General features: G+C 37.5%; 1 protein-coding gene across 1 annotated transcript; it reads right to left on the bottom strand.

Annotated features, from left to right (window-relative positions):
• Nucleotides 1-10599: 10599 nt before the first annotated feature.
• Nucleotides 10600-93155, bottom strand: VWDE (von Willebrand factor D and EGF domains). The gene is given in 24 exon segments (XM_027538441.1): nt 10600-10809; nt 47150-47253; nt 50032-50127; nt 51009-51104; nt 51208-51344; nt 56995-57079; nt 57976-58068; nt 59110-59227; nt 59283-59383; nt 66409-66561; nt 71683-71758; nt 72291-72449; nt 77812-77934; nt 78059-78214; nt 81990-82124; nt 83603-83643; nt 86332-86579; nt 87927-88000; nt 88248-88434; nt 88436-88463; nt 91138-91283; nt 91820-91911; nt 92746-92993; nt 93146-93155. Coding segments are annotated over 24 exon segments (2916 nt in total).
• Nucleotides 93156-130388: the final 37233 nt, after the last annotated feature.

Raw genomic sequence — 130388 nt, 5'->3', positions numbered from 1 at the left:
TGTTTTAAACTTTTAATCATTACTCAAATGCATTTTGCTAGCTTAGAATTAGTGTTTTTAAAGGTTTTGAAAATCTTGTATCAAGTTGCATGATCTGCAGTTAGATGAAATGTGATCTGTAGTATCTTGGTGAAAAAAAGATTTATTATGTGCATATGCATTTCCTAGCCAATTTCTCAAGAAGAACAAATTCATGAGGTGTTTTTTTGTTGTTTTTTTTTTTTTCCCTGATAGATGTCTGTTTTTTGCTCAGTGACTTTCAGAATTTTTTTTTAGGTTCAGTTCAGTTCAGTCGCTCAGTCATGTCCGACTCTTTGCGACCCCATGAATCGCAGCACGCCAGGCCTCCCTGTCCATCATTACAAAACCTATTTTTTATACAAAGTCTTATGTATAACCCCAATACGTGGTAAAACACAGGCACTTTGATGTCATTGGGGGAAGACCCACAATCCCTCACCACCCATCTTCCACAACGGACCGTGAAACCATTGGTCTAGAGTGTGAAGTTCAGTCACTTCTTTAATGGTAACAGTGCAGTTTAACAAAGCTGCTCTGGCTAATGACTGAATCATATTTCATAACTAGGCAGATAAAACCTTAAATTTATATTTTATGTTTATATTTTAAAAATAGCTTTGAGAATGACAAGGGAAAAATATATTTCAAATGGTTAGTCTTCAAAGGAAGCTTTAAAAGTTTGGGAACTGTATCTTAAAGTGATTTTGTAATGAACAGTTGAACATTTATTTTCATTTTATGAGTTTCAGATTCTAATAGAATATATTGATGATAATATTTTTTTTTTAATTTCCACAAAGAGTTTAGAACCACCAAGAATTCTAATAACAAATCTGTTTCAGGTATTTAATTCTTAAATATTAAAGGGTACACTCTAAATAAAACTTTTTTGTCTTAATAATTTGTGAATAACTTCAGAATTAAAACAAATGCTATCTGTAAAAACCTATAAAAAGTAAAGAATGAGCTTAAAGTCAGATTTTTTAAAATAAGGTAATCGGTCTGCATTGGGATGATCCCCTAGAGAAGGGAATGGCAACCCACTCCAGTATTCTTGCCTGGAGAATTCCATGGACAGAGGAGCCTGGCCAGCTACAGTCCACGGGGTTGCGAAGAGTCAGACACGACTCAGTGACTTAACACTTTCATTTTACACTCAAATGTAAGCTTTCATGAATTTGAGATAAAGTCTTTTATTCCAGAAGTTATTTGTTCACATATAAAGTAATTTTTTAAAAGTTACACTCTTGTTTATATGTTAATTTTAATTTTGTTCTTATGGATAATCTTGTGTTTTTTGAGTTAAGTAATATGGAATTTCCTAAAATTACATTTTGAATATTCATGTTACTTATCACAATGTTAAAAGCATTGCCTTCTTCAGTATCTTTTCCTTCCTAAAATACTAGCTGACTCTTTGATAAGCTGTGCATAGGTTTAAAAAGGTAGAAGCACTTTCAACACCCTTGAACCATGGAATTCCCATTTTTTTTCTCATGCCTTTTACTTTCTTGCATAGCATCTATCTCTATGTGAAACATTATACATATTTACTGATTTTCTTATTGTCTGTATACGTATAATGAGAAGAGAGATTCTTGCCTATTATATTAACTGCTGTAGTACTCATTCATCTACCACTCCAATTACTTTCCACAACCCCTGAGAGGAGTTCAGGGTGGAGAGCAGAAATGAGGCACTCTGCTTGGGAAAGGGGTGCAGTGGGGACTGACAACAGGTCTTTAGATAGTTAGATTTATTTTTTCAGGAGCTGATTTTATGAGCCTAATTCTTATATTGCCCCATATCTAGAAAAGTACTAAACTCCTTTTCATGGTGACAACTGTTTGTCATTACTTGCAAAAGCTTCATGAGACTAGCAGAAATCTTCTGGAAAAATATGTGCTTGATTGCATGTATTCCCCCATCACCAAAATCTTATATATACTGACCTTCCCCCCTGCTTCTTTGGAGAAGTTTCTCAGAACTATCTGAGATGCTGTCTCCCAGGCGGTAGTTCTCATGCACCCAATAAAACTTAACTCACAACCTGCACATTACGTTTTGTTGATTTTGGCGGGTTTTTTTTTTCTTTTTTGCTGTGCTGGTCTATGTTTTGTGTGGGCTTTTCTCCAGTTACAGCAAGCGGGAGATCCTCTCTAGTTGTGCTAAGCCGGCCTCTCATTGCCGTGGCTTCTCATGTTGCAGAACACAGACTCTAGAGCTCTCAGGTCAGTGGTTGTGGCACATGGGCTTAGTTGCTCCTTGGCATGTGGGATCTTCCCAGACCAGGGATCAAACTCTCATTGGCAGGTGGATTCCCTGAACCACCAGGGAAGCCCACATTGTGTACTTTTTTAAGTCAAGAGGACCTAGATGGGTAGAGGAAAATTTCTGCCTCCTCAACTTTATTTATGAAGTGACCCCATGGGCTGTACAGTCCATGAAATTCTCTAGGCCGGAATACCGGAGTGAGTAGCCTTTCCCTTCTCTAGGGGATATTCCCAACCCTTCAGATATCTTTCTCTGGTACAATTCTGACTCCTGCTGTGTGAATATCTTTCTTGTTTTAATTATACAATTGATGCTATTTAATTACAGAAAAAAGAACTACACACTTAATTTTATAATTGCTAATGATTACTTTGAGAGCAAATTAAAATGTACCATATAGACAGTCTTTATTATCTTTGCAATAGAGATATTTAATATGTCTCTTAAACTTAGATTCTACATTTTCATTTTATTCAGTGCAATATAGAACATAAAGCATACCTATTATAAAATCTATTTTCTAAATGAAGACAGTTTAATGTTTCGTTTTCCATAGTAGTGAATTTCATGGAGCAAAAATCTTTCTAGATAACTTAAGGTTATGGAAATTAACTTGATACTGTTTAGCCAATCTTTATATGAAGTATGCTTGCTGAAACAAACATGTCATTTATGAATTATATACAAACAGTGTAATGTAGGTGAATCATGCTGACACAGTAGAGGTGATTATAGTTTTGGATTTATGTGTGCTCAAAGAACAGAGCAGCTAAAGTACTAATAAATTAGCTGCCCTTTGTGTGAATGGCTTCCTTATGCATTAGTCATCTATCTACTGGGACTCATGATTCTAATGGCACATTTCCTCACAGAAATAATGTTACTCTCTGCTGTTGGAGACATCTTGTTGCCTCAGAATATCCACTCTCCTCTTTTACAGAGCTCTGAGTTTTAGGTGGGTCCCTTGTCGACAAGTGAGGCTTCCCCAATGTCTCAGTCTGTAAAGAATACGCCTGCAATGCAAAAAAACACAAGAGATGTGGATTTGATCCCTGGGTAGGGAAGATCCCCTGGAGGAGGAGATAGCAACCCATTCCAGTAATCTTGACTGGAAAATCCCATGGACAGAGGAACCTGGCAGGTTACAGTCCATGCAGCTGCAAAGAGTCGGACATGACTGAGCACACAAGCTTGCATTTACCAACAAGGAGAAGGCAATGGCAACCCACTCCAGTACTCTTGCCTGGAAAATCCCATGGATGGAAGAGCCTGGTGGGCTACAGTCCATGGGGTCGCTAGGAGTCGGACACGACTGAGCGACTTCACTTTCACTTTTCGTTTTCATGCATTGGAGAAGGAAATGGCGACCCACTCCAGTACTCTTGCCTGGAGAATCCCAGGGACGGAGGAGCCTGGTAGGCTGCTGTCTATAGGGTCGCACAGAGTTGGACACAACTGAAGTGACTTAGCAGCAGCAGAACACTGCCTTTACCAGCCTGCCTTGTGCCTAGATGTGGCATATGACTAAATCTCGGCCAATAATGTAAGTGGAAGCACTGTATATGACATTCATGGGTAGTTTTTTAAGGAAAAGGTCCTCTTCTATCCTCTTTTCTATTGCATGGAACCCAGACTAAATGACAGGAGCTCCAGTGGCTCTTTCAGATTATGAAGTAATCGTGAATTAGAAATCAACACTGAAGGTAATAAACAAGAAATAAAGACTTGCTCAAACAAACAAACACTGAGAGAATTTGTTGCCAATAGGAACTGCCTTGCAAGAAATGTTCAAATGATTTCTTCAAAGAGAAGGTACAGGCCAAAAACTTGGATCTACATAAAGAAAGGAAGAACTTTAGAGATGGATAGATCTTTCATTTGGGGCTTCCCTGGTAGCTCAGATGGTAAAGAATCTGTCTGCAATGCAGGAGACCTGGGTTCGATCCCTGGGTCAAGAAGATTCCCTGAAGAAGGACATGGCAACCCACTCCAGTATTTCTGCTGCAGAATCCCATGCATTGATAAGCCTAACGGGCTACATTCCATAGGGTTGCAAAGAGTCGGACAAGACTGAGTGAGTAACATACACAAAAGAAGGAAAGGTCATTGAAGATGGTGCTGAGTTGGGAATATCCCTTGGGAATTCACTTGTGAATCCCTGCACCCAGGCCCATTATGCCGCAGATCTTCTGTAAGGGTTTCCCAAGAAATGAACACCAATACCTGGAATTAGAAATCTTGAGACTCACAGTTAAGGAAACTGCCAGAGGAAGATCATCTTCAAAGCAGTGCACTTTTTCATCATTTCGGACTCTATCTTTGGCATTAGTATAACTTCATTGGAAAAGAAAAATGGTGAGTTATACAAATGAATACTTTTACATCAGCAAATAAGCAAATAAAAAAACCCAAAACTAAAGCTAGAGTTACCATTCCTTCTTCTCTTCATCCTTCTCCTCTAACTGTCCTTTACACCATAGCCCCCACTTTAAACAAAGCCTGTGAAAATGGTACACGGTAGGTCTCTTGAACTTTAGGCAGTTGCCATCGTTCCCTCTATGAAATAAAGTTCATATTTTATGGCAAGACAAGAAAACTACACATAAAAAATTTTCTCTGCCCTTTGGCCTCCTCTCTCCTATTCTGCATCATGTGCATTAGGCATCAACCGAACCTCCTCATCAGCAGAAATGTCTGCCCACCAAAAAGAGCAACATTCTCCTAACACCATCAAGACAATTCCTTAAAAGATAACATTTCTTCTTGATCTTATGAGGGGCCAAGATGATGCTTAGCTCAGATCAGGATTGTGTAAATTGTTGATACAACATTTAATGTAGGGCCCTCTGCCTCAAACAGAGAAGGCAATGGCAACCCACCCCCATACTCTTGCCTGGAAAACCCCATGGATGGAGGAGCCTTGTAGGCCGCAGTCCATGGGGTTGCACAGAATCGGACACAACTGAAGCGACTTAGCAGCAGCAGCAGCAGCCTCTGCCTCAAAAAGTTATTTGACTGTGCCTTAAGGCTATGGTTTTTCCTGTGGTCACGTACGGATGTGAGAGTTGGACTGTGAAGAAGGCTGAGCGCCGAAGAATTGATGCTTTTGAACTGTGGTGTTGGAGAAGACTCTTGAGAGTCCCTTGGACTGCAAGGAGATCCAACCAGTCCATTCTGAAGGAGATCAGCCCTGGGATTTCTTTGGCAGGAATGATGCTAAAGCTGAAACTCCAGTACTTTGGCCACCTCATGCAAAGAGCTGACTCACTAGAAAAGACTCTGATGCTGGGAGGGATTGAGGGCAGGAGGAGAAGGGGACGACAGAAGATGAGATGGCTGGATGGCATCACCGACTCGATGGACGTGAGTCTGGGTGAACTCCGGGAGTTGGTGATGGACAGGGAGGCCTGGCGTGCTGCGATTCATGGGGTCGCAAAGAGTCGGACACGACTGAGCGACTGAACTGAACTGAACTAACTTCTAATGGGTATAAGCTTCTCAGAGCTTTCTGAGATGCTACCCCTGAGTTATAATCTTCAATTTGTCTCAAATAAAATTTTCTGTTTCTTTCTTCAATTGACTGATTAATTTGCTGTTGACACCACTGACCCTCAGCCACAGATTCTATCTGTGCTAGCCTTCTCCTAACCAATAATTTCCATGATATCACAGTTTGGTGGAGAAATCGTATTGTTTTAAAATTATACAGTCATTACATTTAAATCTACCAATGTATAGAGAAACACCGTCCTGTTCCACTGTTCACAAACGTATCACACTTTGGGAAATGGGTTAGGGTGTTGGGCTGGTTGTTAGAAGACCAGAGGTCTAGAACTTACTCTGCCCCTCAAGGAGCTGTGCTTTTGGAAAGTATGTCTGCATGTGTGGTTCAGTTGTGTCTAACTCTGTGACCCTATGGACTGTCTGCCAGTCTCCCCTGTCCATGGGGATTCTCAGTGGGTTCCCAAGATCCAGGGGATCTTCCCAATCCAGGGATCGAACCTGCGTCTCTTACATCTCATGCATTTGCCTGGGGGTTCTTTACCACTAGCACCACCTGGGAAGCCTGGGAAGCCCTAATAAGCTGGGAAGCATAGGTAAATGTTTCCCTGAGCTCTGTGAGCCATTCTAGCAAATTACTAAATTCAGGGAAGCAGTCATGGGGACCCGTTTTAAGCCCATGAGTCAGAAGTACAGGTCACAACCAGGATTTCAGTTGGTGTCTAAAGTAGGGGTGGTCTTACAGGACTGAGCCCTAACCTGTGGGATCTGACCTATTGTTACCAAATTAGACAGCCTCTATCTTACAGTCCTAGCTGAACTGAAGCCTTCTGGCTTGGTCAGAAAGTTCTTATCTCCTCAGGATCATATTGCCAATAATAAAACAGTTTGGTGCAAGCAAGGCAGGCTTTTATTCGATGACCAGAGAATGGAGAAGGGGAGCTCATGCTCTAAAAGCACCTTCTCCTGAAGGGATGAAAGTGGGAGACTTTTAAGCAGTAAGTGGCAGACAGGTAATCAGGGCTATAGGAAAAGTGTGGAGATTTCCAGGGGCAGCTGCAGGCAGCCCGGGCTTTTGTAGTCTTCCAGGCTCCAGGCATTCTTGTAGAGAAATCAGGGCTGGTTGAGGGTGGTTTACCACTGTATATCTCTGAAAGCACACCTCTCTCAAAGACAAGTGCAAAGCATCTCTGCCAAACACCAGGTACATTTGAAATGAACACAGAGATGAATCAGGGCGTGTCGTTCAGTTCTTAGGGGTATAGAGACAGAAAGAAAATAAATGAAGGCAAGGGATATGCTGACAAAAAACAAGCAAAAAACCAAAAAGCAACCCACAGATCTGTGGCCCGGGCTGCACAGTACAGGTGATACCATCTCCGGGTGATACTATCTCTATTTCTCTGTTCATGAGACATGGTGGTGGGAAGCAAACCATGCACTGATTACTTTGCATCTCTCAACTGTTTTGTCTCTACCCTGTATCTCTAGAAGGAAGCAAGATGGCCTTTCACCTAGAAGGCTTGCTAAAAGCTGGGTGAGCCTTATTTCTGCTATGCTACTTTCCACTAGCCAAAATGGATAATGGCCAGTAATTCACAAGAGACGATCCTAAGAAAAATGAGCTAATTTTACAAAGCTGAAATGTGAACTCTCAGATACTGAATATTAAAAAGCCGATGCTTTCTGCAGGAGCCATTCAGCGGCACTCCAGGGGACACTTGATTTGTCTGAATAATAATAAACTATAATGATAATAGCCAAGCGCACCTCACAGGAGTACTAAGCTTTAATGATTCAATATTTGTGGAACCCTTTGAGCACCTCCAAAGTTATGTAAGCACAAATGAATAGGTAGGGACACTATATACCATTGTTATTTCTACATTAAATCTCTCTTGGTAATTTCCTATCTTATAATGTCTTGTAGGTACTGTATGAGACTAATATATGAACAAAATTATGGAAGAAATAAAGTATAAAATAATATATAGTAGTGATTTCCAATGAAATTATTATAATTTCATATTAGTGAAAGAGAATGGAGTCGTTAATAGCATCTCTAAAAAGTCATTCCTAGGTTGTAAAATAGAAAAATTAAAATCTGGAATAGACCCTTAAGATTTAAATGTCTGAAAAGAGTTTGAAGACACACTTGCTATTTTTTCTTATGAAGGAGACACCTAAGATTTTAGTTGGTTTTTTTCCCACACTGAAGAAATTGTAATGATGTTTTCTCTGTTTATTTCCTAGTAGAAATTGTACACATTATTTTCATACATCTGTCTTTTCATCTTCTCCTCCATCACCAGCATAATTTATGCAATGTGATAGTACATTTAATATTCCTAGTTTAAAAAATATATCTTCACAGTTCAGTTATCCTCATATTTTCCAAAATGCACCATTGTGATTTTGATACTGTCCCTAACTTCCATGAGGTAGCTATGTACAAACTGCATTGACCCAAACAGTCTCCAACAAATTTTCCTCTAACACCAGATCTCCACCAATGAAAGACTCATTTCTTCCAGTGAGTACTGCCTATAAAAACTCCTCTCAGAGGACACTGTGAAAGAGAGTGCTCTTCCTGTCCTTGCCTTTTCCCTTTCACCTAGCTGACATCACATTCTTTAAGACCCAGGGTGTTTCCAGGGGTGATGAGGAAAGGAAAAAAAAGCAAGGTTACCTCTTTGAGGAGTGTAATTCTGAGTAGGACAACACTGCACCAGGTTTTGAACAGGTTCCTCATCCTGAGAGAGGGAAGAAGGGACAAAGAGAGGTCGCCACCGCTAAGTCGCTTCAGTCGTGTCCGACTCTGCGCGACCCCATAGATGGCAGCCCACCAGGCTCCCCCATCCCTGGGATTCTCCAGGCAAGAACACTGGAGTGGGTTGCCATTTCCTTCTCCAGTGCATGAAAGTGAAAAGTGAAAGTGAAGTCACTCAGTCATGTCCGACTCCTAGAGACCCCATGGACTGCAGCCTACCAGGCTCCTCTGTCCATGGGATTTTCCAGGCAAGAGTACTGGAGTGGGGTGCCATTGTCTTCTCCACAAAGACAGGTAGGAGGACATTAATACAAAACCCACATGCTTTGTGTTCTAAGACCATGTGATGGCCTGCAAGCATCAGTCATAGGATTATTTTCCATTCACTGAATATTCTTGTCAATGTTCTGCCTTTTCTTTACAGCATTGATGTTTTGTACACAGTTAATATTTTTACATCCTAATACCCCGTTGAACCTCCTAAGTTTTGTCATTCCACTAGTACTTTTTTAAGATAGCCATTCTCTTATTTATTTATGTGTGCATTTATTTACTGGCCTGGACCGGGTCTTAGTTGCGGCACTCAGGATCTTCTATCTTTGCTGTGGCATGCGGGATCTTCTTAAACTACCTCATGTAGGATGGTTTTAGATGCGGAACGTGGGAGTTTTAGCTGGAGCATGCTAACTTTTGGTTGCAGCCTGTGAATTCAGTGGCAGCATGTGGGATCTAGTTCCCTGACCAGGGACTGAATCTGGACTCCCTGCATTGGGGGCACGGTCATAGCCACTGGACCACCAGGGAAGTCCCAGTCCAGTAGTACTGGGATCAACACAACTCTTAGACTTGGACAAGAGGGGTGTCTATTCCAGCACATACAGAAGCTGCCATTTTCCATGTCACAGCCTGTAGGACCAAAGGTATGTGACCACTCAGAGACAGTGTTCCACCTTCTAAACCATACCATGGTACCTGGGACTCTGAATTGTCTGTTCTACAATCCCTGAGCCCATTCTTCATCCCTATGGGAGCTCTTTCCTGGAGTCTCTCTTCCTGTTGACCTGCTTACAGTGGGCATCTTCCTCCCTAGACACTAGGGGTAGAGAGACAGCTGTTAGCAAAGATGTCTGTGGATCCTAGTTGTGAGGGTGCCTTGTGGGCATTGGAGACCCCTCAAGTGTGAAGTGATACTGGGGTGGGAAGAGACAAAGAGGAAAAATGGATGGTGGAGTTGGGAGAACTGGAGGCAGGGGACGTGCCATCATCATATTCAGTTGTAGAACACAGAAAATTCTGAAAAGTCTCAATGAAAACCTTGCCTCAGCCTCAGACTTTTTCCAAGAGTTTTTAAAAAGAGTCCTGGAGGTAGGATCTGAACTCATCATGTGGGCAGAAAATTCCAGGAATGTACCAGATAGCATGGGCTTCTCGGGTGGTGCTAGTGGTAAAGAACCCACTTGACAATACAGGAGATACAAGGGATGCGGTTTCGATCCCTGGGTCAGGAAGATCCTCTGGAGGAGGGCACAGCAATTCATTTCAGTTTAGAATTCCATGCACAGAGGAGCCTGGCGGGCTACAATCCACAGGGTAGCAAAGAGTCTGACACGACTGAAGTGACAGCACGCAGACAGCAGGTGGCATAAAGAGAAACCTCATTTCTTTTTCATTTCTTTTTTCTCCTTTCCTGCCTTTCTTCCTCTCTCTTTTTTCTTTTCTTCCAGACAAAGGAAAGCTTCCTCTTTTGATCAAAGAATGGAGACGCAAGCACCTGCTTTACAATATGTGCTCTCCCTGACAGGCTGCTGCGGGGATCCTTTACAGGGGTCTTGTCAGCAGGGTGATGCCATCCAACCATCTCATCCTCTGTCGTCCCCTTCTCCTCCTGCGCTCAATCTTTCCCAGCATCAGGGTCTTTTCTAATGAGTCGACACTTTGCATCAGGTGGCCAAAGTATTGGAGCTTCAGCTTCAGTCCTTCCAGTGAATATTCAGGGTTGATTTCCTTGAGGATTGACTGGTGTGATCTCCTTGTTAGCAGGGAGGGGCGGAGTTCTTGCAGATTGGCCCAGGTGTGCTGTTGGCTGCCGGAGGCTCCCGGCAGCGCAGGCGCAGCACCTCTGCGCACAGCCCACAGCGGCCATCTTGAACGTCAGGTGTCGCCGTTGCCCTCTGAGAACTCTGGACCAAAGTGCTGGGTGCGAGGCCTCTGTACACGACTTCCTTTGAGCAGATCAAACAAGACTAAGCCAACAGGAAAAGAAAAAAAGGTTAGACTTTATTTTCTCACCCACGTTCTATTTTTATTTTCTGGGTATTATTAATGGGCTTTGCTAGTGACAAATCCCCCTTCTGCCTTTTGCCCTGCCCCTCATTCTTGAGGGGCACTGAGGGGCACAGGTTGTTTTCTGTAAGTGCTTCCTGTTGAGTGTAGACGTTGTCATCACCCCAGTGGAGCAGCGGGACTTTCCCCCAGCTGCCTTCAGATATGTGTGATGATCCCAAGGCCTCAGCCAGAACTCTCTATCCCTGAGCGACCACCTTTTGTCTTACCTTTTGGAAACAAAGGGCATCAGACAATTTAAGATACTTGGCCCAAATAATAACAAGAGAATAATGGTCATATGTCATATTTTCCTTAAAGTGAAGGTATCTATGTCTTTTACCTGCAGGCAAGTGTCCCCTGACATTGAGACTCACTGCTGTGGCCAGAGTATCCCTGGTCACACTTGGGTTTTGTTCTAGAAGAGAAGCTTCAGGTCAGAAAGAGGTTCACATGCATACTCAAGGGGAGTCTGTTGCCCTAGGTTGTTTCGCTGGAGGGTGGGGCTCAGGAGCCTCTTCCCTTGAGTTTGATGACCCCCCAGAGTGATCCCCTGCAACTTTAGGACAGAGTGGGTGGTTAGCATCACCAGGTGGGGGCCTCCTGCCTGGTATCACATGTGCCAATAGAATAAGACTGAGTGGTTCAAAAGCAAACAAAAGTTCTATGCTTTGATTAGAGAATGGAGAAGTGCAAGCTTGAGCTCTGGAGGACAAGCTTTCCTGACAGGCGCCCAGTCCAGCTGCTTCATATTGTTCCCTTCAGCGGGGACAGGGCCAGAGTTCTGGTGTGTGTGTGTTTGGGGGGCGGGGGCGGGGGGGGGGGGGCGGTTTGCTGCTCAGTTCCAGGCTGCCTGTCTTCATCATGCTGTTTGTCAAGAAATAAAACTAATTTTGAAATTGTGCTATTAATTTTCCTGTTCCTTTACCCCATGAAAAAATCTTGTTGTAAAGCTATATCTGTTTTTTAACAAAAGTAGAAAATATTTAACAGTTTGTAGTTTTGGTTTTTGTATCTTTTATATTTGGACAAGCTGGATCTAATTATGTAACAGAGCCCTCATCTGTTTCCAGGGTACAGTTTTTTGTATAGGATTGAGAGGAAATTAGGGGGCTTCCCAGATGGCAATAATGGTAAAGAACCCACCTGTCAATGCAGGAGACATAAGAGAGGCAGGTTCGATCCCTAGGTCGGGAAGATCCCCTGGAGATGAGCATGGCAACCCACTCCAGTATTCTTGTCTGGAGAATCCCATGGACAGAGGAACCTGGTAGGCTACAGTCCATGAGTTGGACATGACTGAAGCGACTTAGGAGTAGCAGCAGCAGAGAAGAAATTACTGGTTTAGATGAGTAGTTTTATAACCAGACACAGTGTGCAGCAATGAGCATAATGTAGTCAGTCTCTATGCTAAAGAAAATATAGAATATTTTCATGCTACATATGAAAAAGGGAGAGAGAATGGAGAAATCTAATGCATACTATGATGTGTTCTTTTTCTTTCTTTTATTGGGAATGGGGGAACAGAAAACCACAATTTATTAAAGAGGTTTAAATTTGTTATGTAAGTTGTAACAATGATCTATGACCACTGTAAGGCTGGATAGCATGCTCCCTAATATTTGGTGGCTTGATACAAGTCTAGGCCTAGGGACATGAAAGAGAAGTAATGAGGATTCCAGAGCTGCACTAGTAGTTTAAAGAGAAGCCCCAGAAGCTATGATGTTTTCTTAAAGTAGGGGGTGCGTGCATGCTCAGTCATGTCCAACTCTTTGTGACCCCATGGACTGTAGCCCACAAGGCTCTTCTGTCTATGGAATTTTCCATGCAAGAATTCTGAAGTGGGTTGCCATTTTCTACTCCAGGGGATCTTCCCAAACCAAGGATCAAACCTGCACCTCTTGCATCTCCTGCATTGGTAGGCGAATTCTTTACCACTGAGCCACTGCTGCATATAGCAAAATGGCTCTCTTTTCCTCATAGTTAGCAAAGAACTCATCTATGCATAAAATGAAAAGCTGATTAAATTTCTAATAAGTGCACCTATGTAAGTGACTGCTATGGAGAAATCATAATATGGTACATTAAGAAGTTATTGTGGAACTTTCTCTAAGCAATAGAATGGAATAACTTTAGAAATAACACTTTACTTTGTATGTAGAAGGAAGTTAAAGAGCACTTCAGCCAGTGCTCTGTAATTAAATAGTGTTGATGCCAGATTCGTAATATGAGGAGCTTTTGCTATAATCACTCCCAAATGGCTGATCCATCATTATTTTTTTTTATTTTATTTTATTTTTAAACTTTACATAATTGTATTAGTTTTGCCAAATATCAAAATGAATCCATCATTATTAATACAAATCCCAAGATGAAAATTGATATTGTGTACATGTTGTATTTCTGTTAAACTAATGTAAACTTCCCCTTGTTCCATATCTCTAGATTCCTGGTTTGCTACACTATTGCTAAATTGTTTAGCTGGAATTGACTGACTAAGCAAATATTCTGCAAACTTAAGGAAAACTATATACAAAGAGTTAACTGGTAGTTATGATCTTTTGTTCTTAATTAAAGGACTTGTCACTAGTCAATGAGGGGACCACCACCAAATTAGACATTTTAGTTGGAGAACAATATTGCAATGGAAACTTCTATTCAAACTAGAAATGTGTTTGCTGTAAATCTTTGACTAGTGTCACACTGCCACTTCTCAATATTTGACAAAAAAAAAAGAAAAAGTAAATAAATGGAGGAGATGGTTCTGTATAACTTGGCAGGAGGTAGATTCAGTTTTTTACAACATGAACAATCAAAAGGAAGCTTAATGTTATTATTATGAAAAATAATATATTATTATGAAAAATAATATTAGCATTTAAACTTTAAAGAAAAATATGCTTTATATTTTGAAGATAATATTTCTATTTGGCCTATGCAGCAAGGCAAAAAAATTGATTGTTTGAGGAGCAAAGATTTCAACCTTATATTTATTTCAGTTGATTGAAAGTGACAATGTATCTTTTTAAAAAAATTGGGATGTAACTTACCCAATATAAAGTGCTCAAATTGTAAAGATACAGTTGATATAGTTTTATACTTTGATTCATTCATGTAACCACTACCCTAATCAAGATACAAAACACTGTAGACTTCCTTGAAGATTCCCTCCTGTCACTAACCAGACAGTACTCCCCACCACACACGCACCACCATCCTGATTTTATCACCATTTTAGTTTCTTTTGGAACTTCCTGTAAATAGGCTCATACATCACATACTCCTGTGTCTGGCTTGACATTAAGTTTCTTAAATTCATACAGGTTGTTGGGTGTATCAGTAATAAGCTGTTTTTCATTGAAATCAGTAGGTCGAAGATTATGTTTGGCATTTGTTGGAAAAGGTAGATATTTTCCCAGATTGCTAATACCAGGAAAAGTTCTATTTGCTCCACACCTTCACCTATTGTCTTTTGATATTTTTTAATTTACCTATTTTGGTGGATATAGAGTGGTTTTAACTTGTAGTCCTCTGAAAACTAATTTTTTGAGGATCTTTTTATATACATTTTTGGCCACTTTGATATTCTCTCTTTTAGGAAGTATTGTTAATGTCCCATTAACAGTTGAATGACCTCTTCGTCATTTAATAGGAATTCTTCATATGTTCTGGAAATGAGCTTGTTGATACCTATATATTGAGGTTATTTTCTTTCTGTTTTATCTTATCTTTCATTCTCTTAATAATTTATTTTAGTGAACCAAAGTTCTTAATTTTAGCAAATCTCGTTATTTTTAGAGCTACCATGGATATATTTTACTTTGTATTCATGTAGAGGCTTGTTTGTTTTAGCTTTCACATTTAAGTCTGTGACCCATATTGGAGTAATTTTGTATGTGATTTAAAATACAGCTCCAAGTTCTTTTAAATTTAAATATGCATTATTGAGAAGATTGTCATATGAAATTGTAGTAGAGACACATGAAAGAATCGAGTATAGACATAGTATTTCCTTTGGATGAGATTGAATCTCAAAAAAAAAAAAAAAGAAAAAGGTAAAAGGGACATTCTGAGAAATGTCTCTTTATTTGATATTAGGGACATTTTAGATTTGGCTTAAGAGAGAAATTCTGAAAAAGACATTAATGTTATAAAATAAAAATATTTATTTAAACATGTATGCAGATTTCCAGTTTCAACTCTGACATGCAAGGAAATTAGAAGTCATCATTCTTACCCTTATAAGAAAAATGATGGGGAAAAAAATCTGAAAATCAATGACTTATCTTAGGCTTATCAAAGAATTGAGGTTACAGGGCAAAGTGAAAATTGAAAGTGTTAGTTGCTCAGTCATATGCAAATCTGTGACCCCATGGACTGTAGCCTGCCAGGCTCCTCTGTCCATGGGATTTCCCAGGCAAGAATACTAGAGTGGGTTGCCATTTCCTTCTTCAGGGGATCTTCCCAACACAGGGATGGAAACTTGCAAACCACTGACCAAAACCTGGAGAGAAATGCAAACATAAAAAGTCATAGATAAGATAAAGTTTCCTGGGACAGAAGCTGCTGTAGCTACAAGCTGGTTTCAGAAACACTTAAATGTCACTTTTGATGAATTGTGGGAGGCAGACCTAGTGTGAAAAGGAGAAACTTCTGAAGGCCACAGCTTTAGAGAAGATCCCCCACACTTTTTTGGAGGGGTTAAAAGAGCTTCTTGATGCGGGTGAAAGATGAGAATGAAAAAGCTGGGTTAAAACTCAATGTTTAAAAAACTAATATCATGGCATCCAGTCCCATTACTTCATGGCAAATGAAAGGACCATAAGGGGAAGCAGTAACAGATTTTATTTTCTGGGGCTCCAAAATCACTGCAGAAGGTGACTGCAGCCCTGAGATTAAAAGACTGCAGCTCCTTGGAAGGAAAGCTATGCCAAACCTAGACAGCGTATCAAAAAACAGAGACATCACTTTGCCAACAAATGTCCAGATAGTCAAGAGGAAAGTCATTCAGTCGTGTTTGACTCTTTGCTACCCCATGGACTATACAGGTCATGGAATTCTCCAGGCCAGAATATGGAGTGGGTAGCCATTCCCTTCTCCAGGGAATCTTCATAACCCAGGGATCAAATCCAGGTCTCCTGCATTGTAGGTGGATTCTTTACCATCTGAGCCACCAGGGAAGGCTCAACAGTGAAAGCTATGGTTTTACCAGTAGTCATGTACAGATGTGAGAGTTGGACCATAAGAAAGGCTGAGCACTGAAGAATTGATGCTTTCAAATTATAGTGCTGGAGAAGACTCTCGAGAGTCCCTTGGACTGCAAGGAGATCAAACCAATCAACCCTAAAGGAAATCAACCCTGAATACTCACTGGAACGACTGATGCTGAAGTTCCAGTACTTTGGCTTCTTGGTGCGAAGAGCCAACTCATTGGAAAAGACCCTGATGCTGGGAAAGATTGAAGGCAAAAAGAGAAGTGGGTGGCAGAAGATGAGATGGCTAGATAGCATCACTGAATCAGTGTACATGAATCTGAGCAAACTCTGGGAGATAGTGAAGGACAGGGGAGCCTGTCATGCTGCAGTCCACGGGATCGCAAAGAGTTGGCCATGACTTAGCATGACAACAGTCTCTATCTATACTCACTGATCTTGTCTTCTCTGTTCAGTGTGCTGTTAAAGTTATTCAATAAGTTATTAATCTCAGATACTATATTTTGATGTTCTGTTGTTCTAAAATGTCCATTAAGATAATTTTATAGACTTTAATGTTCTAAAAAAGATCATTTTTCATTCCTCATTATTTTCTATTATCTTTAATATATTATAGTAATTTTGAACTCGTTTTCTGCAACTCCATTTCCTTAATCATTACTGGGTTTGAACCTACATCTTGAATATGAGCAACTACCTGTTGTTTTTTGCTTGTTTAGTAATTTATAATTGTTTATAATAAACATTTGAATTATTTTATATGGGTGTTTATGGTTATATATATTCACCTATATTTTGTTATATTTTGCTCTGGCAAGGAGTAAATTACCAGCCTCTACTTTGAATGGCTTGATTGAAGAACTTATAGTCCTGGTCTATGCTAGTTATCCTTTTACTCCTAGCTTTTTGTCCTCAATTGCAAGGCTGACCTTTCTAGATGAAAAACCCTGTTTGGAAAAAATTTCTGTTCTAATGGGCCCAAAATCCAGTCTGTGAAGCTTCTAAAATCTCTACTCAAACTTTCAGTATCCCAACCGCTATTCTCTGCTAGATCTCCCAGTGTTTCATAATAAACATGAAAACTTTATGAGTTGGCCAAAGACCAGAAGAGTATGTTTTTTTAAACTTTTTATTTTGTATTGGGGTATAGATGATTAACAAACAATGTTGTAATAATTTCAGATGAACAGCAAAGGTACTTGGCCATACATATATATATATCCATTCTCCCCCAAACCCCCAGCCATCCAGGCTGCCACATAACATTGAGCAGATTTCCAAGTGCTATATCGTAGGTTCTTGTTGTTATCCATTTTAAATATAGCAGTGTGTACATGCCCATTTCAAACTCCCTAACTATCCCTTCTCCCTATGCTTCCCGCTAGCAACAATAGGCTTGTTCTTGAAGTCTCTGAGTCTGTTTTTGTTTTGTAACTTCATTTGCATCATTTCTTTTTAGATTCTGCATATGAGGGATGTCATACGATATTTCTCCTCCTCTGTCTGACTTACTTCACTCAATATGACACTCTCTAGGTCCATCCATGTTGTTGCAGTAGCATTATTTCATTCTTTTCAATGGCTGAGTAAAATTCCGTTGTATATGTGTCCCACATTTTCTTTATCCATTCCTCTTTCAATGGATATTTAGATTGCTTCCATGTCTTAGCTATTGTAGACAGTACTGCAATGAACATTGGGGTGCATGTATTTTTTGGACCATACTTTTCTCCAGATATATACCCAGGAATGGGATTGCAGGGTCATATGGTAGCTCTATTTTTAGTTTTTTAAGGAACCTCTGTACTGTTCTCCATGATGGCAATGGCAGCCCACTCCAGTGTTCTTGCCTGGAGAATCCCAGGGACAGAGGAGCCTGTTGGGCTGCTGTCTATGGGATCGCACAGGGTCGGACATGACTAACGCAGCTTAGCAGTAGCAGCAGCATGCTGTTCTCCATAGTGGCTATACCAATTTACATGCCCACCAACATTGTAGGAGGGTTCCCTTCCCAGAGGGAAATTTTAATGCGTATTTTTGGCCTCCTTGTGTTGGTCTTCTCTTTAGTATTCTGATCCTCTAATCCCAACCAGTTATGTAACCCAGAACTCTGATTTTTATTTTCTCCACCCAGTGAAACAGTACTCTCTGATTGTGTTCTATTTTCCTCGCTAACAGTTTGGAAAATGCCTCACTGAAAAAGCCAATGAGTGTAGGGCTCACCTCATCCTCCTCTCTTCTCTCAAGGATCATAAATAGCCCTGGGTGGTAGCTTTTCAAGGCTTACAAATGTTTTTTATATATATAAAATTTTCCAGTTTTATTGTGTTCATGATAGGAGTTTAAATTTGTTCCTAGTTACTCCATGGTAGCCAGAAGTAGTCATTAAAATTTGAAAATGAATCTCCTACAAGAGAAAATTTATTTTAATATGTATTTTCAATCTGATAGTTATTTTAGGTATTTTTGAATCTTCTGTGTTTTAGTCAATGACCTTTTTCCTCCTAAAAAACTGTAAGATGAAATAGAGAACAGGAACTCAAATTTTCAACAATAATGCAGAGTGTTTGTTTCCTTTGAAATATAAAACAATTATAAGAAAATGTCATTTTAAAACTAGGTCTTCTTATGAAAGATTAATTTTATGTGAATACTTGGCCCCAAACCACTGAAGTTCTTGAGAAGATAAATGGGTGTTTGAGCTAGTCAGTGGCCTAGGAGGAAAATAATAAAGTAATACATCCAAACTGGGTAATTTGCCGAGTGTTTAAAAAAAATGACTGTTTTTGAAAAGCATGTGGATAAAGTATAGGGAAAGCACAAGAAGTTGTACTGCACCTGAGACTGGTGAATCATGGCACTAATACCACCCTTAGGACAGAAGGAACAAAAAAACAAAAAGGGCTGTTTCAAGAGCAATTCCTCAATAGGAGCTGAGGTCTTTAGTCAAGAGGCTTGCCAACACATTTCACTCCACAAGAAAGAAGCCAGGAAGAAAAAGTACATTCAGATCTCATTTTCCTCCCTTCCCCTAAGCTTCTGCTGGGCTTACCCAATTGAATAGAGTGTCAGAGGACAAGGGAGCGTGTTGATGTAATCCACACAAGTTCAGTATTTCAGAATGTGGAGTAGGGTGGAGATAAGTAAGGAGTATCTCTAGTTGAGCAAACAAAGACTGTCCAACACAGCAATGACAGTGTTTTCTGCCTTAACAATAATTCCAGCTTGGATTTATTTTTCATCTCAAATGAGATAATAAATTTACAACACACCTGTGTAATATTTGTTACACCTCAGTTAAGTAATTAAAATGAAGTTTAATTTGGGAATATAATAGCTAATTATTTAAGAATTTATTAATTACCCACTGAACTAAACCGTTTTATAAACTGAAAATGAGAATTCCTGTTTATCCTATTTCAACTTTCTAGCTGATTTGAAGTTGTCAAAATAGTTAAATATTCTTTCACCTTACTTTTGACCTCTCTCTACTTTTCCCTTTTATTAAAATCTCAGAGATTTGAGGCCTGAGCCCAGTGGGTCTCTTCAATTATAATCTACTCAGAGTGTTAATACCTCAGGAAAAGACTTCCTATCCTATGAGGTCACTTAAAATACAGAATTACTTTCACAATACAAGTAATCTGTATAGAATATTTTGTACCTAAGAAAAAGATTTCACAGGAGGACAAATCCTTATAGCCAAGGAACCCATTTTAGTGGAGTTTAAATTGTTCTCCAAAGTGATCATAATTTGTCTTGAGACATCATATTAAAAAACAAATCACTCTGTGATTCTTTTGATTATATGGAAAGTTCCAGGTTTTTTTTTTTTTTTTGTAGTTTTCAATACTTCTCAAACCATTTTTTTTTAATTTTATTTTATTTTTAAACTTTACATAATTGTATTAGTTTTGCCAAATATCAAAATGAATCCGCCACAGGTATACATGTGTTCCCCATCCTGAACCCTCCTCCCTCCTCCCTCCCCATACCATCCCTCTGGGTCGTCCCAGTGCACTAGCCCCAAGCGTCCAGTATCGTGCATCGAACTTGGACTGGCAACTCGTTTCTTACATGATATTTTACATGTTTCAATGCCATTCTCCCAAATCTTCCCACCCTCTCCCTCTCCCACAGAGTCCATAAGACTGTTCTATACGTCAGTGTCTCTTTTGCTGTCTTGTACACTGGGTTATTGTTACCATCTTTTTAAATTCCATATATATGCATTAGTATACTGTATTGGTGTTTTTCCTTCTGGCTTACTTCACTCTGTATAATAGGCTCCAGTTTCATCCACCTCATTAGAACTGATTCAAATGTATTCTTTTTAATGGCTGAGTAATACTCCATTGTGTATATGTACCATAGCTTTCTTATCCATTCATCTGCTGATGGACATCTAGGTTGCTTCCATGTCCTGGCTATTTTTGATCTCCTCCTTTAAATAAGGAGAGAGTATTCTATTCAAGTTCAGAATCATCAGGGCCAAAGTCATTATCAAATGGACTCTATTAATTAGTATGGTTATTTTGTTTTCTTATATTAATTTCTTTACAATTACAGTCTATTAAGAGCAAATTCCACCTGTTTAATATGCTTTGAACTGATTTCTCTCATATAGATTTAAGTAAAATAAGTCACTTTAAAGAAAATTATTAAGTTAATATAGTATAGACAGCATGAACATTTATGGCAAACGTTATTAAGGTGATAATGAATGACTAAGGTTTCAGGGAAATGGACAGAGTCTTTGTTCTTGTTCAGTGTTGAATTCACAAGTCTTTGAACAACCAACACATATTTCGGTGACTGAATCATTAATTGGAATTTAAGACAGAGCAGCAAGTAGGAATGTCCTTGGAGAAACACCCTCAAACTATATCATATAGACCAATCTGTATTTTTTGTGTCCAGGAGATTGATCCTACTTGTTAAGAATGTATTGCTTATCTTCAAATTCTGTCTCACTATATAATTAAAAACATTTTTGAAATATAACAAATTTGAAATTTGTGCTATTACTAGGGACTTTTTAATACCCCTTAAAGTTTAATAAGTAATGTCTTACTTAACTGACTGTTTATCGGAGTAACAAAATATGAATTTTAACAATTTATGTTAAAAATAATGACTTTATAGATTATTTTGATCATTTGCAAGGTAAATCACTACATATTTCCATTACATCTAAGCTTTTATTACTAAACCACAAAAATTAGCAGGCTGTTTGACTACAAAATTGAATTTTATTTCTTATAGTCATAAAATGATATGAAAATTAACTGCATGAGAGGGCCTTATTTTATCTTTAATTAGGCATCAAAATATGTTTAAATTAGGAAGACAGATCCTTTGTAGGTCATTAAAGAGCAATGAATTTTCAGGGCTTTATACTAATTTATCTATTAGTTAAAGGATTTTTTTAAAAAGAAAAAACCAAATGGCCAAATGTAACCTATCCTGTAAATATATATTTTACTGAGGATGCTGTCAGTGGAAGGATGGTTAAAACACACCTGTCTTTTCTTTCATTCCCTGTTTGATACAGCTAACATTTCATCAGTGGTTTGATGAATTGAACTCTTTCTAGTAGATGATATTAAATATGAGATATTTCTTACAGCATTCATGAGAAATTAACTTTTGATTGTGTTAGACTACTTAGATTTTACCATGGTTTATTCCGACAGCATTGCTAAGTCTACTTTGACTTATATAGTGTATGTAATATAATCTAATATATTTTAATAGTTATAGTAAAAGACTTGGCCCAAGAGAAACCTCATACCCATTAGCATTCACTTCCTATTCTTTACTCCCCTTGGCCCTTGGCAACCACTAATCTACTTTCTGGTAATATAGATTTTTTCTATTCTGGCCATTTCATGTAAACAGAATTATTCAGTATGTGACTGTGAATGACTTATTTTACTGAGAATAGTTTTTCAAGGTTCATTCATGTACTTCATTCCTCTTAGAGCTGAATAATATTCCATTTTGTGCATATATTACATTTTGTTTATTCATTTATTTATGCACATTTGTATTGTTTCTATTGTATTTTTCAAGTTAATGCTTCTGTGAATATTTGAGTACAGTTTTTTATATGAACATATATTTTCAGTTCTTTTGAATCTATACTGAAAATTGGAAGAGCTGGGTAATATAACTCTAAGTTTACTTTTTTTTAAAAAAAACAATGAAGCCATTTCCAAAGCATGTGCACCATTTTACATCCCCAGCAGCAATTTATGAAGATTCCTGTATTTCCACATTATCACTGACACTTGTTACTGTTCACCCTTTTAAATACAGACATTGTGGTAAGTGTAAAGTGGTATCTCCTTGTGGTTTTGACTTTGCATTTCTCTAATAACTAGTGATATTGATTATCATTTCATGTGCTTCTTGGCTGTTTGTATATCATCTTTGGAAAGATATCTCTTTTGATCTTGTGTCTACATTTTAATTGGTTCATTTACCTTTTAACCATTGAGTGGTATTTTTAAAATGTATTTTGGATACTAGTCCCTTATCAGAGATGTTCAATACAAATATTCTCTCCCTGTAATTTGATTTTAATTATAGAAAAACTTAAAAAGGTAGCGTGGGTGATGAAATGGGAGCGGTGAGGGAGGAAGAAGGAAAAACAATTATGACCTTACTGGAAAAGAGAGAAGTGACGAGGCAGTAGTGATACAAATGGAGAGGAAACGGGGGAAATTTTAGAGTTATTTTTCTATAGGATTTGATAATAACATGAAATAGATAAAAAGCTGGCTTTGTTGTGAGACAGTCTAAGTTGTAATCTTTGCTACTCTGCTTCCTAGCTGAATGATCATGGTGCTTATGGTGTTTGGAGAACATAAGTTGTACTCACAATTTTTATCTTAAAAATGGCTCATAAATATTACTTTATTGTTCAAATTTGCTCAAATAGTGAAGTTTGTGGGACATTTTAAGAAAAAAATTCTTAAGTGCTATGAGCAAATTTTAATGAAAACTATGCTTCTGGGAATTTTGAAAGAAAAAGTGTATGTAACACCTATGTTCACCTCTGACTAGCTGTGTGATCTTGGGCAATTAATTAAATATCTTTGGAAATCAGTTCTCTCATCTGTGAAATTGGATATTTCTCCCATTTGGCATTAGAAAAAGAAAGTAATGTGGTAGTTAATAGCATCATTTTTGAACTCAAACTTAGGCCAGCTATGATCTGTGTTAACTTTGGGAAGTTAATAACTTACTGTACTTCAGTATCACCTGGAAAAGTGGAAATAGTGTTTAACATCAAAGTGATGTTATTAAAACTGAACAAATACAAGTTAAACTCAGTATGGTATATGATAAATGTAATTCCTGATGAATATTAGCTATTATTATAAATGTTACATAAAATAAGTAGAGTACTGATTTTAGAGTAATCAATACATGCTTGGTGCTATCCTTACAATAACCATTATAACTAGATGTCAGAGAAAGAAAAATTGAGAGGTTGGGGATGAACATGGATTCTAGTTTGATAAAGATCATGCTGTCATTTGTTATTAAAGAAAAGTAGCAAGCTGAAAGGAAAATAAAGACAATGTTTGAGCATATTAATTCAGATAACTTAGTAAAATGTCCAGTAGACAACTGATCATATTCATTTAAGGTATACTTAAAAGTAGAACTTTAAGACCACTTTAAATTTTTCCAAATTAGCAGATTTGTCATTCTAGGCTTTAGTTGGAGAGAGGGCTAATGTAATGGGAAAATACAGTATGTATGATCCTTGGTTCACTTGGAGGAAGCGGGGAGGATGAGAGAAGAGAAACACAGAAAAAGAAGTTCAAGGTAAACTGATAAAAGTGATATGAGGAAGTAGGGAAAAGGGTCTTTTGTTCGAAACTTTAGTCATCCATCCTGGATTTATAAGTGAAGGAGTGTGTGTCCAAGGAAGTTATCTGTAATAATTGTAAGTTATGAATTCAAAGCAGTTATTGGCCTTTATAAGTTTTCTAGCTTTGGGGGCTTCCCTAGTGGCTCAGTGGTAAAGAATCCACCTGCCAAGTAGACGTGGGTTTGATCCCTGGATCAGGAATATCCCCTGGAGAAGGAAATGGCAGCCCATTCCAATATTCTAGTCTGGGAAATTCCATGGACAGAAGAGCCTGGCAGGCTACAGTCCATGGGGTTGCAAAGAGCTGGACCCAACTTAGCAACTAAATAACAACATGGTTTTTGTAATAGGGAAAATAAATATACTTAAAGTAATTACATTAGTCAGCGTCCTGGTAATACACACATGTGGATTCAAGTTTAACAGTAAAGGAGAGCTTAGCAAAGTGACTCTTCAGAATGGTGAAAAATCTTCAGAAAAATTTAGAAAATTTTTAGAATTTCTAAAATTTAGAAAATTTTTAGACTCTTTAGAAAAATCAAGGTGGGGTGGGGGCGGCGGGGGGCGGTATTCTATGCTTGTGCAACTAACAACCAGAGTGCCTTTACTAGCCATAGATTGAAAGAGGCAGGGGAAGTAGCAATGATCAGATCCTGGAGAAGGAGGTTTTAAAGAAGGTGATGTGTCTGCTGACCACAAACAACATGGGGGAATATGGAAGAATGAATATCTTCACACTAACCCCCGCGCTGCTCCCAGCTCTCTCTCATCTCCTGGCTTTGTCTCAATGCTGAGGCCAAAGCCTGTGGGCAAGGAAATTGATGCCTACTAGGTTCAGCTCCCTGGGCCACAGAGAAAGATGGAGAAGGTATCTACAGAGATGTAAAAGTTAGTCAGCAAGGCAATGGAAGCAAAACTTCAATATCTAAAACAAATTCCTGCCTCACACAGGAGAAAATCAGTTCAATGTGTTAAAATATACAATAGTGGTTTAAATGAGGTTTCAAATTAGGCTTAATTTACTTTACCATACAACTCTGATGTGTCCCACAACTGAAAAATAAATTCATGGGAAGATTTAATCAGAAATACGAAAATTACTTTAGAAAAAAATCAATCTTCTTAATGGCTACATAATAAGCCAACAGACTTTAAAGTGTGGCTGCATAATAACCAACTTGCTGTGATTGTCCAAGCACTGCCGGGTTCAATATGAGTGCTATGAAGTGGAATGAAAGGATATGGTGAAACAGAATTGATTTTAATAACCTTTGAAATTAAAAACAGATGTTCTCTAACAAACAAATTTCTCAATTTTCTATTAAAGACTTATTACACTGTAGTTTTTCAAACAAGTTCTGGTATTAAAGAAAAGTGGATTTGTATATACAACTTATCTCATTTTTATTGTACAGTATCCATAACCCATTTTATAATTTAAAAAATCATATTCCATAATGATAATGAATTATCATATAATCAGGTAAAGTAATAAGGATAACAAATTTCTATAAATTTTGATTGAATTTATAAATAGTTTTTCCTTAGTATCTTAAAATTGTTTTTATCAATCTAGCATCACACTTTTCAGTTTTTCCCTTACCCATGTGATCACTGATTGTGCATGGTTTATTGTCCATTCACACTTACCACTGAAGATGATGAGGCAGGAAGAGATACCCAACAGAACCATCTAAATTTCAGACCTGTTTTTCCCTGTGCCTGTCACTAGCACCAACCTCATCACTTTATGATAACCATGGCCCATTACTTTTCCCAGGATACTGACTTTCTCTTGCCTGCTTGTGTTTTGGTACCAGGAATCCAAAATGTCCAGGTGGCAACCAAAGCTGTAGATTTAGTGGCAAACCCTTGCTATGTCCCTTGATAGAAGCATTCCATCTCATACGCCTTCCCAAACCAGTGTCTGTAATCCAGTGGAGGCTAAAGTTGTGGGAGAGTTGAGCAAACATTCCCCAAGTGGGTTAGTAGCAGTGACGATGAGGGAGCTGATCGTTATACCCATACCTTGGCCCCAACCCTATTAAGCTTTTGAGAAAATATCACCACACAGTGGCTTTTAGCTTAAAGTAAATACTGAATCTTGGGAATTCCCTGGTGGTCCGGTGAATCCATGCTTTCACTTAAGACTTAGGACTCCACTTAAGACTCCATGCTTTCACTTCTGAGGGCCCCAGGTTTGATCCCTGGTTGGGGAACTAAGATCCCACATGCTGTGTAGCTTGAAATGAAACTAGTATATATTGAATCTTGAAGAACAGTATCCCAACTTCCAACCACTCAGAGTGATTGGGCATCCCGGCTGAAGACTCAAGTTGGGCATTTAAGAGGCCATTGAAAATGTTACTAGCTTGGACGCTTTTAGGTGATAAGGTATATAGTAGGACCACTGGGGTCCATGGTCTTATGCTGTCTACTGTACCTCTTATGCCACAAAAAGGATCCTACGTATCAGTTACAGCTCAACCCTATAATTATTACTAACAGTCCTTGAAGAACTGCCATTTTCCACTTCTTTCCATGTGCATCTTTATGGATACTTGTCATGGATCCCTCTGGACAGACTGGGGGATATCTCCTATACCTGCTGTGGTGTGACAGAGTCCTCCCTTAATGTTACCCACTATCCCTTTCAATTGGGAATGAGAAATGGCTTAGGTCTAGAAACTGAATAATGGATCAACAAGTTTTCCATCATTGCAGCTGACATTAGCCTTCTTGACACATGCTTTTGACATTTCTGGGTTATATATCAATAAATCAAGAAGTGCTATTACTAGTTGCTCCTCAATCTTGCTCCTAGAACTACCATAATATATAAGCCCTACTTCTGATCATCAGCATGTACGTTTATTTGCCAGAGGAATTTTTCTGGCTTCTTCACTTTGCCCATGCAGACTGGAATGCAGGTTAACTAGCACTTGTCTCTCAGTCCCCCATAACATTCTTCAGACAATGACTACAGTAGTGGGAATTTGTAGATAAATACCACTGCCCCTTGGGCTTCCCTGGTGGTATAACAGTTAGAATCTACCTGCAGTACAGGAGATGCAGGAGTCATGGGACTGATCCCTGAGTCAGGAAGATCCCCTGGAGAAGGGCATGGCAACCCACTCCAGTATTCTTGCCTAGAGAATCCCATTGCAGGTTACAGTCCAAAGGGTCACAAAGAGGCAGATATGATTGAGTGCATACTCACCCACCACTGCCCTCTCAGAGTCTCTTTTCCTTTTTTCTTCTCTCTCTCTCTCTCTTTTTTCGTGGTGGCAGCATGCAAGGTCTTAGTTCCTCAACCAGGGATAGAACCCAAAACCCCTGCAGTGGAAACACAGAGTCTTAACCACTGGACTGCCAGGAAAATTCCTCATATTTTCAAAGAATAAGTTTGAACTGTGAATCCACTCTGTTAGATCAGGCTCCAGGTGACTGCAGTAGTAAATTTCTTAGTTAACTTTTCTTCGCTGTCTCATTTTTCCACTGAGCCTAAAGGTATTCATGGGTCCACCTCCCGGTAGACTACTAGCACTGAAATCCTTGTTTTAGGGTCTACTTGGGTTGAAGAAAAGTGAAATTAAATGCCAACAGGGTCCCATTGCTGGTGACAAATAGTGCCTGGGATTCTGTAGCATCACCAAGACTTTGATTTGTGGTGAACTGGGATGACATTCAGGTGGAAAGTGACGCGTGGGCTTATATAATATTACTAGCACTTGAGAGATACGAGATACATTATTATAAAGATTGTGAGGTTTGTTTGTGTTAATTGCCATTAAGTTATGGAAGGAAGAAAATGACAGCCTTACATCATCCAGTTCTTAAAGCAGTGCATAGTGGAACAACTCAAGAGTATTTAAAAGAACTTCACCTCCCATAATGGAGAAGCCAATGGCACCCTGCTCCAGCACTCTTGCCTGGAAAATCCCATGGATGGAAGAGCCTGGTGGGCTGCAGTCCATGGGGTCGCTAAGAGTCGGACATGACTGAGCAACTCCACTTTCACTTTTCATTTTCATGCATTAGAGAAGGAAATGGCAACCCACTCCAGTGTTCTTGCCTGGAGAATCCCAGGGACGGGAGCCTGGTGGGCTGCTGTCTATGGGGTCGCACAGAGTTAGACACGACTGAAGCGACTTAGCAACAGCAGCACCTCCTATGAATCTATTTTGTGTCATTTCTTTCCATCGTGGTACTGAAAAAGCTCTAAAAAATACCAGTGTACAACCACACTAAAACTTAAGAGTTGTGATGATGATATACACAAGCCACAATAATGTGAAAGAAAAGATCCCATGTCAATCAATATGGCTAGCACAACACTCTTAACTTTACATCACCCATTATGAAGATGTAAAATAATCATTTCCTCTTCTGATGTAGAGTGAACTGTGTACACATAAAAATTTTTTGCAGCTTCTTTTTGCAATTGTCTACTCTAGGGTACTTTAGAACCTAGAAACAGCTTTTAGTTTTTGTCATTGATAGATAACACTTTGTACCTAAAAATTGTTGGTATTTATATTTTGTCCCTCTAATAAATAGTTCCCAGTCCCAGGGAGAACAGAATTCTTATAAAGTGATTTGTAATTTGACCTCAGAGTCTTTGTGACAAAAATCCTACATGCTTGTCAGATTTTAGTATGATGACAATAAGCCAACAATTTGCACTGGGTACCTGAGAATCCTGCCTCTTTTAAAAACCTATAACAACATTTGAATGAATAAAAGTTAATATGAGAATCACCTATATTTTTTCTTGTAAAAATTACAGCTAGTTTCTAGAAGTTACATAATATGTTTTCTGAAAAAAGAATGTGATACTCTAAAAATTAGCATTAATTTATCATAATAACCAAGTGCTTATTTAAAAAGTACTAATTTTAAAAAATCTTGTGTCGGTTTTAGTATAGTTAAAATGCTCTGCTGATTCCTTCATGAATCCGCGTGACATTTTCTGATCATCTCCTGTATATGAGGCTAATGATTAAATAGAGTATGACACCACAGACATTGAAAATATGCACAAGGCTCTAGAAATGCAGATACTCAAGCTATCTGGAGGAGCAGTAAATTACTATTAAGAAAATAAAACTTGAGCCCAAATTAAAAGGCCTATAAAAGTTGGTCAGTGGTTTTTCAGTAGCTCAGCTGCAAGTATTAATAGTTCAGCCTGAGAGGATGGAGGAAGAGAGAAACCTGGAAAGGAAGGAGGACACCTGACTATTTGGACAAGATCTGAAGGAGGGCATACTACGTCAGAGAGCCTGCACTATCGGAGAGCCTTCATTCTCCTTTTCCTACTTTGGACAGTTCTGCCTGCCACGTCAGGAGTCTGGGTATTAGCCTTCCACAAGTTTCTAGGGCTTACCTGAAGATGTTTCATTCCCCCTATATTTGGATATTGAAATATGGGCAAACAGCTTCCACAAATTCTTGACTTTGATCCCAATGATTTCCTTATGATAACTGGCCTGAGCAATTCTTTCCTACCACTCCATTTTTTGGGCTACTTGCTAATAAAACCTAGCTTCTCTTCTACCCAAGGCATGATTTTGCCAACAGTTTTTCCCCCTCAAATGAAAATGGGTGAGAAATATATCATGTGTGATAGACACATTGTTCCTTTTGGTTTTATTCTCTTTTGAGTGGTTTAATAAATATATATATTAACTCCATTGTTTTGATTTAACTTAGAGTTATGTAATTAGCATTTTAGTTAATTGATTTTAAAAATGATATTAAAAGACTAGGTTTTAGCTTTTCCTCTTCCCTTCCATGAATAATTATAAATGTTAAAATAATTATAATGTTATAAATATGATATAGTTCATAATTATATATGGTATTCTATATTTATAATTAAATATTATTCCAGAGAAACTTATCCTTCTGTGATAATATTCAGTGCAAACAAAAATGTGAAAATAAGGCTATTCGTATATTTCAAAACTAAATAGCAGTCACATTAGAATTTTTAACATGAAGATGCTACTCTGAAATGTGAAACTTAGCTGATTAGCAAAATGCAAGAAAACTTTTAAAGCTTAATAAAAAAGTCAACAAAAGCTCTTCTCAAATTAGAAAGCAAAGTGCAGATTACAAAGAAAAAAGTCACAAGTTTCTGAAGAATTTTCTAGGACTTTGAAACTCAACTCATCAGATGGGACTTAAAAATACAGAACTTTGTATTAGAAGTAGATTTTTTTTTCCCCTGTAAATGGAAGGAACATCTGGGCAGACTCAAACAAAAACAGAATGCCACAATCAGCTTATAATACAAGCCAGTTCAAATGGAAAGAGACGATTCTCAAAAAAGAAAACCCATTTTGAGAATAAAGGAACATACTCAAAACCTACAATTTATTCTTAATGATGTTTCATTTTTCATTTGCTGTATAGCAGCCTTCTACCCAAGGGGCAAAGATTGACAGACTATTCCTTAGTCCCTTAATTTTAGCTGTCCCCTAACTATGACTCTGGGGCTGGAATGCACAAGCAGAACAATAAATCAAAGGAACAAAGAACCTTTAAAACTATAAGGCAGAGGGGAGAAGGAAAGTATGCTGAAAAATTCCCTTTACATGCATCCTTAATAATTGATAAAAAGTATCTAGTTTGCTGAGTCTAGTTATACATTTTTCAAGACAGATACATTTGTTCATTGTTTTCCCTAACTTTCAGCAACACAGAGAGTGCTGTTTCACATTTCCTCTTTCATGTTTTACTCTATCAAGTTATATAGAGTTGGAATATGTTGGGTTTGGTTTTATAAGTATTCATATTTGCCAAGTCCTCAGCACTTCCAGACATAAAGTGTACACCTTGTAGGTTAGAAGCAAACTTTCATTTAAATGTCATCTTTTATAAAGACATGTACACTGACGCTTTCCTCTTGAATTTAGGATTTCTCTTTAGATAAATGTAACACTCTCTGATTGCCAGGAGAAATATCAACAACCTCAGACATGCAGATGACACCACCCTTATGGCAGAAAGTGAAGAGGAACTAAAAAGCCTCTTGATGAAAGTGAAAGAGGAAAGTGAAAAAGTTGGCTCAAAGCTCAACATTCAGAAAACGAAGATCATGGCATCTGGTCCCATCACTTCATGGGAAATAGATGGGGAAAAGTGGAAACAGTGTCAGACTTTATTTTGGGGGGCTCCAAAATCACGGCAGATGGTGATTGCAGCCATGAAATTAAAAAAACGCTCACTCCTTGGAAGGAAAGTTATGACCAACCTATATAGCATATTCAAAAGCAGAGACATTACTTTGCCAACAAAGGTCCGGCTAGTCAAGGCTATGGTTTTTCCAGTGGTCATGTATGGATGTGAGAGTTGGACTGTGAAGAAAGCTGAGCACCGAAGAATTGATGCTTTTGAACTATGGTGTTGGAGAAGACTCTTAAGAGTCCCTTGGACTGCAAGGAGATCCAACCAGTCCATCCTAAAGGAGATCAGTCCTGGGTGTTCATTGCAAGGACTGATGGTAAAGCTGAAACTCCAGCACTTTGGCCACCTCATGCGAAGAGTTGACTCATTGGAAAAGAGTCTGATGCTGGGAGGGATTGGGGACAGGAGGAGAAGGGGAAGACAGAGGATGAGATGTCTGGATGGCATAAACTGACTCTATGAACATGAGTTTGAGTGAACTCCGGGAGTTGGTGATGGACAGGGAGGCCTGGCGTGCTGCGATTCATGAAGTCACAAAGAGTTAGACACGACTGAGCTACTGAACTGAACTGAACTGAACACTCTCTGAGGCCAGATTTGTTTGCCACCTCCAAAACATGAAAAACAGTGCTTTCTAGACTCTTGAATTGTTAGAGACCAGATCTCGTTAGACTTTTTCCTGATTTAAGTGTTTTATAATTTAGTAGTTGAGCCGTGTTTTATATGTGCTGAAATATTATAGTTTCCTTTATACAGATAATAAAGTATCCTAGACCTAATAACTGCTGCTGCTGCTAAATCGCTTCAGTCGTGTCCGTCTCTGTGCGACCCCAGAGACGGCAGCCCACCAGGCTCCCCCATCCCTGGGATTCTCCAGGCAAGAACACTGGAGTGGGTTGCCATTTCCTTCTCCAGTGCATGAAAGTGAAAAGTGAAAGTAAAGTCGCTCAGTCGTGTCCGACTCTTAGTGACCCCATGGACTGCAACCTACCAGGCTCCTCTGCCCATGGGATTTTCCATGCAAGAGTACTGGAGTGGGGTGCCATTGCCTTCTCCAACCTAATAACTGGGTGCACAGATATCAAGACAAGCTGGTGTCATCCTAGTGTTCATAACTATTTTATTTCTGTCATTGTAGGATGGTTAAAAAGCACAGTTAGGTCAGATGGAATGCTCAAGCATAAGCTGTGGATGGTTGTTGATCTTTGGAAGCTCAAAAATTATTAGAGGTGCTTTGTAATGACCAAATTGACCTAGTTATTCACTGTTTCAAGAACCTTTGTTCAAGACTTTGACAGGTTAACATTAGTAAAATGATCATTGGATAGAACTGGGGAGTCTTGGTTAAGATTTCCTGCTACTTACTCAAAGTAGGGGTGTTGAGAATGAGAAAAGATGCTCTGGAAATGATACACACACGTGTCCACTGAACTTTTCAGGGAAACTGAAAATAAGTGTGGACTATGGCACTGCCCATTCTCAAGTTTATTATCAATTTAGCTGGTTAGGGAATAATTTTAAAATATAAATTGGGTGAAGAACTTTTGTGCCAATGCAGTGATTTTTGTGTACAGTATGTAAGTAGTTTCTTTAAGAATTGTTATTCTTAAATTTATAAGTTAACTCACAATCTCTCTATGTTATGTATGCCATTAATGTTGTAGTCAGATCAGATCAGATCAGATCAGTCTCTCAGTCATGTCTGACTCTTTGCGACCCCAGGAATCGCAGCATGCCAGGCCTCCCTGTCCATCACCAACTCCTGGAGTTCACCCAGACTCACGTCCATCGAGTCAGTAATGCCATCCAGCCATCTCATCCTCTGTTGTCCCCTTCTCCTCTTGCCCCCAATCCCTCCCATCATCAGAGTCTTTTCCAATGAGTCAACTCTTCGCATGAGGTGGCCAAGGTACTGGAGTTTCAGCTTTAGCATCATTCCTTCCAAAGAAATCCCAGGGCTGATCTCCTTCAGAATGGACTGGTTGGATCTCCTTGCAGTCCAAGGGACTCTCAAGAGTCTTCTCCAACACCACAGTTCAAAAGCATCAATTTTTCGGCGCTCAGCCTTCTTCACAGTCCAACTCTCACATCCATACATGACCACAGGAAAAACTATAGCCTTGACTAGATGAAACTTTGTTGGCAAAGTAATGTATCTGCTTTTGAATATGCTGTCTAGGTTGGTCATAACATTCCTTCCAAGAAGTAAGCATCTTTTAATTTCATGGCTGCAGTCACCATCTGCAGTGATTTTGGAGCCCCCAAAAATAAAGTCTGACACTGTTTCCACGGTTTCCCCATCTATTTCCCATGAAGTGATGGGACCAGATGCCATGATCTTCGTTTTCTGAATGTTGAGCTTTAAGCCAACTTTTTTACTCTCCACTTTCACTTTCATCAAGAGGCTTTTTAGTTCCTCTTCACTTTCTGCCATAAGGGTGGTGTCATCTGCATATCTGAGGTTATTGATATTTCTCCCAGCAATCTTGAATGTTGTAGTAGTTGCATGTAAATAAGTAATAAAATATATGGAAAAGTAGCAAAGCATTTTTATGATTATCGTCTTTTATTTCAGATGGGAAAAAAAAATCATGTTAGCTCATAAATTCCTTTTGGCAGTTTTTAGTTTTTCCTTTTCTGAAAGCTTTACATCACATTATGCCAAATCTCTAAACATTTTTTTTTTCTTTCTTGTAATCAGATTCTCCATCTTCATTCAACAATTCCCATTCTGTTACCAGATGTGATACATCTATAGAGAATTGCTCTGCTTCTCTTCTTTAGATTGGAAAAGGATTTGCTTATTTATCTTTAACATTCTTGAAGCAATTTCACATAAAGTACTTAGTGATTATGGGCATGGTAATATTTAGATGATGCAAAATGATTTGTTTTTCCTGGTTATTTTGGAATTGTCATGATTCAGAAGAAAGCAGTTCAGTATTCGTTTAAGAAAAAATACCTTTTGTGCCTTTCATATACCAAGAATATATCCCAGCTTCATAACGAAGTAAAATGTTAACTCTCTCAAAATGAAAGTGTTATGATAACACAGGGAGACAAGAGGGGACTCAGTACCTGACATCTCCTTCCTCTTCCTCCTGAACTTAGGTCTGCTACTGATGGCTCCCCTTGTACTGGCTCCACCAGAAACTATAGGGAAGGAGCCTAGGTGGGACACTGTAAAGATCAAGTGCACTGTACAGAGTCAGGCACAGAATGCCTAATCAGCAACACTTGCAGATGAAATAGCAGATTAGACAAAACCTAAAAGATAATTAGTGATTCAGAGATAGATCTGCAAAATTACCCAGCAGCACATAGAAGCAAGGATTTGGAAAATAGGAAAGATTAGTTAATTGACATTTAGACTGGAATGGACAGGTGCTTTACATTCCTAATGGGTGTCCTAGAGGAAAGAATACAAGTAATGGCAGTGGTGGCGGGCAATATTAAGGAGAGGATAATAAAAGTTATCATTATTCAGTAACAATAAAACACAGACATGGTATCAATTATGTACAAAGTACTGTTCACAGCACTTGACTTTCATTAACTAAGTTAATGCTTGTAACAACCTTATGAGTAGGTATTGGATGATTCCATAGATACAATAAATATAATACTTACTGAGCAGTATAAATTAAAAATAAAATGACATTTTGACACCTTGTAGTCAAACTACAGAACAAATAAAAAAAGAAGAATAGGATAAGAACCAGAATAAAACAGAGTAACAATAATTAGGTTGATAAGATAAATTTTAGAAACAGTGAAATAATAGTTTCAGTGAATAGAAGGAAAATAACCATAAAACCAGAATTAAGTATCCAGCACAACTATTTTCAAGTAAGAGGGAATCATAATAGTACTTTAACATAAAAATAGAATATTTACCATCAATAGAAATTTACTAAAGGAACTTGTAAATGAATGTGCTTTGGGAGAAAAAAGTTGATTCCAAAATGAAGGTCAAGAGGCAAGAAAGAATGGAAAGCAAATTAGTAAACACTTAACTTAATCAAATGTTGTCTTTATAAAAGTAATAATTTCTAAATTAGAATATAAAGGAAGATAAAATTAAACAATAGCATGTAACTTGGAAAGAGACTGACAGGAATTAAACTGTTGAAAAAGTTAAATTTTTTGAAATGAGAGTGAAGAGTGACTTATATTTTGTTTTTCAACTGTGAATTTCAAAGGCAATAATCATAAAGATCAAAATATATATTATGCCCAGGCCAGTTAAAGGGAAAAGAGGAAGCAAAATCCAAACAAATACAGCATCTCAATCAATCCAAAAGAAAGTATGAAAAGAGAAAAAATAGCACAAGTGGAACACCTAGGAAAAACCAAAATGATAAGAAATAAGTCAAAATATTTGTAATTCATGATACACAATTTCTCCAATTAAAAGGCAAAATGACTAGTAGTAAAAAAAAAAAAAAAAAAATCAGCTTTGCATTGAATTCCAGAGGCACACATAAAACTTAAGGCTAGAGAAGCGTTGAAAGTACAGTAGAAAATGATTAGCCAGATAAATATATTTTTTCAGGAAAATTTAAATAAAGATGAGTAGCTTTCAAAATAATTTTTAGGTAACCTTTAATAACCATTCAGCAAAGAGCATTAGGGATAAATAAGTCACAACATATAGTGCTTTACCAATAGTTCTATGTCAACTATTGCTGTCTGTGTAAAAGTATCAACTTGTTTAAACTACATTTAAATCCAACAGATAGATATTATTTATATTTCCTTTTTTTTTTTAGATGAGGAAATGAAGGGATGGAGGTTAAATAATTTGCTTCAGATCACGGCTTGTAAGGAATAAGATGAGGGTTCAAATGCAGAAGCCAGTTTGTCCCCAGAGTCCATCCACTTAACCAGTATGTTATGCCACCTAAGAAAAGGCCTGGTATACTAGAAACGTCTAGGCATCTAATTTAATGGCCTCAAGTATATAAAGGGAAATTTGATAAAATTACAAGAAGAACTAAGCCAATACAAAAAAGGAAAAAAAAAAATTTCAGTACCTTTCTAAATTATAGAAGATTAGGCAGATAATAAATTCACAAGATGAAGAATAGAAAGAAAAAAAACAGTTTAAAGTTTGGATTTAACAGAAATTAATAAACTTTTTGCTCTGTATCAAAACTTTATAAAGGTAAGGATAAACATTTGTTATCTAACAAGTTATTCCAAAAAATGGTGACTCAGAAAACATGATTTTCTTATATCACGTTACCTGTGGGTCAGGAATTCAGGTGTGGTTTAAGTGCTTTGGCTCATGGTGTCAAGTGCTTTGGCTCATGGTGTCTTTTGAGGTTTCAGTCAGGATGATGGTGTCATCTCAAGGTTTGACCTGGGGATGATCCACTCAAAAATCACTCTTGTGGTTTTTATCAAGATTCAGTTCCTCCTGGGTTGTTGGCCTCCGCTCTTCCTGGGTTGGCTGGAGGCTTCCCTCAGTTCATTGCTATATAGGCCTTCTTATGGGCAAACTGGTAGCATGGTAACTGGCTTTTCTCAGAGATGAAGAGAGGGAAAATGAGGAGAGTGGGAGAAAGAGAGAGAAGGGAAAGGGGATATGAAAGTAGGGAGAGAAGTTAGGTATCTTATAACCTAATTTTAGAAGTGACAGTCATTCCTTCTATCATATTCTGTTGGTTACAAATGAATCACTAAGTTCAGCATACCCTCAAAAGAAAGGGATCACATAAGGGTATTAGTATCAGGAAGTGGTGGTCATTGTCTTAAAGGTTGCCTGATATGGTGCTAGTGGTAAAGAACCCAGATGCCAATGCAGGAGACATAAGAGATGCAAGTTCAGTCCCTGAGTTGGGAAGATCCCCTGGAGGAGGGCATGGCAATCCACTCCAGAATTCTTACCTGGAGAATCCTATGGACAGAGGAGCCTGACAGGCTATAGTCCATGGAGTCTCAAAGAGTTGGACACGACTGAAGCGACTTAGCATGCATCTACAACACAGGTTATGAACACAAAATACAGGACAATAATTTGGAGTGGGGAGAAGCAAGATTATAAAAGGAGAACAGAAATAGGTGCAACTCTTTTGTCATTGGCATATTTCTGAATTGATTGAGTTGTAGGTGTCCATTTTGGTATTCTTTATCACTTCAGAGATACAGTGCCATTTTCTTTTGTATGTATCAAATATCACATATTTTTTCAAAAAGAAAGATAGTCGTCATTTTCTGTAACAAACTTATAAGTAGAAAATATACTTTGTGGATTTTTGGTCCCATGAATTTAAGCACATGTAAGCTTTTTACTTGAATTATTCAAGTAGTAAACTCAAGTGTTTGCTATAAATGTGATCTCTAAATGTTAGAACTATTGCAAACAAAAGAACTTGGTTCCATCATTTTTATATGGAGGTTTTTTTTTTTTTTTTTCTGCCCACCCACTTGCCTGGTATTATCAGAAGACAGTTTGATAACAAGAATCAAGCTAATAACATTAGCTTATGACTGATTAGCTGTCCAGTTTGGCCTCAGCTGAAAATTCTGAGCAATTAATTTTAATCTTATGATAATACTCAGAGGACTGTAAACCATTCTCCTTAATTTAAATACAACAGTTTACAACTTTAATCCATATGCAATAATGAGTTAGGAAAATTTTTTACTCTGAAAAAAGTACCACAACTGAAATTTTCTAAAATGACATATTAAATTTTTAATTAATTTTAATTGCCCCTTTTCAGTTAAGATAAACTGCAGTCGTCCTTTGATTTTCAATTCATATTATTCTGAATGTCTCTTACTTGGTATTTCAAGAGAGCAGCATTGTTTGAAGCTAATTGAAGACTCTACAAGAGTATACATTACAAAATTAAGATCACTAAAAAATTCTAAGCAGATGGTACAAATATATATAAGAAGTAATAAGTAACATCTATATAAATCATTCCTCAGCTCCTAATCATCTTTCTTAAGGTAACCAATTAAAAAAAAAGTATATGTCTTCATAGAAATTTTGTTATTAAAAACATATGTGCATGCAAACACATTTTAAAATGAGTGTAGTAGGATTGTCTGGAGAAGGCAATGGCACCCCACTCCAGTACTCTTGCCTGGAAAATCCCATGGATGGAGGAGCCTGGTAGGCTGCAGTCCATGGGGTTGTTAAGTGTCTGACACAACTGAGCGACTTCACTTTCACTTTTCACTTTCATGCATTGGAGAAGGAAACGGCAACCCACTCCAGTGTTCTTGCCTGGAGAATCCCAGGGACGGGGGAGCCTGGTGGGCTGCCGTCTATGGGGTCGCACAGAGTCAGACACGACTGAAGTGACTTAGCAGCAGCAGCAGTAGGATTGTCTAAAAGTTTGCCTTTTCATATTTTTCATTTAATATAACATAGCCATCTTTCAAAGATGTAAGATTAAGTTCTGCATGACTTACTGTTTCATATGGTCTATAGAAATTTCATAGCTGAATATGTAATAACTTTATTGATGTCACTTAAAATATTGTTATTCAAAGAGTAGTATATCAGAGGTTATTATTTAAAATTTTTATGTATTCTCTTAATTGGCTGTATCTCTCAAGATTTCCACTGACAGGTCCCGTTTTGTAGCACTGCTCTTAAAAGTGGATGTGATAATTCTTTAAATTTGGATCTCGATAAAATATTACAAATCTTGATTTTAATTTTCATTTAACTCAATTATAATTACATGTTAGCTAAAGTATTCATAACAATATGTCAATTTCAAGTCAAATGAACAGCTTAAAAATAACAGAGTTCGTCTTAAATATTTTATCTATTTTAGCATTAAAAATTATAATATGGTAGTGTTAGAATGTTTGCTCTTCTCTGACACTTTTGTGAATTATGATAAAGAATTTGCTTTTTGAAAAATAATGAGTAGCATCTTAATTAATTGCAATGTGGCTTTTACAAAGAGCTTGAGGCCTAATTAGTTAAAATCTCACATATGTATTTTCAGCATGAGAATTCTGTCAGAAGTTACAAACTGCTTATCCATCATGGTTTCAACCATGCTTGTCAGTTTAGTTTTCCCTGAGGAATGGGGAATGAAACAACTCCCTTTCTAGTCAGTTGTCTCACTAGGTTAGTTAGGGCTGAGTAATATAGACTGGCAGAGCCTGTTATCAACCTGCCTGTATGGGTTAATGAAGGAATTTTCTGTTTCAGTGGAAACTCAATAGATACTGGTTTGGAAGACTATCATGATGTTCAAACAATTAGAAACAGGACATTTCTCTTAATCATTTGGTTTAACAGCGACTGGAAGGTAAGGTCATCTAAGCAGAGCTGACAGGTAGTACAGTCTGGGATCCTTGTTTTCTCATTTCAGGAGAAAAACACCTCAGTGCATCTCCTGGCAGCCCCCTCCTTTTCAATGTAAATCTAATATTGGAAACATTTTAGAATATATTATGCTTCAGGACTTTATCATTACCCATAAACTGCCTTCTGTCTGCTTTAACTCATTGCCCTTCTTGATTCCAACCATATGGCTCTAGAAAAATCCCACTCTTGCTCTGCAGAGCCAAGCACACAGCCGTATGCCAACCCTCAAAATGAGCAATTCAAGTTTTATTTCTGGTAAGGTCAATTTCCATTTCCTACAGCTGTTTCTTCTTTTCTGGGGAGAAAAAGAAAACTAAAATATTTTTCTATCACTCATGTGAGACATGATACAAACGCTATAAGAAGGTGCCCCAGTTTTTTTTGTTTTTTTTTTTTTACGAAGTTCTGCTACTGCTTTATGTTTTTTTCTTGGTTTGAACCATTCTACTCTTCTTTGCAGGCCACTGTGTAGAAAATGAAGGGGTCAGACTATCCATAGCATTTCTGATGCTTTATTTATTTCACTTGTAATGCTGCAGGCAGGGTGCATTGATGATGACTTTACACTGAAAATGGCTTGAATCTTTAATATGGGGAGATAGATTTCAGGTCAGCTCCAAAGGAAGAATTGACTGTTGTCACAAAAAAGAATTTGAAAAAAAGTCCTGCATATTTCTGGAGTCCTCAGAAATTGCAAGTCATCAATGAGAGTGCATCAGCAGAGGACACTGATACGGCAACAAAGGGGTTGCTTCATAGATGAAGCACCTTGAAGCTGCCGTCTCCATAAACTAACCTAGGGGATATCATCAAGATCGTCCTTAGAAAAGAATGGCAGGTCTTTTTTTTTAATTTATTTATTTTAATTGGAGGCTAATTACTTTACAATATTGTAGTGGTTTTTGCCAAACATTGACAGGTCTTGATGGCTAAAAACACAGCTTGGAGGCATGGAAACACAAACTCTAAGAATTTCCTTTGATTCATAATCAGAGCCCTCAACCAAGAGAGAACATCTCAGCTCAGGCAGAATTGAACCAAAGCAGTAAAGAAAACGCAGATGAAGATCTCAAGATCTTAGAATGAGAATCAAAACTAGATCCTAACAGTATCTCTTGGTCACATTAGCAAGGGCCACAGTTACTTGGTGAGCAAGATTTAAGTTTGATATCAGAGTCTACTATATATATATGTATAGTATATGATCTGTTTATCTTTCTGCCTATCTGAGGGAGTTGGGAAATAAAGTGGAATTACTTTCACTGTACTGTTTTTGTCCAGTAAGTCTTAATACTTTTCTCAAGTTTCTAGTCTCTCAAGTCAAAGACTTTCCAGGTATTGTCATATGTAAGACATATAGCTGGGGGGAACCTGCTTACTTCAGATAAAATTATAGTGCCAAGGAGTATATTCAGAAAACCATCATCCTTTACAAAGCCTTTTTTTCTCTCAGGGTGTACCACATATGGGACTTATGATTATTTGTCAATAATAGGAGAAAACATTATAACTTTGAAATACCTGAAAGTACTGACTATTTGCATTTCTAGACTTTTCCAAGTTCAATGTACATTTGAAAAACAAAGGTTTTCTGCTTACCCTAATAATTCTCACAGCAATTTAAATCTCATATAGATGGTCACTAAATCTTCAAATGCAATTTATCCTTTACTAGCACAATGGGAATTGTTAACTGCAGTCAGCCAAGTGGCTGAAATTATTGATTAATCACCAGGTGTAACAGATGTCTAGGTCACAAGAAAGACCGATACTGTGTTAGCAAAGAAATTTATTTTTGAAAGATATCATGTCTGCATTAAATGTTTAATAAGCTGTCTTACCCAGTGGTCGTCTTGCATTGTGTGTATGGTATCTGGGAACTGAGGATCTAGCACCATCTGCAGGTGAAACTCTGCTAATTCCATCTGGCAGTTACAACATTTTTAAAAGATTGACAGCTGAGGTTAGTTGGTTTTCACATTGATGGACAAGACTGTCCTCAATTTTAAATAACTGTATGCCAGAGTTGATTGAAAATTTACATCCCCTTATTTTATCTTGCTTTTGACTCACATATTGTTTAATCAGTGCTTTTTAAAAGTAAACTCTTTAGTCAGAAACAAGAAACACCAATATACAATAATCATTGGAAAACCTAAAACCCAAATAGAGGAGTCTGTCATCTTTTCCTGAGCCTAGTGGTTCCACTAATTCATTTTTAGCAACATATAATAACACTCATATTGGGCATTTATTAGGTGACATTGTGAAAAATTATTTATAATTATCTCATTTTAAATTAAAAATTATCCACTAATCTCTGAAATGAGAATTATTTATCCCTATCTTACAAATGAAGGAATTAAATATAGAAGCTCTTTGTGCAAGGCCACATAACTGGGAAAAGATGGCATGAAGATTTGGGGTTGAATTAAAACCCAGGTCTCCCCAATTCTAGAGGGTCAAAGAAAGGTTAAGAATATTTGATAATTCATATATTTCATTTAAATGTTAACACGAATAAACACAAAATAGCCAAGCATATTAAACAATGTTTAAGATCAGAATTCATTTTTGGAAGATAACATAAACACTGGAACTTACACATGTTGAAGTACTTTTGCCTAAATTCTCAAACACATTATTTTCAAAATATTCTCCAAATAGATTTTGGATAAAAGATTTTTCAAGTTAATAGATGTGAAAATATAACCAAGAAATAAGAAAAACTTAAATTACTTCTCCATGAATTTATCAAATTACTTGCTTTTCAAAGTTCACATTATATTTCTGAAAATTACTTCTATTTGCATGAGTCATTAGCTTTCATAAGGAATGCTTTTATATAAAATCTGTAAGCTGTAAACCATAGCATTTCTTCATTATTAGCCTATATGGGTCCATTAAATCTATTATAAATGCATAGTCTACTGATTAATATTTTAATTGCAGCTTGAGAGTCTTGGTGTGGATCTAGAAAATGTTTATAAAGATTTTAAAATCCTGGTTTAGACATTTCAGGATAAATACTTGAGCTATTATAACTTTTTAACTATAAAAAATATACATTGAAGATCAGCTTAGTAAGTTACTAATAAAATTGCAATACTGTATACTGAGCAAAGAAGGCAGAAGCAGATATAAAAATTATAGCTATTTCATTATGACAGCTTCTATAGGAATTTAATTCTAGTTATTAACTTTAAAAAATTATTCACTCTCATCTAAAGTACTTTTTTCTTTCTAGCACTTATTTTCACAACAGATTACAAATTTAACCACATATAAATTATTAAAGGTTTATTTTGCATTTGTATTTCTATATTATTGGTAATAAAATAAGACATAGTAAAACATGTTATATTCTCTTAAATGATTCTTTATCTTTCAGCAAATATGAAATGATAAAATCTCCTTAATTCTGACACTGAATGCATAGATTCTTATCAAAGTTAGGCAATAATTTTATTCTAACAATGTATTACTTTGTCTTGTAATTTTAGACATGGCCTAGGAATGCTTAGTCTTTCCATTTAAAAAAACAGAATGAGTTTTGTAAACTCATATGATTTAATAGGCATGTTCAAATTAAAATAAAATGTTTTTTGAAAAAGATAATGAAGTTTGAGGTCAAATATAATAGAGAAAAAGAAGTGTTATAACTCTAGTTAATGTGTAATTATTTGCATCTCTGAAATAGAGCTTTCAGTTATTTATGTATTCTTTGTTGACATTCCCACTTCTTTAACAATCATGTCAATCTAATTTTCTTTTATTAAGTATTCAAATCTCTTTTGATATTTATAGGCGGATTTGATTTTGTGACAGTTTCTCTCATTTCTGCATCAAAATAGATGATTGTACCGAAAATAATGGATGAATAAAAGACCTTTTCACAGAAAACACAGTGACCAAATGAGTCTTTTAAAACTCCAAACTCCATTATTTCTTCCCCGCTCTCCAGAAATGGTACACGTCAGAGCAGCAGAAAGAGTAGAGATGAAAAATAAACAGACCAAACTAAACATGGTTTTTTATCACTGAAAAGTAATAACTTTACCTCCAGAATATAGTCCAAAGGAGTAAGATGCAGAGCTTTCAATATGTCCCATGTGAGCTCACTTTTGTTCCCTTGGCATCACTGTCACTTCCTCCTAAGGATAGGAGCACATTTTCCAGAACCCCTTCTCTGTGTGGTTCTGGGTTAGAGTTCACCAATGAAAAGAGCCTTCCAGAGAGTCAGAAGCTGGGCATGAATAGGAAGCCATTATTTCTTCAAAGGTGTTTGCTGTTAGATGCTTGGAATTAAAGTGACATCTTCATTCTCAATTTCTCTGACCTTCAGCAGCTGCTTTCCTGACCTCTTCCCTAGTCTCCCCCATCCCCACCAAGGCTCTTCCAGCAGTCCTGAGAGTTCCTAATTTTGCATTAACATTTTATATCTGGATACGTCAGATGCCTTCTGTGATGCTGACTGGTCCCAGATGATAAAGACACTGTCACAGTAAAGACAAGGAAAATATTCAGTTTATTAAATATTGTGACTGTCAAAAACATCATTTCAATATGTTAATAACAAATCACATGTCAAAGTAAAAATTTGATTATCTGGATTTCTCCTTTCCTTTTCTCTAACAATGACAACTAAGACCAGTCTGTTTTTATTAGTTTCTTCAACCTTTAAAAGAGCTTTAAGAATGATGTTCAAATAAACTTCAAGTATTAATAATTAACTTCAACTTCTTCTGAATAAAAATGTCCGTTCTTATACTTGATATTACTCAATGGTATTTGACCTGCAGTAGAAAGAGGGGAATCAAGTTTCAAAGAATATTAGAAAACTAGGTAATTCTGACTCATTATTTGCTGCCTTCTTCCTCCTGACATAAAGCACTAGAGACTAAGAACTGCTCTCATAAAATTGAGATCTAATCAAGATCATATTTAAATGTCAAAATACTTGTGACTTAATGGAGCTTGCATACAATTATATATGATTCCATCTTGGTAAAGGGTTATATTCAAGAAATATCCATGCTCCATAAAACCAAATAAGTATTTTTATATTCTCTAGGAAAAGACTTTTGACATTCACGTATTGCAAAATTTCCTCTCAGGTCTCTTTGTCCATCCTTTTCTTTCTCCACCTCTCTCTCTTCTTCTATTCAGTGTAACCACCAACAAACTTACATAGTGTTTTCTACATGCCAGGCACTGTTCTAGGTACTTCACATACTTTAACATATTTAATCCTATGACAACCCCATATAAGCTCCATATTACAGATGAAAACAATTAAGGCTCAGGGTGGGGTGTAATACCTTGCCCAAGGTCACAGAGCAAACAAGTGGCAGGGATGTAAGAAATACACTTGGCAGTTAGGCAGCAGGTTATGAAATCTCTCAAAGCTGTTCATCAAACTACCCTCTTTAGCACCTCCCTTCCCCATTTCCTCTTTCTCCATGTCTTCTTTCTAGCTAGTAATTCTTTGTTTCTTTCATTGAAATTCTAGCAACCCATAAGAGCTTGGGAGAGCAGGTTACAACACAGCAGGACGTGTGGTCCTTGAGCTAACTCTTTTTGTTTCATTTGCCCCATGACCTCATGTTTTTTCTTTCCTTAATATGGTTCCAGATGGATCTCAGAAACATAAATGGGGATGATGATCTGCTAGTAGTCATATGAGGAAGGATTTGGATAGTAAAGAAATACATAAAAATAGAACATAGAGAAGTAGTTTAGTATGTCAAAGTGGACTTGAAAGCTTTTGAGGTCATAGGGTTTTCTGTGCCATAAAAAAATCTCAAAGTATATTCAGACTGCCTTAACTTAAACTTTTATATTAAAATATTTATTTTTCTCAATAATAGCTGATCAAATACTCGGTAACTTTTGTTTTCTAGTTTTCAAACCATAATACTATCACGATCTTGTTTTTCTCAAAACGGAGATGAGGAACACCATGATGAGGAACTTCCATGAGGAACACCACTGCTAGGAGAAAGACATATATACATATCCACTTTGCCACCAAGCCAGTCTCATTCAGTATCTTCAGGAATAAAATTCCTTATCATTTTTCAAAATATAATATACTCCAGAGTACTCTGATATTCAAGACCCTTGGATTTTTTGAAGTGTTAAATAGCATATAATTGCTTTTTAAGAGGAAATCTAATAGATAGTAGCTCAGTTGATAAAAGAATCTGCCTGCAGTGCAGGAGACCCGGGTTCTATCCCTGGGTCGCGAAGATCCCCTGGAGAAGGAAATGGCAACCCACTCCAGTATTCTTGCTTGGAGAATCCCATGGACAGAGGAGCCTGGCAGGCTACAGTCTGTGGGGTCACAAGAGTCAGACACAACTTAGCAACTAAACCAATAGATTAAGAAATTTTTGGAGAGTTCTGCTGCAATTGTGATTGTGTAGGAATCAGGACTGAAAAAATACCTTGGCTGGTGATATTTAGAAATTTAAAATTGGAGGCCTAAAAAATTCAATTTCATTTTACTAGTGCTGATACAATCATAGAAACTTTTTAAATAGATGTTTACATAGCACTGGCTTTATAGTTTACATGGAGAGGGGGGACAGCTTCAGAAACTGCAAGAAAGTCTTATTGCTTTCTTGATTTTCAAAATACAAAGAAATCCTAATTCTAATGATATGAAGAGTTTTTAAAATTGCTTTCCCTGAAATGGTTTTTTGGCAACCTGCTCCAGTTATTTTTGCCTGGAAAATCCCATGGACAGAGGAGCCTGGCAGGCTATAGTCCACAGAGTCACAAAGAGCAGGACACAACTGAACATACATCAAGTAAAAGAAGAAAGGGGCTTCCCAGGTGGTGCTAGTTTTTCAGAACCTGCCTACCAATGCAGAAGACACAAGAGATGTGAGTTGCATCCCTGAGTAGATGTGAGTTGCATCCCTGAGTAGATGTGAGTTGCATCCCTGAGTTGGGAAGGTCCCCTGGAGGTGGGCACGGCGACCCACTCCAGTATTCTTGCCTGAGAAACCTCATGGTCAGAGGAGCCTGGCAGGCTGCAGTCCATGTTTGCAAAGAGCCAGACAGGACTGAAATGACTTAGCACGCTTGCACGCAAATGAAGAGAGAGAACTATTATCAAGGAAAGGAATGAGGATATTCAATGCTTCAGTGGCATATGATCCGCTGAACATGTTTAGAAACACGCCTCCTCCCATCAGTGAAGTAGTGATTCCCTGATGTAAAGGTGGTAAAATTTTTTTAAAGGGTGAAGGTGGTCTTTTTAACTAGTATTTGACCAAATATAAATTACTGGTGTCGTAAATCTATATTGTGAGATACTTGCTCTCTTTCAGCTCTGGTGTCATGAAATATTATATAATGTTTGATGGTTGTTATCTACACACTGAAATTCCATAAGTGCACATGAAAATTCTACAAGATAACTCTATAATGACACAAAAATGATATGATTTCTAGTTTTAGAGGAAAACAGTAAAATCTTGTATATTTTCTATTTTAGAAGTAAAAGAACAAAAAGCATTAACAGGTATAAATTACTGTATCTATCAACTGAATATCCCAGTTGATGGCAGGTGTCAATATCTAATACAATCTTTGTTTAAACTGTAAAATACCTGTATTTTCTTTTCATATTTGACTCCAGAATATCCAGTGCGGCAAGAACATATGTTGGGGAGTACACATATGCCTCCATAAAGACACTTTTGATTGCAAATTGCTGTAATACACAAGTTTTTACAGTTACTGTCTTTTAACACAAATGCTTCAGACAATTCCAAAGGCCTGAAGCCATTCAGCAACTTGGCTATAAAACAGTCATAAGAATCAATGAATGACCAATTGCACTACTATATTTCTGCAACCAGTGTGCAATACAACACAACAGTTTTACTATTTCATAAAGATATCAATATTATTAAAGCAAACATTTTCATTGGCTATATTTTAAAGTATTTAAAACAGATCTTTTTGTTTTCTAGAGAGGAGATTCAAATCAGCATTCATAATTTGCTTTTTAGTAAAACCTTTTTAGCAAAAATTTAAAAGGGGCAACTCAGTACTGACCAACATATGGAAAAACAGACAATTTTATGTACTACTAATGGAAGTTTTATGTACTCCTGATGGAAGGCTTCCCTGGTGGCTCAGAGATTTAAAGTGTCTGCCTCCAATATGGGAGACCAGGGTTCGATCCCTGGGTTGGCAAGATCCCCTGGAGAAGGGAATGGCAACCCACTCCAGTATTCTTGCCTAGAGAATCCCATGGACAGAGAAGCCTGGTAGGCTACAGTCCATGGGGTCACAAAGAGTCGGACACAACTGAGCAACTTCACTTCAGTGGAAGTTTAATGTGAAACCACTCTATTGGAAGCTTCCTAAAGATTTTCATATTATCTCTACTAGAAATTTCTTCTTTAAAATCTCTTCCTATGCAGCTTTAAAATACCTATATCTATTTCAATATCTGTTTATCTTTTGTCTTTTTTTCCTCCATCATTTACCTACCTACCCACCTATAGAGAAAAATTCTTATAATAGTAGCAGTTTGTAAATAACAGAAATGTTCAACATGAGAGGAAAGGTCAAGTGAATTATAGTATTTATATTACGGAATTTAATATATCATTTAAAATTATGTTTCTAAGGACTCTGAAACACTTTTAAGTAATACTGACTAAATATAGGCATGATGTAAAATTATATACAATACAGTTATTTTTCACGGGAGAAGTATCTGTTTAAATAGTTCATATTTGAAGCTTGCATATATAAGAATAATACTCCCTCTAGTATAAATGCAACATTGAAAGATATGTTTTTATCAGAGCTATTGTGTACAGCTGAGCAGGTTGTGTAAAGGATGAGGTTCCACAGCTAACTAAACACTGTTCATATCACAGACATCATAGACTTAATATTTATTACAACAATTTTTCCAAAAGATGGCAGTAAAACAACTTGTATAAATAATATCATCAGTATTTAGACAGTTTCCAGAGAGAAGTAAAGCATTTTTGAGGAAGGGGACTTTTAAAAACTCACACAGAAGCTACAAGGTGCAAAAACAGGGTGCACGTCTTCAGACTGTGCTCAAGTACCTGAGTTCACAAGCACTGGAGCATATTTTCACATTCCCGTGCTTTTAGTGTCTCATCATTCTCTCATGGTCCACACAGCTCCTCCCAGAATGAGTAGGCCAAATCGAGTGTTCCTTTTTATAGCAGTTTATCACATCTGACTTTCAATGTGAATTACTGATTTTTGAGCACATATTTCTTACATAAGTGCTAGCACTTAATGTTTTCTTTGAAAGTATTTTACTAGATTGAGAAGTGAGTAGTGATTAATAATAAAATAAACTCTAAGAGTCATAAAAATTATATGCAGAATCTCTGACAAATGGAAATGAGTGTGGCTCAAGCATACTGAAAAGCAGAGCAGGTATTTTTAGTAAAAAAATAGTCATTTTACAATTGTATAATTTCAGTTTATAATACATTTGCATTACCAGTTTTTATATTATGCAGTTATTGAACATTTGAAAGTACTTTGAGGAGATTTTCTGTTTTTCCCATTAAGTCAATATTTGTTAATATTTTAAGATGTTATTTCAAGTTTACATAAATTTCAAAATTACATAAAATTTGATTTTTCTCTTTAGCATGAAACCCCATCTATGTAAAAATTTATGACTAAAAGTGGAAATAGCTAAGATGAGAAAATCAAGGAAGAAACTAGTTCTGGGTGAAGGAATTTGGAGAGATTTATTTTTTAAAAATTTTTCATATTTTGTCTGATTTCCATGATAGATATGTATCTACCCTATAATATAGAAAAATATTTAAACTATATATTAAAACCTTCTTCATCTAATTCCCCCTTGGAGGAAAGCAGTCAAAAGTTACAAACTTCTAGTTAAATAAGTACTGAGGATGAAATGTACAACATGATAAATACAATTAACACCACTGTACATTATATACAAAAGCTTATAAGAGAGTAAAAGTTCTCATCACAAGGGAAAGATACTTTTTTTAAAAAATTCTTTAATGTTGTACCTATATGAGATGAATATTCACTAAACATTGTGGTAATCATTTCATGATATATGTAAGTAAAATCATTATGTTGTACACCTTATACAGTGCAGAATGTCAATTATATTGCAATAAAACTAGAAGAAAAAGAAAGAAAGATCTTTTAAAATGAAAAACAAAAAATTCTTAAGTCCACCTAAGAGGAATTCACTGACACCCCACAGATTATACTTTGGATCTTTCTAAGTTACACAAAACATTAATATAACATACCACACATTCCTTTTTAAATAGGTATAGAAACGGATAAGACATCCCTGCATTTCTAAAACTTTAATGAATCAGCATACTGGGATTTATTTTTCTATATATATTTCTCTTAAAGCTATACTTTATTTAATAATTAGAATAGATTCAAATTCAGAACACAGAGTAGAAAGTGAGTTGTGTAGGCTTAGGTGTTTGACACTGTGCTCCTGCCCATGTGGTGGGACAATGGCATATGCTGGGAGTGATACATTCACCACCACTTTTACATTTCTGAAAGCAGATTGCTGCAAATGGAAAAATAAATAAGTTTAGAACTTAATTTACTTGTCAAATCCTACCATAAGCCACAACAATTTTCATTAAAGAAAAAAGAGAAACAGTTAAAACATCAATGATTAAAGAATTTTTCCCCTTACCTTTTTCCCATTGTTAGACTTTTATGGAAAAAATGAAACATTTGAATGAGAACTGCCATCATCTCAAGAACTAGATTGAAAGCAATAAAACCTCTCAGGAGGTTCTGAACTGGTCTGAGACAGGGCCAAGAAATCAGTAATTTTTTAAAAAACTTCCCCTGACTCCTACTTATAACTGAAACCAAGACTTAAATACATGTCATTTATCCTGGCAACTGTATTGGCTAGACTGGAAAATACAGGATACCCTGTACTTCTGCTAATTAGAAAGAAAGAGTTCAGAGGAACTGGCATTTTACTCTATTTTTAAAAGATATATATATATTTTTTTTTAATTAAGTGATTTATTTTGATATAAGGCAGAGGAGTTTGTTTGATGTTAACATTCCAAGAGACATTTATGGAAAACAGTTTTAAAGTTGAAACACTGATGCAACTGATGCTAACTGAATTTCCTAGGAAAGCTTATACATATTTTGTAATATGAAATTAGGACCTTTTGGATTTAGAAGTTTAGGCAAGTCCAGTAATAAACCAATGGAAGGAGGATTGCTTTGCACTGGGAAATGGAAGAAGAGTGAAATAAAAAAGATTAATTCTAAAAAAAAAAAAAAAAAAAAGATAAATTCTAAAGTAGGACTAAATAAGAAAAAATAAAAGCAAGGAAACAAAAAACAAGGAACATGCTCTTTGAAGTCCTGCTTTACGTTCCCATGTGGACTTTAGCCTTTTAAGGGCATTTCCCTTACGTGTGTTGCACTGTTTCCCTGTCAAGCCAGAAGGACAAGAGCAAAGGCTTGGTCCCACAAGCTTTCCTCCATTAATGCACATGGGAACACAGATACCTGGAGATAAAGGGATGAAGTATTAGTCCTTAAATATCAGTAGCTTTGCTATTAATATGTTTGCTTTACCTGTAGCTGGCAAACATATTTAGTAGTGTCTTACTTTTTTGGCATCTCCTACCAGTGTATCCTTCAGGACAGACGCACACATTATTTCTCATGCAGTGACCACCATTCTTACAGGGAGGCTGGCAGATAGCTAAAAGAATATATGGCAGCAATCTGTGAATATCACATATTCACTTATTATATGTTGCATTATGTGTGTGTGATCTATGGGGACATAAGGCAGAGAAATGAGATAGTAAAATAAAAGATCACAACTGCAAGTTGTTAAAACCATCATTTCTAAATCATAAAATACAATGCTTATAGCCATACGTTGCTAGTGGGTTAGCAAACTTGGAAATATATTGGTGAAGTGTTCATAACCAATGGAGCCTTCAGTATGATAGTACAAATATTATGAATCTAATCTTATGTTTCACCAAACTCTGAAGTAAAGAGTGAAATGACCTGGGAAAAAAAAAACAAGAAAATAAGTCAAAACCAAGCTCAAAATAATACTTGTTCCTATGGAAGTTAGAAAAATTGGTCATACAATTGGTCATATGTTTAGAAAAAACTTTAAAGTTACTTTTAGGTACCTACTGAGGTCATAGAGACAGAGCTTTATATGTGACTTATTCCTGTCAGGGCCTGGGAAAAAATCTTTTTAACAATAAATCATCGGCTTTTTCAAGAATAGTTATTGGATAATCCTGAATACAGTATACTAGTAACTTCTATGTATATGGTTCTGTTCCATGGAGTTCAGAAATTGATGTTTGTATCTTTTATAGGATTTTTCTTGCATCATACTTCTTCCTGATGTGACAATTAAATTCAGTTATATAAAAATAGTAATACAAAGGCAAACTTGCCTATAAATTTTTTAATTTAATTTTCCTTAAGTGATGATTAAGTGGATTTTAGTTTTTGGTGTAAAAGTGAATGCCCAGTTGTTTTGTTTTGGTAATAAGGTATTTGTGGACAGATTCCCCTTTTGAAAATTTCCAAACACTAAGAAAAATTCAGCTGATTTCAAGTAGATTCATAGGTGAAAATAATGTAACACTTTTTGTATAAAATCAATATAACTGAAAGATTTTAGCAAATGAATAATATCCATTATTTTAGACTGAGCCTTTTTTGGTTAATGATTGAGTTCCCTTTCTCTGGCATTTTTATTGGTACTTTTTATAATGGAGAAATGATCTTAAGTTTTCTGCTTTCTAATCCTTACACTGGAGAAGGAAATGGCAACCCACTCCAGTATTCTTGCTAAGAGAGTCCCATGGACAGAGGAGCCTGGTGGGTTACAGTCCATGGGGTCACAAAGAGTCAGACACGACTGAGCGACTGAACAACAACAATCCTTATTGAATTTAAGATTATTTCTATTATTCATTACAAAAACACCACAAGAAATACCTGTGGTTAGGAATTTAACACTTAAAAATAAAAAGAATAAAAGACCTTTTTATAATGGGCAGTACTCATATACTCTATAAAACTTGATAGAGATAAATACTACATTTTTACAAAAAAGTATATATAATTAAAGTAATACAGAGAAATGGCATAAAACATGGACTTCATTGTGCCACCCTGAATCCCATTTTAAGAAAAGGAGGTTTAGGAGAATACCCAGTCATGTATACATATTTATGAGATTCTCCAGTCTCAGATGGATCTTCCATCAAACTCCAAAATGAGCCAAGGAATCTGGCCTTACTTTGTGTATGGAAAGAGCTCATGGCATTTAAGGGATGAAGGAAATTGGAAGATATGAGGCAGAAATATCAATAACCTCAGATATGCAGATGACACCACTCTTATGGCAGAAAGTGAAGAGGAACTAAAAAGCCTCTTGATGAAAGTGAAAGAGGAGAGTGAAAAAGTTGGCTTAAAGCTCAACATTCAGAAAACGAAGATCATGGCATCTGGTCCCATCACTTCATGGGAAATAGATGGGGAAACAGTGGAAACAGTGTCAGACTTTATTTTTCTGGGCTCCAAAATCACTGCAGATGGTGACTGCAGCCATGAAATTAAAAGACGCTTACTCCTTGGAAGGAAAGTTATGTCCAACCTAGATAGCATATTCAAAAGCAGAGACATTACTTTGCCAACAAAGGTCCGTCTAGTCAAGGCTGTGGTTTTTCCTGTGGTCATGTACAGATGTGAGAGTTGGACTGTGAAGAAGGCTGAGCACTGAAGAATTGATGCTTTTGAACTGTGGTGTTGGAGAAGACTCTTGAGAGTCCCTTGGACTGCAAGGAGATCCAACCAGTCCATTCTGAAGATCAGCCCTGGGATTTCTTTGGAAGGAATGATGCTAAAGCTGAAACTCCAGTACTTTGGCCACCTCATGTGAAGAGTTGACTCATTGGAAAAGAGTCTGATGCTGGGAGGGATTGGGGGCAGGAGGAGAAGGGGACGACAGAGGATGAGATGACTGGATGGCATCACTGACTCGATGGACGTGAGTCTGAGTGAACTCCGGGAGTTGGTGATGGACAGGGAGGCCTGGTGTGCTGCGAATTCATGGGGTCGCAAAGAGTCAGACACGACTGAGCAACTGAACTGAACTGAGCCTCACATTTTGGGCTTCCCTCATAGCTCAGTCTGCCTGCAATGCCAGAGACCTGGGTTTGATTCCTGAGTCGGGAAGATCCCCTGGAGAAGGAAATGGCAACCCACTCCAATATTCTTGCCTGGAGAATCCCATGGAGCCTGGCAGGCTACAGTCTATGGGGTCCCAAGAATTGGACACAACTGAGCAACTAAGCACACACACACAGCCTCACATTTTAAGTCTTGCTTATTAATAGTTAACCTTTCGTGTTGTTTTCAGCTCAGTGTCTATCTCCCTCTTTTGAAATGCTATAGAATACACAGTATATGCTCCTTATACTTATTTTAACCATATTCTGCCTAATTTATTCAGTGGCTTTCAATATGTATACCATCTTCCCTTCCCTCTATTTGGGCTCAGAAGGGATGTGACTTAATAAAAATAAAGACCATATTTTTTCCTGCACTTTCTATAACGTGTCTTATAACAATAATACCATTACTTAATGCCAAGTGCTGACTGTACTTGTATATGGTCTTCTGTAGTCTCATTCACACTTGACAGCAACTGTCTAGCTTAAACTTGAAAGTAAAGAGGTCTGAGGCCTGGAAACTATAAATTTGTCATATCCATGCCACTAGGAGATTATAAAGACTGATAACTCCAAAAATTTTAACATGACATATGTTCATTAGACAATTTTTAGTTCAATTTAGTAATTTAGAGAGTCCCTGCTTTACTTAGTTATATAGTCAGCATATACATTTTAGAGGATAAATTTTCTTAGTAAATCTTACACCTATTGCAAATAGCATTAGAAGCATAGCTTTTTATTTCCTTTCTCACATTCTCCACTCATAATTCTACCTAAAACTCTTAAACATGCATTTAGTAATAATCTAATTTTCAAGATCTGCCTTAACCTGGTCTTTGCATTCCATGTTCATACCCTAGCTTCTTAACAGAAATCTGAATTAGAAAAACTCATTTTGAATGCTTAATATATCTAGTATTAGAGTGATGGTTTCTTCTCCATCTCAGTGTCAATCTTAGAATCCTAATCTACCTCTAAGTGAAAAAACAAAACAAAACAGGATTGAAGTCAAACTGTAACATGACAAAGAAAGTATGTATTTTAGAAGTTAAATTATCACATCGTATACTAAAAATCCACTCTATATTCATATAGGCTCAAAACTACTAAGATGCAGAAAACAGATTTAAAACTTAATTTATTGACATTATTTCATGCCTGTGTGCTTAACTTCAGGTCATGCCCATTATTCTGAAAAAAAAAAAACAAAAACAGCTTATAGCATTAACTCAATGAGTGAAAGTGTTAAAGTCATAGGCCGTAAATGGGGTAAACGGTACATCTTTATGTCTCATATTACTGGGCACACTCCTGTGTGTAGCTGGCTCTTCATAAGTGTTTAATGAAACTAAAGTCAAGAGAGATCATGAGATAAAATTAGTAGTAGACATTCGATTGACTGTAAATAAAACATTTTTGCAGAGAAGGCAACAAAAATGACACCATTGCACATGAAAGACTGCAAGAGAGCTTGGCTTATTTGTTTCACACCTTGGTCCTACAAATGCACCAAGGCTGTGAGCCTAACATAAGTTGAATAAGTAAACATTTTACACAATAACTCATATATTTCTGTGAATTGGTAATTTGGTGACCAAAACTGCAATGTCACAAGAAATAGAGTAAATAAATAACATCTTCCCCTTTGAAAATTGTCGTATGTTTGTTTACTCAGAGCTCTGTTTGTGTCTAACTTTTCCTGTGCCTTTTTATTTATAAAGAAAGAATAATTACCACTCTGACACTGTGTACCAAAGAATCCATTTGGACAGAAGTTGGTGATGGACAGGGAGGCTAGCGTGCTGCGATTCATGGGGTCCCAAAGAGGCGGACACGACTGAGCGACTGAACTGAACTGAACTGAACTGAAAGTGTTTGGTTTATTACAGGAACCACCATTGAGGCAAACGGGGTCACACAAAGCTGGTAAACAGTAGGAGGGAGAAGGACCATAAAAGTTTTTTTATTTAAAAATGGAAGCTGCCCTGAAGTACAGAATGGTGCATAATGAAATATTTTATTTTTACTGCCATTTAAACCCATAACCTATAATTAATTAGACTTTTCCAAAATAAGAGGAGAGGAATAACCAGATAATAGCTTTGAAAGTTTGTTCATTAAGTTATTACCAAGCTAAGAATGTAGAGGCTGTTATTAGAATTCAGAATGCCCTTGGTAAGCATTGTTGGTAAACAATTTGAAGTTAAGAGAAAGCAATTCAGCAACACAAACAGGATAGTCTGTAATCTGCTCAAATACATTCAGTCATGATTTTAAGTCATCTTCCCAATTCAAATAGGAACACTGCACTCAAGTCCTAGCACACTCAAAAACACACTTTGTTTTTGCTTCTTTCCCTTTGTTCCACTTTGAAAGTCACCCCAAATTCCATTTTTAATCCCGATTTTGCCAGTTCTCCAAAGTTTACAATTTTATTCCTAACTGCACCTGTCAGAATGAATTTCTCTTTCCTCTGCTTCCAGAAAGGTAAACATTTATTATGTCACTTGTTACCCAACTTGTAACATAGTGCTTTTTATAATTATAATCTGTATCTCCTTCACTAATGATATGCTACTTGTAATGGGAAAAAATCAAATTGATCTTTATTTCCCTTTGCATCATGCTTCACACATAGTTGTCAAGCTGTAAACACTGAATTAAATTTATGTTGAGAAAAGTCCTTAGATCACAATGGATTAAACAGATAATGGCAAACACCACTGCCAAGGAATTAAGCCTGATACTGTAATAAATAGAATAACATTATGATGTCCAGTTAACTCAGAAGTGCTTGAATATTTAATGAAACAGAATGTCTGCATTGTGATTTAAAAAAAAATCTTCAAAGAGACCTGAATATGCAACACAAATATGTTTCTCTCCACCATAAGGCAGAGTATGAGGGAAAAATAAAAGCCAAAAAAGAAAGTATTGGTTGGGTTGGATAAGATTAAAGCTGGAATACATTCTATGGTTGTATACAAAGATAATGAATGAATATGAGAGACAGGGTTTTAAAAATCTATCTGAAATAAAAACTCTATACCAATCTCATCTGATTAGTTTTATGTTTTGCAAGTCCTTATCCTTAAGCCATTGATGCACCTTAAACCACTGATGCACCTTGAATTTCTTTCAACTGACATATTTATTGAAAATATTTCTGATTTTACCTGGCTGTGCTACAGCCAGGCTTACACTCACAGACATCTGGTTTAAGACATTTGCCTCCATTTTCACAGTGCCTGTTACAGACAACTAAGATCATAGGATAAATTAAAAGAAAGGTAAGTTAGATTCGGTACTGGTCATATTATTTGCTATGACTTCAGTTCAGTTCAGTAGCTCAGTCGTGTCCAACTCTTTGCGACCCCATGAATCGAGAACCCCATGAACAGTATGAAAAGGCTATGACTTAGTTGCTCATAACTGCCGACCACAGTCTAATGAATAAGATTAAAGAGAAAGATAAAAAACATTTTTTTTTTGGCTTTAAATAGTTCGCAGTTTTCGTATTCAGTTACCTTTATTGTTTGCTGTTAATACAGATGGGGAAAGTAGAAAATCACTGAGATGAATAGTAAGCAAGAGTTGACTATTTGTGAAAACTGTTACTAATGAAAGTAATCATAGACATAGATTAAATGAGGTAAATTTGTATATAAGCCAACATATTAGAGGGGCTTCCCAGGTGGCACAAGTGCTAAAGAACCCAACCACCAATGCAGGAGATGCAAGAGACATGTTCAATCCGTGGGCTGGGAAGATCCCCTGGAGAAGGAAATGGAAACCTACTCCAGTACTCTTGCCTGGAGAATCCCACAGACAGAGGAGCTGGATGGGCTACAGATCATGGGGTCGCAGAGAGTTGGACGTGTCTGAGCAACTGTACACACACAACAAATTAGAATTCTTATTATCTCAAAGTAATGGTCATGGACAGAGTCCAGAAAAGAGTTGTTTCTAAGAACAAGCTTCTTTATCTTACTACTGGCACCCAGTGCTCTCAGTGGTATGCAGAATTGTAATCATCATAGCAAATCATGAAGGCATATATTTTGCATAGGGTTTGGGTTTATCTCAGTTAACATTAGAGCAATCAACTCTTGAAGGAGCAATTTCATTATACTAGACTGCAAGAGAGTTTTGCTTACTTGTTTCACACCTTATTCCTACAAAACCATACGGGCAAAAGCAGTGGTTTCCAGCTAAGCAGGTGCCACCATGTTGACAAGGTGGTCTCCAGCCTTCAGACACAGATTGTGTTAAATCATCTCCTAATTTGGAAAGAGTCAGTTTATGTTTATGAAGCACAAGCACAATAAAACCTTCTGCTATGAGCAATTTATAGTAAACTTAGTTCTATTTTAGCATGAAATCTAGTTCTGTGGGATTGACTATGAGGTCACACTCTGTAGACACCTATAAATCATCAGCATGTTTTGGTTTATAAAACTTTTGGTTAACTGGATGGAAATACACAATCTAAGGTTTCTTCTGAAAAGTGAGACTTGGAGTTACACATTCTTGCCCTACAAAGACAACACTTCTATATTTCTATAATTATTTTCATATGCTATTCATACTGTTTCTGTTAGTTCATTCTGTGTTTACTGTAATTTGTTAATTTGTGCCTTGCCTTGCCATGAAAACACAATAGGCTCTCAGTTTATTAATAATTATATATGTACAACTCACTAATATGTATTCTTTAAAAATATTACTTAAAAATTTAACAACTTTTTTTCTTTAAAATATTATCCATTTTAGGAATGCCATTTCCTAAACTCTCCATTTAAGATTTCAACCAAGGCAATGAAATTATATGGCTATAAACATGTTTTTAAAAATGATTTTTTAGGTTTCTTTTTGCTACCTGATACCTTCTAATTATTTGGTAATAGCAGTTCCTTGGACCCATGTTTGCAAAATTATTCAATAGGCAGATATCCTTTGTTTGAAGCTAAAATATTTATAGGGATATGGTTCCATATAACTAAATATCAAAAAAAAATTTCTGCAGATAATTTTACCAAAGATATATGAGCTATTGCTTTTTGGCTCTCTGATTTGGCAAATTTAAATTTTTTAAATCTTCAATAAATTATTTTTAATAAACATTAACAAAACTTAGACTCCCTCACCAGCATTAATACATATTAATATGTACATATTAACATATACTGTGTACATATTAATATGTACACAGTAAAACTGAATTACCTTTAAAACACTTGTAAAAGATTGCATTATTTTGATTTTATTATTTGATTTTTAATTTGAATTACCACCTTCATCACAGATTGCTCCATGTCCTGGGGAACATTCACAAATGTTAGGCTTAATACATTTTCCATGGTTTTTGCAGTCAGGATGACATACAGCTGTAAAAAATAAAGCTCATGGCTTAGAAATATTAATTATCAATTAAATTCATTATGCAAACTAATAAAAGCTATACTTAATCAGTTTGGCAGTCAGAACCGGTGTAACCAGGTTTGCATTTGCATATGTTTGTGGCAACACACTCTCTGTTTCTTCCCCAAGGATGTTTACAAATGGCTGGAAAAATCAAGGCAAAAAGGCTGAATTGTAGATACAGTGTATACACATTGCCTGTAGACTTAATTCTGTAATAAAAGTAAAATTCTCTGAAATTGGAAAATTTGAAATTGCTATTAAACAATAATGACTGCAAACATTCACAAAATTATTTTTCCCCTTATATTTGTTTTACTACCAGGATGACTGAGGTAAATGATTAATAGGGTAAGAAAAACATACCATATGAGGAAATTAGTCCCATAGAAAATCTGCTGTTGGACATGGTGGCTGCTAACCATAAAAGGGATTACAGTCTTTCAGAGAGCAGTTTAGTGTCAGATACTAATTAGCTAAATGCTGGTGAATGGCAGGGAGAATCAGAATGTCAAAGAGCAAAATGCCAGCAACACATCGTAAGCTTATATGTTCTTATTTCTTAAGCTTCTCTGACAACCCAATATACTCTATTAGGCATTTAACACTTTTTGAAGTAACTGAAATGATTGAGGTTGTTTTACTTGCTGATAAAAAGGAGTTTTATGTTATAAACATGTAAGAATTAAAGGTTATTATCATTATTCCTACAGAAAAAAAAAAAAAAACAATGAAGTTCCTCAAGGTAACTCAGAACAAAGGAACACCCTAACAGCTCTGTTTCTTAAGCTGGTCTCAAACAAATCAAAACACACACACACACAAAAGAAAATAATATGAACATTAAAATGTAACTTCTAAGCCAGAAGTTTTATTTGTATCAAAGAAAACTATGCTGATGATTGTGAAAAGAAGTAAACCTTTCAAAATTAAAGTGATGCCTAACTTGTTTTATTGTTAAGAGCTGGAGGAATTACAGAGAAACTTAATTTATACAAATAATGCAGGATTAGTCATTTAAAGGCTAAATACCCTCTGTGAGCTGAAAAGAACCCAGACCACAGTGTTATTCATACTGTTATTTTATACCTAGCTGCTTGCTACCAGGAGTGTCGGTTGGCCCTGTACGGTTGTGCTTTCTTTTCTGTATAACAGGAAAAATAATACCTAGTACATGGAGTCCTTGTGGATTATATGACATAATAGAAACAAAATATTTCCAAAGGCCCTAGAACAAGTAGGTACTTAATTCATATATTTGTAGTGTGTTATATAGTTATAATGTTTTTTAGTATCAACATTATTAAAAATTTGAGCAACACTTGTGTTAATTTTTTTGAAATGTGAAGAGAATATACCCAAATAATAAATAAAATGAGTAGAAGTTAGTGAACTAAATGGAGTAAACAAAATGTAATATATAGAAAGGTGTATCTTCTTAAGCACTTAACAGCGAGCTAGATAGTTTTCTTTGTGACATTTGAAGAGTTGTCATACTACCTCTGCAATTGCTACCATCTCTGTAATATCCAAAGGGGCAGCGTCCACGCTGGAAGTGACCATCTGTGGTTGGCACACAGGAAACACCAAGAAAGCAAGGGGATTCAGCACAACTTGATCTTTTGGTCAATCCAGGCTTTTCTGGCAAAACAGTGATGGCTGTAATAAGTGATGATGTAAACCCATCCTTTTATACTGTGTATAACCTTGGGCAGACCTGTTAGTTTGAGAATTATACTCTCCTGCCTCTGTTTGGATGAGACTCTGGGTAATACTTCACCATGAGAACTGTTCAGGTGAATGCTTAAAGAACTATGGTTGTTTGTAGGAACTGCCAACTCCTCCAGGAAGAGGTTTGCACTAGGGGTATGAGCCACATATTCAAATCTGATATCTGATGGGAAATAGCCTTCTTTGAATGATTAATTTGAGTTGTAATTGATTTTAATGAGAAGTGTGAGAGGTAGTTGGTTGCAGCCAAGAACATTTTCGTAGTTGCAGGACTGTGGATTGAGCTCGCACCAAGTAGTGAATGTTCTGTTGACAGTTGATGCAAATTTAACAACCAAAAAAGAAAAAGATGTTAGTCACAGTTAGCATAATATTTATTAATGTTCTGCTCTACCTACAGAGGGCTTCTCTGGTGGCTCAGACGGTAAGGAATCTGCCTGCACTGCAGGAGACCTGGGTTTGATCCCTGGGTGGGGAAGATCCCCTGGAGAACAGAATGGCTACCCACACCAGTATTTTTGCCTGGAGAATTCTACGGACAGAGAAGCCTGGCCTGGTACAGTCCATGGAGGTGCAAAGGGTTGGACACGACTGAGTGACTAACACTTTCTGTAGTATTTAACATTAGGTATTTCATTCCTTCATTTGAAGTCTATTACATGTACATCACTCATTATTAGAGAAATGCAAATCAAAATTACAATGAGATAGCACCTCAGTTCAGTTCAGTCGCTCAGTCCTGTCCGACTCTTTGTGACCCCATGAATCGCAGCACACCAGGCCTCCCTGTCCATCACCAACTCCCGGAGTTCACTCAGACTCACGTCCATCGAGTCAGTGATGCCATCCAGTCATCTCATCCTTTGTCGTCCCCTTCTCCTCCTGCCCCCAATCCCTCCCAGCATCAGAGTTGTTTCTAATGAGTCAACCCTTCTCATGAGGTGGCCAAAGTACTGGAGTTTCAGCTTTAGCATCATTCCTTCCAAAGAAATCCCAGGGCTGATCTCCTTCAGAATGGACTGGTTGGATCTCCTTGCAGTCCAAGGGACTCTCAAGAATCTTCTCCAACACCACAGTGCAAAAGCATCAATTCTTCAGTGCTCAGCCTTCTTCACAGTCCAACTCTCACATCCATACATGACCACTGGAAAAACCATAGCCTTGAATAGATGGACCTTTGTTGGCAAAGTAATGTCTCTGCTTTTGAATATGCTATCTAGGTTGGTCATAACTTTCCTTCCAAGGAGTAAGTGTCTTTTAGTTTCATGGATGCAGTCACCATCTGCAGTGATTTTGGAGCCCAAAAAGTCTGACACTGTTTCCACTGTTTCCCCATCTATTTCCCATGAAGTGATGGGACTGGATGCCATGATCTTCGTTTTCTGAATGTTGAGCTTTGAGCCAACTTTTTCACTCTCTACTTTCACTTTCATCAAGAGGCTTTTGAGTTCCTCTCCACTTTTGCCATAAGGGTGGTGTCGTCTGTATGTCTGAGGTTATTGATATTTCTCCCGGCAATCTTGATTCCAGCTTGTGCTTCTTCCAGTCCAGCGTTTCTCATGATGTACTCTGCATATAAGTTAAATAAGCAGGGTGACAATATACAGCCTGGATGTACTCCTTTTCCTATTTGGAACCAGTCCATTGTTCCATGTCCAGTTCTAACTGTTGCTTCCTGACTTGCATACAGATTTCTCAAGAGGCAGGTCCGATGGTCTGGTATTCCCATCTCTTTCAGAATTTTCCACAGTTTATTAAAAAGGAATGCATTTGAATCTGTTCTAATGAGGTGGACAAAACTAGTGCCTATTATACAGAGTGAAGTAAGTCAGAAAAAGAAATATAAATATCTTATACTGACACATTTATATGGAATCTGAAGAAATGGCACTGATAAATTTATTTTCAGGGAAGCAATGGATAAACAGACATAGAGAACAGACCTATGGACATGGTGGGAGGAGAGGAGGGAGAAGGTGAGATGTATGCAGAGAGTAACATAGAAATTTACAATACCATATGTAAAATAGATAGCCAATGGGAATTTGCTGTATGACTCAGAGAACTCAAACAGGGGCTCTGCGACAGGCTGAAGGGTGGGATGGGTGGGGAGGTGGGGGGAGATGGGAGAGAGGTCTTGGAGGGAGGGGACATGGGTGTACCTGTGGCTGATTCTTGTTGATATATGACAGAAAACCACAAAATTCTGTAAAGCAATTATACTTCAATATCTAATCCCAAATTAAGCAACCTTCTCATTCAAGGCATTCATCCTCATATATAACCTAAATTCAGGATTCTTTGCAATGTTAGCATATTTTCTCTGCCTTTGGTTCTCTTGTTAGAGAATCATTCTAATGAGGTAACTAGTTTCTGTTTGGTAACATATTAGCAACCAATTCCAGATCATTTGTTTTCATCTAGATGTGAGGTCTTTCTTTTATTCCCGCAGTATTCAGGACACTGGTGTGAAACACATTTGGGGACTTGATTTGTATAAGAATACCATCTTTAATAAGATACTGCTCATCCTTTTATTTTGGAGAAGGAAATGGCAACCTACTCCAGTATTCTTGCCTAGAGAATCCTGTGGACAGAGGAGCCTGGGGGCTGCTGTCCATTCGCACAGAGTCTGACACGACTGAAGCGACTTCGCATGCATGCATATTTCAATTAAAAATTTTTTGTTTAAATCTATTACATGTATAAATGCTATTCTAGGAGTCTTACAGCATTAAAAAGTCAACACATGATTCTTGCCCTCTGAGAACCTGTAATATATTTAGATACACAAGATAACACAGAATATAAAACAGTATAGAAGTATTTGTTTAAAGTTTTAATATTTCTGCATAAAAAGACAATATAGATAAGGCAGGCCATAGAGATAGAAAAGACACTTTCAAGTACACATTATGTAAAGGATCAGTGGCCAGAATAAACTCTTACAAAACAACAAAAAGTCAAAGAAAAGTTATAAACAGATAAACAACAGAAAAGCAAATTTCAATGATTATTTAAAAAAAATAATTTGATGATTTTGGCAAGTTTTATCCAAAAACAAACAATGGAAAGATAAAACTAAACAACTCTGTAGATAAGAAAACAGAAAAGATATATACATGAAAATAATTTTAAAGTATATAATAATACATATAATTTTAAACTAAGAATTTGAAATCTCGAGTTTTTGCAAAATATAAATGAACTGAAGAAGATAGAGTAGATGACAGAAAAACTACATTGAAAGAAATAGAAAAACAATCTAAAATAACCTCCTAAAATGATGTCAGGACAGCTGATCTAATGGAAAAAAATTTTTACCAAATTTCAAGGAAAGACTATTTTGCAAAACTGTTGGAACATGCACAAAGAGATGAAACATCAACATTTTATCAGAGTGGCATAATCTTATAGTCAGCATTATTTTTGAAAATACACAAATTTAAAATGAAATACTACTATTTTATTTAAGATAAATCAAGTGCAGCTGTGTAGTTATATATTATCACATCAGTATGAAATAGACTTGTATCTCAACTAACATAATTTATTAAGATATAAGTGAAAAAATTAATATGTTAAAAAGTAATTTGATACATCCATTTTTGTTAAAAAAAAAATGTCTGAAAGGGATTCCCTGGTGGCTCAGTGATAAAGAATCAGCGTGCCAATGCAGGAAACATGGGTTCAATCCCTGTTCCTGGAAGATCCCACATGCCATGGAGCAGCTAAGCCTGTACACCACAAATATTGAGCCTATGCTCTAAAACCCACAAACCACAACTACTGAGTCCACACACCACAACTACTGAAACCTGATTGCCCTAGAGACTGTGCTCTGAATCAAGAGAAGACATTGCAATCAAGAGAAGCCTGGGCACCGTAACTAGAGAGGAGCCTCTACTCTCTACAACTAGAGAAAAGCCCTCACAGCAACAAAGACCCAGCACAGCCAAAACTAAATAAATAAAAAAGAAAATTATGAAAACATTCTGAAAAAGTTAATCCAGGGGACAGAAGTTATAGCACATAGTTAGTGATGATAAAAAGCATTTGATAAAATGTAAAACCCACTCCTGACTTAAAACCAGAGAATTCTGAGAAAGCAACCAATAAAAGGAAAATTCCAGCAGAAACCTGTAGTGATATCATACTTAGGGGCAAAACATGGAAGAATTCCCACTAAAACCATTAAGAAACAAAACTATTAAGAAACATTCCTGCACACTTTGCACCGGAGGTCCCAGCCACTACAATCAGAACATAAATTTGAGAGCTGGAAGAGGGCTGTTAGATTGCTCAAGTTCAAGTTTTGCCTCTGTAATTTAAGAACTCTGTAAACATATTGCTTAACCCATCAGTGCCTCTGTTTGCTGCTGCTGCTGCTAAGTCGCTTCAGTCGTGTCCGACTCTGTGTGACCCCATAGACGGCAGCCCACCAAGCTCCCTCATCCTTGGGAATCTCCAGGCAAGAACACTGGAGTGGGTTGCCATTTCCTTCTCCAATGCATGAAAGTGAGAAGTGAAAGTGAAGTCCCTCAGTTGTGTCAGACTCTTAGCGACCCCATGGACTGCAGCCCACCAGGCTCCTCCGTCCATGGGGTTTTCCAGGCAAGAGTACTGGAGTGGGGTGTCATTGCCTTCTCCTGCCTCTGTTTACTCATTTGTAAAATGAAAATGAGTTACTATATATAGCTATTATGAGGATCAGATGAAATAATGTATTAAAAATATTTGCTTAGTGTCAGTACATCATACAGTTAGACTAAATCTTAGTTACTATAAAAAAGTAAATGGAGACAAACTCACCATTTGCAAAAATATGTTTTACCAGCAAAATTAAGACAAGAATAAACCATAGAAGAGTGTAAATAGCGTTAAATAAGGCAACTGGGTGCATGAATAACTTTAAAATTAGGATACATTTCCTATATTGCAATAATCAACAATACCTTGCAAAATGAACAAATGCAATATCTTGGAAGATAAACAGCTGACATCATAGTATGCAAAGGCATAAAGAAAAGTAATTAGAAACATGCAAGAATAATAGTGTTACTGAATAAAACAAGAGTTATAAAGAAAGCACTGTGAAGAAGAAAAGGTCTTTTGAAACAGTGAGTTTCACATTTGAGTAGGGTTTGAGTAGATGATGAATGACCAGGAATTTATAGAATATAAGTTTGGAATGATCACTTCCAACCCTAAGTTTCTCTAAAATCACCTTAAATAATTATGCAATTTGTTCCTAACACAACATGACTCATTTATCTAGAATATAAACCAGAAAATTCAAAAGATTAGCAAGAAAAAGGATAATCTGTAAAATGCATTATATAATCTTAGAACTTTTTGAAAATAAAAATTCCTGAGGGGTAAATATGGGAATCTTCTGAAAAACAAATGAGAGATAATACTTGTCATTAGAGTTTAACTAAAATAATTACCTAATAAAGGCATTTCCATTCGTTGGCTTAACATTCCTCTGTCTCTGGCATATATACCATCCTTTTCCTTAGTTACACTGTTGTCAGACCTTGTGAGAACCACAGTATGTGTAATAAATTCATTTAAAAAGCGTGTTTCAACTATAAATGTACACACGAAAAACAGATCAGAGTTAAACTTATGAAACCAAAGCACTGTGAATAAGAACATATAAAAATGTCATGTGCATTAAACTCCTTGCAAATTAGATCAGAGAACTAGCTTACACATCACCTCTTCAGCAGATGCTTCTCTAAGGGACTGAATTGTGTTCCCCAGAATTCATTCGTGGAAGCCCTAAACCTGAATGTGGCTGTATTTGGAGATACTTTTAAGGAGGTGAATAAAGTTGAATGAGGTCATAAGGCATGAATCCTATAGGACTTGGAGAGAAGCCAGAAACCAACCCTGCTGGCAACTTCATCACAAGCTTCTAGTTTCCAGAATTGTAAGAAAACAAATTTCTGCTGTTTAAGTCACCCGGTCTGTGGTATTCTATTATGGCAGCAGAGCTAACAGATGTTCCTATGGTCACACTCACCCAATCAATGTCAACCACCTGTATTCTTTCCATGACCTTTGTTCTTCACACGTATGTGTCTCTTTCCTACACTACTTAGGAACTTCAAGAATAAGAACTGCAATTTATTTACTTTTATAGTTATTGATTTTTGTGTCTACCACAAACTAAGTAAACAACCACCAACAATAAAAGATCAAGTTTGTGTTAACAAGCATCTTGGAGTACAGAATGAAGCAGGGCAAAGGCTAACAGAGTTATGCCAAGAGAATGCACTGGTCATAGCAAACACCCTCTTCCAACAACACAAGTAACAGGCAAATTTGGCCTTGGAATACAGAATGAAGCAGGGCAAAGACTAATAGAGTTTTGCCAAGAAAATACACTGGTCATAACAAACACCCTCTTCCAAAACACAAGAGAAGACTCTATACATGGACATCACCAGATGGTCAACACCAAAATCAGATCGATTATATTCTTTGCAGCCAAAGATGGAGAAGCTCTGTACAGTCAGCAAAAACAAGGCTGGGAGCTGACTGTGGCTCAGATCATCAACTCCTTATTGCCAAATTCAAACTGAAGTTAAAGAAAGTGGAGAAAACCACTAGAACATTCAAGTATGACCTAAATCAAATCCCTTATGATTATACACTGATCTCAGTAGCATATTAGGCACCTACGAACCTAGAGAGTTCCTCTTTCAGTATCCTATCATTTTGCCTTTTCATATTGTTTCATACTGTTCGTGGGGTTCTCAAGGCAAGAATACTGAAGTGGTTTGCCGTTCCCTTCTCCAGTGGACCACATTCTGTCAGACCTCTCCACCATGACCCGCCCATCTTCGGTGGCCCCACGGGCATGGCTTAGTTTCACTGAGTTAGACAAGGCTGTGGTCTGTGTGATTAGATTGACTAGTTTTCTGTGATTATGGTTTCAGTGTGTCTGCCCTCTGATGCCCTCTTGCAACACCTACCATCTTACTTGGGTTTCTCTTACCTTGGACGTGGGGTATCTCTTCACAGCTGCTCCAGCAAAGCGCAGCCATTGTTCCTTACCTTGGACGAGGGGTATCTCCTCACCGTCGCCCCTCCTGACCTTGAACGTGGAGTAGCTCCTCTCTGCCCTCCTGTGACCACGCAGCCACCACTCCTTGGATGTGGGATTGCTCCTTTCGGCCGCCGCCCCTGGCCTCAGGTTGGGGATAGCTCCTCTTGGCCCCTCCTGCGCCGTCGCAGCCTGGCACTCTCAGCTGTCGCCCCTGACCTCGGACTTGGGATAGGTCCTCTCGGCCGCCACCCCTGACCTCAGATTTGGTGTAGCTCCTCTCAGCCACGCTTCTGCCGGATCCATCACAGCCAGCGCGCTTCTCCAATATGCTACTGGAGATCAGTGGAGAAATAACTCCAGAAAGAATGAAGGGATGGAGCCAAAGCAAAAAACGCCACCAGGTGGTGGATGTGACTGGTGATAGAAGCAAGGTCTGATGTTGTAAAGAGCAATATTGCATAGAAACCTGGAATGTTAGGTCCATGAATCAAGGCAAATTGGAAGTGGACAAACAGGAGATAGCAAGAGTGAACGTCAACATTCTAGGTGTCAGCAAACTAAGATGGACTGGAATGGGTGAATTTAACTCAGATGACCATTATATCTACTACTGCAGGCAGGAATCCCTTAGAAGAAATGGAGTAGCCATCATAGTCCACAAAAGAGTCTGGAATGCAATATTAGGATGCAATCTCAAAAATGACAGATTGATCTCTGTTCAGTATCACAGTAATCCAAGTCTATGCCCCAACCAGTAATGCTAAAGAAGCTGAAGTTGAACGGTTCTATGAAGACCTACAAGACCTTTTAGAACTAACACCCAAAAAAAGATGTCCTTTTCATTATAGGGGACTGGAATGCAAAAGTAGGAAGTCAAGAAACCTGGAGTAACAGGCAAATTTGGCCTTGGAATACTGAATGAAGCAGGGCAAAGACTAATAGAGTTTTGCCAAGGAAATGCACTGGTCATAGCAAACACCCTCTTCCAACAACACAAGAGAAGACTCTATACATGGATATCACCAGATTGTCAACACCAAAATCAGATCAATTATATTCTTTGCAGCCAAAAATGGAGAAGCTTTATAGAATTAGCAAAAACAAGACTATTTAAGGGCCTAGATCTGATAGATAGAGTGCCTGATGAACTATGGAATGAGGTTCATGACATTATACAGGAGACAGGGATCAAGACCATCCCCATGGAAAAGAAATGCAAAAAAGCAAAATGGCTGTCTGAGGAGGCCTTACAAATAGCTGTGAAAAGAAGAGAAGCGAAAAGCAAAGGAGAAAAGGAAAGATATAAGCATCTGAATGGAGAGTTCCAAAGAATAGCAAGGAGAGATAAGAAAGCCTTCCTCAGCGATCAATGCAAAGAAATAGAGGAAAACAACAGAATGGGAAAGACTAGAGATCTCTACAAGAAAATTAGAGATACTAAGGCAACATTTCATGCAAAGATGAGCTCGTTAAAGGACAGAAATGGTATGGACCAAACAGAAGCAGAAGATATTAAGAAGAGGTGGCAAAAATACACAGAAGAACTGTACAAAAAAGATCTTCACGACCCAGATAATCATGATGGCATGATCACTGACCTAGGGCCAGACATCCTTGAATGTGAAGTCAACTGGGCCTTAGGAAGCATCACTATGAACAAAGCTAGTGGAGGTGATGGAATTCCAGTTGAGTTATTTCAAATCCTGAAAGATGATGCTATGAAAGTGCTGCACTCAATATGTCAGCAAATTTGGAAAACTCAGCAGTGTCCACAGGACTGGAAAAGGTCAGTTTTCATTCCAATCCCAAAGAAAGGCAATGCCAAAGAATGCTCAAACTACTGCACAATTGCACTCATCTCACACGCTAGTAAAGTGATGCTCAAAATTCTCCAAGCCAGGCTACATCAGTATGTGAACTGTGAACTTCCTGATGTTCAAGCTGGTTTTAGAAAAGGCAGAGGAACCAGAGATCAAATCGCCAACATCCTGGTGGATCATCAGAAAAGCAAGACAGTTCCAGAAAAACATCTATTTCTGATTTATTGACTCTACCAAAGCCTTTGACTGTGTGGATCAAAATAAACTGTAGAAAATTCTGAAAGAGATAGGAATACCAGACCACCTGACGTGCCTCTTGAGAAAGTATGGACAGAGGTTCGTGACATTGTACAGGAGACAGGGATCAAGACCATCCCCATGGAAAAGAAATGCAAAAAAGCAAAATGGCTGTCTGAGGAGGCCTTACAAATAGCTGTGAAAAGAAGAGAAGTGAAAAGCAAAGGAGAAAAGGAAAGATATAAGCATCTGAATGGAGAGTTTCAAAGAATAGCAAAGAGAGATAAGAAAGCCTTCCTCAGCGATCAATGCAAAGAAATAGAGGAAAACAACAGAATGGGAAAGACTAGAGATCTCTTAAAGAAAATTAGGGATACCAAGGGAACATTTCATGCAAAGATGGGCTCAATAAAGGACAGAAATGGCATGGACCAAACAGAAGCAGAAGATATTAAGAAGAGGTGAGGAAGCAACAGTTAGAACTGGACATGGAACAACATACTGTTTCCAAATAGGTAAAGGAGTACGTCAAGGCTGTATATTGTCACCCTGCTTATTTGAATTATATGCAGGGTACATCATAAGAAACACTGGGCTGGATGAGGCACAAGCTGGAATCAAGATTGCCAGGAGAAATATCAATAACCTTAGATAGGAATATGACACCACTCTTATGGCAGAAAGGGAAGAAGAACTAAAGAGCCTCTTGATGGAAGTGAAAGAGGTGAGTGAAAAAGTTGGCTTAAAGCACAACATTCAGAAAACTAAGATCATAGCATCTGGTCCCATCACTTCATGGCAAATAGATGGGGAAACAGTGGCTGACTTTATTTTTTTGGGCTCCAAAATCACTGCAGATGGTGACTGCAGCCATGAAATGAAAAGACGCTTACTCCTTGGAAGGAAAGTTATGACCAACCTAGATAGCATATTCAAAAGCAGAGACATTACTTTGCCAACAAAGGTTCGTCTAGTCAAGGCTATGGTTTTTCCTGTGGTCATGTATGGATGTGAGAGTTGGACTATGAAGAAAGCTGAGTGCCGAAGGATTGATGCTTTTGAACTGTGGTGTTGGAGAAGACTCTTGAGAGTCCCTTGGACTGCAAGGAGATCCAACCAGTCCATTCTGAAGGAGATCAGCCCTGGGATTTCTTTGGAAGGAATGATGCTAAAGCTGAAACTCCAGTACTTTGGCCACCTGATGTGAAGAGTTGACTCATTGGAAAAGACTCTGATGCTGGGAGGGATTGGGGGCAGGAGGAGAAGGGGATGACAGAGGATGAGATGGCTAGATGGCATCACTGACTCGATGGACGTGAGTCTGAGTGTGAACTCCAGGAGTTGGTGATGGACAGGGAGGCCTGGTGTGCTGCGATTCATGGGTCGCAAAGAGTCAGACACGACTGAGCGACTGAACTGAACTGAACTTGCCCCTGTATGTCCTTATAATACTGACTGATTTTAATTTCCCCACCTTTCAATATGGGGGTCTTGGAACAGATAATTCAATGCCCCTTATATCTTTGAACACTGTGAATTTATGATGAATTAGTCATAACAAAGCCATTAAAAAAAGACACCAATTCAGAAGTTACATTGTGTTTCTTTTATTTCTTGCACTAAATTCTTCCCCACATTTCTACTCTTCCCATAATATCCCAAGTCTTGCACCTGAGCAATGACTCATATGGTCTAACACAATAATGAAAATTGCACTTTCAATAACGTACATGGTGACATTACAAAGCACTATGTAAATATAAGGCTTTATGACTCCTTAGATAAAATTACATGGGACCAGGGAGTAATTATATCTTGTTGTATTTTGTGATGCCTGGCCTTATTAAAAAAGAGAATGTGAGAAACACCTATATCGAATCATACATGGCTATATTTAAAGAAGTAAAGAAATTATATGGTACATGACTATAATTTGGGTAGTTTTTTTAGGTGGAACAAAGCATCCAGAAATCATCCATACCCAATATTATGCTCAGAATGTCACAGAATAATAGTGCTGGGTTTGTGTTCTTTATTACATATTAAAATAAAAATCCCATATCTATTGTACTTCAATCATAGAGATTATATATAATGAAAACATTTCATCTTATATTTCCTTGCAGCAAAATAAATTATGCAATTAAGAAAAATCCTAAATTACACAGTATTCATCTTAAAAAAACATTTATGTAACCCATGATTTTAAATTGTTTTTAAATATTTGGATTAAAAAGAATAACTTACTTTCTAAAAATGACCATGTAAATTTTGAAATTTTAGGTCTACAAATTGAACAAGGGCTGGTAGGATTTTTATCCCCTTCAATGTAGCAGAGTCCATTGATAATGCAAACATTTTCCTAATGGAGATTTTTTAAAAGGAAAACACCAATCAAGATACAACTAGTTAGTGTCTAGGAAAAAAAATACACAATACATAAAAGAAAGCAACATATATGTTGATGATTCCAACAAATGCAATTTATAAGTCTGTATTGATTAGCAAACATTTTTTTCACTTTAGAAAACATTTTTTTGTATATTGTGATCATAAATGCATCTTAGAAAACAAATAATTTCCTCTATGTGTTAATGGAACTGATCAATATGAAAGGAATTAGAAAATTTATAAATAACATGGGAATAAAACATCACTTTTCTTTCTTTTTACTGCTAAACTCACACAGGAAGTGTTTTATTTACAAATAAAAACAGACTCTTTTCCCCTGCATATCTAGGAATTAGATTGGTTTATAGTTATTCTCCCTTCCTCCAGGGGCCCACTAGTCCTTTGAACATGGCAAGACTAAACTAGATCCCTGGCATAGTCATCCATACTTGATAATGGATGCTATTACACAAATAGTGGAGAGAAATGCTGACATGCAAAGAAGTAATCATAAATGTAGAAATCATTTTTAACTTGGGAAGAAGATCAAATTTTGTCCAGGATATATAAACTTGCTCATTCTACCAAATCTCCTTGACATCACTTGGAACACTGCACAAAAATGAGAACAAAATAGCCCCAAGAGGTTAAAACAACTGTGAATAACAACATTTGAAGAGTAATTATTTCAGGACATATGGAAATGTAATATTTGGAGGGAAAGAAAATCAAACAACTTCTCAAAAACAGAACTTTCTTATTGATGTGATCTGATTGTTAATCTCAAGAAGAAAATTTTAAAAATCTGAGGAAAGGGAGGCAGAGGATGAGATGGTTATAGTATTACCAACTCAATGGACATGAATTTGAGCAAACTCTGGGAGATAGTGAAGGACAGGAAAGCCTGGCGTGCTGCAGTCTATGGGGGCACAAAGAGTCAGACATGACTTAGTGACCGAACAACAGATACATGAAAACTATTTTATATGCTTCTTAGTTCTGAAGAGCCAGGTGATATTACACACATGGTATCACTTAAATCAGCAACTGACATAGAAAAGAAACCTGTTGATAAGCCTAGTGGACTGGATATAGATTAAAAAGGATATGGGTGAGAAGGTTCAGCCCAGGCTGTGCTGTTCTGTTATCCCTTAAATGGTAGATATTTGCATGGTTCAATGAGCTTAGCGGCCACAGGAAACTCCCTTTGAAAGTGTTACCTTCACATTTTACAAATTCTGTCTAAATGCATGTCATTTGCCACAAAGAAGATAAAGTAACCATAAGGCAGCATTTTATTGGAAAATCACTATTACTACTTTTAAAATGTGTGTAGGAAAGAAAATTCAACCTGAACCTCTTGTTTTGATGTTTCAGGAGTAAACCTGTCACTTCAAAATTTTTAAGGCAGAAACTCAGCCATTTTAACAGGAGTTATAGGCAGAAGAACAATTTTGATTTAATCTTGAATAACCTTGAAGAAGGCTTTTCTCTATTAGTATTTGTGATATGAAAGTGAAAACTTACATTAATATTCCAGCAGCACAGGAAATGAAAAAGCTATGATGCAAATGTGAAAATAATGGAAAAGTTACATACCTGGCGGCTGCAACGGGCGCGGCATAGCGCAGGTGGCTGCGACGGGCACGCCACGTCCGAGGTCAGGGGCAGAAGCCGGGAGGACCCCATGCCCAAAGGGCGGCGGCCAAGAGGAGTTACCCCACGCCCGAGGTCAGGGGAGGCGACCGAGAGTACCAGACTGCGATGGCACGGGAACAGCCGAGAGGAGCTACTGCACGTCCGAGGTCAGGGGCGGCGGCCGGTAGGAGCTACCCCTCGCCCCTAAGCCTGAGGCCAGGGGCAGCAGACGGGAGGAGCTACCCCACGCCCCCATGCCCAAGACCAGGGGCAGCAACGAGAGGAGTGACCTGGAGCCATGGCTGCGCGGGCGCAGGAGGGCCTAGAGGAGCTATACCACATTGAAGGTCAGGAAGGGCAGCGGTGAGGAGATACCCCTCATCCAAGATAAGGAGCAATGGCTGCACTTTGCTGGAGCAGCCGTGAAGAGATACCGCACGCCCAAGATAAGAGAAACCCAAATAAGACAGTAGGTGTTGCAAGAGGGCATCAGAGGTCAAACACACTGAAACCATACTCACAGAAAACTAGTCAATCTAATCACACTAGGACCACAGCCTTGTCTAACTCAATGAAACTAAACCATGCCCGTGGGGCAATCCAAGACGGGCGGGTCATGGTGAAGAGACTTGACAGAATGTGGTCCACTGGAGAAGGGAATGGCAAACCACTTGAGTATTCTTGCCTTGAGAACCCCATGAACAGTATGAAAAGGCAAAATCATAGGATACTGAAAGAGAAACTCCCCAGGTCAGTAGGTGCCCAATATGCTACTGGAGATCAGTGGAGAAATGACTCCAGAAAGAATGAAGGGATGGAGCCAAAGCAAAAACAATACCCAACTGTGGATGTGACTGGTGATAGAAGCAAGGTCTGATGCTGTAAAGAGCAATATTTCATAGGAACCTGGAATGTTAGGTCCATGAATCAAGGCAAATTGGAAGTGGTCAAACTAGAGATGGCAAGAGTGAATGTCGACATTCTAGGAATCAGCGAACTGAAATGGACTGGAATGGGTGAATTTAACTCATATGACCATTATATCTACCACTGCGGGCAGGAATCCCTCAGAAGAAATGGAGTGGCCATCATGGTCAACAAAAGAGTCCAAAATGCAGTACTTGGATGCAATCTCAAAAACGACAGTATGATCTCTGTTCGTTTCCAAGGCAAACCATTCAATATCACAGGAATCCAAGTCTATGCCCCAACCAGTAATGCTGAAGAAGCTGAAGTTGAATGGTTCTATGAAGACCTACAAGACCTTTTAGAACTAACACCCAAAAAAGATGTCCTTTTCATTATAGGGGACTGGAATGAAAAAGTAGGAAGTCAAGAAACACCTGGAGTAACAGGCAAATTTGGCCTTGGAATACAGAATGAAGCAGGGCAAAGACTAATAGAGTTTTGCCAAGAAAATACACTGGTCATAACAAACACCCTCTTCCAAAACACAAGAGAAGACTCTATACATGGACATCACCAGATGGTCAACACCGAAATCAGATTGATTATATTCTTTGCAGCCAAAGATGGAGAAGCTCTATACAGTCAGCAAAAACAAGACCAGGAGCTGACTGTGGCTCAGACCATGAACTCCTTATTGCCAAATTCAGACTGAAATTGAAGAAAGTAGGGGAAAACCACTAGACCATTCAGGTATGACCTAAATCAAATCCCTTATGATTATACAGTGGAAGTGAGAAATAGATTTAAGGGCCTAGATCTGATACATAGAGTGCCTGATGAACTATGGACTGAGGTTCGTGACATTGTACAAGAGACAGGGATCAAGACCATTCCTATAGAAAAGAAATGCAACAAAGCAAAATGGCTGTCTGGGGAGGCCTTACAAATAGCTGTGAACAGAAGAGTAGCAAAAAGCAAAGGAGAAAAGGAAAGATATAAACATCTCAATGCAGAGTTCCAAAGAATAGCAAGAAAGCCTTTGTCAGCGATCAATGCAAAGAAATAGAAGAAAACAACAGACTGGGAAAGACTAGGGATCTCTTCAACAAAATCAGAGATACCAAAGGAACATTTCATGAAAAGATGAGCTCGTTAAAGGACAAAAATGGTATGGACCTAACAGAAGCAGAAGATATTAAGAAGAGATGGCAAGAATACACAGAAGAACTGTACAAAAAAGATCTTAACAACCCAGATAATCACGATGGTGTGATTACTGACCTAGAGCCAGACATCCTTGAATGTGAAGTCAACTGGGCCTTAGAAAGCATCACTACGAACAAAGCTAGTGGAGGTGATGGAATTCCAGTTGAGCTATTCCAAATCCTGAAAGATGATGCTGTGAAAGTGCTGCATTCAATATGCCAGCAAATTTGGAAAACTCAGCAGTGGCCACAGGACTGGAAAAGGTCAGTTTTCATTCCAATCCCAAAGAAAGGCAATGCCAAAGAATACTCAAACTACCGCACAATTGCACTCATCTCACACGCTAGTAAAGTAACGCTCAAAATTCTCCAAGCCAGGCTTCAGGAATATGTGAACCGTGAACTTCCTGATGTTCAAGCTGGTTTTAGAAATGGCAGAGGAACCAGAGATCAAATTGCCAACATCCGCTGGATCATAGAAAAAGCAAGAGAGTTCCAGAAAAACATCTATTTCTGCTTTATTGACTATGCCAAAGCCTTTGACTGTGTAGATCACAATAAACTGGAAAATTCTGAAAGAGATGGGAATACCAGACCACCTGACCTGCCTCTTGAGAAATCTGTATGCAGGTCAGGAAGCAACAGTTAGAACTGGACATGGAACAACAGACAGATTCCAAATAGGAAAAGGATTTCATCAAGGCTGTATATTGTCACCCTGTTTATTTAACTTATATGCAGAGTACATCATGAGAAACACTGAGCTGGAAGAAACACAAACTGGAATCAAGATTTACAGGAGAAATATCAATAACCTCAGATATGCAGATGACACCACCCTTATGGCAGAAAGTGAAGAGGAACTAAAAAGCCTCTTGATGAAAGTGAAAGAGGAGAGTGAAAAAATTGCCTTAAATCTCAACATGCAGAAAACGAAGATCATGGCATCCGGTCCCACCGCTTCATGGGAAATAGATGGGGAAACAGTGGAAACAGTGTCAGACTTTATTTTTCTGGGCTCCAAAATCACTGCAGATGGTGACTGCAGCCATGAAATGAAAAGACGCTTACTCTTTGGAAGGAAAGTTATGACCAACCTAGATAGCATATTCAAAAGCAGAGACATTACTTTGCCAACAAAGGTTCGTCTAGTCAAGGCTATGGTTTTTCCTGTGGTCATGTATGGATGTGAGAGTTGGACTGTGAAGAAGGCTGAGTGCCAAAGAATTGATGCTTTTGAACTGTGGTGTTGGAGAAGACTCTTGAGAGTCCCTTGGACTGCAAGGAGATCCAACCAGTCCATTCTGAAGGAGATCAGCCCTGGGATTTCTTTGGAAGGAATGATGTTCAAGCTGAAACTCCAGTACTTTGGCCACCTCATGCGAAGAGTTGACTCATTGGAAAAGACTCTGATGCTGGGAGGGATTGGGGGCAAGAGGAGAAGGGGACGACAGAGGATGAGATGGCTGGATGGCATCACTGACTCGATGGACGTGAGTCTGAGTGAACTCTGGGAGTTGGTGATGGACAGGAAGGCCTGGCGTGCTGCGATTCATGGGGTCGCAAAGAGTCAGACATGACTGAGTGACTGATCTGATCTGATCTAGTACACAAGTCCTTTTCATAGAGACCACTAACTTGACAAGCTCAATCATATATGATCATTATTTTGGGATTACTGAACCTATAACTATTGTTAGATACCTGCAAGATATATGTAGTTCTATAATCAGATAATTTGTTCTAAGTATAATATTATAAATTCATTATGAAATTTTAATACATAAATATTTTATTTATAAATATGAGGATATCTTTTCTTTTTTACCTTTATTTGCCACTTCATGATTGGTTTATCACTCATTATATCTATGGTACTAGACTGCTGAACATCAGCGGGCAACTGACAATCAACAGTCCTGCTGTTTTGAAAAACAGTGTATGTGTAGAGGGCCTCTTCAAGGACCCATTTACTGCTATTAAACTGAAAGCGTAATGAAAAATCAATTAACCTCTGTTAGATCATGGAAATGCTTTGCCAGTGAGTCGCATATAACCAAAATATTAATTTTAAAATATGTGCCTGGTATAATGGAATGCATAATAAAGAAAGAAAACTGACATTGACAGTTTTATTCAGAATACATATGCATCCTAATTTGATATAAATTGCTTTTAATGACTCACACACTTCTTGTGGGTTCAAATCAAATAACTTACCAATATTAGCCATAAATAATGGATCCCAAGTAATGACTTTTGTAGCAAGAAGAAACATTTTTGACTATGTAGTTGATACATAGCAGACTGGTTTTCTACCCAGAAAATCCTTCACTTCTCTTGACCCCATCTTCTACTTGAAACCGCCCTTTCTGCCTCCATATACATGGTTTTCAAAGGGCTTCTCATTTTCTTACATGACCCACCTCCCTTGACTACATCTGACTGGTCCGTAGGTAGACCAAAGCTATGCCAATGCTTATTTCAGATGTTTTAACTTCGTACCATAGAGGATGTTAAGCCAGCCTGGAGGCTTGAGTTACAAGATAAAAAGCTATGGAGCTGTTGATGGCCATGTTTATCACTCTTGGAGAAAGGTAATACCTAGTGAAAGGGAAAAATGAAGCTCACAAACAGAGACAAGCAGGACCATGACAGATACACACACACATACAAATGCAGACAAACTGAGTCTTCATGGTGTTTAAGTCCCAAGTTTAATTCTTTTTTTCCTGAGAATTCAGCAGTCAGGTTCCTATTGGGGTTTTGTGAAAAATGCATTTTCCTCATAATATCATTTTGCTCAAGCTAGTTCAATTTATGTAACTTAAAACTAAATATATTCTAACCAATTCACCACATTTAATAACTCAACGTCATATCATACTTAAACTTTAAATACTATTTTTCAGTATTGAATTGCATTGGTATCTAAAGAAGTAAAGCAAGAATAACGTTCTGGCTACATAACAACACAGAAAAAGGATATATTTTATTACTAAAATTTAGGTTCAGATATTTAAAAAGTTTATGCCTTGGAATGTTTTTAAGGGCTCAGAAATAGGAGTATACTGATGTTTCAATATTACAGGTCAGCAGGAAAAAAAAAGCAAGAACATACTAGTCTATGGCTAGCAGAAGCTATCTTGCTGAAAGAGTGAGCCCCATAACACATCTCCATGTTTAAGGGACTGTGTACAGTCTGGCCTAGCAGATAAATCAGTGATTCCCTTCCAGCAGAGGCGGATGACAACAATCATCAGACGGTAGTCATGATATTGACACTTAGATGGATGTATGGACTCTTGTTTTGGTTTTGGGTGTTGAAACAAGACTCCAGGCAATGACCAGGAATACAGGGGTTATTTCCACTCTTCTGTTTAGAAAGCCTACTCCAAATGAAGAATAAACAGGGTTCTCTTTCTTTTCCATTCAACAATATTTTGTGAGTATCTGTATGGAATCCCTAGTGGCTCAGACGGTAAAGAGTCTGCCTGAATGCAGGAGACCTGGGTTGGATCCCTGGGGAAGGGAATGGCAACCCACTCCAGTATTCTTGCCTGGAAAATCCCATGGACCTGGTGGGCTACAGTCCATAGAGTCACAAAGAGTCAGACACAACTAAGTGACTAACACTCACTTTCTTTCATATGGAATGAGAATATTCTAAAAGAAAGAGATCACAGAGGAAAGAAAAACAAAATACTTTCTTATTGTTATAACCAAGATTCAAATAAGGTGTAATGAGAGAAAGAAGCCGCTAAGTCTAACTAGCGTGGTCAAGGAAGGCTTCAAAAAAGGAACAGCACTTCTCTTGAAAGTGAAAAAGGAGACTGCCTTTTGGATACTGGGAGCAGAAATAGATGAGTGCAATTTAGGAAGCCTGGAGGGGGATACCATGTGAAAAAACAGTAATGCAGGAAAAAGCATGGGATTTTCCTAGAGTACAGGAGTTCACACCTGGAAAAACAGACAATAGCTGGATCATGAAGGGTCATTGTTTCTAGGATAGCAACTTAAGTTTAATCCTATCAGTAAGTGACGGGATTCTTAATTCTGGATCACTTAAGTGATCCAGTTCTTAAAAATTGGATTCTGTAAAGTCCTAGATGCTTTTAGGGTGAATGAAGAAAATGACTGGGTGGATGGAGCTCTAGACAAAAACTTGTTAAAAATGACTACTGCAAAAGTAAAAAAGAACATCTGTATTATGCTACCATTCATAGGAAAAAAGAAATTTACATTCTCCTCTGTGCAAAAGAAATACAATAAGAATAAACTAAGAAAACAATGGATACTTTTGGAAAATGGATGGGAACAGGATGGAAAGAAGGAGCAATGGGGAGAGGAACACAAGGATGAGAAGAAAGTGACACTTCTCTGCAGTGTATACCTTTTGTATGGCATCAACTATTAGAACCACGATAATATATCACATACCTTCCAAATAAGTATATAACTAAAATCAACCAGAGTGTGAAGGAAATTCAAAGTGGAATACAAATACTATAAAAAGAAATCCAACAGTATTACAAATAAAATACATAAACATTCTAAACAGTGTGAGAAAGAAAATAGTTAATGTATGTAATTTTGATTCTTGTTAATGAATATATATATATATATTATATATATATATTTTCCTATAGTTCTGTATAGAGTTAGAGAATTCCAGAGTATACTCTTTATCAGATATTTGAAGGAGGGAAGTAGTATGAGAAGAAGTATCACAGTAAAAAGTATATCTGAAAGAACAAAATGTACTTTCCAAGAGAATATAAACCTATAAAATTCTCTCATCAGATCACTTAATTGGACTGTGATGATCACATTTGATGTGATGTGGTATGATGTGGTGATAACATGTGGTTTATTCTGCCAAGAACAATATAATGACAACTTTCATGAGCAACACTAAAGTGAATGAAATAATATATATTACATTTTCTATTACATGTCTTATTATTTCACTGAGGTTAAAATATTTCATGGCTCATTTGGAAAGGCTCTACTCAAAATCTTGCAATAAGCATAACTCTTACGTATAACTATTTGACAAAGACACATACAAAAGTTATTTCCTCCTTAAATTCTCAATCTCAGAATGAATTGAGAGAAAAGTAAAAAAAAATGCTAAATTATGTTTTACTATTGTAAGCTTCTAGCTTACCCAACGTAATAAGTACTTTCTAAATTTAAAATGCTCCTTAAAATTCCACAAATAAAAGGAAGATCATATAAATATCATCAAAAATAAAGTATAATTTGATGCACTAATATTAAAACTGAGTGACCATGTCTGTCTTATGTGGCTTCAAGAAAGAAAAACACTTTTTTTTTTTGCAATTTTCCCATATGAAATCCATATTAAGGGAAATATAAAGGATGAGCACAATTATTCCTAACTTTTTGGTTTGCAAAAGGGAATTGTTCATATCTCTAAATCCTGTAATTTAAACAAAGTGTCTTCGATTAAAATGACCTCCATTCTTTGTGTTTTTACATTTCAATAAAGACGCCGATATCATTTGATATTATTTTAATTTTTTATTGAGACTGAAATAGTGAGCTAATGCCTCAATAAAAATGATAAAAAACAGGAGAAGCTTTATGGTTAAGCAACTTAACAGTTTTCCTGTTCAGCTCTCTGAGGATATGACATCCTTTGAGATTATGTTGCTAATTGATACTCCAAACTAAAGAAAATTAACCTGAATAACTCATGAACTTAATTGTTTTTGACATTATAATTAACATACCTTCAGTTTAGTAACTTCACATTTAATTGAAGGTGATTCTTTGAAGCCTTGACCAAAAACTCTCACCATCACACAGTTATATTTTCAAATATTACAGAATCCAGCATTCTCAAGTTCTATAATCTCAGGAAACTTGTCTTCAGAAAAAAATGATTAAAAAAATATAATATATTTTCTTTAACTCCAGAAAAAATTATTTTCAAGGCCAAAATTAAAAGCATATGTAAAATAATATTTTAAAGTCTATCCCCAATATTATTTAGCACATTAATTAAACAGTTACATGTTAACAGTAATCTAGTATTAAAAGAAGTACTACCTACTATTCAGCCAATAGAAATAGCATTACAGATATTATCAGTGCCCAATTATACAGGTTTAATTAATATTTTAATAATATTTGATACCAAATAATACAAGTATTAACAAATTACTGCCACCTTGTGTATGTTTTGCTTTTGCCATTTGGTTTATGTCTTAGAGACACGTTACAGAAAAAATGCTCTTATAAAAATAGGTTATGAAAAAATGCCCTTGTAATAAGATAATGTATTTAGCAATGCAATGTATTAAATTAAAAAACAATTCTTAACATAACTTTTAGGAAAGAATTATCAAATTTTGTGCATGCTGTTGTCCCAGTATTGTTGCTATTTTTATGTATTATTGCTGTCATACTTGATACCATAATCTTAGGTATACTTCTCAGTCGTAGGAGAAAATAATTTCTTTATCAGTCAGAGTCAGATGACCTTCTTATGGTATTTCTCTCCTTCTGGTCATGGCAAGATTATTCATTATCTCTATCAGTAAGATCTAGTGGTTAAAATAGATAAATGCATTATCTATTAAAATAGATAAATGCATAAAGTCATTGAATCCTTTAAGAACTGTCAAGATCTATGTGAATATAACTTTAAAAGCAATAGGATATAAAAATCCTGCTATTTGTATTTAGAGTTCTGAAATATTTATGAAAATTTAGAAAAATAATATTCTTTTATATATTCAGATGTTTACACAGCAACTTCTATTTTTCTGCTGTTATTCTAAATGTTGGAGATACAATCATGAACAAAATAGTCTTGGCCTTCCTGATACTTACATTCTATTATGAGAGGACAAAAAAGAAAAAATAAATATGAAGTGTATCACATAAGACAGTGGAGAAAAAGTATATTTTCAAGACAATGGAGAAAATGTATATTAACTATTAATGCATTAAGGGAGATAAATTCTATGGGGTTGTGTGAGAAAAACTATTTTATTTAGAATGACCATGGAAGGATTTTATATGATAATATATTTGAATAGAAAAGACAAGGAAGTCAGTCATGAAGATATGTGGAAGAATGTGTCAGTGAGAGGGAGTGATAAGTCCAAAGGTCCTGAGGGAGAAGCAGGCTGGCCTTTATTAGGAACAGTAAAGCTTCCACTAGAGAACACTGGAAAGTAATGACCTATGGAGGAATGGTGGATGAGTTCAGTGAGAGAGGAGTCTCAGATTATACATGGTCTTCTAAGCTATAGTAGGGCCTGCCAATTTTACTCTGAAAGTGATGAAGAGCCAACAAAGGGATTTAAGCAGAGGAATAGTACAGTCTGACTTACATTTCAAAGGAATCACTGCATGGAGAATAAACTTTAAGAGAATCTAAAATAATTAAGGGAGAGATAATGGTGGCTTGGACTAAGTTGGTAGCAGGGAAAGAGATAAAATTCTTTGATACTAGAGGTGAATTTGCTTCTGATGGATCAAACGTGAGGCTTGATATAAAAAGAAAAGTCAAAGTGACTATGAGTTTTTAACATGAACAATTGAGGAAAGAAGTTTGCATTTACTGAGATGGAAAAGAGCAGGTTGGTGGTGGTAGGAGGAAAATCAGGAGTTATTGGTTTAATGATTATGAGAATCAAACTGACTTTCTAATGTCTTCCTCTAATTTACTGGGACAAAATAATGAGTACCATTTAGACAGATTAGAAAAAAAACTAAGCATATTAGTAAAATGAGCAAAATATAAAGTTTTATCTTTATATATTTTATATATTGAAGTTTAATCTCCATATTGATCCTTCCACTGAGATATTTTGTTTATGCTCCTTTTGTTAAATAATTTACACTAAAGCAAATATTTTATACAATTAAAACAGCTAGAAATGTTGAGGATAATGTTTCCAAAATAATATCTCTGATAATAATTATTTCATGTAGAGCTAGACTGCCGAGTAATTAATTTACACAGATAAATATAATTCCAGAAGAGAACAGATTCCTGTGGGTAATCAGTATTCTCTTGCAGTCAGTAGGTAAATAGAATAAGAAGCCAAATTATACCAGAAAGTTGCTTGGGCAACTGGGAATGGGAGCAAGGGGGTTTCTTGAATCATCTTAAAAGCCTATGTCATCCATGAGCCTCCTCACAGGAGGATCAGCCCTCTCCCAGGTCAGGCGCTTTGGTGTCTGTGTTGAAGATCACTGAAAACACACCACCTGTGTTTTGTTCATCTGACTCTCCTTCCCTTTTAAACTTTTAAATTTAAAAACAGAGCTTTTCTCCTTTGCATGAAATCAGTTAAATGTGCACTGCAGAAAAATACAAAAGCAAACAAATTTTACAGTACTACTCAATCTGAGGTAGCTAGTATATCTTAATGCAAGTGCTTTGTAAACCTCTCCTACATTTCATTAATATCTTCTTCACCTGTCAATAAATCCACATTTACTCCAAAATTTTCATGAGTACAAAACGTTCTATTATGTGACAGCATTATATTTAGGGTTTTGGTTAAATGGTTTATTCATCACTGATTAATTGTACTTTTTCCCTCTTGGAAAAATATAATGAGTATCACTAAGGTTCTGCACATCCTTGATTATTTTACTTTGACAAATTTTCAGAACTAAAATTTCCTGAAAAAATGGCATGCACAGGTTCAGATCATAATATATGAATAATACATATGTTCTCTGGAAAGTCTGTAACTACATGTTCTACACTTGGTCTTGCATGAGAGGTGTTTGATCTTCATTTCTTTGATAAACTAATGAGGTTGACGTTTTCATATTTTTGTTGATTATTTGTACTTCTGGGTATATTAGTCTGTTTTATTTCTTTGTGAATTGCCTATTTATATTGTTTTCTCATTTTAATTGGAGTGCTGACTATATTAGTGATGTATGAGTGCTTTCTATATTAACTATGCTTTATATGTAACAGTATTTTCCCTTTTTGATTTGCATTTTGGTTTTTAATGACAATTCAAATATATAAAGCTATGTTAAAAATTCTTACTCATCTCAATGCTATAAAAACATTTACTTAAACTTTCTGTTGCAGCCTGGCAGAGTAGAGACCAGAACCTGCCCCATGACTCAAGGGTGCGGCAAACCGCGCCCTCGTGATTGTCCTAGTAAGCATGCTAACCTGACATTCTTGGGTCAGGAAGAGCTCTCTCTTCCGCTTCACTGCCTACCCCTGTGTCCGTCTCCATGGAAACAAAACAAGTTATTCCTGTATTCCTGATCAACAGCAGAGCCTGCGCTAATCAAACTCCCCAGTATAGCTATTCCCTAATGATCTCATGTGACTTCTGCCAATAAAAGTGAGGACTGGAAGGAGCCATTTTGTCTTCCTGCCATGGACAGTAGGATGGCCCCCTGACTCCCCACTTGCCAAATTATATGGGTCTGTTTTTTCATTATGGTGCTTGCCCCCGTTTCAGGTCTTTCTCACCGGCTGTGCTGGACCTGGCAACTTCTACTACTTTGATTTAAATTTTAAATTTCATTCACCTGGAATTTACTTTTTTGGAAGATGAAAGGAAGGTGACCTTAAAATGCAAATAATCAGTTCACAGATATTAAGTATTATTTTAAAATATATAACCTTAGGTCTATTTCTTGATTTTCTAATCTCTTTCATGTATCTATCAGTGTATTCCTGAAGCAGAATCATCTGTATTCATTTCAAAAATAGTTACTCGTAAATATTTATTCTTAATTATGTATTTCATCTCTGCCTAATATACTGTTTACTGGATGTTATAAAAATATTTTTTATGAATAATCTATTGTTATCATACTGAAATCTTAAAATAAGGCACTTAGATTTGACAGTTTGAACTTTGTTGTGTCTATTTGTGTGGTAAGTGAAAAAAAAATGTATTCTGAGATCAGTGTTAATTGGTAAGTTATTTTCTTAAAAAAATTAACATTGGAAAATAATGGCACCTAATTTAATATAGATGAAATTCAGATTTGAATCCAAAATCAGTAGAAAAAAACAAAAAATACTTTTAACAGTGAAGAATCATACATACTATGACTTTTCTTCCTAAGATTCACTTATCTTGATATTGCTGATTACATCTTGGCTCTTTGCAAATAAATATGGCTGTGATTCATGTAGCTGACCACTGCACATATCGAAAGTAACTACATCACCTTCTTCTTTGGCAACAAAGCCGCAGTTACATGACACAGGATAGTGAAAGCTTCCACAGTCCCACTGACGTACATGGACTTCAAAATCACGTGACATACTCTTATAAAGCACAAATGTTCCAGTCTTGAAGTTATCATATATCCTATCATTAACAGAAGTCAATTGCATTAAGAATTGGTATAAAATATCACAACAGTATGTTATAAACTAAATATACATATTAAATGTATTTATATGCATTCAATATATTTTGATGCAAGAATGGAAAATCTGTATTCTAATAGCTTTATACATCACAACAATTATTTGTAGATTACTAAATGAAACAAGGTAGTAATAAACACCCAAATCTCTCTCAGTGCATTTTTCTTCTGTGTCATCACTTCAGTCAGTCCCCACTTTCAACCTTCTCTTTGTGACACTGCTTTCTTTCCCCTCAGATACACTACATACTTTGTCGTGTGTCTCTCTCCACCCATACAAACGTAAGCCTCAGGAGGCTAGGGGACGTTTGTCTGTTTGTGCACTGCCATACTCCAGCACTTAAGAGTGTGGTTTGCCACTTAGTTGTTACATGGTTAATACTGTTGAATGATAACAAATTAAATTAATAGCCACTATGCTTTCTCCAGGTTTTTCCACTAAAGCTTCTAAGTTTAGCTATAATCATAAAGAATTTAATTTAATTTAATTATAATCATAAAAGATTGTTGTATGTGGGTTACCGTGGAATTTCACTTGTTATTGGTGAGGGGCTCTACATGTTCTTGCTGATATTAAATAATTTTATTAACAATGATCACATTATAATTTTTTAAAGAAGAAATGACCTTCTATCACAAAGAATATTATGACTCAATGAAGAGGTATTCTTATTATTTCTTTAGCAACATCTTAAAATCATGTATTTCCCAAAACAGTATAACTGAGTTTAAATCCGTCTATTCAGGTATTAATAGCAAGCTAGTTTAGGTTACTGTTGGGTCATTTTGCTCAGTTTAAGTTCCAAAGGCAGACATCCAGATATTCACGATAGCTACAACAGTTTTTCCCCTGAGTATTCTTGCAATGAATTAGAAGTGGTTAATTTTTAAAATAATTATATGTGTTAGCTTAATCATCTTACCTAAACATTCAATATTATTATTTCAATATCATGTAGAAATGTGATACAGTACATATCTCTAGAATAGATAATTTAATCATTATGATAAGTAAATGGTCAAGCTAAAATTACTGTATTTATAAGAATCTTCACTTTTACAAACTCAGCTTCACAATTATTCTGTATATTTAAAAAGAACTAGATTTTAGGGCAAAAAACATTTCACATGAACAAATATTTAGAAACAAAACAGTGATGTCCATACATGCCTTCCTTTTTAATCCTTCAGTGAAGAGGACTAAGAAAAAGTATAATGTTTAAAACAAAGCAACAAAATCCAAGAAAAACACAAACTACCAAAGGAGAAAGCTTTCAGGAACCTACCTGCCATCAAAGGTGATTATATGTGGATCAGTAAATGAATAGCAATAAGCAGTTGGGACATCTTTCACTCTGATCTTAAAAGCAAAGAAATTTTCCCTAAATATTACTATTAATTGTTATTTAGAGATATACAATACATTTTCTAACAAACAGTGAATTTTTAATTAGCTACTGTTTTATCATAGTTATTAAGGTAGGAATCATTTAAAAACTGAAATAGCTCATTAAATAATTTTGAGATGAAAAGTTTATAAGGTATAGTGATAAAATACATATATTTTTAAAGCTTAGTTTATAAAAAGGTTTTTATAATCTGTAAACCTGGATGCTGTCTGGAATATAGCTGTTCCACAGGAAATTCTCATGAACTATAGGTTCTACTACAATATTTGTGACTCTATTCCCATCTTGTGAAAAACGTGTAGCTGCAGTATAGTAGACAAAAGCGTGGCTGCAGGTTCCGTTAGCACAGGATGATGTCCGACGAAGGTCCACGTGACGGGAAGACTGCCAAATTTAAGCCTAGTTGTTCTGTACCTATTTTAGTGAAAAAAATACATAGAAAATTTTCCTAAGAGAAACTACCAACCCAAATCCATAATAACATAGAACAGTGAATTCAGAATTTATTCTTAAATTATTTCCTCTTACTTAAAAATATACTGGTAATTTCTGTCTGAATAAACCAAAGCTATTGAACTCTACCTGATCTTTACAAATAGTTAATCAACATGTGTATAAACATATATACATACATATTACTATTTTTCATAGGTTATAAATTCATATGCTCTTGGAAATAATTTAGAAGCAATATAAAATTTATTTTTGTTTCTGTAAAGAAAACAATGTAATTCTAACACTATGAAACATCATTAATTTTTTCTTTCTAATTCTTTTAGGCCTTGGGTACAGATAAATCTTAGGGCTTGAACTTACATTCTATCTATCCATTGTTGAGGGATAGCAATGATTACTGAAATAGAGTTCACTAAGCAGATTTAATTATTGATACAGAGTTCATCATTTTTAAAAACAGAAAAATCAAAACTAAGTAATTCCACACCAGAAATAAATCCTCAATCTCTTTTCACCTTCTAAATGTCCCAGTATATTCAGAACCTTGAGGTGCTTTTTGCCTTGGAACAAAAAACACACACAGAAATAAGTTGGAAAGAAAAGAGGAGGAAGGAACTCTAGAAATTTGTATAACTAAACAAAATGGATAGAGTCCACCAAAAGTCCATCTGAGATAGGCTCACTGCATGGATTCTAAGTTCCTGAAAAGATTTTCTCTTCATACATTTTGTTTCCCTAGGAATATATACTTTTCCCATATACATAATAACAGAAACATCTAAACTCTTAGCCATCTCCCTAAGGTGAATATGAAATATATCTTGCTTAGATAGAACCACAGACATAATCCCCCCTAGTCTATGATATGAGGGCCAAGTACTGTTCTTTTTAAGACTGTGAAAAAGCAGTGGGGTCTTTCTAGAAATACAGTGCATGTGTGTGCTCAGAGATGCAACCATGTTTGACTCTTTGCAACCCTATGGACTGTAGCCCACCAGGCTCCTCAGTCCATGGGATTCTCCAGGCAACAATACTAGAATGGGTTGCCACTTCCTCCTCCAGGGGATCCTCCTAACCCAGAGATTGAACCCAGCTCTCTTAAGTCTCCTGCATTGGCAGGCCAGTTCATTACCACTAGCTCTACCTGCGAAGCCCAGAAATATGGTGGGAGACACCAACTTCCGCTCTACAGGAGTAGAGATATAATGAGAATATACTTAAGGAAGATGAGATGAAGAATATCAGGATGAAATAAATTTTATCCAGAAAAAAAGGAAATTGTTTTTAATTGACAAATAACAGATAAACTTCTAAAATGTAGGAATATATTTAGGCTGTTTTTGTATTATTTTAGCAGTGCTTATCGTGTTGAAAGAATTTAGAGCAAGCAAATATACTTTACACTTGGAAGGAAATCTTTGCCTAACACAATTTTGGAAGATGTCAATAACATCACCCTCTTCCTATTATTCCCCATAAACTTGAGTAAAATTTGCATATTATGCAAAAATACACAATAAGCAAATAGCTTGAGGTAGACATGTCAAACAGCCTGAGAGAGAGGGTTTAATTTCATATTCTGGGTTGTATTTAAAAATAAAGTATTGCTTATGTTGCTCCTGAAATCCGAGGGAATAATTGGGTGTTACCTAAGCCTGTTGAGTGTCAAGCATGTTGGGATAGCTTCTTTTGATTCTTTTTTCTATCTCTGTAGTCATCTCTTTTTCTGGGTGAGTACTTCCTATAAGGCAATCTCTCTTAGCATTTTTATCCTTTTGTTTCTCTGGTTTAATTAAGTGTAATACAGATGTGAAGACCTAGATACATTGCACTTGGTGTATTTACTGAATAAAATGTTATGCCCTATGGTGAAAAAGGTATTAATATATGAACAGAGTTGTAATCTCTCTTGAAAATTATTTTATTTATATTTTACTTGATTGGTCCCTATATCAGAGGCTTAAGGGAAAAACAAAGAACCCAATCAACCCAGTCACTGCTATAGACAGTTTGTCCTCTCCTAGTCTGTCTTGTTCTGAGGGGGAATTTCAGCTCTCTCTGTGGCTGTGACAGTGACATGCATGTGACCGTGTCATACAATCTCCATAACCAGTAATTCAAATGGAAGGATTTGAAAGCAAAACATCTCAGACATGAGCTTACATTAGAGAGCAGAGTGGGAAGAATGCATTATGAGATTTGTGTTACATAAGCTTGAACTTTTAGCATAACTTATCACACCTTCCTCATTAGGGATGACTTGGAAGATCTTAAAGACCAGTGTGTCCCTCAATCTCTGAAAACAAAGCAAAGAGAAGAGTAAGTGGAAGGATGAGGAGCAGGAGAAAGAGAAAAAAGAGGAGGAAGAGAAAGATAACAATGTGGAGACTGTTTATTATTGTCTTTTTTTCCTAACTTGTGCTTTGAGCCCTGGAGGGATAAATGTGGACTGCAATATAGATTGCTTTGGCAATCATAAATTTGGCCCAGTATTATTAACATGATTGAGTTGTAAAATGATGTAAACATGCAATATAATTAATTATATGAGTGCACTCCAGTGACTTCCTGAAGGGAAAAAAGGACTGGTTAGTATTTGAAATATAATAATGAAATGGATTTAGCATATTACCTTGATCAACAGTTGTCAGTTTTAATGAGATTTTGCACTCCTGATCAAGCTCACTGAATCCAGTAGGACAAACAATAGGAACTGTGCTCTCTATCCTCAACTGGTATTCATTCCCATCTTCAGATACAGTGCTCAGGTTGTAACTGGTGTAAGAAAACATGTAAAGCAATCATGTTAAAATATAATTTATTTCTAAGATATAATAATTTTGAAAGGGCATTCCCCTCTATAGCTCCTGTTTTGCTGAGTGAGCTGATGATAGCAATAAACACTAGAATTTTTTAACTAAACAAGATCAATTAAAACCAAACCCTTAAATACATCAGCAATGCACAGAAGAGTTCATGGAGTTGCTGTAATGTTTAGAGTTTAGGCACAGTTTGGTTCCACAACACATTTTAGGCAGTCTGGTTGAAGCCTGCCTTCATGATTCTGGTTCAAGGCAGACAGAATTTTTTTCTGAAAGAAAAAAAAAAAGCAAGTATATTCCAACTGTAGTTCAGTAACAGGCCCTCAGAGCTCACTGGCACTAGAATTATTTGAGCTATTTCTCAAAAAATACAAACTCCTGGGTCTCAGCATGGAGTCTGTGATGTGGTTCTGGAACCAGCAGCCACAGATCACAATGTGGAAAACACAGTTCCAGAGGAATAATCGTTCAAATCTACACCCACTGCTACATACCTTAATGCCGGCAAAAAATTCTCGGCTTTCGATGGCTAAACTTTGTACATGTGGGTTCTCCAAGAAAAAGACAGAAGCACTACAAAATATCTATGAATACAGTTAACAAATAGTCATTTACCAACACAATTCTGGAAGACATATGGATAAATTATTAAAATACTTAACTCTAACTTTTGGTAGATTGTGCATAAGATATAATAGAAAAAAGTAATTTAAAAGCTTGCTTGAAAATTGAGAAAAAGTCCATTATAAAATATTAATTATATAAACCTCAACATAAATCAGTGTTTTGTAGACTTTGTACTTAAGATGTTTTTAAAGGTGGATAATAAATGATATTATCATTGAAAAAATAGAAACTTTTTTCCAGAATAAAATTATATTTTAAAACAAGAAAGGGACATAAATTCATAAGGGTTCCTTGATAATAATCAGTGAATTACTAAAGCAGATACTCATATAAAGTCACTAAGATTACTGATTAATCCAGTTATCACCGGAGTTGGCACAACTTCCAAGAAAAAAATTAAAAGAAAAACATTGTGCTTTATATCCTGAGGATAAAGCTTATATTAGATTATATATATTTTTTAACATTTTTGTTTTTCATTTTTCTTGGAGTATAATTGCTTTACCATGCTGTGTTAGTTTCTGTTGCACAATGAAGTGAATCAGCTCTAAGTATACATATATCACCTCCCTCTTGGACCTCCCTGACCCTCCTCACCCATCTAGGTCATTCAGAGCACTGAGCTGAGCTCCCTGTGCTTTGTAGCAGGTTCCCACTAGCTATCTATTTTACATGACTATATATGTGTCAATGCTAATGTCCCAATTCATTCCCACTTCCAATTTTAAAATCCATTTTTAAAAATTAACACATTTATGAAAATAAAAGAAAATCCAACTTTTTGAACATACCCTGTCTCCAAGTCTGAGATTTATACCATCCAGTTCTAAAAGAGAGAATGCCTGAACTGTGGTCTCTTGTTTCAGTTCTTCTTTGATTTCTTGAGAAGAAAGCCTAGACCAAGCTATGTGAAATCCCACCAAGTTGTTTGTAGGGAAAACATCAAAAGCACACCTACAGAAAAGCCTGGACTCAATAAGCTCCACCACAACCTCTGGCCTTCCTGGAGGTGGTGGTGGTAATGAGACAGACAGCTGACCTGGTGGGAGAAAATTTGTAGTTGGTCATCTTAAAGAGTTGTTATGGGAAAGCTCATGAAAACTGTAACTCAGGGATTTATATTAAGGAAAAGTAAAATACATTTAGAAAAATAATTATTCTCTGGCAATCAGCAAAGTACCATATTCTTACTTTGACTCATAATCTCATAGATATTAATAGCAGAGAAATATGTCAGCTTATCAAGCTTGTATTAATGCATGTTGAATATGACTACTCTTGAAAAGTCTAGCTCTTGAAAAGGAATTTACTTTCTGTTAAGCAATTATCTTTTCTAAAAAAAAGGAACAAATAAGATTTCTACTCTATAATTTCCTGATATAAATATAGTCATGATGATGCAAAATCAAATGCTTTACCCTTTTACTCCTATAAATTACTCTCATAACCCAATCCATCATTACTCTGGGTTGAAAGAGATGTTCATTACAGAAGTGATTACACGATGTTAGTGGGAAATATTCAGAGAAGGAAATGGCAACCCACGCCAGTGTTCTTCCCTGGAGAATCCCAGGGACAGAGGAGCCTGGTGGGCTGCTGTCTATGGGGTCGTGCAGAGTCGGACACAACTGAAGCAACTTAGCAGCAGCAGGAGCAGTAGTGAAAAATATCAAGTGTTAAACAATAGTCATTCTTTTCATTTTTTCTGAGGTTAAAAAAGTTTAAGGTTTCTCGAGGAACTCTGGAAGATTTTACAATTTTTAGCCCTGGGCATTTTTAAGATTAAATCGGGGGAATCTAAATGTTTCAAAATAGCTTTTGATTTTTTTTTTGTTCTATTTTAGAAAAGAGAAAAATATCTGACTGATAAATATTAAAAGTAAGATTTTTTTAAATGTCCTAAAAAATACAAATATTTTCTGTGATATGCACTGTAATTAATTTATGATAATCACAAAATAATTTTCTCAATTCTGTAATCTAGATTTTGGGAAATTCTGAGACCTTAGTCTAAATGTGAGGGGAACAAAGTTATGTAATTTCAGGTATTTTAAAGTATTATTTGTTAGACATCTAGTTACAAAATCCCAATAACAAATGAACCATCCCAAATTAATCTCAGTAATAATTATTTTGCCAAACATTTTAAACATTAGGCCAAATCATTATCTAGATTTTAAGGAAATAATAGACTACTTTCGAGTATATATGATTTTTGAAAAATTACATATCTGAATGAAAATTTTCTATTAAATAAACTAAAAAAAATGTTGAATTTATTTCCAAATAGGGAAGAACTATCTATGGAAATGATTCCTAGGAAGAGATAACAAATGACTGAAAAGAAAATAAATCATGAAATTAATTTTTGAATCACTTGGCATCCTCTATTTGGGTAAGCTAATCACTGCTTGCAAGAATGTAGATCAAAAAACATTTGGTAAAATATAAAGAAAAAGATTCCAAAAACAACAACAGATAAATTATTTCTGCTTGAAAGGCACAATTATCACTTTGTCAATTCTAACAAAGCACCTGCTGTAATGTATTCTCTATTTTATCCTGAAGCTGTATCTGTTAATTTTTGACTCAATATTTTCATTCAAGCGTTACTTTCTCAAATTGTGTGTGACGTTGTACTGCAATTTTTACAATTACACAAATATTCTGAGTATCATAACAGGTGGCTTAAATTTATTGTTTATTCAAGAGGGAGAAGTGATTTTACTTTAATATAAGTGTATCACAAAGAAAATCCAAGTCTATAATGCAGAAAAAAAATTATACTTATGGTTAATGTTTCTATTATTAAGGATATTATTTTATTCTAACAGGGTCTAATCAAACTGAGACTTTGAGATACAACAATTGCTTGTTTAGAGAGCACTAGAAAAATGGGCTGGAAAATCCATTTGCAAATGAAATAGGGCATAGAAAAACAACACAGAGTGATTTACTTTGAGGATTATTCCAGTACCACTTTTTAAAGAAAAAGAGCTGGTATCTAAATTTTATATTATTTATCCTGATTCATTTTATGTCAATATGGTTTCAGTTCAGTTCAATCGCTCAGTCGTGTCCGACTCTTTGTGACCCCATGAATTGCAGCACACCAGGCCTCCCTGTCCATCACCAACTCCCGGAGTTCACTCACGTCCATCGAGTCAATGATGCCATCCAGCCATCTCATCCTCTGTCGTCCCCTTCTCCTCCTGCCCCCAATCCCTCCCAGCATCAGAGTCTTTTCCAATGAGTCAACTCTTTGCATGAGGTGGCCAAAGTACTGGAGTTTCAGCTTTAGCATCATTCCTTCCAAAGAAATCCCAGGGCTGATCTCCTTCAGAATGGACTGGTTGTTTCCTTTTCCCAGGACATTATCGTCTGAAATTTTTTCTTGATAGAAAAAAGAAAAACTTTTCTTTTCACTTAAGTTGTACTAAGTACTTATTAGCTCTTGGCTTCCCTTTATCCTCCATACAGGCATTCTGTATTATTTCTCTCAGTGATATTTTACACAGTGCATTTTACATATACCACTGGTATTTAGAGTACCATGCCTCCATTGGTTATTCTCTTTTTCAAAAATAAAAAAAATTAATATGAATATTAACCAAATTTTTTATGAACCTCACTAAATAATGTATGTTAAAACATGCTTTTTATTACCTTTTGTTTTTCCCCACAGTACTGTAACTGGTTTTTATTCAGCCTATTTTTGCAGACTTAAGTCAGTATAGATGAATTTTCCATTGAAAACAACTAAGTTATTTTCAGCTTTTTCCACTTAACTCACTAGTGGCCACCTGATGCGAAGAGTTGGGGGTAGGAGGAGAAGGGGACGACAGAGGATGAGATGGCTGGATGGCATCACTGACTCAATGGACATGAGTCTCTGTGAACTCTGGGAGTTGGTGATGGACAGGGAGGCCTGGCGTGCTGCGATTCATGGGGTCGCAAAGAGTCGGACACGACTGAGTGACTGAACTGAACTGAAGTATAGTGTTTGTTCTTATCAGTTTAATATGTTAACTTTAAATGGAATATAATCTATAAAAATACTGAATCACTGTGGTGCGTACCTAAAACTAATATTGTACAACAACCATACTTGAATAAAAAGTAAACTAAGGTAAAATAAGAAGAATGAATCTTTAACCCATCAGCCAGAACGAAAGCCCTTCCTTTAAACATATCTCAATGTTATTGGTTTCAAGGAGGTTTCCTGGAAATGGTCAGTAGAGTTCAATATGGTTCAACCCCTTATTAATGGGCTGCACTGATAGCTCAGTTGGTAACGAATCTGCCTGCAATGCAGGAGACCCTGGTTCAATTCCTAAGTCAGGAAGATCCCATGGAGAAGCTATAGGCTAAGCACTCCAGTATTCTTGGGCTTCCCTTGTGGCTCAGCTGGTAAAGAATCCCCCTGCAATGCAGGAAGTCCGGGTTCGATCCCTAGGTTGGGAAGATCCCCTGGAGAAGGGAAAGGCTACCCACTCCAATATTCTGGCCTGGAGAATGCCATGGACTATTCAGTCCATGGGGTCACAAAGAGTTGGACATGACTGAGTGACTTTCACTTTCAACCCCTGACTGAGTTTACTTTTAATAGAAATTCATATAGAAATGACAACCTGATTACATATCAGTCAACCATACAAAATCACGTAGACTGCAACATGTGACCATGTCTTAGTACCTAAGCAGTTTTCCTTTTAATTCAGCATATTTTACAGAAGAGTGATAAATTACTACTTTTCAAAGATTTTGTTTCTGTTATTTGTATATAAAAAAACAACTTTATTTTCTATTTTTTTCTTTTCCACTTTCATTGAAACATAGTTGACATACAGCACTGTATAAATTTAAGGTAGATAGCATAGTGATGTGATTTACATACCTCATGAAATGATTCTCATGGTAAGTTTAGTGAACATCCATCAACTCATGTAGATACAAAATAAAAGAAAAAGAAGTATTTTCCTTGTGATGAAAACTCAGGATTTACACTCTTAACAACTTTTGTATATAACATACAGCAGTGTTAATTGTATTTATCATGTTGTATGTTACATCCCTGCTGCTGCTGCTGCTAAGTCGCTTCAGTCATGTCCGACTCTGTGCGACCCCATAGACAGCAGCCTAACAGGCTCCCCCATCCCTGGGATTCTCCAGGCAAGAATACTGGAGTGGGTTGCCATTTCCTTCTCCAATGCTTGAAAGTGAAAAGTGAAAGTGAAGTCTCTCAGTAGTGTCTGACTCCTAGCGACCCTATGGACTGCAGCCCACTAGGCTCCTCCATCCATGGGATTTTCCAGGCAAGAGTACTGGAGTGGGGTGCCATTGCCTTCTCCAGTTACATCCCTAGTACTTACCTATTTTATAACTGGAAATTTGTATTTTTGACTGTCTTCATCCAATTCCCAATTCCCCCATCCCCAGTCTCCAATAACCACAAATCTGATCTCTTTTTCTAAGCGTTTATTTCTTTGATTGTTTGACATATTGGTATAATTGACCTACAACAGTATGTTAGTTTCTGGTGTACAACAATAAGAGCAGCTTTTAGAAAAATCATTATTTTAATACAAAAATTAACTTGTTTAAACTTACTATCTTCCACAATGTGGTTTAAAAATGAGACTAGAGTACTAAAGTTACTTTAAATGGAGTAGGGAAAGGTATGTTTTCCCTGTCAATAGCCATTCATATACATAAGCAATAATGCTCACATCTAAAGTATATATTATACAACACCTTTATAATTGACATGTCTGGTTAGTGTCATGATTATACTTGAATAGTGTTTAGATTCTTCTAGAAGACTTAAATAAAATGTTGTAGCAGATGGTAAAGCTATGTGACATTTCTGTTTTTGTTTATATGATTTATGTTGTCATCCTTTTCTAAATCCCAAAGCATTTTGAGCCTCACAATTATAACTTGTAATATGTAATTAGTTAAATTCTTTAACTCCAGAAGGAATGCTTGATAATATTGGAGCAGTAATTCCATTATTTAGGAAATGGATAGATTTACGAAGGAACCTAATGGATGTCAGAATATAACATTCACACTAGTCCAATGTGAAATAAGCTGGATTTTTATAAGATACAAACTCATTTTTTAAAATAGTTTTATTGAGATGTATTGTTAATTTACATAAAATTGACCTGTTTTATAGTGCATAATTCAATGCATGGTAGCATATTTACAGAGCTGTGCAAACATTATAGGCTTCCCTAATGGCTCAGATGGTAAAGCGTTTGCCTGCAATTCAGGAGACCTGGCTTCGATCCCTGGGTCGGGAAGATCCCCTAGAAAAGGAAATGGCAACCCACTCCAGTACTCTTGCCTATAAAATCCCATGGACAGAGGAGCCTGGTAGGTTAGAGTTCATGGAATTGCAAAGAGTCAGACGTGACCGAGCAACTTCACATGGTCACACGTTATAACAATCTAATTTTAGAACATTTCTATCACTCTAAAGATAAATCTCATGCCAATTTATAGTCTTTCTCCATCTCCAGTCTCAAGCAACAACTAATCTCCCTTCTGTCTCTACATATTTTCTTTTTTTGGATATTCCATATAAATGGAATCATACATGTTCTTTTGTGACAGGCTTCACTTTTTGATATTATCTGTACTGTAGCTTTGTCAGTACCTTATGCCTTTTTATTGGCAAATAATATTCCATTGTATGATTACAGTATATTTTGCTTATCCATTTAGCAGTTAATGGGCATTTTGAGTTGTTTCTGCTTTGGGGTCATTGTGAATAATGTTGTTATTAACATTTGAGTAAGTCCTTGGGTGTACATGTAAAAATCTTCAAATTTTTTGATCAAACATTATGTTTTTTGTTTTTTCCATGACTCAATTTTGAAGCTTATTTAGCAGTTGTAACACTTAAAGCATGACTTAGAAAGGATTGTCTTGAAAATTTCAGTGCATTTCATTTGATCTTAGGTGAAGAAAAGTAAAACATCTTAAATATTTGTTTGTACAAAATTGGGATGACAAATTTTGAAGTCAATTTGTAAAAGATTCTCAAACTTTTATGAATACTGCAAATGAAAATTACTGTCAACATTTTTGAAATTTTGAGCAACTTTTCTTCATGAATGGTTACTCTATTAGCAAGCCTCTTAGACTTCAAATAATGCTTAGACCCTTAAAAGAAAAACCAAAGACTTTAGTGTACTTAATTAAATTCCTGGATTTTCTGATATTTTAGGTTTCAGAAATTAAATTTTTCATGATGTGAAAAAAAGAACAAACATTACTGGATTAGACCAACCTTGATTCAAAGTTGGAATCTGATACTTTAAAAGCTGTATAACTTTGGGGAAGCTATTTAACAGTTGAGAGAATTAATTTATAGATTTCTAAAGTGAGGCCAATAATTCAATGACTACCTAAATAGAGAGGCATCCAAGAATCTCTACTTGATGGTCACATTCTTCCCCCTGATTTCCTAATGTTTGAATATGTTGACTATTGGTTGCTGCTGATTGGATCAGGGAATCCCTGCTTGATGCGCAGAAAGGGACTTAGCATCACAATTCTGCCCAACAGAAGGCTTCAAAACAGGCTCTGATTCTCTGAGCCCACATGTCCCCACCTTTACAGAATTTATTTTACCTTGTTTTTTTTTACTGAAGTATAATTGCTTTACAATGTTTTGTTAGTTTCTGCTGTGCAACAGTTATATGTATTCATATATCCCCTCCCTCTTCAGACTCCCTCCCATCCATCCTCACCCCAGTCCTCTGGGTCATCACAGAGCTGTGAGCTGAGCTCCCTGTGCCATACAGCAGCTTTCCACTAGCTGTCTGTTTTACACGTGGCAGTGTATATATGTCATTTGTCCTTTATAGAATTTCAATTCTTGACATGGGAAGTCAGCTGGTCTGAGAGCTACTGTATTGTACTGAGGAGGCTGAACAAGGTGAAGCAGTTCAATACAGCGGTTAAGATGATTTCTGGAATGAGAGCACATCATTTGAAATCTGACTCTGCCCATTCCCATCTAGTAACTCTGGGTAAGATATTTCTCTTTACCCTTGTTTATCTGTAAAATGGGGTTAATAGTATTTGCCTAATAAAGTTACTTTGTGGATTAAACCAAACCATATATGTAAGGTCCTATCATACATGGCACTTAGAACATGTTCAACAAATGGCTGAGGCTTGGGCTGTTTTTAGTATTGTTATTTTTCATGCAGCTTATCAGTGCAATCTCATTACCTATATCCATTTACTGCAGGGGATAAGAAGATAAAATTAAAGGAAATTGTCAGGAAATTTAGAGATTGCCTATGACCTTTGTAACTCCTCACTCTCTCTCTTTTCTCTTCTTCTCCCATACACCCCTTATAATTTAGCTAATACACCTCCAGCAAATTCCTCTTAACTTAAAGGCTGAGTAAGAATCTGCCTCCCACTATATTCCCTGTGACTACATTGTTACGTTGACATTAAGTCTGCTACTTAAACTATCTGGGAAAATATAACTAATATACTAGTGCTTATCATTGTGTTAGTATTAAAAATTAAGTATTTAGCATAATGCCTGTCAAATGCTAGAGAATTGACAGTACTACGTTCTGTATATTTCTATATTATTTATAAGCACAGTTACTGAGATATCTTATTCAGTTGTTTGTGACAGAGCAAATGAATCAATTAGAAATTTAGTGGAGAAGAACAGTGTCTTAATCATCACTTAACTCTAGCAAATTTATATACTAACTTAGTTCCAACTGAGCCAGAACCATTCTGCTCTATGGGTATCACCCAGATTTTTCTCTAGATTTTTGCAAACTTTTTCTATAAAGGGGCAGATAGTAAATTCAGACAATTCAATCTCTGTTGAGACTACTTTTCTGTAATTATAGAGTAAAAACAGTCATAGACAATACATAAAGGATTGGGTATAGCAGTGCTGAAACAAAACTTTATCCACAAAAACTGACTGCCATCAGTCAGATTTGACCTGTGGGCCATAGTTTGCAGATCTTTCACAGGTAATGAAAATAGACTATGTATTATTATTAATAACTACTTACCATTCACATTGTTTACTTCTTCCTTAGTTTTAAAATGTATGATTTTTTGTTTTACAGAAACATTTTAAACCTTCTTGGAATTTCTCTGTTTTCTTACCTGCACAATAATAAGAAAAGATATTCTAGTTAGAGCTGAATAAGAGTTACCTATTTTAGAGCTGGGAAAGTCATCAAGATGAATGGTTTTTAAGCTTATTTTAAGATAAATGATTTATTTTAAAAATAATGTGTATCAAAGTCTTTGATTAAAGGTTGCGTGGAAATCTTGGGGCCCTACCCACCAGCTCTGCACAGGATAGTTTGGGAAATAATGGCTTGAGGACAGGGTACTTACTCAGATGTCAACAGAGGCAGAGCTGGCAATGTAAATGTGTGAAAGTGGTTTAGTTCGAAACTGCTCTGAGAGGTAGAGACTAGGGCATGAAAAGGAATTGACCACACAGAGAGAGGAGCTGCTACCACCAGCTGATTATTATACTAACAAAATTTGGGCCTATTTTTCTTTTGGGGAGAGGGGCCTATTATCCTAGATGGTCTCTTTTCACAATAACCAAGCATTTTTCTTCTTTCATTCTTTTTTTCTTTTTAATACTTATGAAATATCTAATTTAAAAAGCCAACAACTAGTTAAAAACAAACAATAAAGAAAAATTCCTTGTCAAACCAAAGACACAACTCCAGGGTATAGCTGCCAATCAGCAACCTCTGCTCAGTATCGAAGTCCTCATTTTAGGGGTAGGATAATGGAGTGTCAAAAATCATGACTTGGGTTAGTCTGGTACATATGTTCCTTGACTTCACTGCCCAAATGCACCTTTCACTAACATGTTTTCTTTGATTTGAGAAGAGAACTTGGTTGATCAAATAGCAGCTAAGAGTACAGACTTTGTGGTTGGGCAGACTTGTGCTAGAAATCCCAGCATTGTCCTAGGTTTCTCATTTGTAACAGAAGGTGATCAATTAATACTTCACAGGGCTGTGATGAGGGGTAAATAAGATAGTGAACAAAATGTCCCCTCCATTCCTGGCATGCAATAAACACGGATAAATGGGACTATTAAATTTTAAATTGTAACGAAAATTTTCATATGAGTAAGTGAGAAAATAAGGCTTCCTTGGTGGCTCAGTGGTAAAGAATCTGCCTGCCAATGCACGAGATGTGGGTTTGATTCCTAGTCCAGGAAGATCTGGAGAAGGAAATGGTACCCACTACAGTATTCTTGCCTGGAAAATTCCATAGCAGAAGAGCTTGGTGCGCTATAGTCCATGGGGTCATAAAGTGTTGGATACAACTTAGCCACTGAACAACAAGTGAGAAAATACAAGTCTAATCAGCTTCGTTAGGTAAGCATGCCTATGCATACATATGCATTTTTGTCTTTCTGGGTCTATAGACTAAATATCTCAAAAATTATCACACAAATCAGAATTATTAGGCCACATTTATACCAAAAGGGTGAAGGTCTGGCTGTTTACTGCCCAAAAGCCAATAAACAGGCCAGGTTGATGGGAAGGAAAGTTTGCTTTATTTCAGATTCCAGCAACTGAGCAAGGGAGAGGGTAGACATCTGTCCAAAGGCCAACTCCTCCCTAACTGACAACCAGTGGGGCAAGAGTTTTTATATACAGAAATGGAGGTGCTGCTACCACTACTGCTAAGTCACTTCAGTCGTGTCCGACTCTGTGTGACCCCATAGACGTCAGCCCACCAGGCTCTCCTGCCCCCTGGGATTCTCCAGGCAAGAACACTGGAGTGGGTTGCCATTTCCTTCTGTAATACATGAAAGTGAAAAAGTGAAAGTGAAGTTGCTCAGTCATTTCTGACTCTTAGCGACCCTATGGACTGCAGCTTACCAGGTTCTTCCATCCATGGGATTTTCCAGGCAAGAGTACTGGAGTGGGGTCCCATTGCCTTCTCCAGAAATGGACGTGGAGGGAGGCTAAATACAGAAACAGCATATTCACCTTTAATAGTCATCTTCAAACTGGTCATCAGTGGTCTGACTAGCATCATCTTGGTTGTTTTAGATACAGTTCAGTTCAGTTCAGTCACTCAGTTGTGTCTGACTCTTTGAGACTCCGTGAACCACAGCACGCCAGGCCTGACTGTCCATCACCAACTCCCAGAGTTTATCAAAACTCATGTCCATTGAATTGGTGATGCCATCCAACCATCTCATCCTCTGTCATCCCCTTCTCCTCCTGCCTTCAATCTTTCCCAGCATCATGGTCTTTTCCAATGAGTCAGCTCTTCACATCCGGTGGCCAAAGTATTGGAGTTTCAGCCTCAGCATCAGTACTTCCAATGAACACCCAGGACTGGGCTCCTTTAGGATGACTTGGTTGGATCTCCTTGCAGTCCAAGGGACTCTCAAGAGTCTTCTCCAACACCACAGTTCAAAAGCATCAATTCTTCGGTGCTCAGCTTTCTTTATAGTCCAACTCTCACATCTATGCATGACTACTGGAAAAACCATAGCTTTGACTAGATGGACCTTTGTTGGCAAAGTAATGTCTCTGCTTTTTAATATGCTGTCTAGGTTGGTCATACCTTTCCTTCCGAGGAGTAAGTGTCTTTTAATTTCATGGCTGCAGTCACCATCTGTAGTGATTTTGGAGCCCAGAAAAATAAAGTCAGCCACCATTTCCACTAATTCCCCATCTATTTGCCGTAAAGTGATGGGACCGGATGCCATGATCTTCATTTTCTGGATGTTGAGCTTTAAGCCAACTTTTTCACTCCCCTCTTTCACTTTCATCAAGAGGCTTTTTAGTTGTTCTTCACTTTCTGCCATAAGGGTGGTGTCATCTGCATATCTGAGGTTATTGATATTTCTCCCAGCAATCTTGATTCCAGTTTGTGTTTTTTCCAGCCCAGTGTTTCTCATGATGTACTCTGCATATAAGTTAAATAAACAGGGTGACAATATACAGCCTTGATGTACTCATTTTCCTATTTGGAACCAGTCTATTGTTCCATGTCCAGTTCTAACTGTTGCTTCCTGACCTGCATACAGGTTTCTCAAGAGGCAGGTCAGGTGGTCTGGTATTCCCATCTCTTTCAGAATTTTCCACAGTTTATTGTGATCCACACAGTCAAAGGCTTTGGCATAGTCAATAAAGCAGAAATAGATGTTTTTCTGGAACTCTCTTGCTTTTTCAATGATCCATTGGATGTTGGCAATTTGATCTCTGGTTTCTCTGCCTTTTCTAAAACCAGCTTGAACATCTGGAAGTTCATGGTTCATGTATTGCTGAAGCCTGGCTTGGAGAATTTTGAGCATTACTTTACTAACGTGTGAGATGAGTGCAATTGTGCAGTAGTTTGAGCATTCTTTGGCATTGCCTTTCTTTGGGATTGGAATGAAAACACCTTTTCCAGTCCTGTGGCCACGGCTGACTTTTCCAGATTAGTTAACCTTTAATTCCAGGGTCCACTTGTTCCCATTTCTTTGAGGCCAATTCTGAGAATTATGGCAGCTCATATCCTGGGTACAGTCTGGTCATCATATACTTAACTTCTTCCATCTGGTGTTTCAGTACCTATAAGACAGCTCACAGGATATGGCTCAGACTATTATATATAGTCTTTGAGAAGGAGCTAAATATCCTTTACTATGCTTAATGACTACATTATTATTATTTGGTCTCCTTTGACTATTTTCCTTTGTTTCTGCATTCCTCATTTCTCTGATTAAAGTTATTCTTTGGCTAAAGTGTTCCGCAGACAAAAGGCAGGCAGAAGGCATGGGGCAGGGCGGTTGCAAGAGGAGTGGGGTTGGCGTTGAGGGGAGTTTCCAAAGAGAGATAGGATAACACTGCTTATATAACACTGACAGTTCACACGCAACCAGTCACATAGGGGAGCCCATTGCTGCTAGGAAGTACATCTCAATATAAGCAACAGATGAGTATAATTCACTACCAAAGGAGACTGAAAAAATTGCCATGTTGAGGAAACATGCGGCTTCTTGTAAATTATATCATGTTGAGCAACGGTTTTAATGAGAGACTTCTAGTAAAGTGAAACCTTTGACTTGTTCCTCTCTAACTACCAAAGAAAATCCTCAGTCTAGTTTCAGGGAAGTGAATTTCCTGTCTATTATTTCTTAGAGCTGTTTCTAGTGAGTAGCTGTTTCAACTTTAGGCAGTAGTGGAAAAGGCATGTGCCGTTAAAGCACTGTAATAAAAGTATTTCATAGATGATAGAGGACAATATTTAAATTGAATGAAGAACATTTTTGAAAAACAAATTGGCATGTTTAGATTTTATTTCTTAAGACCAAGTTAGTAACTCACTATTAGAAACAGGATATAACACAAGAAGATTTCTGGGAGTCCTTGACCAGGAAACCTTTTTTACGTGCTCTTTAAACTTTATTATTTAAATAGTGTTCAGCTTGCTTTAATAAGTCAGCATGACCTATTCTTAATGATAATGACTGAAAACTATAGAATATAGTAAATGTCAAAGTAGCAGCACAGCTGTGTTTTGCAGTGATGAAATTTTAGGATTACAGTAAAAAAAAAAATGGTAATGAGCATTCTTTTCACTTAAAGATAGACTGACCACAATAGTTCAGATACAAAAAATTTCATAAAAATCATTTGTTTCATTCAAATTGGATTGGGTACATACTGGATAATTAATATGCTTGACAGATTAACAACTTTAATCATTTACTCAGTCAACAACCAATTCTTGAGACTACTGGGTTCCTATGATTCTAACCCTTCTCCCTTAATGTGAGTTTGAGACATTTTCTTATCTCTAAAATTTCCATAAATTCTTGCCAAGATCTTTCCCCCTTAAATCTATAAGTAGGCGCAACTATAGTATTAAAACACCAACTACTAACATTAAAACAACACAACTCTAATGATACAATGCTAACATTAAAACAAGATCAACAGCAGTAGAACAGTTTAAAAGCCCTAAACTGTTTATTAATGAAAAGGCTGGGAACTGGGACCTGGAACCCTTTGCTGCAGTGCTTGAATCTACACAGATGTCTCCTCAGGCAACAAAATATGAAAAAACTATAAGGTACTAAAAATAACTGCAAACAATAAGATACAAAAAGACCAAAAATCCAACTGTCACTTCTGAAGAGACAGGAGCACTGTGCATGCCCCTTGCACACACCACCACCAAAGGGGTGGGCAAACCACCTAAGCCACCACTCCAGCCAGACCCCTGGACACACTCGCACCCTCATTCCACAAAAGGAACCAGCTTGCCTACCCCCTTGGGGAGCAAGCAAACAAGGGAACTTGTTGCTTGTTCTCTCTTTTCTCTGCTGCAGCAGCTACTGCTGCTGCTAAGTCGCTTCAGTAGTGTCCAACTCTGTGCGACCCCATAGACGGCAGCCCACCAGGCTCCCCCGTCCCTGGGATTCTTCAGGCAAGAACACTGGAGTGGGTTGCCATTTCCCTCTCCAATGCATGAAAGTGAAAAGTGAAAGTGAAGTCGCTCAGTTCTTCGTGATCTCATGGACTGCAGCCTCCCAGGCTCCTCTGTCCATGGGATTTTCCAGGCAAGAGTACTGGAGTGGGGTACCATCGCCTTCTCCCTCTGCTGCAGCAGGAGTCCCAATAACACCTTGCCTGAATTTCTTTTCTGCTCTCTTATCAGTTTCTATTGATTAAGGAGGCCAAGAACCCTGTTCAATAACACTAATATCAAACTTCTTGATAGTCACATGTATCATTTTCATTTTTTTCATTTAGAAGTACACTTTCTTGAAAACAGAGCACTTGAAGGATTCATATCTTTTCTTTTTCCCAATTCGTTTATACTTTCTTCGGGAACTAGCACACAAGTACTCTATATCAAGTTGAATTAGTAAATCTATTTTGTTGATTTAGTTCATTGAGATTGCAGAAGACATAAAGGTGTATAAATTCTAAATTAATGAAGACCCATAAAGAAAAAAATCTGTCAAATATACTGTTACCTACAAAAAATAAGTTCAAAGCCAAAACTACTGTGACTTTTTTCTGCTATCACTAGTTAAAACTCTTTTGATAAATATAAGAATCAAAAGCTTCATGACATATAATGTAATTTCAAAAGACAGGAGTTTCAAAAGGACCTATTTTAATGGTCAAAATCTAGTACTATGTAAAATGATACAAAAATTCTAGCACTATGTAAAATGATACAAAACCGAAACTATATGATATTAAATATGCTCCACTTTTAATATGACAGCATACAACTTATCAAAAATATCTAAAGTTCTGGAACTCTCCATTTTCAAGTGGATATTTACTTTGTTCAGATCAGATCAGATCAGTTGCTCAGTCGTGTCCGACCCTTTGCGACCCCATGAATCGCAGCACGCCAGGCCTCCCTGTCCATCACCAACTCCTGGAGTTCACTGAGACTCACATCCATCGAGTCAGTGATGCCATCCAGCCATCTCATCCTCTGTCGTCCCCTTCTCCTCTTGCCCCCAATCTCTCCCAGCATCCGAGTCTTTTCCAATGAGTCTACTCTTCGCATGAGGTAGCCAAAGTACTGGAGTTTCAGCTTTAGCATCATTCCTTCCAAAGAACACCCAGGGCTGATCTCCTTCAGAATGGACTGATTGGATGTCCTTGCAGTCCAAGGGACTCTCAAGAGTCTTCTCCAACACCACAGTTCAAAAGCATCAATTCTTTGGCGCTCAGCCTTCTTCACAGTCCAACTCTCACATCCATACATGACCACAGGAAAAACCATAGCCTTGACTAGACGAACCTTTGTTGGCAAAGTAATGTCTCTGCTTTTGAATATGCTATCTAGGTTGGTCATAACTTTCCTTCCAAGGAGTAAGCGTCTTTTAATTTCATGGCTGCATTCACCATCTGTAGTGATTTTGGAGCCCAGAAAAATAAAGTCTGACACTGTTTCCACTGTTTCCCCATCTATTTCCCATGAAGTGATGGGACTGGATGCCATGATCTTCGTTTTCTGAATGTTGAGCTTTAAGCCAACTTTTTCACTCTCCTCTTTCACTTTCATCAAGAGGCCCTTTAGTTCCTCTTCACTTTCTGCCATAAGGGTGGTGTCACCTGCATATCTGAGGTTATTGATATTTCTCCTGGCAATCTTGATTCCAGTTTGTGTTTCTTCCAGTCCAGCGTTCCTCATGATGTACTCTGCATATAAGTTAAATAAGCAGGGTGACAATATACAGCCTTGACGAACTCCTTTTCCTATTTGGAACCAGTCTATTGTTCCATGTCCAGTTCTAACTATTGCTTCCTGACCTGCATACAAATTTCTCAAGAGGCAGATCAGGTGGTCTGGTATTCCCATCTCTTTCAGAATTTTCCACAGTTTATTGTGATCCACACAGTCAAAGGCTTTGGCATAGTCAATAAAGCAGAAATAGATGTTTTTCTGGAACTCTCTTGCTTTTTCCATGATCCAGCGGATGTTGGCAATTTGATCTCTGGTTCCTCTGCCTTTCCTAAAACCAGCTTGAACATCAGGAAGTTCACGGTTCACATATTCCTGAAGCCTGGCTTGGAGAATATTGAGCATTACTTTACTAGCGTGTGAGATGAGTGCAATTGTGCAGTAGTTTGAGCATTCTTTGGCATTGCCTTTCTTTGGGATTGGAATGAAAACTGACCTTTTCCAGTCCTGTGGCCACTGCTGAGTTTTCCAAATTTGCTGGCATATTGAGTACAGCACTTTCACAGCATCATCTTCCAGGATTTGAAATAGCTCAACTGGAATTCCATCATCTCCACTAGCTTTGTTCGTAGTGATGCTTTCTAAGGCCCACATGACTTCACATTCCAGGATGTCTGGCTCTAGGTCATTGATCACACCATTGTGATTATCTGGGTCGTGAAGCTCTTTTTTGTACACTTCTTCTGTGTATTCTTGCCTTCTCTTCTTAATATCTTCTGCTTCTGTTAGGTCCATACCATTTCTGTCCTTTATCGAGTTCATCTTTTCATGAAATATTCCCTTGGTATCTCTGATTTTCTTGAAGAGATCCCTAGTCTTTCCCATTCTGTTGTTTTCCTCTATTTCTTTGCATTGATGCTGAAGAAGGCTTTCTTATCTCTTCTTGCTATTCTTTGGAACTCTGCATTGAGATGTTTATATCTTTCCTTTTCTCCTTTGCTTTTCACTACTCTTCTTTTCACAGCTATTTGTAAGGCCTTCCCAGACAGCCATTTTGCTTTTTTGCATTTCTTTTCCATGGGGATGGTCTTGATCCCTGTCTCCTGTACAATGTCACGAACCTTATTCCATAGTTCATCAGGCACTCTATCTATCAGATCTAGGCCCTTAAATCTATTTCTCACTTCCACTGTATAATCATAAGGGATTTGATTTAGGTCATACCTGAATGGTCTAGTAGTTTTCCCTACTTTCTTCAATTTCAGTCTGAATTTGGCAATAAGGAGTTCATGGTCTGAGCCACAGTCAGCTCCTGGTCTTGTTTTTGCTGACTGTATAGAGCTTCTCCATCTTTGGCTGCAAAGAATATAATCAATCTGATTTTGGTGTTGACCATCTGGTGATGTCCATGTATAAAGTCTTCTCTTGTGTTGTTAGGACACATCTAAAATGGATCCACCTATTCCCTCTGAAACAGCAGAAGCTCATGCCAAAAAAGTATCAGTATGGAACACATCAAAAATAGCCCTTTATGTTCATATTCTATTACAAATAACATCCAAGTATAACCATGAGATTAGAAAAGAATTTTTGTTGTTAATAACAGTACAAGATAACCTAGAATATTTTAAAAACAGATGAACAAAATGAAGATTACCACTTGATAATGTGTGCTAATTCCGCACAGTTTCCAATGTAAAGCATCAGATTGGGAAATCTTAACTATAGTTTAGTCATGTGTGTAAGAGGCTTCCCAGGCTTCCCTGGTGGCTCAGAGGTTAAAGCATCTGCCTGCAATGCGGGAGACCTGGGTTCAATCCCTAGGTCGGGAAGATCCCCTGGAGAAGGAAATGGCAACCTACTCCAGTATTCTTGCCTGGAAAACCCCATGAGCGGAGGAGCCTGGTGGGCTACAGTCCACGGGGTCGCAAAGAGTCGGACATGACTGAGCAACTTCATTTTCACTTCACTAAGAGGCTTCCCAGGTGGCGCTAGTGGTAAAGAACCTGCCTGCCAATGCAGGAGAAGTAAGAGATGAGGGTTCAATCCCTAGGTCAGGAAGATCCCCTGGAGGCGGGCATGGCAACCCACTCCAGTATTCTTGTCTGGAGAATCCCATGGACAGAGGAGCTTGGCGAACTAGGGTCCATAGGGTGACAAAGAGTCGGACATGATTGAGTGACTTAGCATAACACAGTTCAGTTCAGTTCAGTTGCTCAGTTATGTCTGACTCTTTGCAACCCCATGCACTGCAGCACTCCAGGCTTCCCTGTCCATCACCAACGCCCAGAGCTTGCTCAAACTCATGTCCATCAAGTCGGTGATGCCATCTAACCATCTCATCCTCTATCATCCCCTTCTTCTCCTGCCTTCAATCTTTTCCAGCATCAGGGTCTTTTCCAAGGAGTCACTTCTTCACATCAGGTGGCCAAAGTATTAAGAGCTTCAGCATGAATCCTTCCAGTGAATATTCAGGACTGATTTCCCCAACAGTCATGTGTAAAAGAGGAGGAAAACTGACGAAGATTATTTTCAAACCTATATTGGTTTTATATTTGAACAAGTTCTAAAATATTATTGGTGTGTAAATTAAAAGATTCTAAAGATTGCAAATGTTTAATAGCATTATATATTATTGTTGGGCTATATGTTCAAAAAATCATAAGAAATAAAGAAAGTATATTGTTACACCCAGTATGTGAACAAACAATTAACAAACAAAATCTTAAGTATAATACATGAGAGTTTTTCCTCAGTGCCTGCAGTATTTATTCAGAATACAATATGTCTGACAATTAGAAATATGTCAGTTGTTTTAACTGGCTCCTTCTATTTTGACTTACAGTCTATTTTACTCTACAGCTTCTTCTTCAAGAGAATCAGGTATAAGATAGCTTTATTTCCCATAAAAAATTTTCCATACTGGCTCTGAATTGGGATTTCAATGAAAATTTACCTTATTATCTTCATTATTTTATTTTGATGCCAAAATTGAATATCAGTTAAAATCTTATGAAAATATTCTAGTAAGTAACTATAACAGGATTAAAAAGCATTGACTCCACAGTTACTTGCAGATGCTGTAAAACTAAGGTATCATCTATTGTGTGTGTGTGCATGTGTGCTCAGTCACTCAGTTGTGTCCAGCTCTTTGTGACCCCGTGGATTGTAGCCTGCCAGGCTCCTATATCCATGGGATTTTCCAGGTAAGAACAGTGGGCTGGACTGCCTATTCCTCTTTCAGGGGATCTTCCTGACCCAGGGATCAAACCCAAGTCTCTTGCATCTCATGCATTGGCAGGTGGATTCTCTACCACTGAAGCCACCTGGGAAGCCCAGGGTATTATCTAATACCACACGTCAAAGGTAAACCTGCTGTATTTCTGGTGCTAATGACATAAATAACTCTATGGTACTTCAACTGAAATGATCTTTCAGTTTAATGAAGATTGTTTATAAGGGCTTCCCTGGTAGCTCAGCTGGTAAAGAATCCTTCTGCAATGCAGGAGCCCCCAGTTCTATTTGTGGGTTGGGAATATCCCCTGGAAAAGGGATAGGCTACCCACTCCAGCATTCATGGGCTTCCCGGGTGGCTCATCTGGTGAAGAATCCGCCTGCAATGCAGGAGACCTGGGTTCGAGCCCTGGGTTGGGAAAATCCCCTAGAGGAGGGCATGGCAACCCACTCCAGTATTCTTGCCTGGAGAGTCCCCATGGACAGAGGATCCTGGTGGGCTACAGTCCATGAGGTCGCGAAGAATTGGACATGAGGGGTATTATCTAATACCACATGTCAAAGATAAATCTACTATGTTTCTGGTGCTAATGACTTATAAATAACTCTATGATACTTCAGCTGATCTTTCGGTTTAATGAAGATTGTTTATAAATATTTTCATGTCCCTACAATGCTTGCTAAACATAAAGGATGCTCAACAAACATTCATTTCCTCCTCTCACTCCTCTCCTGTCTCTACTTGATTAAATGATATTACCTACTTTACTTTTATAGGAGCTTAAAAGTAACCTGGTAAGGGACAATATTTATTTTAGAGATACCAATGCAATTTATGTGAAGACTGAAAAGGAGACATGTGGTCTATAACAAAATAATGAACTTCCTTCCTTATTAAATTTTGCTCGAGTTTTTTTTAATATTTTGTCTAACTGAAATAAGTGCATATTTACTACTAAATGGTTTCATTTAAATAAGATGTTTATTACATTTTAACCATGGTAAATCTGCTAGCAAAGCAAGGGAGGTACCAGTCAATGAAACTTGGAGTTTAGAACATGGGACAATGTTTGCCCATAGAAGACAGATGACAAGACTAAGTTAAGGGTAAAAAGAGGATATGTGGTCTATAGTAAAACTATAATAAAGCCTGAAGTGTCTTTTCTTTTTAAATTTTGGTGAAGTATTTTTTGCAAAATGTTTTGTCTAGCTATAATAAATACATATTTTATACATTACATGCATCCATTTTAAATGGTCATTATAAAACATGGTATTTCTGTTAGAAGAAAAAAGAAAACACCCATACACAGGTGAGTTATTTCAGGATATGATCTAATAAATTGGGTCTAATATTCATTTAAAAATTTTATGGTAGGTGAGAAGATAGCTCCCCTTTTACAAATCAAACTAAACTTAATAAAATTGATTACAATCCACACAATAATAAAAAGACAGTGTGTTGTTGTGTTTAGTCCTGTTTGACTCTTATGGCTGTAGCCCGCCATGCTCCTTGTCCATGGGATTCTCCAGGCAAGAATACTGAAGTGGGTTGCCATTTCCTTCTCCAGGGGATCTTCCCAACCCAGGGATCAAACCCGTGTCTCTTGTATCTTGTCACTGGCCAGCAGATTCTTTACCTCTGGTGCTACCAAGGAAGCCCCAAAAGACAGAATTATATCCTAAATGGTTACGTCTTGAACTTAATTTTTTAATTATTATTTTTCTGCACTTTCTAAAAGCTGAAAATACTTGTAATTCACATATATAAGACAGATTTAGCTTTTCAAAAACATAAATATACTTGGAAAATAATAATAGCCTATTTTTACTTTGATTTTCCTTTCTATATAAAAAATAAACAGTAACTAGGAATGAATACTGTTCTTGTTGTTTTAATTGCACTATACATTAACTATGTTTTCTTTGCATAGATTAAAGGAGTTGGGAGCAGGAGGATTGTCCCTCAAAAGAGATCTAATTTACAGTAGCAAGAGGGATCGAAACAGAAGCAGTGTCTGATGATTCTTTTTGCTAATTAGAATTTCCTTGCTGCTAGAATGCCGGATAAGTGCTGAGATTATTGAGGGAATTTTAAGGAGCAGGATACCAGCGACAAAAATAGAAGACAAGGGCCAGTATGCAGAGGAAAACTAAAACCAATGGAAGAAATGTGACCCCTGCAAAATCTGGATCAAGGCAGGGTGGCTATGGGTCAGGGTCAGTCACAACCTCTAGTTGTCCAGGAAGATGCTCCTCGCGTCCTCTCATAGACAGAGCCTCCTACCTCTCCGACCTTCGTGGCCAGGAACACTAGCTGGTGACCAGCCTCCGAAGACGTCAGGGATCCCAGGTCGTGGGGATGGGGAGGATAGGGCCATCCTGGGCTTCCCTGTCTGTTCCTCCTCCAAGTTTGAGTTGACCGCGGGTTCTCACTTGGATTCTCAGCCAGGCCTTCTCTTGGACCGCGATGGCAACCTGTGCTCCCGCCTCCGTGACTCCTGCCTGAGACACCAACCCAAATCTGTGCTCTCTCCCTTCTATGGTATTTCCAGCTCCGGCATGGCACTGCCCGCGGGACCCAAGCGCCTGTGCTCACCGAAGGTAGCATGGCCCCACGCGGCTGGCTAGGTGCAGTTATTTCAGGGAAAGATTGAGTAGTTTCAGAAACTTCAGAGATGGACTTTTAAGAGGTATGGAAGAAGCAGCACCCCTGATTATCCCTGCAGACAGGTTCCTCACTCTCTAATGGCTCGTACTGGACTGTGCATGAGAAGGATGCTTCTCAGAGGATGCTCCTGGCACCTTCCACCTCAGTGAGGAGAAGTTGGAGGAAGTAGAGGGTTAAAGTTGTAGCAGCAACATTCCTCTATCCCTGCAGCTTTCACAAAATTTCAGAAATGAAAAGAGCAACCTGAGATGTATTTTAGACATGGATTCGGGTGGACTCCGGGAGTTGGTGATGGACAGGGAGGCCTGGCGTGCAGTTCAGTTCATGGGGTCACAAAGAGTCAGACACAATTGAGCGACTAAACTGAACTGAACTGATCTGAGACGTGTTTTTAGGTACTCGGCACCAGTCATTGCTATATCATGGTGTTTCCAGGGTTTCCTCAGACACAACCACTCAACTGCTCTCCTGACTCCAATCAACTACTCTCCTGACTCCATACCCATAAGACCAAATGCATATTCAACAGCTAGCTTGTGGTCTCCACGTCCCAGCATGCCAACTCTGGGCACATGTACCATTTACACATTAAGTTTCAAAATTCTTCTCCATGATCTCCTATCTCAGGAATAATTCCCTTGTTTCCTCTCAACTGAAAGCCTGCAGGTCATTCTCATTTCCCTCCATTGCGCCTCCCACAGTCAGACAGTCCCTTCAACCCGTCTGCTCCTGTAACACCACTCGGACCCATTCATGTTCTTCCTTCTCTCCTGATGCTACATGGGCAGATAGCCATTACTTCTCACCTAGTTTATGGACAACAACTTCTTTTTTGTTTTCATTTTTACCCACATGTCTGTTTAAATCTGTCAGTTCATCCTCACCGTCTTTTGCTTGAGGCCTCATGTTCAAAATATAAGCTACAAAGTATTCAGAGTGGGCCCCTCTCCTTATCCTCTTCTTCAACCCGAATGCACACCTCTGCTCCTAGGCAGCAGATCACAATCCTGATAGGACAGGCTCTTATTCTTTTCTTGTTTGTTTGTTTGTTTTACTTTCGGGTCGCCTTATGCAGCATGTGGGACCTTAGTTCCCCCACCAGGGATCGAACCCGAGCCCCTTGTACTGGATACATGGAGTCTAAATCACTGAACCACCAATAAAGTCCCCATTTCTTTCATATCCCTGGTCGTAAGGCTTTCTGTTCCTTATCTTTTACCTGGTTATTACCTACTCAGGTTTGATTTTTCCAGTGTTTTTTAACATGTCAAAGATTCCCATAGTTCCAAGCACCAAACATTCTTACAGCTCTTTTTCAGTAACCATTTTTTAAAATTGTTATACAGTTAATTTGCGATGTGTTAGTTTCAAATGTACAGCAAAGTGATTCAGTTATATACATAAATATACACATGAATATTCTTTTCTATTCTAGATTATTAGAAGATATTGAGTATAATTCTCAGTGCTATATGCTAGATCCTTGTTGTTCACCTGCTTTATACTGGAGTGGGTTGCCATTTCCTTCTCCAGGGGATCTTCCTGACTCAGGGATCAAACCCAGATCTCCAGCATTGCAGGCAGATGCTTTAAGCTCTGAGCCACCAGGGAAGCCCATATATATGTTAATCTAAAACTCCTAATTTATCCTCCATAAATTTCACACATATATATGTGTGTGTGTGTATGAATATTACATCTTCTTTAGCCATTCATCTGTCAATGGATTTTTACCTATTTCATGAAAGTTTCCCACTTCCCTGTATGCCAACCCCACCAAATTGTGAGGTCCTTGAAGTAAAGATTGTCTGGATCAATGTGTTATTTGCAGAAGATGGCTCAGTAACTAAGACATTGATGACACTCAAAAAGTTCTTCATTAAATTACCAGGTTTGATGCAGGATACAGGATGCTTGGGGCTGGTGCACTGGGATGACCCAGAGGGATGGTATGGGGAGAGAGGTGGGAGTGGGGTTCAGGATGGGGGACGTGTGTACACCCATGGCGGATTCATGTTGATATATGGCAAAACCAATACAATATTGTAAAGTATTTAGTCTCCAATTCAAATAAATAAATTTAAATTTAAAAAAAAGAAGAAAACACATACAGCAAAATAAATAAATAAATTTAATCCAGGAAAAGTATGAATTATGCTGATTAGGAAAGGTAGGTCAAGGATCTGAATGGACACTGTTATTCAGTAGGTTCATGAGGGAGTTAAAGATAAGCTTCATTATTGGTCTCAGAATATTGGTATTCTGTACTCCTTGCTGAGAGACCTGGCATTGATACACAAGGGCACCTAAAAACCTGCTTAAAAACAACTGCTTTGTCCTTTCAGTTTTTCCCCTCAAATATTTAAAAAACAAAAATGATAAAAGCCCAAGTTGATATACAATCACTGCCATTTGGCTCTACCTACCTGATCAACAAAATGCTCGCTAATTATTCATATTCTCAAAAATTTGTCTAGCATCTTTTCAAATCACAGTATAATCCACTCCAGTTATACTTGCTTAGCATGACACAACTCAGTGATATTATATCTAAACAGCAGAATATCAGATGAAAGAGGGGTCTTGTATTTGAACTAGGAAATTGAGATAGATGCACGTCCTTTTCTGCAATCACATATATTGCACTGTGACGTCAAAATGTGACGTGTGATTTTCCACGACCATACTTTTGTTCCTGTTTCCTTTGCCTACACTACTTTCCCCTTATTTCTTACTGGAAAGATCACCTTCATGATTCAGCTAAAATAAATCCAGTGATAAAGGAGTTGTAAATTTCATGCCAAGAAAAGTGAGCCATCTCCAGAGTGTCTCATGCATCGCTTACTCTGCTCCCTCATTGTTGCCACCATTAATCTTCATTTATACTTGCATAGTGATTGTCAAGCTGTATTTTAATAAACTTTATATGTCTCTCCCTAACATTAAAAGTGATTTATTTCTTGTAAATAAGTGGCTCTGGCAAGCTGTGTTTGGAAAAAATGTTGCTGAACAGGCAGCACTGGAACTGTAAAGCAAATATGGCATTTTTCCAAGGATTAGTCTCAGTTACATAATGCTATTGAAAATAGACAGACTTAAGTGGCTATTTACTGTATGATTCCATTTATATGATATTATTGCAAGGCGATATATTCTGCTCAGAGAACAAGTAAGTAGATTCCAGGGGCTGACAATGGGATATTTGTTGATTCCAAATGAATGAAGAAATATTAATACATTTTGGGATGAGATATATACTATATACTTTCCTTATAGAGGTAGGTGCACACTGATTATGTTCATGAAAACTCTCAAAACTATACATAAAAGGGTACATTTAGTGTATGGGAATTATGTTATTTTCAAAGGAAAAAGAAAAAAGAATTAGAAGCAGTCATATTGGTGTTTTAGACCCATAAACCCAAACCTTGTTTGTGGTTAAGCTTTCCAACTGTGTAAGGAGTGAGGTGGTTGAGAACTTGCTATTAATACTCTCTCTCTTGAATAGGTGCTGTAACAAGAGATCACTTTGTACTTGTATATCACCTCTGGTTTATTTACATTTCTGTATGTGTGTTATGAAGTGAAGTGAAGTGAAGTGTGTTATATGTGACATTAAAAAGTTCATAAATATTTTAAAACTCTAAGCCACAGATAACCTCATTCCTAAGTATCAACCTGTGAAAATACATGCCAAATTTAGTAAAACATGGAACAAATAATGACAAATTCTGAGATATTAAATAATATGCCTAGCTCAGCAACTGAAGTGTCAGTGTTTTATTTCTCACCTAATATGAGAAAGTGAAGGATGTGGTATCATGCCATAATTTTTTAACAAATCCACAAAATGATGTGGGGCATATTTGGGCTAAATTAGGAAACCTATCATCAATATAACAAGATAATTATTAATGTGTTTGGTGTGGGCTTGGATTGTGAGTGTGTATTCGACTCAGGGAATTTTTAGAAGATAAGAGTTCTTGCTTCATGTGGTATGTCCCTGGTATTGTCAGTACTGGGGGCCCCGCAGAGTGGCAAGGCTCTGTTAATTTGGGGAGTTCTGCCCCTCTTCTTCTCCGCTGCAGTAGACTTTGCCTTGCTCGTCATGTGTACCCAGGTTGCTGCTGCTTCATAGCCGTTTTCAGGGCACTGGAAACTTTCTTCAAGGCTGATCCTGATCTTTCTGCCTAGATCTGCCCTATAGCCACTCCTTTAATTTCTGCCCCTGCCTCTCCTCCCTTTTCCGAATCTAGGCTAGTCCAGCTAGGGCATGCCCATATGTCTCTGTGTTTCAGGTGGTGACAGGTGAAAGGGTACATACTGTTCCTGCCATCTTTCTCCCAGAGATATTTTATTCCCTCTCCAAATTCTCTCTCTCTCCTCCAGGGTTTAAGCTTTTCAAAATAAAAGTTGAAACACATGGAACAAGTTTCTGTTATCTTCCTGTTTTATCCATTCTCTCAGAGGTTATGCAGAGGCTAACTGAAGGAAAGAAAGAAGGGGAAAAAATGAAGGAAAAAAAGCTTAACACCTTAAAATGTTGTATTTGCATAATATGGCAGGTTAACATGCTGAAAAACAAGTCTTAAATGTGCAGCATGTGAATGAAGGAAATTCTGCTGAATATATGAAAGACAGTTTATTAAATACTCATGTATGTTTTTCTGTGGATATGAGACATCGTTAAAAATGTCAACTCACCCTAAAATAATCTATAAAATTATTATTAAACCAATAAAAATCTTAATAGTAGGTTTAATTGGGGCTATCAAAGAAACTCAACTAAATTATATCGAACTCTGTACATGATGGATATGAAACGCAGCATCAATTGAGGAGGGAATTTATAACTTAAAATGGAGTAGAACACACAGAGACGAAGGCAACGTAGAAAGTGAAGGCAGAGATAGGAATGTTGCAGACTCCAGGAGCTAGAAAACACGGGAAAAGAACTCTTCCCTAGAGCATCCAGAGTGTGAGTCCCTGCCAGTTGATTACTGACTTCTGGCTTTCAGAACTGTGACAAAATACATTTGTTGGTTAAAAAAAATGAGAGAGAGAGAGAGGAAGAGAGTACAAACTTCCCAAAGTTTATGAAAACATTACCTTTACATACTGAAAACTTGATACCTACAGTAACATGGCCAAATGTGGGGAAAGAATCAGAAAGCACCACTTCTTTCTAGATACAGGATTTTCTCCTATGACAAAAAAATTTGAAGTTGCTTGGCAGCTCTGTTGACTGAAAGCTCAAAGAGCTAAGAAAATGATCAAAACAGACAAAAATGAGCAGAATCAGAGTTTAGAATCCAGTCTTTGCCACACCTGGTATTCCACTTGCAGCCCAGGGCAGCTGCCAGAGAGGGTCAGGGAATTTCCTGCATCCTCAAGTTGCCAGGGGAGGAGGGGGATGTAAAGGCACCGAGTCCAGGGTGATGTGCAGGTTTGATTCAGTTGCTGAGAACATCCATATGTACAGCCAAAAATCTGTGTGATTTCCTCTCTTTAAAGAAATTTTGATTGACCTTTTTCTAGTGTAGGTGCTGCCCTTTAAATGATGACACATTTTCTCTTATGAAAGTTTTATATAACTCCTAAAAGAGTAGTTTTAGAATATAGATAGCTGAAACTATAATTCTTATTAAAACATTATTTTCATTTCAATTGGACCCCCCAGAATTCGATTGTATAAGTATTGCATTTTAAATGAATAAATTAGTCCATGACAACTGCAGCCATAATTGAAGCTTGACATGAACAGTCAGAGATATTTGAAATATAAAAGTCTATTTCTATGTGCTACCAGTTATATGAAGAAATCAGTACAAATAACCTAATATTTACTTTAATAACCAATGACTGGCTTTGAAAATAATGCTGTAGCCACGCATTCTGGGAAACAAACTCACTTAGAAGGACAATGGAGATAGTGGAGTGCAGTTTATTACACTGGTGGGCCCAAGGCAGAGTCTCCTCTTAGCCAAGGACCCCAAACAGCTTTTGTGAAAACCTTATATACCCTAAGTGTACATGCCCAAACCCACCTCCCCAAATTCCCTGAAGCTAGTCTGAACAAAGGAAAGAAAGATACAATCAAAGTTAACCCATGATTCATATGCCTTAAGCCTAGGTAGTTAGCAGTGGACAATTATCAATAGGCCTGTAGTCATACCCCAAAAAACATAATAGAATGTATTATTTTATTCAATTATGCAGATAATTAGTGTGTTCTTTTAGGCAATGGAGAGTCTAGGTACAAGCCCTGGAGCTCTTCCATCTGGGGGGTCTGGTTTTCCAGTTGCTATGTCGTTTCCATAAATACTGGGCCTATAGCTAAAAGTTCACAGTCCAGCCCAAGATGGAGTCCTGCTTTCAAGATGGTGCCTGTTGTGTCTCATTTTTCTGAACCACCTTTTCCCCTCTGATTTCAAGTTGCCATCATCAGGGTAAGTCTTCTCTAATGAGATGAGGCACACTCATCCTCAGGAAGTTTCAATCAGAGATTTTAACTGTCTCTCTCTATCACTTACAAGTTCCCATTGTGCGTTGAAGTTTTCAAGCATTTTGCTGTTGTTCTTTTAGTTTCCCATTCCTTCCTGCCATTCAGAACCTTTACGCTTTCTGAAGTTGAGCATTTGCATCAAAACTATTATTCCCATGTGACATAGTTCTTTAAGGTTCTGAGATGACTTGAAGTTATTTTTGGACTCAGTCACTCTGAGTTGTAGGGATTTTGGTGCTCTTAAGTGATTGTGACTGCCTCTAGAGATAAGTGTCCCTGGTAGCTCAGCTGGTAAAGAACCTGGCTGCAATGTAGAAGACACTGGTTCGATTTCTGTGTCAGGAAGGTGCCCTGGAAAACAGTGACCCCTTCCAATATTCTTACCTGGAGAATTCCATCTAGAGGAGCCTTTTAGAGATAAGCTATCCTCTTTCCATTAAATGAAACTTTTTGTAACTCTCTTTACTGTTCTCTGCCAAGGTTTTTTGTATCCCTCAGGGACCCATTTCCATCTCTACTAAGTGCTGCCAAACATAGTTTGTAACTTCAGAGGACTGGTCTCCACTGTGTGTGATTTGAAGATTTTAAAGTCGTTTGTAATCAGTCTGATCTCACTGATTTCTTGATATTCTTCAACTCAAACATAAAACCTTTCCATTGCTCTTTCTTTTTCCCTTTTTAAAGTAAATTGGCTTTTTATATGAAACCCAATCAAAGCGGTTTGCACTAGAACTTCATGGGGAAATCTAAAGACTAGAGCCTTGTGTTCACGACACAGACAACACCATCAGAGTGTATTCATTGGGTTCATTAGAGGTTCAAGTATCTGGCCGCCAGGAGGCCCTCTCTGTTTCCAAAGGGCACTACAGCTCTACGGTGGAAGTTATTAATAGCTTGTGGGTTACAAGTGCTTGCCTTGACCCCTGCGTGTGTTTTACTCCAACACAAACAAGTACCTGGCAGCCAGTACAGACCATTCATGGGACTGGTGTGGGGAAGGGGTGGGGTGGGGCAGATTTTATAAATTAGTGCTCTCTAAAGATAGAATATTCAAAAGCAGAGACATTACTTTGCCAACAAAGGTCCATCTAGTCAAGGCTATGGCTTTTCCTGTGGTCATCTATGGATGTGAGAGTTGGACTGTGAAGAAGGCTGAGCACCGAAGAATTGATGCTTTTGAAATGTGGTGTTGGAGAAGGCTCTTGAGAGTCCCTTGGACTGCAAGGAGATCCAACCAGTCCATTCTGAAGGAGATCAGCCCTGGGATTTCTTTGGAAGGAATGATGCTAAAGCTGAAACTCCAGTCCTTTGGCCACCTCATGCGAAGAGTTGACTCATTGGAAAAGACTGATGCTGGGAGGGATTGGGGGCAGGAGGAGAAGGGGAAGACAGAGGATGAGATGGCTGGATGGCATCACTGACTCGATGGACATGAGTCTCAGTGAACTCCGGGAGTTGGTGATGGACAAGGAGGCCTGGCATGCTGCGATTCATGGGGTCGCAAAGAGTCAGACACGACTGAGTGACTGATCTGATCTGATCTGATCTGAACTGTTTTCCAGTACTGCATCATCTGTCTTGCAGGTCAGAAGGGTGGGCCCTAGTCTGATTGGATTATGGTCTTATAAGAAGAGGAAGAGACATTTTCTCTCCACCATGGGAGAATGTTGGTCATCTGCAAGTCTTCTTCTGACCTCATTTAACCTTTATTACCTCCGGATGTTCAAGCTGGTTTTAGAAAAAGCAGAGGAACCAGAGATCAAATTGCCAACATCCTCTGGATCATGGGAAAAGCAAGAGAGTTCCAGAAAAACATCTATTTCTGCTTTATTGACTATGCCAAAGCCTTTGACTGTGTGGATCACAATAAACTGTGGAAAATTCTGAAAAAGATGAGAATACCAGGCCACCTGATCTGCCTTTTGAGAAATCTATATGCAGGTCAGGAAGCAAGAGTTAGAACTGGACATGGAACAATAGACTGGTTCCAAATAGGAAAAGGAGTACGTCAAGGCTGTATATTGTCACCCTGCTTATTTAACTTATATGCAGAGTACATATTGAGAAACGCTGGACTGCAAGAAACACAAGCTGGAATCAAGATTGCCGGGAGAAATATGAATAACCTCAGATATGCAGATCATACCACCCTTATGGCAGAAAATGAAGAGGAACTAAAGGGCCTCTTGATGAAATTGAAAGTGGAGAGTGAAAAAGTTGGCTTAAAGCTCAACATTCAGAAAACAAAGATCATGGCATCTGGTCCCATCACTTCCTGGGAAATAGATGGGGAAACAGTGGAAACAGTGTCAGACTTTATTTTTCTGGGCTCCAAAATCACTACAGATGGTGATTGCAGCCATGAAATGAAAAGACGCTTACTCCTTGGAAGGAAAGTTATGACCAACCTAGATAGCATATTCAAAAGCAGAGACATTACTTTGTCCACAAAGGTTCGTCTAGTCAAGGCTATGGTTTTTCCTGTGGTCATGTATGGATGTGAGAGTTGGACTGAGAAGAAGGCTGAGTGCCGAAGAATTGATGCTTTTGAACTGTGGTGTTGGAGAAGACTCTTGAGAGTCCCTTGGACTGCAAGGAGATCCAACCAGTCCATTCTGAAGGAGATCAGCCCTGGGATTTCTTTGGAAGGAATGATGCTAAAGCTGAAACTCCAGTACTTTGGCCACCTCATGTGAAGTGTTGACTCATTGGAAAAGACTCTGATGGTGGGAGGGATTGGGGGCAGCGGAGGAGAAAGGGATGACAGAGGATAGATGGCTGGATGGCATCACTGACTCGATGGACGTGAGTCTGGGTGAACTCCGGGAGTTGGTGATGGACAGGGAGGCCTGGCGTGCTGCGATTCATGGGATCACAAAGAGTCGGACACGACTGAGCAACTGAACTGAACTGAAAGACTCTGTCTCAAGGTATAGTCACACTGGGGCTTAGGGCTTCATCATATGAATTGGGGGTAGAGACCACAGAGGTAGGCACTCAAATCAACCCATAGCAGGACACTCCAAGATAGAGCTGATTCTTTAAACCCATTCTCTAGACTCATTGTGTCTTTACCTTTGGAAAGTTGAATTCATTACTTGAAAAGTCAGCTGGGTAGGGGTGGGTTGCTGTCAGGTTGCCATTCCTCAGAGAGCTACTGCATCATAATCAAGGAGTTTCCCAATGTAAGGCACTGCATTGGGAAGAGACCTATATTCAGAATGACAAGTTTTGAAAATTAGCTCTGCCACTTACCAACCAGGTGAAAATTGAAAGTGTTAGTCACTCAGTCGTGTTTGACTCTTTGTGATCCCATGGACTTTAGCCCACCAGGCTTCTCTGTCCCAGGGATTCTCCAGGCAAGGATAACTGAAATAGGTTGCCATTCCTTTCTCCATGGGAACTTCCCAACCCAAGAATCGAACCTAGGTCTCCCAAATTGCAGGCAGATTCTTTACCATCTAAACACGAGGGATACTAACCAGGTAACACTGGCAATATATTTAACTTATTTTTACCTGTTTTGACATCTGTAAAATCAGGATAGTAATAATATTTGCCTCATAAAGTTATTTTTTTAATTGTTTCTGTTCAGTTGCTAAATCATGTCAGACTCTTTGTGACCCCTTGAAGCATGCCAGGCTTCTTTGTCCATTGCTGTGGTGCCATCCAACCATCTCATCCTCTGTCACCTGCTTCTTCTCTTGCCCTTATTTTTTGCCAGCATTAGGGTCTTTTCCAATGAGTCAGCTCTTTGCCTCAGGTAGCCAAAATATTGGTGCTTCAGCTTCAGAATCAATGAATATTCAGGGTTGATTTCCTTTAGTATTGACTGGTTTGATCTCCTTGTTGCCCAAGGGACTCTCAAGAGTCTTCTCCAACACCACAGTTGGAAAGCATCAATTCTTTGGTGCTCAGCCTTCTTTATGGCCCAGCTCTCACATCTATACATGACTACTGGGAAAACCATAGCTTTGACCAGGTGGACCTTTGTCACCAAAATGATGTCTCTGCTTTTAAAAACACTGTCTAGGTTTGACATAGATATTCTTACAAGGAGCAAGCTGCTTTTAGTTTTATGGCTGCAGTCACCATTCACGTTGATTTTGGAGCCCAAGAAAATGAAAGTTGACACTGTTTCCACATTTCCCCCATCTGTTTGCCATGAAGTGATAGGACTGGATGCCATGACCTTAGTTTTTTGAATCCTGAGTTTTAAGCCAGTTTTCACTCTCCTCTTTCACATTCATCAAGAGGCTCTTTAGTTCCTCTTCGCTTTTTGCCATTACAGTGGTATCATCTGCATATCTGAGATTGTTGATATTTCTCCCAACAATCTTGATTCCACCTTGTGATTCATCTAGCCCAGCATTTCACATGATGTACTCTGCATATAATTTAAATAAGCAACAGACTTTATGTTGTTTTTAAAAGTTTTACTTTATTTATTTGTTGATTTATTTTTGGCTGTGCTGGGTCTTCATTGCCATGGGAGGGCTTTCTCTATTTGCAGCCAGTAGGGGCTATTCTTCATTGAGGTGCACAGGCTTCTTATTGTGGTGGCTTCCCTTTGTTTGGAGCATGAGTTTGAGGCACGTGGGCTCAGTAGCTGTGGGACATGGGCTCAGTTGCCTCGTGGCATGCAGGATTATCCCAGACCAGGGATAGAGCTCATGTTTCCTGCATTGGTAGATGGATTCTTAACCACTGGGCCACCAGGGAAGTCCTCATAGAGTTACTGTGTGGATGAAACAAACGGTACATATGAAGCTTTAGCATTCCTGTATAGAATGTGCTCAATAAGTGGGGAAACTTTTGTTATTTTTAGTAGTATTATTTCTTAGCTGACTGTGGCTCAGACCATGAACTCCTTATTGCCAAATTTAGACTGAAATTGAAGAAAGTAGGGAAAACCACTAGACCATTCAGGTATGACCTAAATCAAATCCCTTATGATTATACAGTGGAAGTGAGAAATAGATTTAAGGGCCTAGATCTGATAGATAGAGTGCCTGATGAACTATGGAATGAGGTTCATGACACTGTACAGGAGACAGGGATCAAGACCATTCCCATAGAAAAGAAATGCAAAAAAGCAAAATGGCTGTCTGGGGAGGCCTTACAAATAGCTGTGAAAAGAAGAGTAGCAAAAAGCAAAGGAGAAAAGGAAAGATATAAACAGCTGAATGCAGAGTTCCAAAGAATAGCAAGAAGAGATAAGAAAGCCTTCTTCAGCATCAATGCAAAGAAATAGAGGAAAACAACAGAATGGGAAAGACTAGGGATCTCTTCAATAAAATCAGAGATACCAAAGGAACATTTCATGCAAAAATGAGCTCGATAAAGGACAGAAATGGTATGGACCTAACAGAAGCAGAAGATATTAAGAAGAGATGGCAAGAATACACAGAAGAACTATACAAAAAAGATTTTCACGACCCAGATAATCACGATGGTGTGATCACTGACCTAGAGCCAGACATCCTGGAATGTGAAGTCAAGTGGGCCTTAGAAAACATCACTATGAACAAAGTTAGTGGAGATGATGGAATTCCAGTTGAGCTATTCCAAATCCTGAAAGATGATGCTGTGAAAGTGCTGCACTCAATATGCCAGCAAATTTGGAAAACTCAGCCGTGGCCACAGGACTGGAAAAAGTCAGTTTTCATTCCAATCCCAAAGAAAGGCAATGCCAAAGAATGCTCAAACTACTGCACAATTGCACTCATCTCACACGCTAGTAAAGTAACGCTCAAAATTCTCCAAGCCAGGCTTCAGCAATATGTGAACCGCGAACTTCCTGATGTTCAAGCTGGTTTTAGAAAAGGCAGAGGAACCAGAGATCAAATTGCCAACATCCACTGGATCATTGAAAAAGCAAGAGAGTTCCAAAAAAACATCTATTTCTGCTTTATTGACTATGCCAAAGCCTTTGACTGTGTGGATCTGAAAATTCTGAAAGAGATGGGACTACCAGACCACCTGATCTGCCTCTTGAGAAATTTGTATGCAGGTCAGGAAGCAACAGTTAGAACTGGACATGGAACAACAGACTGGTTCCAAATAGGAAGAAGAGTTCGTCAAGGCTGTATATTGTCACCCTGTTTATTTAACTTATATGCAAAGTACATCATGAGAAACGCTGGACTGGAAGAAACACAAGCTGGAATCAAGATTGCCAGGAGAAATATCAATAACCTCAGATATGCAGATGACACCACCCTTATGGCAGAAAGTGAAGAGGAACTCAAAAGCCTCTTGATGAAAGTGAAAGTGGAGAGTGAAAAAGTTGGCTTAAAGCTCAACATTCAGAAAATGAAGATCATGGCATCTGGTCCCACCACTTCATGGGAAATAGATGGGGAAACAGTGGAAACAGTGTCAGACTATTTTTCTGGGCTCAAAATCACTACAGATGGTGACTGCAGCCATGAAATTAAAAAACGCTTACTCCTTGGAAGGAAAGTTATGACCAACCTAGATAGCATATTCAAAAGCAGAGACATTACTTTGCCAACAAATGTTCGTCTAGTCAAGGCTATGGTTTTTCCTGTGGTCATGTATGGATGTGAGAGTTGGACTGTGAAGAAGGCTGAGCGCCGAAGAATTGGTGCTTTTGAAATGTGGTGTTGGAGAAGGCTCTTGAGAGTCCCTTGGACTGCAAGGAGATCCAACCAGTCCATTCTGAAGGAGATCAGCCCTGGGATTTCTTTGGAAGGAATGATACTAAAGCTGAAACTCCAGTACTTTGGCTACCTCATGCGAAGAGTTGACTCATTGGAAAAGACTCTGATGCTGGGAGGGATTGGGGGCAGGAGGAGAAGGGGACCACAGAGGATGAGATGGCTGGATGGCATCACTGACTCGATGGACGTGAGTCTCAGTGAACTCTGGGAGTTGGTGATGGACAGGGAGGCCTGGCGTGCTGCGATTCATGGGGTCGCAAAGAGTCGGACACGACTGAGTGACTGATCTGATCTGATCTGATCTCTGATTTCTCATATGACCCATAAATAAATCTTGTTACTCAGCGTACCCAGAAACAAACTAAATTACATATTACTCTGCAAAATTGTCAGGAAGTTTAGAGATTGCGTATGGCCTTCATATACCCATCCCCTCTTCTGTTTTTCTGATTAACTCTTCCCCTTTCCGTATAAGTTAACTAAAATGTCACCTCTAACAAAATTACCTGCACTCAAAGACTGAGTATGAACAAGCCTCTACTATTTATTCCCTTGGCCCTCTAATCTCATATTAAGTATTGAGGCTCTTGACATTGATGGTGTTGGTTTAAATGTGACCTGACGATGCTACACAAAGTATCCAAGCCTCATTTTATCCTCTCGAAAATAGGAATAATATAGAATCATTTGCAACTGAGTGATATAGTTTATATAAATAAAGTGATGCATATAAAATGTTGAGCATAATGCCTAGCAAGTACTCAATAATCAGCAATTCTTACTGCACTGTCATTGCTGGGTCATCATTACAAGCACAGTGATTGAAATATCCTCTTCTGTTGTTGGTAACAGAGTAAATACACTAATCAGCATATAAGCACTAAGAGAACAAAAGGCTGCCTTAATCAACACTTAGCCAGAGATCTCTAAATACTATTTAGTCCCCAGCTGAACTAGAATCATTCTGCTCCATGCACACTGTCCAGCTTTTGTTCTAGGTTTGGCAGGGTTAGATAGTAAGCATTTTTTATTTTACTGGCTAATCTTTTATAGAAACTATTTATCTCTGCTATGGTGAGGCAAAAGCAGATATAAACAATCTATAAACAAATGGGTATAGCTGTGTTCTATTGAAACCTTATTTACAATAACAGAACCCAGCTTTATTTGGTATGCCAGTGATAGCTTGTTGACAAATTGCTTGCAAATTAATAATTGTCAACATGTCTTCCACAGACTGTATTTTTTTCTTTAAAAATATCTGCCTATTTTGGAGCTTCTATAGATTCTAATCTGCACAATAATAAAAAACAATACAAATATAATCTAATATCTGGATAAAAAAATAACTTTTAGAACTGGTGATCTCATCCAGATTAATAGTTTTTAAGCTTTGCAAAGATAAAAAAATTCAAAGGAAATTTTAATGTGTCTAGAGCTTTTGTTGAAGATAGAATGGGAATCATGGAGTCCTTCTCTTGAATAACAGGACAGCTGCCAACCTGCAGTCACACATTATTAGTAGGACAAACTTTGCCAAAGGGGTTGATCTTTGCCATCATCAATCTGAAGACAAAGGCAAAGACGTAAAAGGATCAGCTAAGAGTCTTGGAAAATTCTGATGTTATATTACACTTGCTTACACTTTTTTTGCAGCATGGGCTTTGTAGTGTATATCCTATATATAGCTATGTCATTTTATGAGTCAAAGTTTTTTTAGCACAAGATTAAATTAATTTAGTATAATATATAACCATTATTTCACACATAAAAGTCTGTTCTGAAAATTAAGAATCAAATAATGACATCTTTTCTAATAAACTCGGCTTTTTTCTTACTTTCAGTTTTCATTTCTATATTTGAAAATATAAAACTAGAGGTACAAGGGTGTAACTATTAGTTAATACTGACTGTACGAAGCGCATTAACGTCTACAAGTGAATACTAACTATATTGGTTATACTGGCTGTTATTAGTTAATATTGCATATTCTATTTAACATTATTTAATATTGATTTTACTGGACAAGTGCACACATGTTTTTATCAGATATTATACAAGAATCCTGTGACATGGCAAAAAAGTTTTAAATGTCTTTTTAGTGCTCTAGGGATCTCCTGGTTTTACCCTTATAAACTCCTGGTAGATTTCTTGCTCTTCTGATTCTCAATAAATATGTTCTTAAACTCCCTTATTTGGCCCCTTGTTCTCACTTTGCCTGTATAGTAGTCTCTCATATTTTTATCTGTTATTCATATTCACCAACCCATCAATGTCAATCTCCAGTCCTGAACTGCTGTCAGAGCTTGAGATATACATAATTAACTTCTTCATTCAACACATGTAGGACCTAACTTATTGTATATTATCATCAACACACAAATACACTTATGTTGTATTAACTTACTTGAATAATTTTCTACTTTTAAGCACACTATTTTCCATATCTGGACTGTGTCTAATTTCTCAGCCTTTACTCTCACACTTCCTGCTTTATGCCTTTACATTATTAAAGCTGAACTCTGCTCTTGCCCTGTAGAACATTTTCTTTTATCTCATGGTATTGAAATTTGATCTGTTTCTAGGTTTATCTCACTTACTAAACTCTAAGCTAATTGAGGATCAAAGCCTTGTTTATATATCTCTGATTGTCCAGTACCTAATCAAGTGTTAAATACTGATGATAACATTGTTTGGACTGAATTGACATGTATGAAACTCAAGCTGTATCTGCAATTCACTGCTATGCTATTACTCACCGGTGGACTGATGTTGGACAGTCTTGATGCAAACTGTAAAACTCTATTCTTGTCCATACATGGCAGCAATCTCCTAAAATGAAGAAAATTGTCTGTGCACAGTTAATGATTGATCATAGAAGTTAAAACCACATATTCTAATATATATTTTGGCCTTCATATGAATAACAACTATGTAAGTTCTTGTTTTCCAGAAATACTAAGGTGAAGAGAACACACCTTGAACTAGAAACTCTTTGAAGTATCTTTTCTGTCTTAATTATTCAGTATCTCCACAGTCACCTACAGAGCCTTTGTCTAACTCCTTCCAGTTTATTCTATATAGAGGCTGTCGTGCTGGCCTCTACATTTTTGTTTGCTGGTTGCTGAGAAAAACTGT

This window comes from Bos indicus x Bos taurus, chromosome 4 (assembly GCF_003369695.1).
Source record: "Bos indicus x Bos taurus breed Angus x Brahman F1 hybrid chromosome 4, Bos_hybrid_MaternalHap_v2.0, whole genome shotgun sequence".
Classification (NCBI taxonomy): domain Eukaryota; kingdom Metazoa; phylum Chordata; class Mammalia; order Artiodactyla; family Bovidae; genus Bos; species Bos indicus x Bos taurus.
The sequence above is the reverse complement of the archived record's forward strand: the minus strand, read 5'-3'. Positions and strand labels throughout refer to the sequence as shown.